Source organism: Macaca mulatta, chromosome 9 (genome assembly GCF_049350105.2).
Source record: "Macaca mulatta isolate MMU2019108-1 chromosome 9, T2T-MMU8v2.0, whole genome shotgun sequence".
Taxonomy (NCBI): domain Eukaryota; kingdom Metazoa; phylum Chordata; class Mammalia; order Primates; family Cercopithecidae; genus Macaca; species Macaca mulatta.
The window spans coordinates 79238381-79381035 of NC_133414.1; the positions used below are offsets into that span (position 1 = coordinate 79238381).

Consider the following 142655-nt stretch of genomic DNA (forward strand, 5'->3'; position numbering starts at 1 on the left):
CCAGTCAAAAGTCAACCTTTTTAAAATGTGCAATTCAGTGGTTTTTAGTATGTTTACAAAGTTGTTTATCCATCACCATTATCTAATTCCAGAACATTTTTATTGCCCCCAAAAGATAGCCCAGGCACATAGTAGTTGCATTTTCACCAAAATGTCTTGAACTTGATGGAGCTTATGCTGAGGAATTTTATTTATTTATTTATTTATTTATTTATTTATTTATTTATTTATTTATATGTTTTGAGGCAGGCTCTTGGTCTGTCACCCAAGCTGAAGATCATATCTTACTGCAGCTTGGAACTCCTGGGCTCAAGCAATCCTCCCCGCTCAGCTTCCTAATGTGCTAGGATTACAGGTACAAGCCACTGCACCCAGTCAAGTTTATATTTTTTATTTATTATCGATTGATTTTTTGAGACAGGGTCTTGCTCTGTTTTCCAGGCTGGAGTGCAGTGGCATGATCATGGCTCACTGCAGCCTCAACTTCCCGGGCTCAAGCAATCCTCCTGCCTTGGCCTTCAGAGTAGATGGGACCACAGGCATGTGCCCTGCCCATTTAAAACTTTTTTTGGGATCTCACCCTGTTGTCTAGGCTGGTCTCAAATTATCCTCTCAAGTGATCCTCTCACCACCTCAGCTTTCCAAAGTGCTGGAATTATAGGTGTGAGCCACCATGTCCAGCCTCAGATGAGAATTTAAAGGATAAATCTATTTCTTCCCCATCCCCAGAGCCTACCATGGGAGACAAGGAGGCCCTCTACATGGCCTCAAATGTACAGGTGGATATTATCTCTGAATGAGTTTATCTAAATAGGTGGGGACTGGGGAGCTGCTGATGCAATTGTGACCCCACAGACACAGGAATCTTTAGATTCATACCTGATGTACTTCCAGGATCAAACATGAAAGATATCCCACATGTGGGCAACCCTGTCTCTGAATTTTTTTAATTAATCGATATTACTGGAGTTTGAAAGAAATGAATGCCGGACACAGTGGCTCACACCTGTAATCCCAGCACTTTGGGAGGCTGAGGTGGGTGGATCACTTGAGGTCAGGAGTTTGAGACTAGCCTGACCAACATAGTGAAACCTCGTCTCTACTAAACATACAAAATTAGCCAGGCATGGTGGCGCATGCCTGTAATCCCAGTTACTTGGGAGGCTGATGCAGGAAAATCACTTGCATCCAGGAGGTGGAGGTTGTAGTGAGCTGAGATTGTGCCATTGCACTCCAGCCTGGGCAAAAGAGGGAAACGCTGTCTCAAAAAAAAAAAAAAAAAAAAAAAAAAAAGGCCAGGCTCAGTGGCTCATGCCTGTAATCCTAACATTGTGGGAGGCCGAGGCAGGTGGATCACTTGAGGTCAAGAGTTCAAGACCAGCCTGGCCAACATGGTGAAACCCTGTCTCCACTAAAAATACAAAAATTAGCTGAGCGTGGTGGTGCACACCTGTAATCCTAGCTACTTGGGAGGCTGAGACAGGAGGATCACTTGAATCCGGGACTTGGAGGTTGCTGTGAGCAGAGATTATGCCACTGTACTCCAGCCTGGGCGACAGAGCCAGACTCCGTCTCAAAAAAAAAAAAAAAAAAAAAAGGAAGTGGTCCAGTGTTCCTGACCTAGGGGTATCCCTTCTGCTTCTGCAGTCATTGATTCCAATGTTCAGCCACTTTGGCTTCCCAAAACTCATTCTTTCTAATCACCTGCAATCACCTGCTTCCCCTGTTCCCTCTAGTTCTGTCTTTCCCAGTGGGAGAGGGAGCCTGGTTTCCACCCTCTGTGTTGTAGCCACTCATGCTAGATCTGTATCATTGTGAGGATAATAGCCCCTTACATTTAGATAACACTTTTCCACTTCACAAAGCACTTTAACAACAATTACCCTCATTTAAGCTGAGCCACAGCCCAGTGATGGAGGCAGCCTGCTTATTATTCTTATCTACATTTTACAGGTGAAGCTGAGGCTCAAAGAGGTTGAGTGACTTCTCTGAGGTCCTATAGCCAGGACCTGGTGGAGCTGGGACTAGAACACAAGATCCTGGTTGGTGGCCCTCTGCATTTTCTCCTGCACCTGTTGGCTTCCTGCACTCCTAAAGAATGCAAGGTGTCCCTTGGACACCCACCCTTTATCAGCACATCTGCTTAACTTATTGTGGGGTGAGCAGCATCCATCTCCTGAGCTCCTGAAATATAAGGCAGAATGTGTTGAGAAAGTGATCATAATAACAGATAGCATGTTTAAGTGTCCAAGCTGCGTCAGGTGCTGTGTTAGGCATCTTTTAGAGATGTTATTTCTCATACCACTGCCATACACAGTAGGCATTATTATGCCTATTTTACAAATGAGGAAGCAGCCTCAGAGTAGCTAGCTTGTCCAGAGTGATCTGCTGTATCTCTAGAAATTTCTCTGGCCTCTCACAGTTGTTTGAAACAGGTCACTGTGCCTAGGCTTTGACATCAGGCATACCTGCCTAGGCTTTGACATCAGGCGTACCTTGGTTTAAATGCTAGCTCTAAACACCAGCTTGCTGTATGACCATGAGCTCTGAGCTTGTTGTCCAAAAAATAGGAGGAAAAACCCTTCATTCAGAGATTGCTCTACTGAGGATTGACTATCAGGCCTAGCCAAGGCATGGCTGATGGGAAAGGCAATTAAGCACCAAACTGGATTCAGGAAGGTGCCAGGGGCATTAGGGCTAGAGAGGAGTAGCAGGCTAGCAGTGTGTCTGTCTGCCCAGTATGCTGGAGGGCTCCATGCTTTAGTTTTAGTATTTCCCTCATTTGGAGGTCTTGTCAGGTGATGCCTTTTGTGTGTAGCTGTAGACTTCAGAAAATGAGGTACAGTTGCTCGGTGTTACATAGGCCTAATAAAGTCATCTATTGAAACCGGTATTATTTTCTGCCTACTTACTACAATTCAACACCTGTCATTCATGTCTTTCTTCCTCTTGATCCTGATATTTAGTAGAAGATTCTTCATGGGTACCACTCCCTATAACCCCTGGACTTCAGGTGAAAGCAACCATCAAAGTGGGTAGGATGCTTAATGCCACACCATACCTGGTGGGATGTGCTGGTTTTCATAGCTTGAGCTCAACCAGAGAGAGCACTTTTGAAATGGAAATGCACTGTCATCCAAACAGTGAATGGTGTGCCCTGCTCTGTGCCAGTCCTCGCCAAGTTGAGGCAAGAGATAAGAGGCTCCCTCTGCCCAGGGGAACCTCTTACCTCTCTTGGGTGGAGCCCAGATTTTTACGATGACTGGGTGGGCACTGTTGGATTCAGGGTGGAAGATGCTGACTTGACTCTTGGGCATCTGATTCTCCATGCAGGCTTTAGACAAGCTACTTGGCTTCCATTTATCCATCAATGAATTCATTCAGAAGTATTTGTCTAGCTCCCGGTATGGCCCTAGCTTTGGACTCAGGGGTGAACAAGGGCAGACCTCATGGAGTTGCCATCTAGCCATGGGATCCACCTGCCTTGGTGACAGCTCCTTGCATCTGTATCTTCTGGCTGGGTTTGGAATGGGTAATTCATCCATCCACACTGAACTGGACTCAGAAGCTGTGGGGTAGCAATAACGACCAATGTAGATTGGATTGCATCATCACTCTTTCTTCCATGGCTCCCCATAACTCTTGGGATCTTGAATAAGGCCCTGCATGGTCTGTCCTCCTCTCCCACCCTCTCTCTCACACTTACTGTGCTCCGATTCCTCAAACAGGCCATGCTTCCTCCCATTCTAAGGTCTTTGCACATGCTATTCCCTTTACCTTGTTGTTCTCTGTGGTGAACAGACTTTAAGGTTGCCCTCATGATCCCCACACCTTGGTGCTCACACCCTTAAGTGTGGGTTGGGCCTGTGATTCCAAATGGCAAAGGTGATGGGATGTCACTCCTGTGCTTATATTAAGTTATATAAGATTCCATCTTGCTAGTAGACTCACTCTAGATTCTTCTGTCATGCACACTAGCTTTAAATAAACATGAGTCCTATAGCCATGGGAAATAAACTCTGCTAAGAACCAAGAGAACTTGGAAGTGGACCCTTCCCCAATTAAGCCTCCACATGAGAACTCATCCCTAGCTCACATCTTAATTGAAGCACTGTGAGGGACCCACTTCTGCAGAAACTGCAATATAATAACTATGTTGTTTTGGGCTGGGTGCAGTGGCTCACACCTGTAATCCCAGCACTTTAGGAGGCCAAGGTGGGTGGATCAACTGAGGTCAGGAGTTTGAGACCAGCTTGGCCAACATGGTGAAACCTTGTCTCTACTAAAAAAATACAAAAAAATTAGCCTGGTGTGGTGGTGTGTGCCTGTAATCCCAGCTACTCAGGAGGTTGAGGCAGGAAAATCACTTGAACCTGGGAGGCGTAGGTTGCAGTGAGCAGAGATTGTGCCATTGCACTCCAGCCTGGGAAACAAGAGTGAAACTCCATCTCAAAATAATAATAATAATAATAATAATAATAATAATAATAATAATTGTGTTGTTTTCACTGGGTGCTGTGGCTCACACCTATAATCCCAGCACTTTGGGAGGCCAAGGCAGGTGGATCACCTGATGTCAGGAGTTCAAGACCAGCCTGGCCAACATGGTGAAACTCCATCTCTATTAAAAATATAAAAATTAAAAAAAAATCTTTTTAATAAAAAAATTTTTTTTAATTAAAAAAATATATAAATTAGCTGGGTGTGGTGTCAGGCACCTGAATCCCAGCTACTCAGGAGAGTGAGACAGCAGAATTGCTTAAACCCAGGAGGCAGAGGTTAGTGTGAGCTGAGATCGTGCCATTGCACTCCAACCTGGGCAACAAGAGCAAAACTACATCTCAAAATAATAATAATAATAATTGTGTTGTTTTTGCTGGGCTCAGTGGCTCACACCTGTAATCTCAGCACTTTGGGAGGGTGAGGTGGGTGGATCACCTGAGGTCAGGAGTTCAAGACCACCCTGGCCAACATGGCAAAACCCCATCTCTATTAAAAATACAAAAATTAGCCAGTGTAGTGGCAGACACCTGTAATCCTAGCTACTCGGGAGACTGAGACAGGAGAATTGCTTGAACCTGGGAGGCGGAGGTTGCAGTGAGCCAAGATCATGCCACTGCACTCCAACCTGGGCGACAGAGCAAGACTCCTTCTCAAAATAATAATAATAATAATAATAATAATAATAATTGTGTTATTTTAAACCATTGAGCTTGTTGTTGGAAAAAAAAGGCTGAGCAAATTCATTATTATTTCTTATATGCAGCACAGGAAATTAATGTATTCTCTAATATTCACCTAGTTGACTCCTATGCACCCCTTATAATCCCATTCCCAGTCAGATTCATTTTGTCATGGAAGCCCTCCCTACCCTCTCTGCCAAGACCCAATCTCCTTGTGATAGGCTTTCATGTCCCTGTGTGCCTCTCCTCCACAGGACCTGTCCAGTTATAATTGTCTGAGGATTCAATTAATATCTGCCCCTCCACTAAAATTGTATGTTCTTTGAAAGCAGCCTGTCATGTTCTCCACTTTTTCTCAGGGACTAGCACAGTGTCTGGCACATGTAAGGTGGTCAGTAAATATCTTTTGAATAAATAAATGATTTGTAGGACATTCAGAGTGAGGAGAAGTGGAGTGATAGGCAAGGGCTGGATTGCCCAGTGGTTAGAGGCTAAAATGGCACAGGGAAAAGTTTAATGATATAGTCCTAAAAACTCACCGGTTTTGTTTTTTTTTTTGTTTGTTTTTTTTTTTTGTTTTTTTTTTTTTGAGACAGAGTCTCCCTTTGCTGCCCAGGCTGGAGTGCAGTGGTGCGATCTCAGCTCACTGCAACCTCTGCCTTCTAGGTTCAAGCAATTCTCTAGCCTCAGCCTCCTGAGTAGTTGGGATTACAGGCACCTGCCACCATACTTGGCTAATTTTTGTATTTTTAGTAGAGACAGGGTTTCACTATGTTGGCCAGGCTGATCTCAAACTCCTGACCTCAAGTGACCTACCCCCCTTGACTTCCCAAAGTGCTGGGATTACAGGCATGAGCCACTGCGCCCAGATGAAACTCACTTTTATTGTGACATATCTGAACAACTGGAGCTAAAGCATGTTTAGGAACATCCTTGATGGAAATATGTTTCCATAAAACAGTCACACTGAGCCACCCCAGGGCTTGGCTTCTCTTGGAAACTCCAGGGTCCTTCCTCCTTCTAGAAGAACATCTTGTATTCTGATCTCCAGATAACTTTCTTAACCATATCCTCCCTATGAATTCTACCTTCATGGTCAGAGAAGGGAAATGCAGGGGGAGAAGAGAGGGGTGCAGTGAGGAGAAGGGAGCTACAGCTTGGCAGTAATAAAGCCCACAAAATGCCAAATAGCTGATAGATAGAAAGGTGAGTCCATGGGGTGCTATGGATGGAATTCCCCTCAAAATTCTCATGTTGAAGCCATAACCTTCCAAGTGATTGTCTTTGGAAATGGAGCCCATAAAAAGTTAATTATGGTTAAATGAGGCCATGAGGTTAGAACCCTAATCCAATAGGACTGGTGCCCTTTTAAGAACAGGAAGAGAGGCCAGATGTGGTGGCTCACACCTGTAATCCCAGCACTTTGGGAGGCCAAGGCGGGTGGATCACCAGGTCAGGAGATTGAGACTATCCTGGCCAACATGGTGAAACCCCATCTCTACTAAAAATACAAAAATTAGCTGGGCATGGTGGGGTGTGCCTGTAATCCCAGCTACTCGGGAGGCTGGAGCAGGGCAATCGCTTGAACCAGGGAGTCAGAGGTTGCAGTGAGCCAAGATCATGCCACTGCACTCCTAGTGAGACTCTGTCTCAAAAAAAAAAAAAAAAAAAAAAAGAACAGGAAGAGAACCTGGAGCAAGCATGTGAGGACACAGCAAGAAGGTGGCCATCTACAAGCCAGGAAAAGAGCCCTCACCAGAACCATCAGCCAGCACCTCGGACTTCTCAACCTCTAGAACTGTGAGAAAGTACATTTCTATTGCCTAAGCTACCCAGTCTATGGTATTTTGTTATGGTAGTCTGAGCTAAGATAAAGCGTTATCCAAAAGGCCCCATTTTGTGCTATAAAAATAAGGTTGAGAGGCTTCAGCATTCTTAGTCTTGTGTTCTCCAGTATCTTCAACTGGATTTTCTCTGTCCCTTCTGTTTTGTTGGCATCAGAGTTTAAATATGTCCAAGTCTCTCCAGCCTTAAACCTTTCCCAGGTCCTAAGGCCCTTCCTAGCTATGACCATGCTTTCCTCTTTCCTTCCAGCCAAGCTTCCTAAAAGCATTGTCTACATTTGCCAAACACTGTCTCATTTCCATCCATTCACTCCTCACATATGTTTTGACCTCTACTCAGTCAGAAACTGCTTTGATGTTACATCCAGTGGATATTTTGGTCTTCCTCTTACTGTTCTCTTTTTTGACCCTTTGTCCTCCCTCAAATTTCTGGACACTGGTCTCTTCTGCTTTTCCTCATTCCTTCTTGGGATCTTCCTTTTTTTTGAGATGGGGTCTCGCTCTGTCGCCCAGGCTGGAGTGCAGTGGCGCGATCTCGGCTCACTGCAAGCTCCACCTCCCAGGTTCACACCATTCTCCTGCCTCAGCCTCCCGAGTAGCTGGGACTACAGGCACCTGCCACCACGCCTGGCTAATTTTCTGTATTTTTAGTAGAGACGGGGTTTCACCATGTTAGCCAGGATGGTCTCGATCTCCTGACCTCATGATCCGCCCGCCTCGTCCTCTCAAACTGCTGGGATTACAGGCGTGAGCCACTGCACCCGGCCTTCTTTTTGTTTTTGTTTTTGTTTTGAGAGGGCCTCCCTCTATTGCCCAGACTGGAGTGCAGTTTTGTGATCTGGGCTCACTGTAGCATAGACCTCCTGGGCTTAAGCAATTCTCTTGCCTCAGCCTCCCACAAAGCTGGGATCACAGGTCAATGCTACCACATCTGGCTAATTTTTTTTTTTTTTTTTAACGGAGTCTTGCTCTGTCACCAGGCTGGAGTGCAGTGGTGCAATCTCAGCTCACTGCAGTCTCTACCTCCCAGGTTCAAGTGATTCTCCTGCCTCAGCCTCCTGAGTAGCTGGGATTACAGGCATAAACCCCCATGCCCTACCCTTTCTGGTGTTTATCTCCAGTCTGCTGCCCTGCTGCCCCTCACAGAAATGTTGATGTTCCCCAGGTTTTGCCGTTGGTCTTCTTCTTTTCTCAGTCCACACCTCCCTCAGCCACACACCCACTCCTATTGCTTCAGCTTCTTCCAATGGTTCCCAAATCTGTAGCTTCAGCCTAGATTCCTCGCTGAGCCCCCAGCTCAGATATCTAACTTTCCCCAGGTGTCCCTCTAACTGGATGTCTCCTAAACAAAGCCTGCTGTCTCCCCTGCCAGCTGCCCCCTCCCCTGCATGCCCTCTCTTGGTACATAACATCACGATCCTTCTGATCATTCCAGCCAAAAACCAAAGGTCGACCTCAATTCCTCTTTTTCCTTATTCCTCATATCTAATCAGTTACAATGACTTGTCTTTTCTTTCTCTTAAATATCTACGTGCCTCTCTCTGTTTCTGTCTTTTCTGCCTCTTAGTCCCATAGGGAGAACCTGAAAGACTGTGATGTATCTGTTGGCTCTGTATGGCTTAAAAACAAAACAAAACAAAACAAAACAGGCAAAAGGGAAAGGATCAATGGATGCACAGGGGAAATGGTTTTTTGTGCTTTGTTTCTTTTCCCTCCTTTCCTTCCTTCCCTCCCTCCCTCCCTCCCTTCCTTCCTTCCTCTTTCTCTCTTTCTCTCTCTCTCTCTCTTTCTTTCTTTTGTATTTTTAGTAGAGATGGGGTTTTGCCATGTTGGCCGGGCTGGTTTCTAACTCCTGACCTCAAGTGATCCACCCATCTTGGCCTGCCAAAGTCCAGGGATTACAAGTGTGAGCCACCACACGTGGCCTTAGTCTATTCCATTTATAAGAAATGTTGGTATTAGCCACTGTGATTGGCACTAGCTGATATGGTTCCCAATGATTTCAACCTCCTGGTATTCTTGCCCTGTGTAATTCAGTCCCCTTGAGTGTGGGCTGGACCTAGTGACTTGCTTCTGTTGAATAGAATATGACAGGAGTATTTAACTGCCCAACAGGTTCACCTTGCCCACTGCCTAGACAGAGCTGATTTATCAAGACAGGGGAATTGCAATAGAGAAAGAGTAATTCACACAGAGCTGGCTGTGCAGGAGACCAGAGTTTAATTATTACTCAAATTAGTCTCCCTGAGTTTTGGGAGATCAGAGCATTTAAAGATAATTTGGCAAGTAGGGGCTTGGGAAGTGGGGAGTGCTGATTGGTTAGCATGGAGATGAAATCATAGGGTGTTGAAGTGAGGTTTTCTTGCTGTCTTCTGTTCCTGGGTGCGATGGCAGAACTGGTTGAGCCAGATTGTGGGTCTGGGTGGTGTCGACTGATCCATGAGTGCAGGGGTTGGAAAATCTCTCAAGCACCGATCTTAGGTTTTACCATAGTGATGTTATCCCCAGGAGCAATTTGGGGAGGTTCAGACTCTTGGAGCCAAAGGTTGCATGACCCCTAAACTGTAATTTCTAATCTTGTAGCTAATTTGTTAGTCCTGCAAAGGCAGACTGGTCAAGAAGGGAGTCTTTTTTTTTAGACAGAGTCTTACTCTGTTACCCAGGCTGGAGTGCAGTGGTGCGATCTCGGCTCACCGCAACCTCCGTCTCCTGGGTTCAAGCGATTCTCCTGCCTCAGCCTCCTGAGTAGCTGGGATTACAGGCGTGCAACACCACACCCGGCTAATTTTTGTATTTTCAGTAGAGACAGGGTTTCACCATGTTGGTCAGGCTTGTCTCGAACTATTGATCTCGTGATCCGCCTGCCTCGGCCTCCCAAAGTGCTGCAATTACAGGCGTGAGCCACCACGCCCGGCCACAAGAAGGGAGTCTTTTCGGGAAAGGGCTATTATCAATTTTGTTTCAGAGTAAAATCATGAACTGAATTCCTTCCCAAAGTTAGTTTGGCCTACGCCCAGGCATGAACAAGGACAGCTTAAGGATTAGAAGTAAGAGAGAGTCGATTAGGACTGATTTCTTTCACTGTCATAATTTCCTCAGTTATAACTTAGCAAAGGCAGTTTCAAGTATAGATGTCACAACCAGAATTGGATTCTAAAAGACTGACTCTTTTTTTTTTTTTTTTTGAGATGGAGTCTTGCTCTGTTGCCCAGGCTGGAGTGTAGTAGTGTGATTTCTGCTCACTGCAACCTCTGCCTCCTGGGTTCAAGCAATTCTCATGCCTCAGCCTCCCAAGTAGCTGGGACTACAGGTGCACGCCACCAACCCCAGCTAATTTTTATAATTTTAGTAGAGACAGGATTTAACCATGTTGGCCAGGCTAGTCTCAAACTCCTGACCTCGAGTGATTCACCTGCCTCAGCCTCCCAAAGTGCTGGGATTACAGGCGTGAGCCACTGGGCCCAGCCCCAAGGCCCTATTTTTAAGGTTACTTTTTATCTATGGCAAATGATACTATTTTCCACTTGTGGAATGATATAAAATTTCTTTTTAAAATAAATTTTTTTTAAGTTGAAAAGTGAGTCAAAGGACAAATGTAAGTAAATAATACTATAGTGTGTTGGTAAAGTATTTCCTTCAGAAAAAAAAAAGGTCATGATTTGTGGTGTGTGCTGATTTCTAAGGTGTTAAGTTCTCCCGCCATGCCTATTTCTAGTAATCCAGGTGATGGCACTGTACCCAGAGCTGGGAAAAGATGGGCAGAAGGAGCAAGCTCCAAGTCTGCACAAGTGACTCCAGCTCACCACTGGGTGGGGCTCAGATATAGCAAAAATCAGCAAGGTGGTATGGCAACTGAAGCTTGAGAAATGCTTTTTGAGTCACCTTTGATTAGAATCGTATTTTTCCATAGCAGAGCACAACTGCCTTGAGGGCATTGACTACTTCTTGCTAATTTTCGTAAACCTGCAGTACCTGGCAGGGTAAGAGGGTTGAGCACCTCTCAACAGGCTGAACCTTCTGGAAGAGGTACTGGGGGAACTACTCTTCTGTCTTAGGATGGCAGTGACTTGGAGTGACCTCTAGTTCCTGGCCGTTGGTAGCTCAGCTCCAGGGAGAGGTGCGGCCCCAGGTGGAGGACACAGTAAGAAACAGGATGATGTGTGGGGCAGGGTCTGACTCACACCTGTGGAAGGAAGGAACTTCATGGTTTGTTCTTATTTAAAGGTTCCTTCCTCCCTTCCTCCCTTCCTTCCTTTTTTTTTTTTTTTTTTTTTTTTGAGACGGAGTTTTGCTTTTGTCACCCAGGCTGGAGTGCAATGGCCCAATCTTGGCTCACTGCAACCTCCGCCTCCCAGGTTCAAGCAATTCCCCTGCCTCAGCCTCCCAAGTAGCTGGAATTACAGGTGTCCGCCACAGCACCTGGCTAATTTTTGTATTTTTAGTAGAGACAGGGTTTCACCAGGTTGGTCAGGCTGGTCTTGAACTCCTGACCTCAGGTGATCCACCTACCTTGGCCTCCCAAAGTGCTGGGATTACAGGCATCAGCCACCGTGCCCGGCCTGTCTTCTTTTCTTTTCTTTCCTTTTTCCTTCCCTTCCTTCCCTTCCTTCCTTCCTTCCTTCCTTCCTTCCTTCCTTCCTTCCTTCCTTCCTTTCCTCCCTCCCTGCTTTCTTGCTTTTTTTTTTTTGAGACAGAGTTTCACTCTTGTTGCCCAGGCTAGAGTGCAATGGCACAGTCTCAGCTTACTGCAACCTCTGCCTCCTGGGTTCAAGTGATGCTCCTGCCTCAGCCTCCCTAGTAGCTGGGATTACAGGCACCCACCACAACACCCAGCTAATTTTTTGTATTTTTAGTAGAGATGGGGTTTCACTATGTTGGCCAGGCTGGTCTTGAACTCCTGACCTCAGGCGATTCACCCGCCTCAGCCTCCCAAAGTGCTGGGATTACAGGCATGAGCCACCGCACCTGGCAAAGGTGATTTTCTTACAAGAGGTGTGAGATAAGGGCCAATATGAGGAGAATAGAATGGAAAAGGAGAGATTTACAGTTTTATATTATATTACAGCTACCACAACAAAGTGTTACAGGCCAGGTATCTTACCAACAGAAATTCATTGTCTCATAGTCTGGAGTCTAGAAATCTGAAATCAAGGTATTCGTTGGGTCCTTCTGAGAGCTGTGAGGGAAGGATCTGTTCAGGCCTTTCTCTTTAGCTTGTAGATGGCCATCTTCTCCCTGTGTCTCTTCACATGATCTTCCCTCTATACATGTCTTCCTGTGTACCAATGACCCCTTCTTATAAGGACACCAATCATATTGGATTAGGACCCACCCTAATGACCTCAATTTTTACTTGATTCCTTCTGTAAAGACCCTATCTCCAAATGAGGCCACATTCTGAGGCACTAGGGGTTAGGACTACAACATATCTTTTTTTCTTTTTCTGGTGGGTGGGGGGCGGGTGCACAAATTAACCAATTAGCAGGCCTAGAAGTTGTTTGATGAGAAGCAGACTCCATCAGGGTCTTCAGTCACAGGAGTTGAGATGCTGACTCTGTCAATGGGATAGTGTCCCTTTCACAAGTGCCCTGAGAATTTATCCTGCCTAGTGAAGGGCAGACCTTTCAGGGAATAGCCATAGAACAATTTTGTCTTAGCACAAGAGTTTTCCTATCTGCAAGTAATTTGCAAGGGTTTCAAACATCTCCAGAGGCTGTGGCCAAGCCCTGGCAAACATCTGAGTCTGTTCAGGGTGTGCAGCTTCTGACTCAGGTGGCCAGGCTTGGACCACCTCGTTAAGGGGTCCAGGCCTCCAAAAATACTCCGGATCTCTTCAGAGGAGCCTATTTGTTTGGGGCCAGTTGAGCTTCTTCATTGAGAAGCCTCAGGGGCTTCCCTTGCACAGCCCTATCTCCCTGATTCCCTCACTTGCTGTTCTGAAACTGAAAATGGCCACGAACGGCATGAGGCTTCTAGACCCCAGCAGTGAGGGATAATATTTTGCCAATTGACTGCATTGAATGCAGTCGGTAAACATAGTGAGCGAAAATCTTACCACTGTTGATAAATATTTTCTGAGTACCCACTACATGCTAGGTATCGTGAGAATACTTTTTTTTTTTTTTTTTTTGACACCTCATCTTCCACCTGGGCTCAAGCTATCCTCCCACCTCAGCCTCCTGAGTAGCTGGGACTACAGGCCCATGCCACCACTCCCGGCTACTTTTTGTAATTTTTGTAGAGATGGGGTTTCACCATGTTGCCCAGGCTGCTCTTGAACTCCTGGGCTCAAGTGATCCTCCCGTCTCAGTCTCCCAAAGTGCTGGGATTACAGGTGTGAGCCACCGTGCCCGGCCCAAGAATACTTACTGAGTCCTGTGACAGATTACAAAATTAGCCCCAACTCTCTGCTCATCCCTGTACTCATGTTCTTTGCAATGTGACTTTGCTGCTCCTCCCATCAGGAGATGGAGTCTATTTCTTCACCCTCGAACCTCGGTTGGCCTTGCCATTTGGTTTAGTCAATACAACTGTGGAAGTGGAGTAGTGCCAATTTCGAGCCTAGACTTTGAGGGACCTTGCACGATTCCACTCTTGCTCTTGGAGCCCTCCAGTTCCATGTGAACAAATTAGGCTAGCCTGTTAGTAGATGAGAGACATGCGACCTACTTGCCTCAGTTGGCAGCTAGCTACTTCCCAGAAGCAGAGCCTTCTGACTGCCTGTCAATGAACCCAGACGCATGAGGGAGTCCAGCTGAGAACAGAAGAACTGCCCAGCTAAACGCAGCCTAAAATACTGACCCATAAAATCATGAACTAAATAAGTAGTTGTTGTTTTAAGCCACATCTAAGTTTTGGGGTATTTTAATATACAGGAAACATTGATGGATACAAGCACTGAACATGCATCAAGTTCTGGTATTTGCAATCAGGCAGACTCTTGGGAGTAAAGACTTGTGCACAGATGATACAATAATGGGTGTAATGCACCAAGTGCTCTGAGAAGCAAACACAGTAGGAATAGAAGTGGTAGATTTGAGCTAGGGAGGGATCTTGTCTCTGTGGAGTTAGAGGGTCCAGGATGAACTGCCTGGGACGGGGGACTGGCTGAGGGAAAGCATGAATGTTGGAAACCCCAGGCTGGGGCCATCAACCAGCAGTATATACTGAGCCCTTACCATGGGTGCAGAAACACCGTACTGGCTGTCTCAGGTCTGCATATGGACTAGCGGGGGAGAGAAGACATCCACGTGTAAAAGTCGGGTAGAAGTGTCATGCTGGTTTTCAGTGAAAACAGAAAGAACTATGTCTGTTTTGTCTACAGTGACAAGCAGCATCTCAGCTTGGGCAGAATGGGACTCTACCCATTAGTTATTTATATCTGGTACTTGGTATATATCTGGTAGGGATGTGGTGTTGATGGGTTGAGAGAGGTCTCCATAGTCTTCCTTGGGAAGGCACAAGGGCTCAGAAAACATGGCTGCTTAAGTATCTACTTGACTGGGTAACTCCTTGAGGGCAGGGTCTGTGTCTGATTCATGTCAGTATACCCCAAGACGCAGGACCTTGCATATATTAAGCATTCAGTTTCAAAAGACTTAGTTTGGAGATATTTACCATCCTCTTCTCTTTATTTCTACTATTGTAGATTTTTCCTAGGACTGCTATAACAAATGGACATAAACTGGGTGGTGTAAAGCAACAGAAATTTATTCACTTACAGCTCCGGAAGTTATTAAGTCCAAAATCAAGGTGTCTGGAGGGTTAGTTACTTTTTGGAGGCTCTGAAGGAGGAACTATTCCCTGCACGTTCCTAGCTTCTGGTCCCTGCTGGCAGTGCTTGGCACTGCTGGCCTTGAAAATGCATCAGCTGATCCCTGTCGCCATCACCACCAGTGGTTCTCCCTGTGCCTCCCTTCTATGTCTCTTCTCTTACAACACCAGTCTCAGTGGATTAGGGGCCCGCCCTACTCCAGCATGACCTTAAGTCATTACATCTGCAATGGCCCTACTTCCAAATAAGATCACATTCTGATGAACTTTAACATATTGTTGGGGGTGGAGAGGGCATAAGTAAACCCTAAATATCCATCAAGGCCCAAGGGAATGTGCATTCTTTGACTGCCTAGACCCCGTAGAGGCAGAATTAAATATTTTTTTCCCCTCTTTGAGACAGATTCTCACTCTGTCCGCTCAGGCTGGAGTGCCAATCTCGGCTCACTGCAACCTCCGTCTCCCGGGTTCAAGCGATTCTCCTGCCTCAGCATCCCGAATCGCTGCGGCTACAGGCGCCAGCCACCACGCCCGGCTAATTTTTGTATTTTTAGTAGAGACGGGGGTTTCACCATGTTGGCCAGGCTGGTCTCGAACTCCCGAACTCAGGTGATCCGTCTACCTCGGCCTCCCAAAGTGCCGGGATTACAGGCGTATCCACCGCGCCCCCCCCCCCCTCAAGTCATATTATATAGATGAGAACATTAGGCTTTGGAGACACACGGCCGAGACACAGAGCCTTCCATATACTAAAAACAATGGGCACCCGAAGTCATCATAGGAAAAGTTCCCTATGCTCCATGTTCACGTGTTTCGAAGTATCCCTGATCTGGCTAATTCAACTCCATTCCCTCGAGAAAATCCAATCTGGAGCCTCGGTCCTATAGATCCTGGGATGTACCGCACGTCCCACTCCGTATTTCCGCCCTCTCTGGCGTTCTCCCTCCAGAGGCAGCACACAAAGCGGTTACTCCCTTCGGGCGGGAGCGCGCGGGATGCCCTTCCGCGCGCGCCTCCTCCGCGCGCGCCGCTCCCGCGTTGATTGGCTGCGCGCAGCCCGGGCCCAGCCTACTCCCGCCACGGCGCCGGTCCTGGCGCGGGGATTGGCGGAGTGGCCGCGCTCGCAGTTCCCGCAGCCCCTCGCGCCCCGCCCCGCCGGCTCGGAACTCGCCTGGGGCGCCGCCGGCGGCGGAGGGAGCGTGACTGCGAGGCGCAGGGCGCTAGGAGGCATTGTCGCCGTAAGTGGAGCCAAAAGCGGCCCGGAGCGGGACCACACGCTTCTTGCCCCGCAAAGTAAACGTAGTCCAAGGCCAAGCGTTGCAGGGGCTGGGGGAGAGAGGGCGAGAAGTGTCCCGATTTTTGCAGCGTCCCCTCCCCTCCCCCAGGTCACCCAGTGGAAAAGAGCAGCGGTTGCACCAGCGGAGGCTCTGGCGGTGCCAAGGCGCCCGGCATGCGCGGGCTCTTGCTTGCTCACTGCAGCTGGACTCCGATGGTTCCGGGCAGTGGGTGCAGCCGTGCCAGGGAATAGGGAGCTCGGAGAAGCGCTCCCAGGCGGGCCTCCATTCCTCGCGGGAGGCGCCCTTGCTGGGAGAGGCTGCTGTGCATTTCGTCCCCTAAGCGACACTTTCGGGGTTTGCTTCCGCTCTGGGGAGCTGTAGACGCCTGCTCCAGAACGTGCCTCTCGGCCTCTGGGCAGCGTAGGAGCCCCGGGCCCTCTGCGATCACTAGCGTTCTTCCCTCTGCCTGCTTTATTCTCCCAGTCCCCGCCTGCCGGGCCAGCCGGACGAGGTGCCATTGGCTGCAGGCACCAGGGGTGAGGCGGGTCCTGGCACAAAGGGCGGGGGGACCCTTGCCTGGCCATCTTGCGTAGTGCTGGAGGCTCAGTCCGAGGATGCCTAGGATGTTAGCGAGGGAGCACGCGCTTAGCTTCCCGAACCCCATGCCACAAAAACGGGGAGCCAGCAGGTCCCGCTCACGTCCCAGCGGGCTTCTTACCCTGGGGTGGGAAAGTGGGTCAACTTCGTTCTGACGTGAAGGGGGGTTTGGGACTGCTTGGGTCGCTCCTCACCTCCTCACCCGCTCCCTGGCTTGGCATGGTCCAGAGCCCGGGCTGGAGCCAGCGGTAGGGCCAGCTTGCACACATGGCTCCGGAGGCTCCGGTTGCCCATCCGAGCCGCTGCCAGGCTCTAACGTTCCCAACTGACAACACCAGTAACTAAATATAGGAGCAGATGGTGGGGACGGGCTGTCGCAGCGTCTCCTTTGCAGAGGTCTCCGGACTGCAGATAAGGTAGAGTTCTTGATGGTAAGGGTTGGAGTCAGGGGGCCAGGTCAGGGTTTAAGCAAAAATCGCCCCTCCCCCAGCCAGCCTGAGTCCAGGTGAAACCAGGTTATAGGAAGAGGAGGGCTGTATTGCCAGCTCCCACAAAGCAGGACAACGTTTTTGTCTGGTGTTGAATTTATTGCATCCAAACTTCCTCTCTGCACCTGTTTAATTACCTACTGGTAATGCCTTGGTGTGGGAAACATGTAATGGTTTGCAAAGTCCTTTCCCAAAAGTTACATAGCAGTTACTTCTCACAATTATCCAGTGAGGAAAGTGGTATTTCCATTTTACAAATGGGACTGCTCACAACACTGTTAACTGCGAAACTATGGATTCGGCTGCCTTCCTCAAAAAACTTCTCTTAGTTCACTACAGAGAAGCAGAGGACAGCCTTGCAAGAGGCCTGCAGTTCCCTTCTTCAGTAATCTGGGAGCCCATTGGCTCCCTGTCTCTCTTTCCTGAATCTCTCTGTGCACCTGCTGCTCAGCCCCTGTCCCTTCCCCCTGGCCATGCCATGTGCCTTCATGTCCCCTTAGGCCTGGCCCTGTAGCCTTACTAGTATCAGGCTCATCCTGCCTCCCAGTGGGAAGCTTCTTCTAGCCCATACCCCATCTTTGCCCCTTTACTCCTACAGTAGGGGCCTTATGCAAGGTGCCCAGGAGACGTTTGCTGGATTTAAACGTTTCACCGGACCAGGATGCTCACTCTGAGGAACGGGGTTGGGGGTGTGTGGAGAGGGCCCTGCTTTGAGGATGTAGGCAGTGTGAGTATGAGCTTTGACCTTGTGCTGAAGCGTCTCTGGGATTTGGAGTACTTTCCTTGACATTTTCGAAGGCCTACCCTCTATTGCCTGGGACTGGCTGGGACCAGTAGTGCCAGCTGGCTGGGGTGCCCCAAGTGGAGATCTGGCCCATGTGGGCTGATGGTGTCTGTTTCTCCCTTTCGGGACACTCTGTGACTCTCCACTACCACCATCCCTGCAGATGGCATTGACCAGGTACCCTGAGGAGCCCAGGCCTGTCAGCTGGACTTCATGAAACAATTCTTCCTTGTGGAGGAAGGGGCAGTTTTAGGTCAAGGGAGGATGGCTTCCTAGCTAGTTAATAATTTAGCATGGTGATTTTAGGCAGCAGGAACCTTTTGGGGGTCCAGAGCACATCTGTGCCGTACTCAGAGCATCCTCCATCCTCTGGCATAAAAGGGACCCTTCTTCCGATTGAATTGCCCTGACACCTAGACTTTACATGTTTCTATTCCTGTGCCTGTGTCCACTCTGACCCACATAGTAGAATGTTTGGGAACTTGCCACCGGTGGTGAAATTTTTAATCTGACTAGTTTTCTACAGTGGTCTAAGGCAAGGGTCCTCAACCCATGGACTGTGGATGGTACAGGTCCATGGCCTGTGAGGAACCTGGCTGCACAGCAGGAGGTGAGCACCGGTGAGCATTACCGCCTGAGCTCTGCCTCCTGTCAGACCAGCGGCCACATTCAATTCTCTTAGGAGCCTGAACCCTATTGTGAACTGCGAATGCGATGGATCTAGGTTGTGCTCTCCTTATGATAATCTAATGCCTGATGATCTGAGGTGGAATAGTTTCATCCCTCTCCTCCTGCGGTGGGAAGAATTGTCTTCCAGGAAACCGAAAAGTTTGGGGATGCTGGTCTAAGGCACCACCTCCCCCACCCGGTGGCAGCTAGTAGAATTGCAGGCATAGTGCCTGATTGAAGGTGTTCAGCCCAGGCGATCCCACCAGGGCTACCCCAGACCCTGGGCAGCTTGGTGGCTTCCCTTCCTTTCCCTCTCTGCTGTGAGGCCAAGATTGCTTCAGTGCTGTTCTTCAGAAGGCTATTCCTCATCAGAATCACAAGTCGGAACTGTTTCCTGCATTTCTTTCTCCCTCTTCATTCTTATCCCTCACACCTAGGAGATACTCAGTAAATGTTTATGATTATTGATGATGAATTGGAGATGGAGAAAGGAGGGAGCATGGAATGGTGGGAAGAGTCCGAGGCTGGGACTTAGGATACGTGGGTTTTTTGTTTTCATCTAGCTGATTTGCTTCCCCTGTTGGATCCTCAGCTTTCCCATTCATAAAGGGGCTAGAAAAAGTCACGAAGATGCTAGCAACATGGCTATGATTTAGGCTTAGGGGTACAGTCTTTGAGGCAGCATGGTGAAGTTGTTGGGTCCAGTTTGCCACAGTCCTTTCTATTCCCTTCTGCCCTGCACTGGCTCACCTTATGCAGATTGGCCACCTGGCACTGTTAGCCTTTTGGTTTTTGACCCTTTTCAATTTAGACAGTGTCTTAGATTTGTTATAAGAGTCTCTTGACCTGTATTCAGATTGGAAACACAAATGATGTCTGTTGATCATCACCGTTAGGGGATACTAACCAAGCACCTGTGTTCAGTGTGTGGGGAGAAGCACAGTGTAGATCTATTCCCTGCCCCCAAGCTGCCCACAGGCCAATGGAGGAGACAAGTGTATGTTTGTTTGTTTGTTTGTTTATTTATTTATTTTTGAGACGGAGCTTTGCTCTTGTTGCCCATGCTGGAGTGCAATGGCACGATCTCGGCTCACTGCAACCTCCGCCTCCTGGGTTCAAGCGATTCTCCTGTCTCAGCCTCCCGAGTACCTGGGATTGCAGGCATGTGCCACTATGCCTGGCTAATTTTTTTTTTTTTTGAGGCTGAGGTTCGCTCTTGTTGCCCATGCTGGAGTGCAATGACACAATCTCACTCACTGCAACCTCCGCCTCCTGGGTTCGAGTGATTCTCCTGCCTCAGCCTCCTGAGGCACCCACCACCACGCCTGGCTAATTTTTGTATTTTTACTAGTGATGGGGTTTTACCACGTTGGCCAGCTGGTCTTGAATTCCCGACCTTAGGTGATCTGCCCACCTCGGCCTTCCAAAGTGCTGGGATCACGGGTGTGAGCCACCGCGCCTGGCCATTTTTTTTTTTTTTTTTTTTTTTTGTATTTTCAGTAGAGATGGAGTTTTACCATGTTGGTCAGGCTGGTTTCCAACTCCTGACCTCAAGTGATCCACCTGCCTCGGCCTCCCAAAGTGCTGGGATTACAGGCATGAGTCACTGCGCCTGGCTGACAAGTGTATATTTAAAAGCTCATAAATAATCCAGGTGACTTGTGCTAAGTCATTAAGTGCTACTGAAACTCAGAGGGAGCAGAGAACACTGAGGCAATCAGAGGAGATTTCCTGGAGGTGGGAGAGATAGAAATTCCACTCATTCCTCAAAGATGAGTTCCCTAAGTGTTTTGTTCAGAGTCACATGAGTATTAAACTGGGGTTAGATGCTGGTGTTACATCCACATGTGCACTGCTTTATCATCTTAACTTTTATTGAGTATTTACGTGTCCTGGGCTCTGAGCTAGCTCGTATATGTGTTTTGTTCAATCCTCATATTAACCTAACAAGTTGGGTATTACTAGATCTCCTATTCATATGAAGAAACAGGCTCAGAGGAGTTAAGAAACTCTCCCAAGTCTTCTCAGCTAATAAATGGGGGAGTTGAGCATTTGACCTGTCTCCAAAATCAGTGTTTTCCCACTGCTCTGTATGCGTGTGTCTCAAACCTTTAGTGCCAGCCTCCTTAGTGGAAATACACACACATACTAAACTCACAGTAACTCCCCGAAGCAGATGGGTGGGCTTGGCCCACCCTGGCTTGGTCTTGCCTGCCCTGCTTGTCCAGTTGACCATGTGGGAACTTTTTCTTGGTGACTGTTAGCTCTTAGCACTGTCCCCATGCCCCTTCTCTCTGCCCTTCACCTTCTTCTGCCTTTGGCCCTTGGAGTGAGTTCATTGGAGCTTCTTGAGCTGTCTATGAAGCTGGGACTGGGATCTGGGGGCAAAGCAGGGTGCTGACCTTGGACTTGAGCTCATTCCTCTCTCCATGGGGTGCTGCTATTTTTTTGTTTTGTTTTGTTTTGTTTTGTTTTTTGAGACGGAGTCTCGCTCTGTCACACAGGCTGGAGTGCAGTGGTGCGATCTCGGCTCACTGCAAGCTCCACCTCCCGGGTTCACGCCATTCTCCTGCCTCAGCCTCCTGAGTAGCTGGGACTACAGGCACCTGCCACCATGCCCGGCTAATTTTTTGTATTTTTAGTAGAGATGGGGTTTCACTGTGTTAGCCAGGATGATCTTGATCTCCTGACCTCATGATCTGCCCGCCTCGGCCTCCCAAAGTGCTGGGATTACAGGCGTGAGCCACCGCGCCCGGCCGGGGTGCTGCTATTTTTATAAAGAAGTGAACACTGGATATGGAGCTGGGCTGACCCGATTCTTGCCACTTGTAGTTTGACTTTGGCCAGGTCACCTAGCCCCTCTCTATGCTCATTTCCTTCTCTGTAATAAACCGGGAGTTGAGGGTGTTTGCAAGTCCTTATGTCTTAACACCTTATCATTTTGTCTTCCTCACCTTTCTTTCAGCCTGTTTTCCTCTAGTGATCCAATCTCTCTTCTCTCATTTCCATCTCCACCCACCCCCTCCCCCACCCGCTTTCTCTTCTCTCATTTCCATCTCCACCCACCCCTCTCCCCTGCCACCCGCTTTTCTTGCCTCAGCAAGACGCAGCATCAGGCTGATAATCACACAGGCTAGTACTGTAAACTCTCCTTCCTATTGGCACATGGGAAAGGAATTCTTACAGACCGCCAACTGCCAGTCCGTGTGTTCTGATGGGCTCACAGGGCTCTAATTTGCCTTCATGTCCCCACTTCCTGCCATGCACAAGGCAGATACGGGTGGAGTGAACAGGGGAGCTGAGGAAATTATCCTGGGTGGGGTGTGGACAGGGCACCAGCTTAGAGGCTATGGGATGGAGGGACAGGTGTCTTTCTCCTGCAGTTGGCTGCACCCTACCTCCTTCCCAATGCCCCGCCTATAGAGTGAATCACAGGCCAGCACACCCCTGAGTCCTCACACCTCCCTAGCTGCTGGCTCAGGCCTGGTCCCCATGTCTGGTGAGGTCACACATGTTGATCCTCCCCGAAAACCAGTAGGACCCAGCTGCCCCCACCCTCTGACTGGCAGACCAGCCTGTGCAAAGGCCAAGCTGGATGTGGCCTGAGCTCTCGGCCCTGCAAGAGGAGGTGAGTGGCCTGGGGCCCTCCCTGCAGGCTTCCTGGCAGCCTGGGTCCTGGGGGAGAAGGATGCTAGAGGGGGATGCCTGGGTGGGCCCCTGACTGACAGGCAGGCACTTCATGGCACTGCATCTTCCCCAGGCTCAGGTCCTTTTGTGAGCAGCAGACCAGCCTGGGGGCTGGCGGCAGGACACCTGTGTCTGCATGCTGAAGAAGATGGGTGAGGCTGTGGCCAGAGTAGCAAGGAAGGTCAACGAGACGGTGGAGAGCGGCTCTGACACTCTGGGTGAGTGAGGGCAGGGCTTTTCCCAACTTCCCTGGAAGCAGTTGTGAGATCAACTTAGAAATGAAATAGAGATGAAAGACACAAGTGTCAGTGCACAACCTCATCCTGAGAATAAGTGTTTTGTAGAACTTTCATTGCAACAGTGTGTAGTTTGTGTAAGACATTTCTTACTGTGGGTCCTGGTCAAAGAGGTTTGAAAACCACCGAGTGATGGGGCCTGCCTGCTTGTCCTTTGACTGCCAGTGACTGAGTGTGTGTACCCTTGGACTAGGTGAAAAAACAGAGCTGGTCCTGGCCAAGTAGCATCTGTGTGCCAGGCCCCATGCTGGGTGCCTCCTGAATGTTATCTTGTTGAATCTTCACAGGCTTCCTGGGGTGAATGAAGCCAGCTGGGCGTGGCAAGCCTCAGTCATCGAAGAAAGGTGACGGCAAAATGGGTTTCTTTGAGGTTGCCCAGCTAGGAGAGCTCTTTACACTCCACTATTTTTCTTGAATTGTGTCTTATGTATTTTTTGCTTTGAATTGGCCAGGGCATTTTATTCCATCAATTACCCCAAGACTCCCAAGCATTTAGGCAAACCATCCCATTTAATTGAATTCAGCAGATATTTATTGACTGTCCACCAAGTGCAAGGGGCAGCAGGGGATACGGTGCAGTTACCTGTGTGTGTGCCTGTGTGTGTGTGCACATGCCCGAGTGTGTTTGTGTGCGTGTGTGTGTGTGTGTGCATGTGTCTCACCCCTGGAGTGCAGGCACTACTGTAGAGGCCTGGAGCACAGTCCTGCCTTGGGGATGATCTTGCAGATAGGCAGGCAGAATTGGAGCTAGGTACACAGAGAGGAATTTCACAGGCAGGTAGGGGTGTGTGTGTGTGTGTGTGTCTGTCTGTCTGTCTGTCTGTCTCACAAAGGAGTGCTTCCTTCCATGGTGGTTACTGCCTCAGCAAAGTCACAGAGACTGGAAAGGCAGTTAGAGGCAGAGAGAGGTGGTCCAGGAAGTGGAGAGACATTCAGCCTTCAAGATGAGCTTGATCACTGCCTCTTCCAGGAAGCCCTCCACCTTACCTCATCCATTCTTTGCTCCCTTTCTCCTCTGTAGCACCCCTTCAGCATCTGTACAGCACAGGGACCCTGTGGTTGTTTGCTTCCCCCTGCCCTGCCCCAGAGCCCAGCTCAGTGTCAGGCACTTTGTAAACATGTGGAAGTGTTTGCTGAGCTTAGCTAAGGCGAGAGGCATTTCTTCTATCAGCAGGTTCACTGAAGATTGTCACTGGTGTTGGAGGGAAGCCTTTGGAAGGAGCCTTAAGCTAGTGAGCTGATGACTGTGAGCCCTCAGTGAAGGAATTCTGGAATCCTGTACTGGTCAGTAATATGGTTGTTTAAAGCTCTCTACCACTGAGACTGCGGTTCAGAGCTAGGCTTTGAGTCATATGGGCCTGGATTTGAATCCCTACTCTGCCACCCACTCACCTGGTACTGTAGCAGATTGCTTAACCTCTCAGATCCTCAGTTTCTTCATCTATAAAATGGGAATGGTAATTGTGTCTACCTCATGAGGGCAGTTAAGAGTAATTGGAATGTCTGTAAGGTGTTTGGCACATAGGGAGCTCAATTAATGGCAGCTATTATTTTTAATTTTTGTTCATTCCCAAAAGCTGGCGGTGGGACCTAAGCCCTTCCTTTCGCAAATGCACCTTCTGCGGGTGTCAGCCAGCCAGGTCTGTGCTGGGTGTGCTTCTTACTGCCTTCCAGTGGAGGATTCAGTGCAAATTGACAGATGTCTGTGGTGAGTAACCTACCCCTGCTTCAAAATGTCACAGGGGGCCGGGCATAGTGGCTCGTACCTGTAATCTCAGCACTTTGGGAGGCCGAAGCAGGTGGATCGCTTGGGGCCAGGAGTTCAAGACCAGCCTGGCCAACATACGAAAACATACTAAAAATTCAAAAAATTAGCCTGGTGTGGTGGTACACGCCTGTAATCCCAGCTATTTGGGAGGCTGAGGCAGGAGAATTGCCTGAACCCAGGAGGTGGAGGTTGCAGTCAGTCAAGATCTTGCCATTGCACCTCCAGCTTGGGTGATGGAGCTAGGCTCCATCTCAAAAAAAAAAAAAAAAAAAAAAAAAAAAAGCATCACAGGGGATAGGGACACAGCAGCTCCACTTCACTCAGATGTGGCAAGAGTGGAGAGGCCGCAGGGGAGGGAACACAATTCTTACCAGGGGCGTTGGGGAAGCTGCTTGGGGGTGGGTGCTGTTTGAGAGAGGATGTTTCAGGGGGCAGCGGTGAGGAAACAGGCACTCCAGGCAGTGGCGGGGGTGTGCCTGAGTTGGAGGAGAGACCCTGCCCAATTACCACAGCAGCATTGGGGCAGGTGTTGAGGGATGGTGCCTGGCAGGCGGAGAGCTTGGAAGGTCGTGTTGAGGACCCCCTGAACTTCAACCTCTGTGGACTGGAGATTGCAAGGTCAGGTGGCCAGGTGGGCATTTCTGTGAGCTGAAGAGTGGGCACCCTGCATCAGGTGAAATGTGCAGGGCGGCTAGGACAGGGCATGCTGCGACCAGCTCCCCTGCACTGCCGGGGGGCCATACCCACCAAGGAACCCAAGCAGTTCTCTGGCCAGTGGTCTCTACCAGACCACTGCCATGCCTGGGATTGGAACCCTGACTGTCTGGCACCAGAGTCTGGGCCATGTCTCTACCATGCAGCCCTGGGGTGGGAGCAGGTTTTGGTGATTGCCAGGGTCATGACTGCTGTGAAGCTCTAGTCAAGTTGGGAGAGGCTTTAGCCATGGCGATCTTGCCTGAAGCTCAAGATTTTCATATGGAGGGGACTGGGTCTTTTGGTTTTTTTTGAGACAGAGTCTCGCTCTGTCACCCGGGCTGGAGTGCAGTGGTGCAAACTCGGCTCACTGCAAGCTCCGCCTCCCGGGTTCACGCCATTCTCCAGCCTCAGCCTCCCGAGTAGCTGGGACTACAGGCGCCCGCCACCACACCCGGCTAATTTTTTTTTTTTTGTATTTTTAGTAGAGACGGGGTTTCACCATGTTAGCCAGGATGGTCTCGATCTCCTGACCTCGTGATCCACCTGCCTTAGCCTCCCAAAGTGCTGGGATTACAGGCATGAGCCACTGCGCCCAGCCAGGACTGGGTCTTAAAGTTGTGGCTGAATAACAGGGATCCTTTGTACCTGTGCAGTGGCCAGAGAAGAAGCAAAATTTCCAACCTGGCCATAGTGGGCACCTGTAATCCTGACCCTTAGGAAATGGAGCTGACCAGGCTCATATAATCTAAGGGGGCTGGGTCTAAGCAGTTAGCATGTATTGAATACCTGCTGTATACTGGTTGCTTGGGGGCTCCCAGGAATGTGTGTAGTAGAGTCCTGGACCTGAGACCAGCCCACCACCCACAAGATGGTCTTCAGAGAGCAGTGACACACAGGCTCCATGCTAAGGTGTGTCGGATGGAACACAGGTTGTCCTAGTTCAGAGGTGGGAGATATTGCTGGGTATTGAAGTAGTCTGGGAAGGCTTTCTGGAGGAGATGGTAATTGAATTGAATCATAAAGTAACTCCATATGGTTCTCATGTAAAACTGCTAACAATCTGAAGCATCCTAAACATCCAGCACCAGAAAATTGCGTAAAAAAATTTGGCTACAGCTATACAATGCTTTTTTTTTTTTTGAGATGGAGTCATCTTGCTTGCCCAGGCTGGAGTGCCATGGCACAATCTTGGCTCACTGCAACCTCCCTCTCCCAGGTTCAAGTGATTCTCCTTCAGCCTCCCAAGTAGTGGGGATTACAGGTGTGTGTCACCATGCCTGGCTAATTTTTTAATTTATTTTTTAGTGGAGATGGGGTTTTGCCACGTTGGCCAAGCTGGTCTTGAACACCTGACCTCAAGCTATCCACCCGCCTCAGCCTCCTAAGGTGCTGGGATTACAGGCGTGAGCCACCGTGCCCTGCCTATATAATGCTATTTACGTAGTCATCAACAATGGAGCATAATATTTCATTGTATGATTGAATAAAGACTGGCACATTCTCGGCCAGGTGCAGTGGCTCTGTAATCCCAGCACTTTGGGAGGCCAAGGCGGGTGGATCACGAGGTCAGGAGATCGAGACAAGGTCACGAGATCCTGGCTAACATGGTGAAACTCCGTCTCTACTAAAAATACAAAAAAAATTAGCGGGATGTGGTGGCAGGCACCTGTAGTCCCAGCTGCTTGGGAGGCTGAGGTGGGAGATTGGTGTGGACCCAGGAGGTGGAGCTTGCAGTGAGCCAAGATTGTGCCACTGGACTCCAGCCTGGGCAATAGAGCGAGACTCCGTCTCAAAAAAAAAACAAAACAAAACAAAAAATGACTGGCACATTCTCATATATAATGTGAATCGGAAAAAATCAAGAATGCCAAACTAATTCGTAGGGTGAGATACGAATTATGTTAAACCTGTGCATGTATGTAGGAAAGAAAATGGAAGGAAATAACCAATATGCAAATGGGAGTTAGAAAATACTATTTTTGCATTTTCTAAATATTCTATAATGAACGTATTACTCTTAAAATTAGAGAACAGATTTTAGGGAAAGGGCTACCTGCCACTATGGAAATAACACACATCTCGACAACAGATGAGAGTTCAGGGGTAACTCATTCTCAAAGCCGAGGCCCCTGGGAGAGGCACAGGCTTCCCTGGCTTTTCCCTTCCTGCTGGGTTCCCTCCCGGGGTGGTGCTCCAGAGCCACAGGTGTTGCTGCAGAGTGGGAGATCGCCTGTAGAGACTGGGCTGGAAGAGCTCAGTTACAGGCTTACTCTCACCTTACTCAGGCAAGTAACCCTGGTAAGCACTTCGAACGCTGCCCCAGTGCTCCTGGGGCACCACTGGCTAGAGCTGGAGCCAGGCCTGCTTCCTCCTGTAACTGGAGGCATAGATCCCAGCCTTTCTCACTCCACTCCAGGCTTCTCCATCCCTGGAGATGTGGGCTCCTTTCCATTTGGCCCCTGGGAGGCCCTCACCTTGAGTTGAAGCTGCTTTCCTCCCAGCCCCTCACCCCTCCCCAGCATCATCTTCTAGATGCTTCTAAGGAGCATGCAGAGTTGCAAACTGCCCCTTAGGTTGTCTCCCTCCCCTGAGCCAGGCTCTCTTTCCCTGCCCCTTTTCCATCTGGGCTTCCATGGGTCCTGGGCCTCTGAGGGGCTTCAGTCTGACCCCACCCTTCCCTCCAGCCTGTGGTTGCGGGCCAGGCTTCCCTGCACCCCGCTCCTCTCTGGGTCTTAGGCTCCCAGCTCTGCTGTGTGCATGGGGGCTGGCTTTTAAAGAATGATCGTGATGCAGAGGAGCAGGATTTGAAAAGGCCTGAGGCCTGAGACTCTACTACACACATCCCTGGGAGCCCCCAAGCACCTAGTACACAGCAGGTACTCAATACATGCTAACTGCTTATATTTTTGGTAGAGACCCCGTCTCTACCAAAAATAAAACTTAAAAAATTAGCCAGGTGCAGTGGCACACACCTGTAGTGTCAGCTAGTTTGGGAGGCGGAGGCGAGAAGATTGCAAGAGTCTTGGAGGTTGAGGCTGCAGTGAGCCATGATCGGGCCACTGCACTCCAGCCTGGGCGAGAAAAAGTTCTATTTAAAAAATCTGATATAATATACTCTGGTTTCTCTTCAGATCCAATGAATCTTTTGCTTCTTACTGAAAAAAAAAATCCGATTTAAGGGAATAATCTTATTTCTTTCTTATGCTCTATTTTTTATTTCTTTAATCATTTTAGAAATAAGGTCTTGTTCTGTCACCCAGGCTGGAGTGCAGTGGCGCAATCATAGTTCCCTGCAGCCTTCAATTCCCGTGCTCAAGTGATCCTCCCACCTCAGCCTTCCGAGTAGTTAAGACTACAGGCACTTGCTACTATACCGACTAATTTTTAAAATCTTTTGTAGAGATGGGGTCTCACTATGTTGCGTAGGCTGGTCTCAAACTCCTGGCCTCATGCTATCCTCTTGTCCCAGCCTATACTTGTTTTAAATCTTTACTGCTTTTTCTTTTTTTTGAAACGGAGTCTTGCTCTGTCACCTGGGCTGGAGTGCAGTGGCGTGATCTCAGCTCACTGCAGCCTCCACCTCCCGGGTTCAAGCAATTCTCCTGCCTCAACCTCCCAAGTAGCTGGGATTACAGGCGTGTGCCACCACACCTGGTTACTTTTTAATTTTTGTACTTTTAGTAGAGATGGGGTTTCATCGTGTTGGCCAGGCTGGTCTTGAACTCCTGGCCTCAAGTGATCCACCCGCCTCAGCCTCCCAAAGTGCTAGGATTACAGGCTTGAGCCACCATGCCCAGCCTGTTTTGTCTATAACAGGACATTCTTGAGGGTTTGAATCTGTTGTTCCTGCTGACTCTTGCTCACAGTAGGTTATTCTGGGCAGACTTTATATAATAATTTGGACCCTGTGCTCCTGCCTGGTGGACTATCTGTGTAATCCTGGGTTGCGGGGCTGTGTCCTCCGAAGGGGTGGTGATTGCTTTGGTCAGATGCCTGAGTGTGACCAGCCTAGAAGCACGTCTTCTGTTAATGTTTCAGCCCTAAGGGCTTCTGCATATGAATTAAGGAATGTGAATATTCAAACCCTAAGTAAGAACAGGTCTGTGGTTTCAGAATCTTAGTGGAGATTTTTATTTTTGTTTTTAAAAAAATTCATTGCCCAGGCAAAGACGAAACTGCTTTTTGTCTTATCAGGTAGTAGATTTTTATGATTTTATTGTTTTTTGTTACCAAGTAGTACCTCCTGCATTCAAAGTGATTCTCCTGCCTTAGCTTTCCCCAAAAACCAACTGGGCACCTGCCACCATTCCCAGCTAATTTTTGTATATTTAGTAGAGATGGGAGTGTCACCATGTTGCCCAGGCTGGTCTCGAACTCCTGACCTCAAGTGATCCACCTGTTTTGGTCTCCCAAAGTTCTGGGATTACAGGCGTGAGCCATCACGCCTGGACTCAGATTCTCTATTTTTGATCTTTTGGACTTGCTCTTGTTAAATGTCAGGCATCGTGGTAAACAGTTTGCTGGTTTTACCTCATTTAATCTTCCGTGATAACCCTATGACAGAGGTGATGTTAATACCCCCATTTTACAGATGAGGAAACAAAGATGTGAGAAACATCTTTTATCCAGTGTGTGCTCGCTCTTCCTTCCTTCCTTCCTTCCTTCCTTCCTTCCTTCCTTCCTTCCTTCCTTCCTTCCTTCCTTCCTTCCTTCCTTCCTTTCTTTCTTCTTTCTTTCTTCTTTTTTTTTTTTTTTGACAAGGTATTACTCTGTCACCCAGGCTGGAGTGCAGTGGTGCCATCTCGGCTCACTGCAATCTCTGCCTCCCAGGTTCCAGCATTTTATCTGGTGTTTTTACGTGTTTTGTTGTATAAGGGTATTCAACTTCCCTCATCTCCTGCGTTGCTTTTGCAGTACTTTTCCTCTGTTTTATAGCTGCTGGAGCTAGGCTGAGTGTAGGTGACCTGCTGGTGACACAGCTGTTTGGAGGGGGAGCAGAGTTCATAGGTCAGCGTAGTGCACAGCCCTGCTTTTCCCCATCCACCCTGCTGCCTGCCTGAGGGATGGGGGTGGAGATGAGGAGGAGGGCTGACAGAACTAAGCCAATGATGTGAACCTCCCTCTTCCTGCCTCTGCCCACCCGCACACCTACCTCTCCTCCCAGGTCTTCTTGGAACCACAGTGAGCCCACACTGTTCCTGAAAAGGAGCAAAATAATCAGAGGTGAACATCTACTTTTGTATCTAATATTTACATTATTATTAGGCTGTCTCAAGTTAATGAAACGATAGGGACAGCCCCCATGTACTGCTTTCATGGGCAAATGTCCCTCCATCAGTTCCTTCACTCCTGCAGGATTTTCTAAAGGGTAGGTCCTGGGTAACCAACATCAGGACTGTAGGAGTGCTGATTAAAAATGCAGATTCAGGCCAGGCACGGTGACTCACGCCTGTAATCCTAGCACTTTGGGAGGCTGAGGCGGGCAGATTGCCTGAGCTCAGGAGTTCGAGACCAGCCTGGGCAACACGGTGAAACCCCATCTCTACTGAAATACAAAAACTTAGCTGGGCTTGGCGGCATGCGCCTGTTTTCCCAGCTACTCAGGAGGCTGAGGCAGGAGGATTGCTTGAACCTGGGAGGCAGAGGTTGCACAGTGAGCTGAGATCGCACCATTGCACTCCAGCTTGGGCGACAGAGCGAGACTTGGTGCCCCCTGCTGCCAAAAATAAATAAAAATAAAACCTCAGTTAATTTCAGAAAAAAAATGCAGATTCAAGCTGGGCACGGTGGCTCATGCTTATAATCCTTGTGGTGGGTAGATCACTTAAGGTCAGGAGACACCAGCCTGGCCAACATGGTGAAACTCGTCTCTACTAAAATGCAAAAATGGCTGGGCGTGGTGACTAATGCCTGTAATCCCAGCACTTTAGGAGGCCAAAGTGGGCGGATCACGAGGTCAGGAGATCAAGACCATCCTGACTAACACAGTGAAACCCCGTCTCTACTAAAAATACAAAAAAATTAGCTGGGCGTGGCGGCGGGCGCCTGTAGTCCTAGCTACTTGGGAGCCTGAGGCAGGAGAATCACTTGAACCCGGGAGGCAGAGCTTGCAGTGAGCTGAGATTGTGCCACTGGACTCCAGCCTGGGCGACAGAGTGAGACTGTGTCTCCAAAAAAAAAAAAAAGCAAAAATTAGCCAGGCGTGGTGATGCATGCCTGTAGTCCCAGCTACTTGAGGGCTGGAGAATCTCTTCAACCTGGGACGTGGAGGTTGCAGTGAGCCAAGATTGTTCTACTGCACTCCAGCCTGGGTGACAGAGCGAGACTCCATCTCAAAAAAAAAAAAAAAGGCAGATTTATGGGTACTACTCCAGAGCTGTGAAAATAGAATCTCTGACGGTGGGGGCTGGTAGTGTGGATTTTAGCAAGCCTCCCAGATGATTCTGCCATGTCTTGACCTTATATATTTTATTGTTATAATTTATATATATATATATAATTTACCCTTTTTAGTATATAGTTGAGTTCTGACAAACATATGTTTTTTTAACCAACCACAACAAGACTCAGAACCTTTTTATCACCTTGTGCTCCCCTGCAGCCAAACCCTCCCCATCCCCGGTACCTGGGAGTCACTGATCTCTTTTCCATCCCTGTGGTTTTGCCTTTTCTAGGATATCATGGAAATGGAATGATAGAGTAAATAAACTCTTGAGCCTGGCTTCTTTCGCTTTAGCATCATGTATTTGAGATTCATCTGTGTTTGGTGGGAATCAGTAGTTCATTCCTTTCACTGCTGAATAGCGTTACATGGTGTGGGTGTTCCATGATCCATTTATCCTTTCATCTACTGAAGGACATTTGGACTGTTTCCAGTTTTTTAACATCATGAATAAAGCCTGTAAACATTTGCATACAGATTTTGCTGTGAAGCAAAGTTTTCTCTTTCTTTTCTTTCTTTTTTAGACAGGGTCTCACTCTTTTGCCCAGGCTAGAGTGCAATGGTATGATCTTGGCTCACTGCAGCCTCCACCCCCTGGGCTCAAGCGTCCTCCCACCTCGCCTCCTGAGTACCTAAGACTACATGTGTGCACCACCGTACCTGGCTAATTTTTGTATTTTTTGTAGAGATGGGGTCTCCCTGTGTGGGAGAGGCTGGTCTCAAACTCCTGGGCTCAAGCATTCCTCCCGCCTCAGCCTCCCAAAGTGCTGGGGTTATGGGCACAAACCACAGCATCTGGTCAGTAAGGTTTTCATTTCTCTCAGATAAACACACAGGAGTAGGATTACTGGGTTGTATAGTTGCCCCTCCGTATCTGTGGGGATTGGTTACAGGAGCCCCACAGGTACCAATATTCAAGGATACTCAAGTCCTTTATATAAAGTGTTATAGTATTTGCATCTAACCTGCACACATCCTTCTGTATACTTTAAATCATTTCTAGATTGCTTATAGTACATAATACAATGTAAATACTATGTAAATAGTTGTATTGCTTTTGTATTATTTATTTACTTTCAATATTTTCTGTGTTTGGTTGAATTCGTGGATACAAAACCCACAGGTGTAGAGAGCCAACTATATGTATTAAGTATATGTTTGACTATAAAAAACTACCACACTCTTTTCCAAAGAGATTGAGAGCTCCAGTTCCTTCACATCCTTTTCAACACTCAGTATGTTTATAACTGTACATTCTCTAGGGTGTAATGTATCTCATTGTAGTTTGATTTATTTTTTCTTTTTTTATAGTATTAAGAGGTATATTGTTGTAGTTTTAATTTACAGTTCTCTGGTGATATTGAACATTTTTTTTTTTTGAGACAGAGTTTCACTTCTTGTCACCCAGGCTAGAGTGCAATGGCACAATCTCGCCTCACTGAAACCTCCGCCTCCCAGGTTCAAGAGATTCTCCTGCCTCAGCCTCCCAAGCAACTGGGATTACAGGAATCTGCCATCATGCCCGGTTCATTTTTGTATTTTTAGTAGAGATGGGGTTTCACTATGTTGGCCCGGCTGGTCTCGAACTCCTGACTTCAGGTGATCTGCCTGCCTCGGCCTCCCAAAGTGCTGGGACTACAGGTGTGAGTCAATGCACCTGGCCGATGTTGTACAACTTTTCATGTGCTTGTTGGCTATCCATTCGTCTTTGATTATATCTCTATTCAAATCTTTTGCCCATTAAAAAACACTGGGTTTTTTCTTTTTAGTTTTGTGTTTTAGAGGTGGGGTCTGGGTATGTTGCCCAGGCTGGAGTGCAGTGGCTATTCACAGGCACAATCATTGCACACTGTAGCCTGGAACTCCTGGGCTCAAGAGATCCTCCTATTTCAGCTTCCAGAGTAGCTGTAACTACAAGTGCGTGCCACCTGCCTGTCTCACATTTTTAATTTTGATGAAATTTTATTTATCGTTTTTTCTTTTATTGATGGTATTTTTGGTATTGTATGTGAGAAGTCTGCTTAACCCAAGGTCATGAAGAGTTTCTCCTATCAGGATCATTTGGGTATTGGTTAAGCATACAGATTCATGGACCCTGCTCTAGAGCTTTAAAAGTTGAATCTTGCCAGGCACCGTGGCTCATGCCTGTAATCTCAGCACTTTGGGAGGCTGAGGAGGGCGGATCATGAGGTCAGGAGTTCAAGACCAGCCTGACCAACATGGTGAAACTCTGTCTCTACTAAAAGTACAAAAATTAGCTGGGCATGGTGGCGCATGCCTGTAATCCCAGCTACTCAGGAGGCTGAGGCAGGAGAATTGCTTGAACCTGGGAGGTAGAGGGTGCAGTGAGCTGAGATCGTGCCACCGCAGCCTGGGCGGCAGAGCAAGACTCCGTCTCAAAAAAAAAAAAAAAAAAAAGAATCTCAGAGAGGGTCTGGTGATCTGCATTTTAACATGAACTGTGTCTGATTCTTCTTTGCCTTGTATTTTGAGAATCACTGGCTTACTGTTTACAATTTGGAGCTTCCTGTCCTGGTGGCTGCCGTGGGATGGGACAGGAGCATTGCCTGGCAGGGCTCTGGATGTGTGCGTGTGGGAGATGATGAATACGGACATGGATGTGATGTGCTCCTGGGGAGGGACCTGAGCAGCTAGGCTGGGAGCTGTGGAATCAAAACAGGGAGACCAAGGCTAGTGCGAGGGGTGTGTCCACCTTTCCTCCCTCCCAGGCCCGCCTGCACTTTGGCTGAGTGCTTGCTTCCTTCTGTACTAGCCGGCAGATGGCGCCCTGTCACAGGCCAAACCAAGGACCGGAAGCCAAGCCCGGGGACCTGGCCAGGCTGTGACTGGTGAGCAGTTGCTCAGGGTCCTGACCAAGGCTTCCACTCCCTTCTTGTGTTTATGTTCCTGTCCAACACCTGCAGGGACCCGATGTTGCAACCCCTTTGCTGAACAAGAGTACTCAGGAAACACTTAGTAGATACTCACTGAATCCCAACACTTAATAGATACTCACTGAATCCCAACCTTTTCTTGGTTCAGAAATTACCACTGGCTCCTTTTTAAAAAAAACATACATTTAGCAGCTGTTGTGTGTGCCCTGCCTGACGGGCAGTGCATGTGCCCGGGAGTGCCCAGTCTGGAGGGGAGGCAGACATCTCTCTAGCACATTCTTACACTGAAAGGGGGCAGCCAGGGACTGGAGTGGGAGCTGTTTTCCTGGCCTGGTGGGATGGTGATCTTGGCCCTCACCAGGGCTTGTAGGCCTGTAGTTCCTGGCCCATAGCTGAGGCCGGCACCTGGTAGGGTTGAGGGGAGTGTGTTTTGCTGTGATGTTTCCTGGCCTGGCGAGTCCTGAGGGTCAGCCTGGCACAGTCCAACTCTGAGAGCGTAGGGGAGGGAGTCGCTCTCACACAGCAGCCCCCAGACGGCTGGGGCTGCCTGGCTGTGTTTGCCGCAAGGACTGAGGCCTCAGATCTGCCATCCTTGGCTCCCTGCCTCTTGGGGGAAGCAGGTGGGAGTTTGCCAGGCAGGAGAGGGGGCTAGAGGTCCCCACTGCAGGGTCTGTGCTGCTCTTCCAAGGGGACTGAGTTCCTCTGTAAGGAGACAGACCTTTCCCAACTCTACCTCCTTTGTGGTGTGCTGTGGTGAGGGGGGACTTGGAGCCTTCTGCCTAGCATGCCACCTCTAGACGTGCTCTCTCTGGATTGGGGTTCCTGGGAGGCCAAGAATGACCCTTCTCCCTATTCTCTCCTGTGGCCCCTGGGGAGGGCTTTCTTCCCTTGAGGGCTCTGCACCTATTTAAAATGAAGGCTTTGTATCCCTGGGTGGGCACTTGTCTGTCTTGACGCCTTTGGTTTTTGAGCTGGATAATTCTTTGTTCTGGGGGGCTGTCCTGCGCTTGGTAAGATGTTTAGCAACATCCCAGCCTCTACCTACTTGAGGCAAGATGCCTTAGTTCATTCAGCTTTCTATAGCAAAATATAAACAGCAGAGACTTATTTTTCACAATTCTGGAGGCTGGGAAGTCCAAAATCAAGGCACTGGCAGGCTCAGTGTTTGGTGAGGGGCTGCTTCCTGGTTCATTAACAGATGTTTCTCTCTATGTCCTCTGTGGTTGGGGGGCCAGGGAGAGACTTTTCTGGGGTTTCTTCCTTCCTCCTTTCCTTTCTCTTTTTCCTTCCTTCCTTCCTTCCTTGAGAGAATGTTCTGGGGTTTCTTCTCCCTTCCCCTCCCCTCCCCTCCCTCCTTCCCTCCTTTGCCCAGGCTGGAGTGCAGTGGCTCAAACTCTTAGGCTAAAATGATCCTCCCGACTCAGCCTCTTGAATAGCTGGGACTACAGGCACATGTCACCATGCCTGGCTAATTTAAATTTTTTTTTTTTGTAATGGAGATGAGTCTTGCCATCTTGCCCAGACTAGTCTCGAACTCCTGGGCTCAAGTGATCCTCCTGCCTCAGCCTCCCAAAATGTTGAGATTATAGGTGTTACAGGTATGAACCACTGCACTGGTCTGGGGGTCTCTTTCATAAGGACACTAATCCCGTCCATGGGGCTCCACCCTCATGACCTTATCACCTCCCAAAGGCCCCACCTCAAATGCCATCACATTAGAGATTAGGTTTTAACCTATGAATTTTGGGGTGACACATACATTCAGTTGATAACACTAGTAGCACCCCCTGCCCTCATTCCACCCCCAGTTGTAACAGCCAAGTTTGTCTCCAGACATTTCCGAATGTCCCCTGGGGGCAAAACTGCCCCCGTTGAGGCCCACTGCTCTGGGAGGTCATGCCTGTAAGGGGCCAAGCCTGGCGCTGGGTGGAGTCAGCTCTGTCAGGACAGGGCTCACACCAAGTAAAGTTGGGTGATGTGAAAAGATGAGAGTTCTGTTTTATAGGAGGCTGTGGTCCAGAAATTAGGAAGCTGGGGTTCTGGTCCTCGCTCTAACTCCCCATTGTAGGGCCAGGTTCTCATCTGTCAAATGTGGGACTCCAGTGCTGACCTTTAGCAGTTCTGTCTGTATTAAACCCTCATTGGCTTCTTCTACGCAATGAGTAAAACCCAAGCTCATACCACAAAGCTGTGGATGGCCTGACACTTGCCAAATTCTCTGACTGCACTTTGAGTAGCTTGGGGCTTCCCTCATCTTTACAGCCCAGACTATCAGTCCTTTGAACTATTAAGCCTTTCTAGCCACAGGCCTTTGCACATGCTGTTCCCTTTGCCTGGGATGCTCTTCCCTGTTCTTCATGTGTCTGGGCCCTTCTTATACTTTAAGGCCCAGCCTAAATGCTTCTTTTTTTTCAAGATGGCGTCTCACTGTGTCACCCAGGCTGGGGTGCAGTGGCACCATCTCAGCACACTGCAACCTCTGCCTCCTGGGTTCAAGTGATTCTTGTGCTCCCAGTCTCCAGGCAGTGGTGTTTGTCCAGGGAAGACATGGTGCACAAGGCACTGATTGGCGACGTTTGTTGCTGTTTCCTGGGTCCCATTGGTCATGCATCTGTGAGCTCAGGAAGACAAACAACTGCTCTGAGAAACCATTGCTTACAGGGATGGATTCCTTGCTCTATCAAGCCCCGAAAGATTGTGTGATGAGGAGAAAGGTACTGTAGAAATCTGGTCAGTCGGTAACTGAAGCCCTCTATCCCCAGGGTGCCTTGTCGGTTCAGCGGGTACAGCTCTCGCAGTTTCCAGCTGCGGCCCCCCTCGCCCTCTGCCCTGCTGCAGGTGGATTGGGTTGTCTGGCATCTCATCACACCTGAAGATAACCTTGAGAGTAGTTTTGTGCATCCCACGTTTGGAGAGGCATAGCCTGTGTTCATTTCTGCGTTTCACAGATAGGGAGGTTGAGGCCTCACACGTGACTTGCCCAAGGACACCTGAGTTAAAGGCAGCAGCAGATCCGGGTTTCTGGACTTTCTCTGTAGGGCGATGTTCTCAAGAAGAAGTCAAGGTCCACCCTTTGCCTACTTACTGTGTGGCTTTGAGCAAGTTCTTAACTTCTCTGGGCTTTTGTTTTCTTATCTGCAAAAAGGGACTGATTGCTGCTTTCCTTGCAGGAAGACCTCAGGGCCTGCCCAGGCCTCTCCAAGGTCTGGCTTGGCCACATGGCCTCCTCCACTCGGACCAGCTGTGGTCCCTTTAGAGCCATTGGTGGCCACACTGTTAGTGTCATCCTGGCTGCTGTTTCTATTCCCTTTTGTATGTATATGTTTGTGGTGAGTCATCGGTTAAATTAAAATAATTTAATATCTCAAATTGTTGACTGTGTGTCATTTGATTGTATTCTGTGTGGGGTTTACTTTTGATTTTAATTGAATATGGGCTTCTTTTCTCCTTACTGACTTGCCAGGAAGGAGATTTTTTTTTTTGGGGGGGGAAGTCCCAAAGCCCATGATAGCACACGCAGTTGTCTCCTTGTCCAGGGGTTGTTAGAATAAATGCAATCCAGGGGTCATTTCTCTCCTCCAGGGATGACAGAGCTGAAGCACATCTTTTTCAGATTCTCAAATAAAAACAATATTTTTGCATCCTTATAGCAGCATCTCTTACTTACTGAGCACAAACTACCTGCCAGGCGCTGTGCTAAGAGCCTTGCAGATGTTTTATTTCATGATCAGAACGACCTGTTCATTGGATCCTGTTGTCCTCATTTCTTTTTGAGGTATATTCAAATACTGTAACATTTACATTTAAAAATATACAATGCAGTGTTTATTTGTATATTCAGAAGATTGTATAACCATCACTGCTGTCTGATCCTAAGCCATTTTCATCACTCAAAAAAGAAACCCCGTACCATGAGGAATCCTTTCCCATTTCCTGACCTCCGCCAAGCCCCGGGCCATTATCAGTCTACTTTGTGTCTCTATAGATTGCCTCTTCTGGACATTTTATGTAAATGGAATCATGCAACATTTGTCATTTTGTGACTGGCTTCCTTCACATAGCAAAATGTTTTCAAGGTTCATTCATGTTGTAGCGCATGTCAGGATTTCATTCCTTTTTATGGCTGAATACTATTCCATTGAATGGATATACAACATGTCCTTTATCTGTTCATCAGCTGATGGACATTTGGATTGTCTCCACTTTTGGGCTATTGTGAAAATGCTGCTGTGAACATTTGTATAAAGGTGGATTTTTTGTTTTGTTTGCTTTGTTTTTTGTTTTGTTTTGTTTTGAGATGGAGTCTCACTCTGTTGTCCAGGCTGGAGTGCAGTGGCGCCATCTTGGCTCACTGCAACCTCCGCCTCCCGGGTTCAAGCAATTCTTCTGCCTCAGCCTCCCGAGTAGCTGGGACTACAAGCACCTGCCACCATGCCCGACTAATTTTTGTGTTTTTAGTGGAGATGGGCTTTCACCATATTGGCCAGGCTGGTCTCGAACTCCTAACCTTGTGATCTGCCTGCCTCGGCCTCCCAAAGTGCTGGGATTACAGGCGTGAGCTACTGTGCCCAGTACTACATACAGGTTTTAAAACTTTATTTATTTATTTTTATTTTTTTGAGACAAAGTCTCAAAAGGTCTATCTCTGTTACCCAGGCTGGGGTACAGTGGCATGATCTTGGCTCACTGCAACCTCTGCCTCCCAAGCTCAAGTGATCCTCCCACCTCAGCCTCCCAAGTAGCTGGCTGGGACTACAGGCATGCACTACCACACCCAGCTACTTTTTGTATTTTTTTTTTTATAGAACCAGGGTTTTACCGTGTTGCCCAGGATGGTCTTGAACTCTTGAACTCAAGTGATCCTCCTGCCTTGGCCTCCCAAAGTGCTTGGGTGACAGGTGTGAGCCACCGTGCCCAGATTGCATACAGGTTTTTGAAAGAGCTCTTGTCCTTGCTTTACTGAAGAGGAAACTGAGATTGGGGTTAAGTAACTTGCCTGAGGTCCCACAGCAAGAAAGAGTTGGCCCAAGAAAGGACTCAATTTGGATTATGAGAAGATGTTGCTTTCTAGGTCTCTTGTGTGGTTAGAAGCTATTCTGACTGTTTGAGCGTGACAGCCACTGGCTGGAGGGCCTGGGGCTCAGCTTTCTTCTCCGAGGCCGACTCTCTGTAGCACATTATTTCCTAGAGAGGCTGGGGCTTCTGCAGCAGGATTTGAGAAGGCACTTCTGAGATGCAGGATTTGTGTGTGTGGCGTTTGTCAGAGGGTTGTCCGCACAGCTGGTGAGCCGTCGGCTGCTCTCCCCAGCAGCTCCTGTGAGCTTTTCCCTGGCAGGACTTTAGCTCTGTTCCTCATGTCCCCATCAACACCCATCTCCACTGAGCTGGGTTTTTGAGGGAAAACATACCCCAAGGGTCACTGCATGTTAGGGATGTTCCTTTCTTTAAACTGAAGGTATTTGTAAGAAGTCATTAAGTTCTTGTAAAACTCTTGCACAATATGCAAGTCCATGAAATAGGAAGTGAAAGAAAAAAATCCCCCTAAACCCACTGGCACATTCAAGTTGAGTGGTTTCCCCACGTCTTAGAAGACGCCTGTTCCCGAAGTGCCTTTCTGCCCTTCTCTCCCCGACGACCCTCCCAGGCCCAGTAGCTGTGTGTGCTATTGTGGTGGGACTTTCTGGACGTATGTGGTCCTCGGTGAGCTATTCCTCCCATGCCCTTTTCTCTATAAGGGGCATGAGACAGGAAACAGGCTCAGAAACACTGCTCTAGAGATCAGGAGTTAAACACCCCCAAAGACCTAAAAGTGGTTGTCCCTGGGGGAGGGGATTTGCCGAGGGGGAGCAAGTCTGGCTGCTTTGTGTCTTAAGCCTTTTAGAGCTAGCCAACTCTGTAAGCACTGCAACAAACAGCTTTGTTAAAGTGATGCCTAACTGTGCCCACTGTGCAGGGTCCCTTGATGAGCAGTTGTTTTCTCGCTTTCTGCATCCTGTGTGTCCCTACTTTGGAAATTGAGTGGCATTTCAGAGACTGGCAGCTCAAGTCATGGGGGGCTCCTCTTTGGCAGAGGGCTGCCTGAAAAGCCTTTGTTTAGCAGAATCATGGAGTCAGAGGATGTCTGGCCAGGTTGAGACCCCAAATCATCTAGTCCAAACCCTCATTTTACAGATGAGGGGACAAGGCCCATGAAGAAGCAGTGTGTCTGAGCCCCCTGGCTGATAGTGGAGGGGCTGGGATGAGAATTTGGCCTCCTGAGTTACAGCCCAGGGTGGCCTCCACACCGAGGGTCACATGTGCCTCTGAGCACCAGAAGCGTGAACAAAGCAAGAGAAGAGAGTGAAGAGACTCTGTGTCTGCGGCTCTGTCCTGAAATAGTCTGCTCAGAGGGGAGGCAGGAGGCACCCCGGCACAAAAAATTTCCAGGAGTGAGTAAACCTCATGCCCTTAGGCAGGCAGGAGCAGCCAGCTCTGTTACTGTCATTACCACCCATTATCATCATCAGAACGGGAAGCAGCTACAGCAGGAGGAGGCCTGGCCCCTCTAGGCCAGTGATGCTTCAGTTAAGACACAGATGCCTGGGCCCTACCCCCAGAGTTTCTCATTCTATGGGACTGGGGTGGTGCCTGAGAATGTGCCTTTCTGACAAGTTCTGGGGTGATGCTGATGCTGTGGGTGATGCTGATGCCCTTGGAGAACCACTGCACTGGACTAGCCCTTGCTATTCAGTGTGGTCCTTGGACCTGCTGGGTGGAAATGCAGATTCTTAGGCCTCACCCAGACATGTGACATCAGAATCGCACATTGGCAGTGTCCCCAGGTGGCACACTGTAGTTTAAGAGGCAATGGTATGGTGCAGAGTTCACGTGGCTGCACGTTAGAATCACCCAGGGAGCTTTTACCCTCCCTCCCATTCCCAAGCCCCAGCCCCCACTAATTCAGTCAGACTCTGGGAGAGAGGCTTAGGCATGGAGAGTCTAGAGAGCTCCCAAGGTGGCTCCTGGTCGTGGCCAAATCCTAGAATCCACAGTGGCAGCTGCGAGGGGCCTTGGAGATGATCAGTTGCAATTTACCAAGATTTGAAAACTAAGGGCATAAGGACCCAAGGTCCCAAAGACAGTAAGTGACAAATCCAGGCTCTTGATACCCTGAAGACTCTTTCACCAGCTCTTTCAACTCTAAGTCCCCTTTTATATAGCTCCATGGGAACTGCAATATACCAGTGTTCCCGGGGAACCCATTGTGAGTCATGGAAGATCTGTCTGCTCGTTGGAAACCTACTATCTCCCATTCTGTTTCAGCATGGCAGGCTGTCCTGAATGCGGGTTACATATTCTAGGGAGGCAATGTAGCTTGGTGGTTAGGGGCAAACCCTTAAGCTCAGCGGCTTGCTAGCCAAGTAAGCTCTGCAGCTTACTAACCAAGACCTATGGCTCTGTGTCTCGATTCATCCTCTATACAAAAGGAATAGTAATAATAGTGCCCATCTCGTGGATCATCTGAGGTCAGGAGTTCCAGACCAGCCTGACCAAAATGGTGAAACCCCATCTCTACTAAAAATACAAAAATCAGCCAGACGTGGTGGTGCGTGCCTGTAGTCCCAGCTACTCAGGAGGCTGAGGCAGGAGAATTGCTTGAACCTGGGAGGCGGAGGTTGCAGTGAGCCGAGATCACACCACTGCACTCCAGCCTGGGCGACAGAGCAAGACTCCATCTCAAAAAAAATAAAACATAATAAATAGTGCCTATCTCGTGGGGATGTTGTGGGGGTTAACTGAGTTAATACATGACAATGCTGAGGTCACTAATTGCAAGCAGCAGGCACTTTGTAAATTTTTTTTATTATTTCATTAACTGGTTGGCCTTGAATAAGTCATATGACTTAGAACAATTTGTTTAACTTCTCCGTGATTCAGTTTCCTTAACTGTTAACCGGGGGTAAGCATAGTAGTGACCTATTTATAGGGTGGTTGTGAGGAGTGGATGGAATACAAGGTCTGAAGCCCCAGCACAACTTCTGTCACACACCTGTTGTCAATCAGTGGTGGCTGCAGTTATGTGTTAGAGACTCAACACTGCAGGAGAAAGTTCTGGCCAGGCCAGAGTCTGAGTCTGAGCTAGCTTGGTCCTGCTCCTCTCACGGGAGCAGCTAGAATCATGAGGATTGAAGTTTCTGGGGATGTTTTTGCCTGGAAAAAAGTTTATAATGTTCCGTGGTTGCCAGCAGCTGGGGGATGGGAAAATGGGGGGTTAACAAGTAAAGAGTTTCAGTTTCGCAAGGTGCAAAAGTCCTGGAGATTGGTTGATTGCACAACAATATAAATACACTTAAAGCTACTGAACTGTACATTTAAAAATGGTTAAGATGGCACATTTTTAAAAATACTTAATTTTTAAAGGGCAGTGTTAGGTTCCCAAGGTTCAGAGCAAAATTAAGAGTTAAAAATAGAGATTTTCCAATATACTCCCCTCTGCCCACAAACAGGCATAGCCTTCTCCGTGATCAACATCCTCCACCAGAGGGGCATATTTGCCACAATTGGTGAACCTATGTTGGTGCATCATTGTCACCCAAAGTCCATGGTTCACATCAGGGTTCACTCCTGGTGTTGCACAGTCTTAGGCTCAGATTAATGTATAATGACATGTGTCTGCCACACGTCACTTTCACTGCCTGAGCATCCTCTGTGCTCTGCCTGCTAATCCCTTGCCACTGATAAAATGCTACGTTTTTTAAAGCAGTTTTTAAAAGGAGGATTTATTTGACAAGTTTCACTTAGCACAATATACCTAAAAGGAAGTCACACTACAATGAAAGATTTAAATCAAGGCCTCAGAATTTCATATAAACACCAAGACCAAAATTTTAAAGTATTGGTATTGCGTTTCAAATTTTTCCCATTAACTTAAAAAAAAAAGCTTAAACTTACATGCGTTACAGGTTATTAAATGAAACTAGAATTAACAAACGTGCCAAAATGTTTCCAGACACAGCACTTACCTTGAGTTTTTCCAAAAAAAAAAAGCATGTCTTTCCACATTGAAGCAAACATATTGAACCAAACAGTGTTCAATATTTAACATAATTCAACTTCACTAAAATACGCTAAGTGCATCCTATAATACAACTAACTTGAGAAAAGCTGGAACTTGTTTAACAGCTGTAGTTCACTTGGCTTCACTGTTACATCCTAGGTGAGTATTGTGTTACAAAATAATGAGCCTTAAGTCTTCATAACAATCCTGATTTCCACTAGAGAGTAAGCATAAATCACAAGCTTGTACTGCAGAAACTGTTAAGCTGAAGTTTTTTTTTTTTTTATTTAAGTTGACCAAGAGTCAGTGATTAGGATTGATCGATTCCATTTCCCTCCACCTCTCACACTGGACGTGTTAGACATCCCTCTCATTCCACTCATGCCCACAGATGCACAGCTTCCACCACTCTAGTTGCTGCTATTCATTGCTCCTTGGCTACCTATGCAATGTTTGATTGAAAATCAGTGGAGTTTTCCTGTGAAACTTGGTCATATCGCTTGCTAAATTTTTATGTTATGTGTATTTTACAATAATTAAAAAGAAACTGTTTATAATGTCCTTTGTCATCATTTATGTAAAGGATTACCATGCAGAAGAGAGAGCAGCAGGACTAGTGAGTGGTGGAGCATTGCAGTTATTAACACAGTTCATGAAAGAGCTCTCTAACAGTTAAACTCATTCTATGGAAGGAGGAGTGAGCCCCCCCATCACCAGTATTCAAGGAGAACTCTATGACCTCACATGGAGACATGGAGAGATTTCAGGCCTCAGATTGGAGACAGTGTTACTCAGTGTTTCCCAAGTTTGCCTATTGGTAAGAATCACCTGGGGATATTGTTAAAAACAAATTTCCTGGCACCATCCCAGATTCACTGAAAGGTAGAATATCTGGGGGAGGGTGCAAAGACCAGCCTCATCAGATGATTCTCTCTCTCTTTTTTTTTTTTTTTCTTTTTGAGACAGGGTCTCACTCCGTCGCCTAGGCTGGAGTACCATGGCACGATCTCGGCTCACTGAGGCCCTGACTTCCTGGGCTCAAGCAATCCTCCCACCTCAGCCTCCTGAGTAGCTGGGACTACAGGTGTGCACCACCATGACTGGCTAATTTTTTTGTATTTCTAGAGACAGGGTCTCACTATGTTGCCCAGGCTGGTCTCAAACTCCTTGGTTCAAGCAATCCTCCTGCCTCAGTCTCCCAAAGTGCTAGGATTACAGGCATGTGCCCAGCCTCCAGTTAATTCTAACTTGGACGTTTGGCAAACGTGGGCCAAATGACCCCCAGTCTCCTAACCCTGAGGTTCCATGAAGAAAGCTTCTCAGTGAGAGTGGGTCACTCTGGCCACAGAGTTCCTCCAGTAGCCTTGGGAGCCTTACTTCTTGGCTAGTTCACAAGCCCATGTGCTTACTGGCCTGAGTCCCTGACACCCTTGCCTCTGGGCCCTGTGACTTGGTTGCCAGGGGAGTCCCTCTCCACTTCCCACTCTTAGGCCCTGTCACCAGGCCCACTTCTCAGCAGGGGCTGGCAGGGGTCAAAGTTCTATATTTCTAAGTCACCATGCAAGCTCTACCGGGCGCTCTTGAATTCCAACTGAATGTTCTCTCTTGGATTTTGCTCCTTCTGCCCTGATTCTGCCCACTGGTTACCTTTCATCAGGCATTCACTAGAATTAATGAGATAAGCTTTAATAAAGGACCCAAGCGATTTGAATAAAAGGCTTCTTTATTGACACAAAGTACTGTTCTAATTAGAAGTTTGGGGACATACAGTTTGGTCTTCTTACAATAATAATTATAATTGAGAGGATTATTATGGCTTGTGTTTATTGTACCGCTACCACCTCCCGCAAGGATCTTTCTGTTCCCTGCTGCAGCCCAGGTGTCAGCGGCTGGGGCTGCTAGGGAAAGTCTGGCTGCTGTCTACATGGTGCTGGAGGAGCCTGGCATTGCCCCTTGTAGCCAATTACCCACCACGCCATTCCTGACCCCTGTCGGGGTCTGTGACCGCCAAAATGATGCTAATCATTTAGCACTAAAAGATTCCAATGCCAGGAGCCTTCCTCTCTGAGCATTCATGCAGCAAGGGCGAGGCTCTGAGAAATGGTAGAAGAAGGCAGAGCTCAAGGGGGGAGTCCCAGAGGGGTGACAGCCCTTTGCTCATGCTGTGGCTCACTCCTGGGTTCCCTTCCCTCTCTCCTTTTTGTCTGTAGAACTCTCATCCATCCCCCTGAATCTAGGGTGACCGTAAACATCCCAATCTGCCAGTGATGGAGGAGGGATTCCCCAGGATGAAGGACTCTCAGTGCTAAAATTAGGAAAGTCCTGCTTAAACTACCCTACTGGTCACCCTACTTGAATCTTTGGTGTTGAATCTTTGCATTCAGATTTTTTTATCCCATCGCTGTATCACAATGACCATATGTGACCCCTACACTATCAACACCTATCAACACCAGCCTCATTCTCCTGCTGTGAGGATAACTCAGGTTGTTAAAGGAATTAAATGAGTTAATATAGAAAAAGTGCCTAGAACTGTGTCTGGCACATAGCAAATATTCAGTGCTATTAGCTGTGTTTGTTTATTTATTTATTTATTTATTTATTTATTTATTTATTGAGATGGAGTCTTGCTCTGTTGCCCAGCCTGGAGTGCAGTGGCACGATCTCTGCTCACTGCAACCTCTGCCTCCTGGGTTCAAGCAATTCTCCTGCCTCAGCCTCCTGAGTAACTGGGATTACAGGCATGCACCACCATGACCAGCTACTTTTTGTATTTTTGGTAGAGACAGGGTTTTACCATGTTGACCAGGATGGTCTCGAACTCCTGACCTCAAGTGATCCACCTGCCTCAGCCTCCCAAAGTGCTGGGATTACAGGCATGAGCCACCGCGCCCAGCACTGTGTTTGTTAACTTGAATGGGACCTTTGAGATCACCAGCTCAGCCTCTGTCTGGTTTAGGAATTCTCTCTGTGGGGACCCTGCCTGACCATGCTCCTTGATGCAGTCCTCACATCCCCACCCAGGAGCCTTTTCTTTATGCCTTGATGAACTATATACTGTCTGTGCTGAGGACCCATAGAGAATGAGACCTTCTCAATGACATCCCACAGCTCCTTGAGGACAACTCTCTCCTGTCTACAGCCTGGATCTTCTCTTCTCTGGGTGGGGTCCCCCTTCCCTAGTGGGACCTGGCCCCCAGCCACATCTTGGCTGTGTTCTCTGGCAGCAGTGCTGTCTGTTCCTATAAACTCAGGGCCCAACATTGAACTTGGGGCTCCTGGGGCTTTTTCCTTCTGCAAATAGGTGGAATGGGTATAGATGGTGCCCAACCTCCGAATGAGACCTGCAGAGGAATTTCCAGAGGAGAGAAGGTGACTGGCTCGTGCAGAAGGCTGTTGGCCCCTTCCCCGGAGGCATTGAGGGCTCTGAACTGGAAGGGCCTACAGGAGTTTGTAGTCAAGACCTTAGTTTCTCGTGGGGGAGCTCAGCATAGACTCCCTTTCTCTGGCCTGCTTTAGGTGTGTTTTTGGCTCAAGGGGGCAGTAGAGTGGAGTAGTTGGGGGCAGTAGAGTGGAGTAGTTGGGACCCCTGGCTTCCTGATCCACCTAACCTGGATCCAAATCTCCCCGTCCTCACTTCTGGCTGTATGACCTTGGGCAAGTCACTTTATTACAGTTTCCCGTGTGCAGAGGGGATAGTTCATACTTATATAGCACATGTGAAATAGTAAATGGTGTTGTTTATGGTTATCATTCCCATCCCCCTTGCATGGCATGCAGTATATTGCCCCTTGTGTACAGATGGGAACATGACTGGGTAAGGATGAGATTTGCTCCTGGATCTCCATTTTCTTGTCCCGGGACCATGGAGAACTGTTCTGGAGATCATGGACCACTCTCCTCCCAGCAGGGGTGAGAGTCCACGTGCTGTGTTAGCGGCTGGCGATGGGGCTGGGATGAGGGGTGTTTGCATTACATCCCAGCAGGGCCCTTCTGTGGAACTCCTGGATGGCCTTGGCTGTTGGTGGCAGCCAGGCTGTTCTGGGTAGGAGCTTGGTGGTGCACCCCTGTCACATGCATCCCGGCCTCTGGTGGGTGGTGTAGGGGTCACATAATGGAGGAAAGAGATGGAATCCCTGGGGACACAAAAAAGTCACAGGATACAGTGCAGATCAGTGCCTGGCACACAGGAGGGCCTCAATAGCTATTTGTGGAGAGTGAAAGGAAGAAGCAGGTGTCGGCGGCGACATTCCAGACCCTCAGCATCCTCTAGTATTAGGGAAGTGTGGTCTTGCGACTTGTCAGTTGGCCAGATGAAGCCGCAGAGGGCTTGTATGTTGCTTGTTTTTTTTGTGTGTGTGTGTTTGTTTTTTGGGTTTTTTTTTTCTGAGACCGAGTCTCGTTCTGTCACCCAGGCTGGAGTACAGTGGTATGATCTCGGCTCACTGTAACCTCTGCCTCCCGGGCTCAAGCAATTCTCCCATCTCAGCCCCCCAAGTATCTGAGATTACAGGACACGCCCCCATACCCAGCGAATTTTTGTATTTTTAGTAGAGATGGGGTTTTACCATGTTGGCCAGGCTGGTCTTGAACTCATGACCTCAAGTGATTTGCCCGCCTTGGCCTCCCAAAGTGCTGGGATTACATGCGTGAGCTGCCATGCCTGGCACTTGTATGTTGCCTAAACCAAAGACTGGAAGGGTGGGTGGTGTGAGGCTGGGATAGTGTGTGGATGGCCCAGGTGGCTGGAATGAGACTGTGGGCTGGACATTTCTGGGCTGATCTACTCCAGGAAGACAGGCTGCTTTGAGTACCCTTGGAAATAACTTGCATGGTTTTATGGCTTCTTCCTCCTTTGTAAGCACTTTCTCTCCCCACTGTGAGGAGTGGTGGTGCCTGAAAGCTTCTATTCACAGCTCTGCCCCAGCCCAATGCAGAGTTCCTGTATTTCTTGGGTCTGCTTTTCCCTATTTCCCTCACTGACGAAGAGCTGGCTGCCCTCAATTTATCTGTGAATTTGCCAAGTTATTTTTTCCAATAAAAGTTCATTTTAGCACTTAGGGAGCATGAGGCAGGTGGATCGCTTGAGGCCAGGAGTTGGAGACCAGCCTGGGCAGCATGATGAAACACTGTCTCTACTGAAAATACAAAAATTAGCAGGGCATGGTGGCATGTACCTGTAGTCCCAGCTACTTGGGAGGCTGAGGTGGGAGAATCACTTGAGCTTGGGAGGTGAAGGTTGCAGTGAGCCAAGATCATGCCACTGCCCTCCAGCATGGGTGATAGAGCGAGATCCTGTCTCAGAAAAATAGCTAATTTTATGATACATTAATTTTTTATTTAAAAAGTACAGTATCACTGTATACAGATACTTGGCAAATGGTTTTATATAAATATAGAATGGTATTTTACTTTGTATAAAGTAAACAACCATGAAGACTATAATTTAGTAACAAATTGCTCAAATCCTTTGAAATAACCACGGTTAGCATTCTCGTTATTTTTCTTTCTATTGTCTTTTCCAGGCATGTATCATTTTATACCTAGTTGGAATTACAGTGTGCATATGCTTTTTATGTCCTGCTTCAGAAAAAAACCCTACGCTCTGTAACATGAATGATTCAACAAGAGAAACAATCAACACACCTGGGTTGATAATGCTATTTAAGGAGCTCTACCAACATTTGGGAGAAAAAAATGCCACAGCTCCAAGTAGAAAAATAGTGAGACATGAATAGAATTTTCCACAGGGGAAACAAATGGTTAATACTTATTTTATTTTATTAGAGATAGGGTCTTGCCCTGTTGCCCAGCCTGAGTGCAGTGATGCAATCACAGCTTACTGCAGCCTTGAACTGGGCTCAAGTGATCCTCCCGCCTCATCCTCCCAAGTACCTGGGACTACATACAGGCACCACCATGTCAAACAAATTTATTTTATTTAGTTTTTTGAGACGGAGTCTCTCTGTCATTCTGTCACCCAGGCTGGAGTGCAGTGATACAATCTCGGCCTTCTGGGTTCAGGCAGTTCTCCTGCCTCAGCCTCCTGAGTAGCTGGGATTACAGGCGCCCGTCACCATACCTGGTTAAATTTTGTATTTTTAGTAGAGATGAGGTTTCATCATGTTGGCCAGGCTGGTCTCAAACTCAAGTGATCTCCCTGCCTCAGCCTCTCAAAGTGATGGGATTATGGTGTGAGCCACCGTGCCTGGCTGTATTTTATTTTGTGTAGAGATGGGTCTTGCTGTGTTGCCCAGGTTGGTTGTGAACTGGCCTCGAGTGATCCTCCAACCTAGGCCTTCCAAAGCTTGGGGATTATAGGTGTGAGCCACCATGCCTAGCTGAAAAACAGTTAATTAACCATGAACGATAATCAGTCTCACTATTGAAAATATTGCAAATTAAAGCAGGGATACTATTTCCCTTGATCAACTTAGCAAGGCTTTCTTTTCTTTTTAATGATCCTATTGTTTGTTGGATAGGTTACATGTAAATTGGCATAAATATTCTGGAAAGCAATTTGGAAACACATCAGGAGCTACATATTTGTTTACTAATTATGTTTTTTCCTTTGTAAATATCTTACGTCCTTGTCTTCTCAGGTGGTCTCAATTTTTTCTTTATTCAATTATATTGAGTAGTTTCAGTAATAAAGAGCACTCTGTACGCATCCTATTTACAGATCCCTGTTGCTGGCTTTATTCTAAGCTTCAAAGTGTTTTCTATGTTTTCAATGCAGTTAGTTTTTGATCTGTTCCTTTGTGATTCTGTTATACTCCTAGATTTGGGAAGTCATCCTCACTTAAAAGGTTGTATAAATGTTCAATTCTGTTTACTTTTAAAAATTTGGTCTAAAAAGTATTTAAAGTGTAATTATATCTAGGATGTATTTTGATTCTTAGACTGAGTCTTTCTCAAAATTGTTAAGGTGTTATTCTGACATCAGTTGATTAATCCTTCCCTCTCCAGTTTATTTGTGAAGCCTCCTTTAGCATTTATTATGACATTATTTCTGGACTATATTTTCGGAACTATATAATTTCTTTCTATGATCTATTTTCCCTTTTGCCCTCTGTTTTAATTATTTTTGGCTTATAATATTGGTTATAACCTCACCTTTTTTAGAGGGTCTTGCTTATATATTTCCCTAGCTGAACTTTAAAACCATTTAGTTAAGGTTAAAAAAAAAACAAAAACAAAAACAAACAAACAAAAAACCTTGTGAGGATTTGGGTAGTAGTTACATTCAACAATATATAAATTAATTTCTTTAAAAAACCAGTGTTTCAATATTTTGACTTGTCATCAATGGACACGTTATATCTCCACATACAAAACCATTCTTAAAAATGTCTTTGTGGGCCGGTTGCTGTGGCTCGCGACTATAATCCTAGCACTTCAGGAGGCCTAGGTGGGCGGATCACTTGAGCTCAGGAATTCAAGACTAGCCTGAGTAACATGGCAAAACCCCAACTACAAAAAATACAAAAATTAGCCGGGTTTGATGGCATGTGCCTGTAGTCCCATCTACCCAGGAAGCTGAGGTGGGAGGATTGCTTAAGCCCAGGAGTTCGAGACCGCAGTGAGCTGAGATCGCACCACTATGCTCCAGCCCGGGCGACAGAGCAAGACCCTGTCTCAATAAGCAAACCAAAACAAAACAAAACAAAATATCTTTGTGAACTTTTCTACTTTTTTTTTTATATTGGTCAGATACATTTCTCATTGTGCTCATTTCTCTATATTTTATATTGTTGTTAGGAACAGTATCTTTAAAAACTATTTTCTTGCTGGCGCATAGGAATATTATTGCCTTTCGCATGCTTATTTGATTAGCTGCTTTGCTGAGACCATTTTAATTTATGTTGTTTGTCAGATGACTGTCTTGAGTTTCTGAGTTTATACAGTCATTTCATATGCACCTAAGAATCACTTGGTCTGTTTTCAATGTCTGTGCTTTCTATTTAATTGGCCAGACCTAACTTGACTTTTCTTTTCTTTTCTTTTTCTTATCTTTTTTCAGACAAAGTCTCACTGTCACTCAGGCTGGAGTACAGTGGAGTGCAGCGGCTCACTGCAGCCCTGACCTCCTGCGTTCAAGCGATCTTCTTCCCACCTCAACCCCCCAAGTATCTGCGACTCCAGGCACACACCACCATGCCCAGCTAGTTTTTAAATTTTTTTGTAGAGGCAGGGTCTCACTATGTTGCCCAGGCTGGTCTCAAACTCCTGGGCTCAGGCAATCCTTCCACCTTGGTCTCCCAAAGTACTGGGCTTACAGATATGAGCCACCACGCCCGGCCTGGCAAGAACTTTCATGATGCTATTCAGGGATACTAGTGATGAAAGGCATCCTTGTTTTGCTCTTTGTTTTAAAGGGAAAGCTTCTTCCATTACTTTGATGTTGCTCCTGGGATGTATGATGAGATCTGTCTACTCCTACCCAAAGGGACTGGTGTAATTCACAACAACTCCAACAAAACTTCTTTCTAGCCCTTAATATATCTGTCACAAAGTGCTAGAGGGCTTATTGTTTGGAAGTATTACTCTTTTTAGAATCCCCAGCTTGCCCCAAACTCTGAGCCCACAGTGCCTGTTTGCTTCCAGCTCAGCCCTTGCTCTCCCTCTTCTGAAAGCCTGACTTTTGGGACCTTGTTCCTCCCTGGCAGGATTTAGCAGTCTCTCCTGCCAACCCCACCTGCTGATAGAAGAGCTGGGGATTGACATCGGACAGCTGCAGGGCTGGGTTACCAAGTGCAGCCCTGGACCAGAGGAGGCATTAACAACACCCCTTATAGGCTGTCTGGCAGAGGAGCCCTGTGGACCCTCAGTCATCTGTAATTTTGCCCTTTTCCCACCTGTCCCTTTTTTCCCATGAGTCTGCTGGACTTCTGGTACTATGCTCTGGGGGTCTTCTCAGTCCACTGGGAAAACAGCATAAAAAGGGGTTAATACAACACGGGATGAGGAAGTCTTGTTTGCATTATATGAGGCTCAGCTCCTGGAGCAACTGACTGCTTAGGACAGTCAGAGAAGGCTTCATGGAGGAGGTGACATTTGAGCTGGGTCTTGGAGCAAGAGAATAAATCTGTGAGGCAGATGAGGGAGAAAGGCTTCAATTGTGATTATTTCCATGTATTTTGTATTATTGTTGCTGTTAGGAATAGAATCTTTTAAAACCGTATTTTACTGGTTAGGAATAGAATCTTTTAAAACCGTATTTTACTGGTTAGGAATACAATCTTTTAAAACCGTATTTTACTGCTGGCATATAGAAATATTATTGAGTTTCACATGTTTATTTTGGAGCAATTTTCAAAGGCTTAGAAGCCTGGGAGAGCCTGGCCTCTTTGGGGAAAAGATGAGAGTTTTCTGAGAGATAACTGGGGTGGTGCTGTCAGGGTCGATGAGTGCTGCTGGGTGGGAGGTTGGGGGCTGACTGGACACCAGCACAGGAGTGACCCAGAAGACTTCTGGGAGAGATGGGATGGAAGCTGGCCTGGAAGCCTAGAGAGGCTTTAGATCGAGTGGGAAGAGGAGGTAAAGTGGAAGCGGAGGGCTGCTACAATATTTGTAGCATTCCTGCTAAATATCTTCTAGGCGCTTTGTTAGTCATTATTTTACTACATTAAATTTTTCCCAACAGCTCTCCTAGGCAGATGATGGTACCTTCATTCTACAGTTAAGGAAACTGAGGCTCAGGGAACTTGAGTGACACCTTGATGAGCTGGACAGACTAATTTCTGAACCCCTATACTTTTTGTGTCTGTCTGCTGCTATATATATATATGTCATTGATATAATAATATATATAATTATATATGTATATATATCAGCTTTATTGAGATATAATTCACATGCCATACAATTCATCCACTTAAAGTGTACAATTCAGTGGTTTTACTATGTTCAGAGTTGAGCAGTTGTCACCACAATCCAATCTTAGAACTTTTTGTGTGTGTGTGTGATAGTCTTACTCTGTTGCCCAGGTTGAAGTGCAGTGGTGTGATTTCGGCTCACTGCAACCTCCGCCTTCCGGGTTCAAGGGATTCTCATGACTCAGCCTCCCAAGTAGTTGGGATTGCAGGCATGTGCCACCATGCCTGGCTAATTTTTTATTTTTTTATATTTTTAGTAGAGATGGGGTTTCTCTATATTGGCCAGGCTGGTCTTGAACTCCTGGCCTCAAGTGATCTGGCCACCTCAGCCTCCCAAAGTGCTGGGATTACAGGCATGAGCCACTGCGCCCAGCCCAATTGTAGAACATTTTTATTCCCCTACAAAGAACTCCCCCGCCCCCCATCCCTTGCAGCGCTGGCATGCACTAATCTCCTTTCCATCTGTATGCATTTGCCTGTTCTTGACATTTCATATAAATGAAACTGTACAATATTCCGGCCTTTGTAACTGGCTTCTTTTGCCTGACGTCATGTTTTCACGGTTCAGCCATGCTATAGCTGCTGTAACATACATTGGTACTTCATTTCTGTTTTTAAAATGTTTTTTGTGGGGAAGACAGAGTCTTGCTCTGTTGCCCAGGCTGGAGTGCAGTGGTGTGATCTGGGCTCACCGCAACTTCCACCTCCCAGGTTCAAGTGATTCTCGTGTCTCAGCCTCGTGAGTAGCTGGGATTACAGGTATGTACCACCATGCCTGGCTAATTTTTTTATTTTTAGTGGAGATAGGATTTCACCACGTTGGCCAGGCTGGTCTCGAACTCCTGGCCTCAAGCTACCCACCCACTTTGGCCTCCCAAAGTGCTGGGATTACAGGCGTGAGCCACCACGCCTGGCCACTTCATTTCTTTTTATTGCTGGATGATATTGCCTTTCATGGAGAGACCACATTTTGCTGATCCATTCCCCAGTTGGTCGACATTTGTGTTTTTCCACTTTCCGGCTTTTGGGCGGTTGTGAATAATGCTGCCAAGAACATCCACATGTAATGTGTTTTTTTATGGACGTATGTTTTTGTCTCTTGGGTATATACCTAGGAGTGGAGTGACTGGGTCATATGGTAACTCTGTGCTCTGTGTTTAACCGTTTGAGGAACTGCCTGACTGTTCCATGCAGCGGCTTCCCAGCTGCTGCTTGTACGAGACTTGCCTTTAGCATGACAGGACTAGGAAGAAGATCAAACCATAAAGTCTGTGTGAATTGCCTGTTTTCAAAGAAATAGACTATTGTAAAGCACTCTTTAGACTGTGTCTGTGCTGTTGAGTCTTTGTTGATTCTAAAGGGACTTGTGGATTCTGCAGGGTTTCGAGGGCACTGCTATGAATGCCAGTCATCTTTGTGCCGGCAGACATGATTCTGGCTAGCAGACTGTGGCAACAGAGACGGCGCTGGTACAAATCCTTAAGTTCAGGGTGCAAGGGAGGGATAGGTGTGAGCTAATGTCTGTGAGGAAGGTTGCTGGAAGACAGAGGGCAGGCTCTGAAGCCTGGTCCAGGGGAGACAGGTGGGAGGGCAAGGAGGCTGGAAGGAGGCATGGAGGTGGGGTCCATGTGAGTCTGGGACAAGTTCTCAGGCAGCTGTGGCTGATAACTCTGGTTTGTCTTTGTCCTTTGGCTGCAGACCTGGCCGAGTGCAAGCTGGTCTCCTTTCCCATTGGCATCTACAAGGTCCTGCGGAATGTCTCCGGCCAGATCCACCTCATCACCCTGGCTAACAACGAGCTCAAGTCCCTCACCAGCAAGTTCATGACCACGTTCAGTCAGCTCCGAGGTAGGCCCTGGTCAGCTCTAGCCAGAAGGGCATGGCCAGCCCTCATCCTTCAGGCTCTGACCCTGTCTGGGGAGTGCCACCAGAGCTGGTCCCTGGTCAGTGACACCATGAAGTCATTCCCATGGGTAGACTTTGAAAATGGACCTGTGTTCTCTGCAGCTTGGAACTCTCTAGGTCACTTCTGCCTCTAGCTGGCTGTGAAGCACATTGACCAAGGGTCAAGGGTGTGGTTCTTGGAGTGATTCTCTTGTTCTGAACAGACCCGCGGGATGTTTGGGTCCTGAGGCCCTGGGAGTCATTATTTCCCAGTAGTCTTGAATGAGCCCCCTTCTCACCTTCCAATCTAGTGTTGTTCTCCTGTGTTGCTGTCTCAGTTCAGGAGTGAGAGATGCCAGGGATGTTGGCATTTTCTTTCTTTCCTTTTTATTTTTTGAGTCTTGCTCTGTCGCTCAGGCTGGAGTGCAGTGGTGTGATCTTGGCTCACTGCAGCCTCCACCTCCCAGGTTCAAGCAATTCTCCTGCCTCAGCCTCCCAAGTAGCTGGGATTATAGGCATGTGCCACCACATCCGGCTAATTTTAGTATTTTTAGTAGAGGTGGGGCTTCACCATGTTGGCCAAGCTGGTCTCAAACTCCTGACCTCAGGTGATCTGCCTGCCTCGGTCTCCCAAAGTGCTGGGATTACAGGTGTGAGCCACTACGCCTGGCTGATGTTGACATTTTCTCTGCTGGGCATATGCAGAGCATGTGGATGTAGGTGCTTGGTATCAAAGTGGCAGGAGGCCAGCAGGTGGGCCTCATAGATGCTCTAGAAATAGTTCCTCTGGATGGACAAGCAGTGTGCCTTGACTGCTGCAGTGCCTGCCGTCTTCTCCAGAGAGCAGTCCCTCCATCCTTCTATGAGAGGTCACTGCTGCTCAGTGATCCATGTGGCAGAGCTGTGGCGTGGGCGCCTGTTGCACGTTTGTGAAAGGGTGGAGTGGGAGAATTGCAGAGGGCACAGGAAGCCTAGAGGGGCAGATCCTGCTTCATCCCAGACTCACATGGACCCTAACTCCATGCCCCCTTCCAGCCTCCTTGCCCTCCCACCTGTCTCCCCTGGACCAGGCTTCAGAGCCTCTGTCTTCCAGCAGCCTTCGTCACAGGCATTGACTCATACCTGTCCCTCCCTTGCACCCTGAACTTAAGGATTTGTACCAGCGCCGTCTCTGTTGCCACAGTCTGCTAGCCAGAATCATGTCTGCCGGCACAAAGATGACTGGCATTCATAGCAGTGCCCTCGAAACCCTGCAGAATCCACAAGTCCCTTTGGAATCATCAAAGACTCAACAGCACAGATGCAGTCTAAAGAGTGCTTCACAATAGTCTACTTCTTTCAAAACAGGCAATTCACACAGACTTTGTGGTTTGATCTTCTTCCTAGTCCTGTCACACTGAAGGCAAGCCTCGTACACACAGCAGCTGGGAAGCCGCCGTGCAGAACGGTCAGGCAGTTCCTCAAATGGTTAAACACAGAGCACAGGTTTACCAAATGACCCAGTCACTCCCCTCCTAGGTATATACCCAAGATATGTAAAGACATACGTCCACGTTGCCAGGCACGGTGGCTCACGCCTATAATCCCAGCACTTTGGGAGGCTGAGGCAGGTGGAGCGCCTGAGGTCAGGAGTTCAAGATGGCAAAACCCTGTCTCTACTAAAAATACAAAAATTAGCTGGGTGTGATGGCGCATGCCTGTAATCCCAAGTACTTGGGAGGCTGAGGAGAATCGCGTGAACCCAGAAGGTGGAGGATGCAGTGAGCCGAGATTGTGCCATTGCACTCTAGTCTGGGTGATAGAGCAAGACTCTGTCTCAAAAACAAACAAACAAACAAACAAAAAACCAAAAAAGAAACCCAAAAACAAAACCATACATCTGTGCAAAAACACATTACTCACGAATGTTCATGGCAGCATTATTCTTAACAGCCTGAAAGCTAGAAAGTAGAAACATACAAATGTCCATCAACTGGGAAATGGATCCACAAAATGTGGTCTCCCCATGAAAGGGAATATCATCCAGGTTCTGGGAATGCTCTACATGATAGGGATATGAAAAGGGTCTAAGAGAAAAGGGTTTAGAGAAAGAAATACGTGAAATGCTGATGATGCATGAGGGACCCAAGCAAGCCTATCTCATAGGGCTGACTTTAGGCTGGGCAAGCTTCCTAAAGGAGGTATGGGCATTGGGCAGGCCAGGAGGGAGAGGATGCGTGAAGTGGCAAATACAGTGCAGGGACAGTGGCTCAGGAGGGAGCTCCAGGCAGGACCTGGAAAGGCCATCATGCAAACAAAAGGACAAGGAGGAGGGATTCGTCTATATAGCTGTTTCTGAGTGAAGCTCACAGAGTTTGTTGCATTTGTGTCTGAAAAGCTAAAATCCCTATGACTTGGAGGACACGGAGAGGCCCCTAGGGGTAGATTTCCAGGTCTGGAACTTTCCAGGCCATGGCTGCCTTTCCAGGCCACCTGTGTCAGTCCCAGGGTCCTCTAGTGCTATACCTAGCCAATTGGGATTGGATATTTGCTTTCCCAAGGAGGATAGAATGATTGAAAATGGAGGGTGGGGCTGTCTGGGGCCTTGGGGAAGGGCACAGTCAGGCCCTTTGGGTGAGAGGAGAGTTCATTTGTACTTTTCCTTCATTAGACCTTCCCTCGAACACCTTTGTCTCCCAGACCCAGGTCTGGAGGCCTAGGTCTCCACCAGAGTCTCTCCCTGCGGAGACTAGGGTTGCAGGACACATTGTCCTCACCACCCGGTGCTGTGATATGGGTATGGACAAAATGCTGGAAGGGACTGCTGGGAAGAGGAATGAATTTTTAGAGAGCGCCATGGGCAGAGCCTGGGTATGGATGCAAGAACTTTGAAAGTGCTTGACATTTGGGGAGTGGTAAGTAGGCCCTCTCCAGAGGGCACGGGGAAATGTACCAGAGAAATGGCCCTTAGCCCGTGCATCTGTGGGATGCGGAAATGTATTTACATAGCACCTTCTGGTCAGAAGTCTGTTGAAGATGCTGTTTGAACTCCTTCCCTGCTGCCAGTGGCTGCTGACTCCCTCATGCTGCTTTCGAATCACAAAGTGCCTGCTAATTGAATTCACAGAGGCAGCGGATTGAGGGATGTGGTAGCAGCAGCGGGGGTGGGAGCTGAGCACCCTGTTGGGCTCTCACCTTACCTTGAGAGATGGCTCTGGGCCTGAGCCTTTGTTGTGGTTTCTCTTTCAAATAGAAAAGCCCTCTTCTTTTATGTGTGAAGAGGAGGCTTAAACAGGCCTGACTGAGCTCAACAGACCTGCTGTGTCCTCCTCTGGGTGCCTGACAGAGGTGGGCTGCCTCGGTGCTGGGGAGGGAACAAGCTGCTTCGTCCCTGCCTGTCACAATGTTTCCCGGGGCTGCCCTCGGGACTCTTCTGCAAGGCCCAAGGCCCTGGCAGGGGTGAGTCATCTCTAAGTGATTCCATCCCCTTGATGTCCTTCATCCATTTTATGGAAGGAAAAAACAAGACGTGAGAAAGCCAAGGGCATACATGGAATTGGTCTGATCGCAGGTGGGCCCTGCAGAGAGTGTCCCCATGTCCTGCTGTGGCTCTTCTGTCCCTTCTGCTCCTGTATCCCTGTTTCCCCTCTTCCTGTAGTCTTAGCTCTTTTTAGTGAGTGTGTCCTGGGACTGCCAGGCCAGAGGTGTAGGAGACACATCTATGGCAATAAACGAAGCCCAGCCAAATGAGACAAGCAAAGGCTATGTATTCAGAGTTTGCTACAGCAAAGGAGTCAGCCACCATCACTTGTGTGTTGGCAGAGACTCAAAGGCAGGCAGTAGAGTGGTAGAGTGGAAAAAAGGGAAGACTTCAGGTACTCTCTGATTGTTGGCATGGGGGAGTTCTAACTAGAGGCGGAGCATCCTCTGCGATTGACGAGGGGGGCATATTGGCTTTCTCTTGTTGGTTAATTGGAAGTGGGGACAAAAATCGGGAAGCTGTTAGTTATTAATTGAGTCCCGGCCACTTGGGACCAGTTGTTACAGGGATTATTGTTTGGCCTCCTGGATGATTGCTAGAGATAGCAGTCTGACTTCTCACAAATCTGACGTATGGCAGGCTGGTGTCCTGGCTGGTTACTGTGGATCGTGGGTTGGTTTCCTGGGCAGGCTGCTGTGGGTTGTGAGTGGAGTTCTGTTTTTATATTTGGCCTGGTCATTGTCTGTTTGTATATTCAGTCTCTCACACCCCTGCCCATCAACTCAATCCAGCGGATTCCTACAGGCATTGGGTTTGGTGTAGCTGTGGGGATGCATGGGTGAGTGATAACAGCAGAGCCCAAATTCACAGGTGCTCAGCTCCCCCGGCTCCATGCTGAGCGCTCTCCCTGCATCATGTCATTTAGTCCTGGTAGCACCTGTGTCATTTGGGAATGATAAGAAAACTGAGAGCTGGATGTGGCCCCGGAGGAGCTCCCTATCTTGCAGGGGAGGCAGGTTTATGAGCAGACACCATGTCACACATGATGTGAGGGGTGGTGCAGCAGACATTTGCCCACGGTCTGTGGGTGTCCAGGCAGTGGAAGTCAGTTCTGCCTTCAGTGAGCAGGAAATCAGAAAACCTCCAGAGGAAATGGCTTAAAGCGTGGATTTGACAGATGAGAAGGGCTTTACCAGGTAAATAAGAAGGAGTTTCTATAGCATCTTTTGGTACAGTGAAAGGTGTGTTTGGGAAAAAACTAGAAAAGTGGTACAAGACTGAGTGTTACAGAGCAGAGGGATGGTGTGTTGTTAGGGACTGGCTGGAAGGAGTCATCTGCCTGGGCGGGAACATTTGGGAAGAGTTCTGGGAGGTTGGGAGGGGATAGGCCCTGTGGAAAAGGCCAAGAGAAGCATCCTAGCAGGGAGAAGCAGTGTGAGGCCAGGCCGGGAAGGCGCAGAACAGGCAGGGCCTCAAAGCCAAGTCATAAGGGAGGTTGCGAGCTCCTTCTGCCCTCCAAAACGATGAGTTCCCTCACCTCAAGAGCCTGGGCCTGGGCCAGGGCAACAGGAGGTGGCTGCTGCGGCTGCTGCAGGACAGGAGGCGGGCTTTGGTTGGTCGGGAGCAGGTGTGTGTGGGTGCGGGAGGACCGGGAGGTGGGTTGCTCCAGTCAGCCGGCCTGAGACCTCCATGGAGACTTGCTGACCCCAAGACCCTGCATCTGGAGGCAACACAGCCTGGTGGAACTGGGCCCCAGAGGGCTTGTGAGTAGTTGGGGAGCATCCAGCAATGTGTTGAGATGTTCCCTGGGGCTCACGGCTCATTTTCTCTGATTTTTCAGCAGCAGCAGGCTTCTTGCCTCTTTCTGTTTCCCCAAGTGTGTGTTCCTTACACTGTCCCTGACAGGGAGATGCCAGCCAGCCATAAACTCCAGGAGGGGGTATGGTTTCCTCCTCAGAGCCAGACCCTCCCAGGGGTGACCTTGGAGATGTGCCCAGGGCGAGCCCACGGGGTGCATGACACCTGGGGGGAGCCTGTCTGCAGAGGGCTCTTGGCTGCTCACTGGGCCGCCCTTTACCCTCCCCACAGGGCTCTCCAGGCAGCAGCTCCTGGTGCCTGCCAGATAAAATGGGGCAATTTTCCTCATTATCTCAGCAATTAGGACAGGTGGGAGTGAGGCGCCAGGCTTTATCTTTACCTCTGGCAACCACCTTGGTGCCAGAGGGGCCACGCCTCAGCCTCAGCTACTCTCTGCACACCTTGGGGAGTGGTCTTCCTGCTCCAAAGGCCGTACATGCCTGGTGCCTGGGGTGGGTGTGGGCAGAGGGCATGGAGAAGCTAGTTTAAAGCAACTGAGTCCATGCTGACAGGCCAGGGTGGTGAGGATGGGGCGGGCCCCTCTGTTCCTCAGGCCATACCATCAAAGCTGCTGCTGTCCACGCCTGGTCAGGAGTCTTAGGCAGTATTTGGGGGTGGAAAGAGGGTGTGCCAGTGAACGGTATATGTCAGGGCCCCACAGGACTTATTTTCTGGTGTTCTGGGGAGGGAGGAGAAGGCGGGTGTCCTCTGGGCACATTACATTTCCAAATCTGGGGAGCAAGGGAACCGTCCTCAGAAAGGCTGTTAGCGTGGTGGGGTCACAGTGCGCTGTTCCTCCCCAACTTCCTACTTCACTTCAACCCTCTGGGTTTACTCTTTTAAATAGCTGATGTTACTTAGTGGACAAAAGAGAAAAGAAAAGGGGGGCCCAGAAATGTGCTGGGAGAGCCGGGCGGACGTGGAAGGTCTGTGAGTTTGGTGGGGGATGCTGAGGTTTTGGTTGTAGCCTAGGATCGGGCAGATCTACTCTGTCAGAAACACATTTTCTTTTTCTTTTTTCTTTTTTTTTAAGATGGAGTCTCGCTCTGTCGCCCAGGCTGGAGTGCAGTAGCACTATCTCTGCTCACTGCCACCTCTACCTCCCAGGTTCAACTGATTCTCCTGCCTCAGCCTCCCGAGTAGCTGGGATTACAGGCACCTGCCACCATGCCTGGCTAATTTTTGTATTTTTAGTAGAGACAGGGTTTAACCATGTTGGCCAGGCTGGTCTCAAACTCTTGGCCTCAGATGATCCACCCATCTTGTCCTCCCAAAGTGTTGGGATAATAGGCCTGAGCCACAGCGCCCGGCCAGAAGCACATTTTGTGGTGCCTTCAGTGCAGCCCAGCACTGGAATAGTGGGGTCTGGGAGAGTCTATCTCCCCTGAGTTATGCACAAGGGGCAGACCCCAATTGCAGATGATCAAGAATCCCTACCTGATATCAAGGCAGTGACTAGGTGTGGCCTTCTGCTCAGTTTTTGCCGTCAGTCCTCAAGGGCGCCCCACCCCTGGAGCTACCTGGATGACCTCAGTGAAGCAAAGGCCAAACTGTTTGTGACCCTGCATGGCTGCTTCTGGGCAGTGGGTCAGCCCTTCCTAGCAGTGTTAAGGAACCCAAGCGTCATGGGCTTCGGCATCCTTAGTAGAATCCCAGAAACAGGATCACTGAGGTCAGAGGGCATTTTAAGGCTCTGCTACATATAGCGGAAGAACCATGCAGCAGAGACCAACCAACCTACAGAGCTAGAAAAAATAAGTTAAATTCCCTGTGAAGGGGAGTTGGGGCAGCCTGGAGATGTATTACTGCTGCACCAGCAGGAGAGCATCGCTTCCATCCTGTATCTTAACCACCCCTAGAAACCAGCAGACCTCAACAGCCCCCTTACACCCCTGGCCCAGAACTCTGTACAGTGTGTTGGCGGAGGAGGGCACACTGGAACACCAGGACAGTGTGGCTCTGAGCCTCTGGTACCTCTGTCCTCCAGAGCTCAAGCTAACACTTCTTGCAACCCTGTATGGCAGAAGACTTTGCAGTTTCCCTTCACTTCCCTCTTCCAGGCTCTCCGTGCAGCTCTCCTTTGCTCTTAGCTCTGCGATTCAAATGTTTCCATACCTGCCTCTGCCTTCTTACCCATTCCCGAGCACCTCTCTAGTTGCTGTTTGTGTCTCTGCCACACCTCCAGAGCGCTAAGGCTTCATTTGAAAAGCATATCCTATTTACTTACTTATTTTTGATTAGACAGTAGATGCACACAATGTGATATTTTGAAGATTGAAAGGATAGGAGGGAAAAATAAGGCTGCTCTTCTACTCCTGTCCCCAGACATCTAAGTCCATGTCCAGAGACAACCACCATTACCAGTACTAGAGATATTCCATGCCTATATAAATATAAATATACTTCATAATAGTAGCATTTATAATATACCACGGGTAGGTACTGTTGTAAGCAAACAGAGCATAAGTAACAAGTAACTTGCCCAACGTCACACAGCAAGAAAAAAGAGCTACCTTAGTCTTTTTTCTTTTTTGAAACAGGTCTCCCTCTGTCACCCAGGCTGGAGTGCAGTGGTGCAATCTCGGCTCTCTACAACCTCTGCCTCCTGGGCTCAAGTGATCTCACGTTAGCCTCCTGACTAGCTGGGACTATGGCACACCATCACACCCAGCTAATCTTTTGTATTATTTGTGGAGACAGGGTCTTGCCATGTTGCCCAGGCTAGTCTTGAACTCCTAGACTCAAGTGATCTGTGTCTCAGCCTCCCAAAGTGTTGGGATTACAGGCGTGAGCCACCGCACCTGGCCTGCCTTAGTCTTTTCACAGAGGGAAAATGTTTAGTACTTCATTTTAGTCTGTTCCAGACCTAGTTAAAAGTGCTTTTTCTCCCCTTCCCCTTGTTCACCCCTGAGGAGTGAGTGTGGCATCTGGAAATGCCCTCTGACCCCTGTGGGCAGCAGCTGTCTCTGTGTGAAGCCTCCTCAGCACTGAGCATGGGCCGTTGGAAGGACACTGCCTACCTGACCATCTGACTCTGCCCTGCGGGGGAGTCCGTGCAGTCAGGGACTGTGACTGCTCATTGACGCAGGTTCAGAGCTGAGTTGCTGATTGAGCTCTGGTGAGCAGGTATTTTTGGAGCTGGCACATTCCTTTGAGCATGGGTTGTATGATTACTGCAGGCCAGCTTTGTCTGTCCCTTAATGGAATCGGCAAGCTTCTCTCTCAGCTGGGGTTAATCTAAGGCCTCTGAGTCAGCCTTGGCAATTGTCCAAGATAAGGATGGTACAGGAAGTAATAAGAGGAACTTGGGGAAGAAGAGGTCCATTTAACAGACACCGGAAACCACAGTTCAGTAGGTGTAATCAATAAGGAAATGTCATGATGGGGGCTGCTCTCAGGCTGGGTAGAACCTTGGGAGTGGAATGGAGTGGGGTCTTTTTCCAGAGCCCCGGTCCATCCTGGGAGCCCTGGTTGTTCCACTCTGAACCCTGGCCTGAGTGCAGGAAGAATCTTTGGAACCCCTAATGCAGTCATCTGGGACCAGAAGATCTCAGCCCTCTCTGTCCAGAAGAGGAGGCAGTGAGACCTTGGGCAGATGGCCGGGGTGCTGTGACTCCAGAGGGGAGAAGCGAAGCCAGACGTGGCTGTGGCTGTGTTAGGCTGGAAGCTCAGCACACTGGCTGATCCCGCGGCTGGGGCTTTGGCCACACTTTTGTTCTTCCTCTGAACTGGAAAAAATAGAGAAAACCTTAAGCGGCCGGTTTGGGGCCGTATAAGAGATAAAAAGAAAGCTAAGGCATCAGCAGCCTTGCTGGCCCAAGTTGGCCTTTGTGGGCCTCAGTTTCCCTATCTGAGAAATGGGGAAACATCTACTCCACGATGATTTTGTGAGGTTGGAGATAATGCATATAAAGCGCCCTGTGTAGGGTTTGGTGCATGCAAAATTCTTGATGAATGATGCTTCTGATACAGTGATGGTGAAGACACTGGAGGCCTTAGTTGTCGACAAGAGAGGTCTCTGGTCAAGTAGTCAGGACAATGGTCCAGTCATAGGAATCTGTCTCTCCACAAGGAATTTCAGTGAGAAAAGAACTGGAGAGATCCCCAAGTCCATGTCTTCACGGATGGGGACCCTGAGGCTCAGAAGGGAGAAGTGGCTTTTCTGACCTACCTCCAGGAAGATGCAGGGCGAGACCTCAGTTCAGGGTCCCCGGGTCCCCGGGTCCCCGGTCAGGCTCTTTGCCATGGAAGCAGGTAGTGTGGTCACCTGCTTCTCAGCTAATGCTGAGAGGCTGTTTTTAACTGATTGTGTATATATACCCCACCTTACTGCACAGAGGATTTTTAGAGCTCATGATACAGGCAGCTCATGATACAGGCAGTGGACACCACGGTGGGAACAGAAGCAACTCAGAGACCCTGCTGGGCCATGGCTTCTGAGAAGTGAAGCTGTATGGCTGGGGAGAACTTGCTGTTTTGCCAGCCCCACCCCCCACATCAGGAAGCATGCCCCATTCTGTCCAATTCAAGGCCTTTTTCTGGAATGCTTCCTTTCCATGGAGCTCAGATTGGCTACCTGGAGATTTACTCTAACAATTTGGGTGGAATTTGGCACATATGCTGACATTCATAAAGCCCTAGGGGTTGGGCAAGAGGGTGACTGACAGGGGTGGGACATCCATCCCCAGGAATCTGCTCTCTTTGCCCTCCCTTGGGGAGGGGGCCTAGAAGCAGCTCCATGGTTTTGTTCCCACTCAAAACCTCCCAGGTTTATTATAAACAACTTTATTCTTATCAATCTGGCAACTTAGAAGAAATGGACCACGTTATTGAAAACCACAAACCACAAAAACTCAGCCAAGATGAAATAGACAACCAGAATAGACCTATGACTATCAAATAAGTGGAATTCATAAATAAAAAGATCCCAAAGAAGAAATCTCCAAGCCCAGATGATTGCATTGGGGAATTCTATCAAACTTTTAAAATGAGAATTCACATCAATTTTACACAGCCTCTTCCAGAAAACAGAAGAGAAGGGCTTACTTCCCAATCCATGCTAGGAAACTGATATTATTCTGATATCAAATGCAGACAAAGACAGTACCAAAAATGCGAAAGTAAAAGAAAATACAGACCAATATCTCCCATGAACATAGATGGAAAGATTCTCAGCAAAATATTACCAGTCAAATTCAGCAATGTATAAAAAGTGCATATGACATGTGTTAGCGGGATTTATCAATTATTCCAGGTGTGCAAGGCTGGGTCCAACTTTAGAAATCAATCAGTGTAATATATCATATGAAAAGGCTAGGCTGGGTGAGGTGGCTCACGCCTGTAATCCTAACACTTTGGGAGGCTGAGGTCGGTGGATTGCCTGAGCTCAGGAGTTCAAGACCAGCCTGGGCAACATGGGGAAATCCCATCTCTACTAAAATACAAAAAATTAGCTGGGTGTAGTGGTGGCATGCACCTATAATACCAGCTACTCGGGAGGCTGAGACAGGAGAATCGCTTGAACTTGGAAGGCAGAAGCTGCAGTAAGCCGAGATCGCGCCACTGCATTCCAGTCTGGGGGACAGAGCTGGACTCCATCTCAAAAAAAAAAAAAAAAAATGTTTAAGAAGAAGAATCAGACAATCATATCATTTGACAAAGAACAAGCATTTGACAAACTTCAACTCTCATTACACAAAGAATACAGGGAAACTACCTCAACTTGGTAAAGAGCATCTTCAAAAATCCTACAGCTAACATCAGACCTAATGATGAAAGGCTTTCCCACAAGCTGGGAACAAGGCAAGGATGTCCACTCTCATCCTCAAAGTTCTAACCATTGCAATAAAACGACAACAAGAAGAAGATAGTTCTTCCGTGGGCTTTTTGCAGAACTGGTTTTTTTTTTTTACTCTGACCTCAAATGTCTTTCCAGCAATCTGAAATAACCTTCTTTTCTTGTTTACTGTTTCTCCCTGCACTCATCTGTAAGCTTGTTAAGGTTGGGATCTAGTCTGTCTCATTAGCCATGATTTCCCGCTGTCTAGCAGAGCCTGCCCTGTGGTAGGTGCTGAGTAATATTTGTTGAGTAAGTGGAGGCTGTTTTGGCATCATTGGCTCTGACTGGCTTCCTGCAATCCATGTGTCACAGCTGCACTGACCCTCTCTTATTTTCCCTTTTGATTCCTGCTTTCATGTTGGCTTTCAGTTTTGTTTCTGCAAAGGTTCCATAATCCAGGAACCAAGTGTCATGTGTCTTGTATCTGTAATAGAGTCTCACTCTCACTCTGTTGCCCAGGCTGGAATGCAGTGGTGTGATCTTGGCTTACTGCAACCTCCACCTCCTGGATTCAAGCGATTCTCCTGCCGCAGCTCCTGAGTAGCTAGGATTACAGCTGTGTACCACCATGCCTGGCTGATTTTTGTATATTTAGTAGAGACAGAGTTTCGCCATATTGTGCAGGCTGGTCTTGAATTCCTGGCCCCAAGTGATCCACCCACCTTGGCCTCCCAAAATGCTGGGATTACAGGAATGAGCCACTGCACCTGGCCTTGTTGAGTGTATTTAATTTTCAAAGATTACCCTTTTCTGGCCGGGCACGGTGGCTCATGCCTGTAATCCTAGCACTTTGGAAGGTTGAGGCGGGTGTATCACCTGTGGTCAGGAGTTCGAGACCAGCCTGGCCAACATAGCAAAACCCTGTCTCTACTAAAAATACAAATATTAGCCGGGTGTGGTGGCGGGTGCCTATAATCCCAGCTTCTTGGGAGGCTGAGGCAGGAGAATTGCTTGAACCCGGGGAGCAGAGGTTGCAGTGAGCTAAGATTGTACCACTTCACTCCAGCTGGGTGAAAGAACAAAACTCCAGCTCAAAAAAAACCTCCAAAAAACAAAGATTACCCTTTTTACATTCAGTTACAAGGCTAAGCATATAGTAGGTGCTTAGTAAATATGTGACTTGTGTGGTTCATCCTGCCTTTCACATCCCTCTCAGCTCGTCATCACAGCCTATGATAAATGGGTAGGAAAGACCTTCTCATGAGGTCACCTGGAAAGAGGATGGGCCCAAGGACACCTGATGAGTTAGAACATAACCAGGTCCTTCCTGGTTCCCCTCTTGTGATTCTCTGGCCACTGAATAAGCAAGGATTTGCTGGTTATGTATTCTGAGAACAGGTATTGAAGGGATTAGGGGTGCAAAACTGGATGAAGTGAGGTGCCACGGTGGCCTGCTTCTCTTGGGGGAAGGGACAGATGCAGAGCCCATGAGACAGGACAGTGATTGATGAGATGAGGAGTCAGGCTCTGGACACGGCTGACTGGGGTTCAAATCCTGATTTGGGGGTTGGGAGAGGAAAGTCACATACCTTGTGGAGAAGTTGGGGTTTCTGTGATCTTGGACAAGTTATTTCACCTCTTTGTAAATTGATGGTAATGGGTTATGGAAAAATCACAATGACGATTACATGTAAATCCCTAGAACAAGTGCCTCAAATGTAGTAGTGCTCTATTAGTGTAGTAATAGGTGTTAGCTATCATTATTACTTTTTTTTTTTTGAGACAGAGTCTCGTTTTGTAGCCCAGGCTGGAGTGCAGTGGTGCGATCTCAGCTACTGCAACCTCTGCCTCCTGGGATTCTTATGCCTTGGATTCTCATGCCTCGGATTATCATGCCTCAGCCTCTCAAGAAGCTGGGATTGCAGGCTTCTTGCCATGCCACCACGCCTGGCTAATTTTTGTAGTTTTAGTAGAGACAAGGTTTCACCATGTTGACCAGGCTGGTCTCGAACTCCTGACTTCAAACGATCCGTCTGCCTCAGCCTCCCAAACTGCTGGGATTACAGTCGTGAGCCACCGTGCCCGCCTGAGATCTTTACTCAATCCACCCATTTAAATGCTGATCTCCTCCAGAAAAACCTCACAGACACATCCAGAAATCATGCCCAGCTATCTGGGCATCCCTTAGCCTAGTCAAGTTGACACAGAAAATTAACCATTACAGCCCCCACATCAGCTTCCACGGCCACATCGACCGTGACCCCCAACACTGCACACAGGGGCCAGCTCCCAGCAGGCTCTTGGAAATGTCTCCAGGGGTAGATGCTTACTTTTCTCAGCCACTGTGGGGATATAATTAGACTCATGCCTGAATTGGTTTGATAAAAGGCCATTTAAAAAAATTCTGAATATGTCAAAAAACTGGGGATAACAAAATCAAGCAAGGAGAGATTCTCCTCCCCTCCCTCTGGCAGTTATCCTGGTGGCCCTGCAGAGCTGTGTGTGGGGTCTGGCCCTATAGCGTGAGAGCCTGGGCCAGCAGCTTCTGAGATTCCCCCAAAGTGAATGTGCTGTGTGTCTGTGACACTGGCTGTGTTTATCAGCTTCCTGATGCTTGGTGTTCCAAACCCCTGTTCCCAAATGCCTCAGGGCCCCGCGGGAGATTTTTGTTTGTTTGTTTGTTTTTACCCCGGAAACGGAGTCTCACTCTGTCGCCCAGGGTGGAGTGCAGTGGCGCGATCTTGGCTCACGGCAACCTCCACTTCCTGGGTTCAAGCAATTCTCCTGCCTCAGCCTCCCGAGTAACTGGGATTACAGGAGCACGCTGCCGCGCCCGGCTAATTCACCGGGGCTTTTTGAAGCAACAGAGGGTATTCTTGTTGCTTCAGGCAAAGAACATTTTCTTCTTTCCTCAGTCTAAGCATGGGCAGTTAGCCATGCAGATCTAGGACATAAGTAACTCAGTACTAACCAGATTTCTGGGTTGCTCCGGGTGCCCTGCGTGGTTTGCCGTATCTATCAGTCTGTCTCCGTCCATCCATCCTCATGTCTATCTCAATACGTACGTGGAATTTACTGTGTGCCTAGCACTGTTCAGTCTTTTTCATGTATTAATTCATCGAAACTTTACAACAACCCTGCAGAGAAAGAGGATCTAGTACTGTTATCATTTCACAGATGAAGAAATGGAGGCAAAGATAAACAGCTTGCCCAAGGTCACACAGTCAGGCAGAATCCTGGGACACCTTGCCCCACAGCATGTGTTTGTAACCCCCACACCCACTGTATAGCCTCCCACCACAAGCCTCAGGGGGAGAGGTTCAGGGCGGCCCCACTCCCCACTCTGCATGGGGCCATACCCCACTTCTGGGCACTGGCTCATGTCCTGGGTGTCTGTGTAGGCCAGCGGATCTTCTGGTGGGGTGCAGAATGCAGCCGTCCCAGGGAGGGAGGGGTGAGGGCTAGGTGAGCTGTTGGGGAGCCTTCCTGTAGGTGGTGTAGGCATGCTGGGATTCCAGAAATGGAAATGAAACAAACCTGGGCACAGCTGGCACCATCAAGGACTTTGGCCACCTCCCTGTCTGCAACCTGGAAGCAAAGCTGTGTCCTCAAAAATGCCCTATGAGCACCCACTGATGCCCCACAGAGGCCAGGCTGCTCCCTCTGTGGCCCATACAGGCCTTACTGACACACAGGCTGTGAACTGCGGATTTGAAGGTGCTGTTGGCAGCCAGACCATGGAGCATGACAGCCTGTTCCTAGGAAATGAGGGCTTAGAGAAATGCGTTAAACAAGAACCAACTAGCCAGAGAAAGTGGACCGTGTTCTCAGCTAAGAAGAAATGTGTGTTCCAGCGAAGTGACTTCGGAGCAACTCCATGGGGCAGCTGCCCCCAGCCTGGAATGTGCTCTTCCCGCCAACGCCAGACTGGTATAAATCCACCCAGGGCCCTGATTCCTCATCTGGCAACAGTGTCCAGAGGGAAATGAATAACATTATTTTTGTGGGACGCACTAACAACTATTTTCTTTCCTTTTTTTTTTTTTTTTTTTTTGAGATGGAGTTTTCTCTTGTTGCCCAGGCTGGAGTGCAATGGCACAATCTCAGCAACTGCAACCTACGCCTCTTGGGTTCAAGGGATTCTCCTGCCTCAGCCTCCCAAATAACTGGGATTACAGGTGTATGCCACCACGCCTGGCTAATTTTTATATTTTCAGTAGAGACAGCGTTTCACCACGTTGGCCAGGCTGAACTCCTGACCTCCAGTCATTCGCCTGCCTCGGCCTCCCAAAGTGCTAGAATTACAGATGTGAGCCACTGCACCCAGCCTATTTTCTTTTTATATAAGTAAAAAAGAACAAATCAATTTTAAGGACAAACAGTGGTGTGTATGGAACAGATATTTGGCAGAACTGGGAGGGTGATATATTCATTCATTCATTCACTCATCACTAATTCATTTATATAATCATCATAATGTACTCATCATTGTTGATCACTCACCATGTACTGGGCAGTGTCATGCACACGTTTCTACAATGCAGGCAAAGCTCACCCTCGTGCAGCCTACCTTCTTATGGGAAGAGGCAGTGAATACACAGGTAAGTCAGCATGTTAGGTGATAACATGCTATGAAGGTAAATACTGCAGAGAGTGGGAATCCAATGGGAGGGGATCTTACTTTAGATAGAGTAACATTTGAGCAAAGACACACATAAAGTCAGATAGCAAGCCTCACAAATATGTGGGTAAAGAGCATTTTATTTTTATTACTTATTTACTTTTGAGACAGGGACTCGCTCTGTTGCCCAGGATGGAGTGCAGAGGCACCATCATGGCTCACACTGCAGCCTCCACCTCCTGGGCTCAAGTGATCCTCCCACCTCAGCCTCCTGAGTAGCTGGGACTACAACCACACACCACCATGCCTGGCTAATTTTTTTGTATTTTTTATAGAGACAGGGTTTTCCTATGCTGGTCTTGAGCTGCTGGCCTCAAGTCATCCTCCTGCCTTGAACTCCCAAAGTGTGGGATTACAGGCATAAGCCACTCTGCCCAGCCCCCAACACTGTGACCTAATGGTGATCTGGATAGCAGCGTTCTGTGATTTAAGGTGTGGCTATTCAAGAACCTGGCTGCCAGGGGAGGCCTGGGTTTGCATGAAGCGAGCACTGGACCTGTTGATGGAACCTTGGGTTCTGACGTCCCTGAAGATGGAAAAATGGGAGGCAGTCCAGGCCCCCTGCACTGTCTATTTGCCTCCTGAGGGGAGAAGAGTCATTGTTCAGCACGTATTTGCTGAGTGACACAAGGTGTCTGCAAGAGGCTGGATGTAGGGACGAAGATGAATCAGATGTAGTTCCTGTCTCCCCAGAGCCCCAGTGTGCTGGAGCAAGGCTGGTAGTCAGGCGCGTGTGCGTGCGTGTCTGTGTGTGTGTGTGTGTGTGTGTGTGTGTGTGTGTGTATGCAGCGCACTGGGAAGGGCGCAGGGGGTCAGCTTTCACTGTAGGGATACCTGGGAGGGGCTATGGGGAGCTCAGAGCAGCTGCGTTGTGGGGCTATGGAAGAGCAGGCGTGGACACTGAGCGGGGCAGGGCCAGCTGCAAAACTGGTGGGGCACAGAGATAAATGACTCCAGAAATCAGGGGTCATTTTTCTAAAAGTTACATAGGAAGCTTTTCCCTTTCTTTTGCAGTCTCTCTCAGTGTGTCATGGTGCCTTTCATTTACTATTTCATGTCGTTCTAAGTAAGGAAAGATCAAAATTTAGCATGAATTTTACCATTTATCTTTATGTTGTGGAATGCCAGTTTTAAGTGCGATTATGAGAGCATTAAAATCGTGTAGAATCATGAAATTATATAATTCATATTTTGTGGCTTATTTTCTCCGGAGGTGCCTGGAGTAGGCCAGAAGGACAAACTCAAACCAGACTCAGGAAGGTTGGAAGGCGGAAGGGAGGAAGGACAGACTCAGAGGGCCCGGGGCCCCTGTCCACAATGCAGGGCACCCACGCAGCCACCCTCAGGCCTGACAGCTGCTAGGTTTCTGCTCTTACCAGATGCTGGACTGACTGCCTTCCACCCTGGCCTGGGGTGATCTGAAGAAGCTGAGCCAGGTTTTCCCTTCCTAAGTGTCCACCACCCTCAGCCATGGCAGGCAGGCAACTCCAAGGCTCTTTAAACCTGTGCGTCAGGACCTTTCCAGTACCTAGCTCAGGGGTGGGTAAGAGGCTCACTCCTGCTAAGCCCCAGGGGCCCTGAGTGAGGGTGAGGGAGAGCTGCTGCCTACGTGCTCCACACTGAGACACATGGAACGCACGCCTGACTGTGACCCTCCCTGCTGAGGTGGAGGGCTGCAGTGTCATTGCAGAGCGGGGATGGGGAGGCGGAGGCCAGGCGGGAGAGCCGGCAGCCATCCTGGGGAGGCAGTAGGAGGTTGGATCATGTGCGAGCTCAGACTCCATGACCCAGCTCCACTGACAAAATACAGGTTGAAGGATAAAATTATTAAGACTTTCAAGATGGCCATACAGGGCATTCCACCCCAAGTGTGGGGCCCTTCTGATCGTGAGACCTCGTGTGAATATACTGGCCCCATGCCCACAAAGCCAGCCCTGGGAGAAGAACTGGGGGACATTCTTCAGGTTACTCAGCATTTCTGGGCCTCAGTTTCCCTCGGGTCAGACAGGGTGGGGAGAGACTCACTGTAAGGCCACACCTGGACGGGGACTGGGCAGCCCCTAGGACCTCAGCTCTGCCTCTCCCTGTCATGCTGCTTCACCTGTGTTCACAGATTAATCTTCTCACAGCCCTAGAGATAGGCATTGTGATGTTAGCTCCTTTCTACAGGTGAGACGATGTCCTTTCTGTGGGGATTAAATAACGTCCTAAGGAAGAACAGTGAAAGCAGGGGCATGGCAGGTGTGTACCCAAGCATGGAGACCCCAGGTCCTCCTCCCGTCAGCCCTGGGCTGTGCTCCTCTGCCACCTACCGCCCTTGCTTCCTGCCCCCCAGCTCTCCTCCCTGCACAGGGCCCTGTGGGCACCCGGCTTCTGTCACTAAATCGCAGCATCTCAGCTTCAGCCCACACTATATCTGGCCCCATCTCTTGGCACTGCCTCAGCGGGGTTCCCAGCAGAGGGACTCCCCCGACCCAGCTACCTTCCGACGCAGGTCCCTGCATGTGTCGCTAGCCAACTTTCAGAGCGGCTGCTCTCAGAGCAGGAACCCACCCACGTTGGGTCAGCTGTGGTTGGCCAGGGGAGAAGGGGCACATGACACTGAAAGAATGTGGCTGCCCCTGGTGGCCCCTTGAGCAGGGAGGGCCATGGAGAGTGGTGTCCCCTAAATGGAGTATGGGGAGCCCCGAGGGGGAGAGGCTGCCCATCCTGACCTGCCCCATCAGGGCCTGGAGCTGAAGCTTTGTCTGAGGGAGGAGCCAGTACCTCCTGACCCCTCGCTGAGGCCCAGGCTTCTGCTGGGAGAGCCTTCCATTCTAAAGCCAGCAGCAGGCGACCTCAGCTGGAGTGACAGGTGGTAGGCCCTGGGCAGTGGTAGGAGGGTGACCCTCCTCTAGTGCAAAAAAAACATGGAATCAGTCCTGTGCGGGGCTCCCTCTGTGGCCTAGGGCTTCCTCTATGCCTTCCTGGCCCCGGCAGGGTGAGAGCCACAGCGGGCAGTCACTGTGGTCTCGGGGTGTCCCCCTCCTCATCCTGTTCTCTCTCCTTCCCTGCACATGGCAGAGCTCCGCCTGGAGGGGAACTTCCTACACCGCCTCCCCAGCGAAGTTAGTGCCCTGCAGCACCTCAAGGCCATTGACCTGTCCCGGAACCAGTTCCAGGACTTCCCTGAGCAGCTCACCGCCCTGCCGGCGCTGGAGACCATCAACCTGGAGGAGAACGAGATCGTAGGTGAGTGGGCCTGGCCCACCTGGCCCTGGGCTGCTGCACGAGGCGCTCACAGGGCACAGGGCTCTGGAGTTGACCTTCACAGGCGGGAGGAGAAGCTTGGGCCTTCTGTCTGAGATGCCTAAGCAAAGGACATGGGGCCTGGGAAGGTACACATTTTGAGGCCCTGTCACCTGCTGGGTGCTGGGTGGGACACTGGCATTCCCTGGCAGGTAGATGGCCTTGGCTTTCACCACAGTGTAGCTGTGAACTAGCCAGGCCACTGTGGACCACAAGCTCTCCCTCTCCAGATCTCACCTGCCAGCCTAGGCTGTCTCAGACCCTTCGGCTCTGGCCCGCTGTGTGCTTTTTCCTCCCTGAGTCCCCTGGCTTCACAGAGACCTCTTCATAGGGGTGAGCAGGGCCCACTAGACAGCCATGTTCAGCACAGCCTCTCTATGCCTTCCAGAACAAACACACTGCTCCCTGTCAGCCCAGCCCGCCAGGGCCCTCACCACCAGGGAACCAGGGGTCTGATAGGTGCCTTCTGCAAACAGCAAACCCCAGGCAGGTGGGTTCTGCTGAGGTCAGGAAGCTGTCCCTCCTTCCTCTTGCAGCAATTATGTGTCTTCTGTCTCATTAGGACCTCAGAGAGCCGCGCCTCAACTCCAGCTAGTGGTCCAACCTGCCCAGAGAACCTGGGCACTGAGTGGGGTCTCTGCGTGCCCTCCCCTCCGCAGCACCCTCCTTCGGTGGCTTGGCCCCAGTTCATCCTGTCTCACGTGGCCTCGCCAGTGATGTTCATCATAACCCCCTTCAGTTATGCTTTCATTTTCTTAAGCCCTTTTATAGCCATTATGCCATTTGATTAAAAGCAACATGAGGCCATTTCTCTGAGAGAGGAGCCAGTACCTCCTGACCCCTTGCTGAGGCCCAGGCTTCTGCTGGGAGAGCCTTCCATTCCAAAGTCAGCAGCAGGCAACCTCAGCTGGAGTGACAGGTGGTAGGCCCTGGGCAGTGGTAGGAGGGTGACCCCTCCTCTAGTGCAAATAAACATGGAATCAGCCCTGTGTGGGGCTCCCTCTATGGCCTAGGGCTTCCTCTATGCCTTCCTGGCCCAGGCAGGGTGAGAGCTATTCTCCATCAGATGGGTCCTAGTAGTTTCGGCCCATCTGATGGGGAATGGCCTGCCTCATGTGATGGCGAGTGCCCGTCTGTCAGAGGTGCCACAGGCAGGACTCTGACCCTGGCTGGGTGGGAGGTGAGACCAGCTGACCTTTGAGGTTCTGGATGTTTCCTTGGATAGATGAATCAACCGAGGCCCAAACACATCATGAGAGAGCATCGGGTTGTACAGTGACACTGCCGCGGTGCCAGGACAGGAATATGTGATTCCAGAACAGCCCTGTGCCCAGGATGGACTTCTCTTGCCTGGACTCTGGGAAGCCCCTGGGGGTGGGCTCTGGTTCAATCTTATGCTCCCAAGACCAGAGTCCTCAAGTGTCTTGCCCCTGGATTGGCTCCTGGGTCACTGGGGCCTCTGAGTAGTCTCTAAGCAGAAGCAGCCTGCCCAGAAGTGCCTTGGCCTGTGCAGCTCTCCCTCCTGTGCTGTCCTGCCCACCCAGGGGCTTGCTTTTGAGCCCCTCGCCCCCTGCATTCCTGGCCAGGCCCTTCTTGCCTGGGTCCTTCCTCTCCTGTCTCTGTTCATTGTGACCCCTCCTGATGCCTCCGCTTCCTTCTGCTGCTCATCCAAATGGGGCAGTAACTGAGCGAGACCAGAGCTGGGTGTGCAGTGTGTGGACAGGTGGGTTTCACCAGCACCGGCTTTGGCTTCCCCATATCCTAACTGTGGCCTTGGAAGGCTCACAGCAGCTCTGTGAATCTCAGCGCCCTCTCATCTTTCAGATGAAGCTTATCCCCCACCCCCAAAAGGTGGTTCAAGATAAGAAGGTGGCTTTTCCCCAGGTAGGGGAGCAGGTCAAGTGGGTATCTATGTCGGCTGCAGTCCAAGAAGTGACTTGCACCAAAGTGGGCAGCAAGGATGGTCCAGATCTCCTGGTCCTTACCCTTCTAAAAGGCAGACAATATCTCTTAGCAGGCACAGCCACAGAGCAAAGATCGGCTGTTTTGGCTCCTCTTGCATAGACATATTCTGCTTTTCTGCAGAATGTCAGTAATAATTTCGACATGTGGAAGCATCTTACATCTTACCAAGAATGGTCATGTGCCGTCCCACATCCACAGGGTGATGGTCTCCCTTTGACACAGGTAGAAACTAAAGCTCTAAGCCTTCATGGCCAAGTGCCTATCACACACCTGGTCAGGTAAGAGAGACATCAGTGACTGGGCTGTGTTTCCCAGTCAGTTCAGCCTGGGATAGAGCCTCTGCTGCCCGGCCTCGGCCACGCCTGGGTGATATGGAGAAGCCAGGGGCTGCCCCTGTCCAGGAGGGGCTCCTGGCTTACCTCAAGTGGCCAGCTGCTCCTGAAAGAGCTTGACTGATCCCAGGTCCCTGTCCACTGCAGGAGGCCTTGGTTGTTCTTCCCCTGCCCCCGAGCTGGAGAGAGGGGGCATATGGAGGCAGCCACTGTTTCCTTGCTGGAGTCTCCCTGCTTCTATTTTCTACTTCTCCCTGATCCATCCGAGTGATCTGAGTGGCTTCTCAACTCCCAAACCAGCAGGAGAGCCAGGCCACAGCCTTCATCCCCAGGCTGGAGGGAGGTGAGAATGAAAGAGCCTGCTGGAGGAAGGAGGGGCTGCAGTGACAGCAACGAAGGTAGGGCTGCACGGTCTTCCATTATGGAAATAGTTCTGCACTCTTTGCTACTTGTAGCTGAGCTCCTGCAGCACCTCACTGGGATGATTGTAGAAGCTTAGGATGCCTTCAGAGTGGCTTATTTTTTCCTTCTAGAATGCTTAGAGGGTGGTGGAAAAAATAAAACAAAATTTTTATGAGAAATAAATTTGAGATGCATGAGTTCCCGTTAAAGCTTTAGTAAGTGGGGAACAGGCAGCTCTGAAACAAGCCCCCAAGTGAATCATGACAGCCACTCTAAAGGGACCTCCCCAAAGCGTCCCCAGCCTGGCGCTGGAAAGCCATGGAGGCTCTCAGCATCCAGGCGGCTGCCAGGATCAACTCAGTCATCCTCGTGTTTCCAAATAGAGCTGCCATGTGATCTTCCTCCACCCTCTGAGCCATTCTCAGGGAGAGAAGGGGGGAGGTTGGGATCTCAACAGGGCATGGAGGCTGAGAGGGACAAGGATACTTCTGTCTGCTTTCTGATACCAACCACTGGGAGATGGTGCCTGACCTTGGTGCTCACTGGTAGCTTAATGCCCTCAGGTTTCCGGTCTGTGTGGCACGTGGATGCCTTTGTTGCCACCTTTAGCACACGGCCCTCTGGTCTATGTGTGTGACCCTTCTCTGCCATCCCCACGTCTGCCAGCATTGGGCATGGTGTGCGGCATACAGCAGGCGCTCAGCTGGGTGGGAGCATTGTGTAGAGCAGGAATTCCAAAGCCTCGAAGCTCCTCTGAAATAAATGAGACAGGATAGGGCAGTTTTTCAAGTTGCATACTATGACCTGCTAGTGAATTGTTAAGTCAAGTCAGTGGGTTGAGACCAGCAATTTTTTAATGCAATAAAATAGAAAATGTCAGAGTACATCATCACATATAAAATGGTAATTACTATGTTGTAACTTTTAATTTCAGTTTTACTATGTGCATGCACAGATCTATCTATCTATCTATCTATCTATCTATCTATCTATCTATCTCTCTATCTATCTCTCTATCTCTCTATCTCTCTATCTATCTATCTCCTGGGACGTGATGAAAAATGGTATTTCTTACTCTTAGTCATGATGAAAAAATATTGAAAGCTGCTCTTATGAGTTGTCCTGCAGAGATTTGGGGGTCTGTTCTCAGCCAACTCAGCCACCCATCCTCCCCAGCTCATGCCCCAACCACATTATACAGCCTTCCTCCTCTCATCCCTCCCCTTCACCCACCCCACATGGCCCATGCTCTCAGTCTGGAAGTCTTTTCTCGTGTCTTACCATTTTCTCTGCCTGTGGCCAAATCCCCTGGGTCTGAAGGTCTGGGCCCGGTTCAGGTGAAAGGGAAGCAGAGCGGGCCAAGGGGCTTCTCCCTTTCCCAGCTGACTCCCTGGCAGACACACAGCAGCAGGTGTCTCCCGCCCAGATGAGAGGCTTCCGGGGTCCTTGGGGACTGGCCTGCCAGGACACAGTTGTTTACTCTAGGCACTTGCAAGAGGAAGAAAAGGGTTCGTAGCTTAGAATATTTGTTCAGACAAGAGCCATTTATAAGTTTCTGGGATATGAGATGGTTCCTATATTTTTCAAATCAGAAAGTGGTGTATGGAAGTTTTTAAGTATTTATAAATAAGACCACGTGGGAAATGTCATCTCTGGAGAAGGAGAGGCTGCAGAGATGAATGAGATGCAAGTCTCGACCTCAAGTAGCTTACAGGTATTAGTGTCAGCAGACACTAGATAGCTAAATAGCACCTGGTCACAGGCATAGGGGAGGGCAGATGTGCCATGGAGAGCTAGGGAGAGGACTCTCAGTGGGAGGGTAGCTGTCCTTGTGTCCTTGTGGGAGGGTTTCTAAGGAGGTGGAGGCATGTAGTCTGAGTGATGACATGGGGACATGATTGGTGGGGGCAGTCAGCTCGTTCACCCCAGTAGCTGACACACATGACTTGAAGGTGGATGCGGGACAGCGAGGCCTCACCACTTGCTCACCGGCACTTGGTGCTGCTTAGCAATTCAGTCCCGGAACATGTGAGGGTGAAGACAAACATCACATATTTGAGAGAATTCATTTTGCCCAGTAAGAGATATTATTTCAGTTAAGCTGGAATTTAACTTTCCATAACCCTCAGTTCTCTGTTTTGTTTTGTTTTTTCCTATGCACCCACTGCTCCAGAGAATACAAGAGATTAGAGGAAAACAAGTCTTCATTAAGAATTTAAGCTGGGCATGGTGGCTCACACCTGTAATTCCAGCACTTTGGCAGGCCAAGGTGGGAGAATTGCCTGAGCCCAGGAGTTTGAGACCAACCTGGACAACATGGCAAAACCCCATCTCTACAAAAAGTACAAAAATTAGCCGCGTGTGGTAGTGTGAACCTGTGGTTCCAGCTACTCGGGAGGCTGAGATGGTAGGATCAATTGAGCCTGGGAGGTTGAGGTTGCAGTGAGCTGTGATTGCACCACTGCACTCCAGCCTGGGCCAAAGAGTGAGACAAAAAACTAAAACAAAAAAGAATTGATTAAATAGAGTAACAACACTACAACACTTTTTTTTTTTTCTTTGAGATGGGGTCTCGCTCTGTCACACAGGCTGGAGTGCAGTGGCATGATCTTGGCTCACTGCAACCTCGACTTCCCAGGCTCAAGTGATCCTCCCACCTCAGCCTCTCAAGTAGCTGGAACCACAGGCGCCCACCACCATGCCCGGCTAATTTTTGTATTTTTGGTAGAGATGGGTTTTTGCCTTGTTGCCCTGGCTGGTCTCAAATTCCTAAGCTCAAGTGATCTGCCTGCCTCGGCCTCCCAAAGTGCTGGGATTACAGGCGCAAGCCACTGCGCCCAGCCAACAGCACTTTTAAGAGGAAAAGTATCTGTGTCATATAGGATGCTTTGGGCTGCATTTACTTAATTCTGTCTTTGTCCTGTTTCACCTCTTACTATCCCAGCCGATATTTCTCAAAGTGTGGTCCCAGGACCAGCAGCAGTAGCATTGCTAGAGAACTGGTTAGAAATGCACATTCCCTGGCCTCGCCCCAGACCTACATCAGAAACTCCGGGAGGGGGCAGCAGTCTGTTGTAATACCTGCCCCCCAATGCCCCGCTTTCTGATTCACATGCATGCTGAAGCCTGAGGAGCTCTGCCTGGGCTTTCAGTTCTCAAAGTGGCATCCATAGGCCAGCAGCATGGGCATCCCGGAAGCCTGTTAGAAATGCAGAACCTTAGGTTTCACTTCATACCTCCTGAGTCAGAATCTGCACCTGAGCAAGAATCCCTGGTGATTTGTTTGTATAGTAAGTCCTCATTTAATAAGGACTGTGCCAACACCTGGCCTGCTGCCCATCGTATGGACCCACCAACCCTCAGTAGAATGGGGTCAGCAGGAAGTAGGGAATCTTGGCCGAAACAAATGCTTCTGGACCCAAAGCTCTGCCTCCTGCCAGGCCAGACAGTGGCATAGTGGGAGGCTTCAGACCTCCCAGCTTGCCAGGGAGGGTGCCTTGACCTGTCAGTGCCAGCTGCCCTCAGAACTTCCTTTGGGCTCATAAGGCAGATTGAAACATGGTCACAAAAGTCTTGTCAGTGTCCCCTGGGACTGCCTGCCTGTCTTCAGCCTGGATGGCACAGAGAGGGAGACGCCTGACTAGGCCTGGGGGCTCACGCCTGTAACCCCAGCACTTTATGAGGCCAAGGCAGGAGGATCGCTTGAGGCCGGGAGTTCAAAACCAGCCTAAGCAACATAATGAGGCCCCCATCTCTACAAAAGCATTTTAAAAACCATTAGTCAGGCATGGTGGTACACACCTGTAGTCCCAACTACTCAGGAGACTGAAGCAAGAGGAGTACTTGAGCCCAGGAGTTCAAGGCTGCAATGAACTATGATTGCAACACTGTACTCCAGTCTGGGTGACAGAGGGAAACTTTGTCTCAACGACAACAACAACAATTAAAAAAGAAAAAAAGAAAAAAGAAAGGGAGACTCCCATGGTGAAAACAGAAGCAGAGGCAGGGCGCGGTGGCTCATGCCCGTAATCCCAACACTTTAGGAGGCTGAGGCGGGTGGAGTACGAGGTCAGGAGATCGAGACCATCCTGGCTAACACAGTCTCTACTGTGTTAGCCAGAGAAACCCCGTCTCTACTAAAGAATACAAAAAATTAGCGGGGCGTAGTGGCGAGCACCTATAGTCCCAGCTACTCGGAAGGCTGAGGCAGGAGAATGGCATAAACCCGGGAGGCAGAGGTTGCAGTGAACCGAGATTACACCACTGCACTCCAACCTGGGCAACAGAGCAAGACTCCGTCTCAAAAAACAAAACAAAACAAAAACAGAAGCAGAAGCCAGGGCTCCCTCTTACACATCCTTCTGCTTCTCTCCTGATGACTTGTGTCTCCCTGCAGGGTAGAGAGCCTCTGAATCAAACTCCGCTCAATCCTGACCACTCTCCACGTTCAACTGTTGCCTTTCCTCCCTTCCTTATCCTTGGCTTCTCAGAATTTTGTAGTAAGAAAGGCAAAGGTCTGAAGCCCCACACACAACATTAGCATGAGCAGGCCTCCTCCTGTCTGCGAATTCCTCATCTGCAGAGTGGGGAGGACAGTGCCACCCACTGGAATCGGGTCTGGAGGCAGCGTCACTGTGATCACCTCCTGCCTTAGCCCACCACCTGCCACTCAGCCCACCTGGAGTCCTGACCACATGCTGCCTGCTCACTCCTTGAAGGCCCTCTAACCCATGGGACCACTTGTTGCATATACTTCTTGCATGCACCCAGGGGCCAGGACAGAGGAACCAGAGGGCACTGTTCAGAGGTATGATGGAGGCTAGCCAATGGTTGCAGGGCCCAGGGCCAGAGGCAGCTGGCCAGGGAAGGTTTGCCATAGTTGGCCTTCTGAAAGATTCTGAGCGTCCAGCCCCCAGCAGAGTTGTGGCACACCCTCCCTGGTCCCCCAGATCCCCCCCACCCCTTCTTCTCCCCATGCACACACCTGGAAGCATGCTGCTCCGTCATTTCAGGTCTCAGTCTTGGGTCCCATTGTGGCTCACAGAGTGGGGACAAATAGTTTCTGCAGAGAGGGTAACTGACAGGAGGAATCCCCCACTTACCACTATAAGGATGATGGAAAGGAGCTTGTGTGGGGAGGCTGCAGGTCTGTGTCTGAGTCCCAGCTTCAACACCATCTGTGTGAGGTCGATTAACTGGAAACAGAGACTGAGTTTCAAATCTGAAAAATAGGAAGATAGTCCTTACCTATATCCTCACAGCCCTCTCCAGAGGATAAGATGAAATTAATGAACACACCGCATTTTATAAAGCATAAAATCCTTCATGGACTTCAAGGGGATTGTTGATCCTCCCCCCGTGTAAGTGTCTGCATATGTAAAGGGGCCCCTCTATGTCCTGGTTTGTAGATCATGATGACTAACCTTCCCATGCCTGATACCTCCTGGTTATAAAGCACCTTCCCCCACTGTGCTTCCCCTAATCTCCCAGACACCTGATCAGGAAGTGCAGGAAACAGAAACCATGTGGGCATTTTAAGTAAAAAGGGATTCATGGGGACTTAGGTTCTTACAAAAGCATGGGAGGCTTTGGCAGTGGTTGCAGGCTGGGCTGCCAACCGTTACTCTCAGAACACTGCTGATGAACCCTCCAGGTGAGTTATTCCCTCCCATAGTCAGGAATGGGAGAGCAGGAGGCCACAGTGGAACTGGGGAGCTCACGTCATTCTGCAGGACTGCCAAGTAGGGATTGGGAGGCCAATGCAGATGGCCTGGACCCTGGGATGCTAAGACAGAAACTCACACCCTATCCTCTCTGGGGCACTGACTGGCCGACCCTAACTGCAGGGGATCAAGGAAATGTGGGTTTATGTTTCCAGCAAGTTGTTCAATTTCTCAGTATCTCCATTTCCTTCTCTGGATGATACTGGATTAAATGAGTCAGTATATGCAGTGCACTTCAAACCATGCTGACATGCAGTGAGCTCTCTGTATGGTGGTAGTTGCTCTCTAAGAATGTAAGGGGCAGCTCAGATGAGGGCTTGTGGAATGTAATCATGGTCTATTAGAGTTGGGCAAGACCTCAATGAGTTGGGCAAGATCTCAGAGTGACATTGGTGTAGCATGGAAAGATTAGAGCCAGTAACTGGCCAGTACAGAATGGCAGGCTGGCTGCAACGGACTGACAGTGCTGGGGTGGCAGGGGATCCTTCCTCCTTCCCTCCCTCCCTGTCTTCCTTACCACATCGGTAAAAGGGATTCGAGATGGCCACTTAGTATCTGGAAGAGGGAGCAATCATGATGCACAGTCGAGCCTGACAAGGATTGGACTGGGCAGGGACCCTCTGGGTTGGCACATCTGGGAGGACAAAGTCAAACCTGTGGCACTTCTCTCCTGCCCCTGGATCTGGGGCTCCACGCCCATCTGGAGGGATGTTGATTTGTCCCCTCCCTGGGTATGGAGTTTGGATTGCTCCCTGAGCACAGCCAGCTTCCCAGAGTCTGAGCCTTGCCCCGACCCCTGTGCGCTGAGTGTCACAAGTCCCATGAAAGAATAACTTGCCCTCTGAGGTGGTAGCTTCTTGTCTGCATGCCCAGCAGCTTCATGCCTTCTGCCCTGCACACCCTTGCTTGGTGTATGCAGAGCTCTGAGTTGTACTCACAAGCATCAAGCAGTAGGTGCAGGCATCGATCGTGTTAGCCAGCACTTAGGAGGTGGTCATTAGACAAACAGTGCAGGCAGTGCTTGCTGGCTGTGCAGCCGCACTGAGGGAGAGGTTGGGATTAAACAAACAGGTGTCAACAGCAATTAGTGCAAATTAGATGTGGCCTTCAGACACGAGAGTGCAGGAAGCTCCTGTTTGCAGCCCCTGCCCCACTTGTGTTCACCCGCAGGGAAGTAGCAAGCCACACACTTGGTCTTTGCCCAAATGGCATTCTCTGTGCCAACCACTGTGTGGTGAAACCTGGGTGAACCAAAACCTCCAGCTGTCCAGGATACTGTTGGTGCTCTGCTGGTAGCACACAGGCCAACAGCAAGAAGTTCTTTGACCCTTGTTTAAAACACAAGAAAAGGGCCGGGCGCAGTGGCTCATGCCTGTAATCCCAGGACTTTGGGAGGCTGAGGTGGGTGGATCACTTGTGGTCAGGAGTTTGAGATTGACCTGGCCGACGTGGTGAAACCCCGTCTCTACTAAAAATACAAAAATTAGCCAGGCATGGTGGCGTGTACCTGTAGTCCCAGCTACTCGGGAGGCTGAGGCAGGAAAATTGCTTGAACCCAGGAAGCAGAGGTTGCAGTTAGCCAAGATTGCACCACAGCACTCCAGCCTGGGTGACAGAGTGAGACTGTGTCTCAAAAGAAAAAAATAAATTAAATTAAAAAATAAAACACAACAAAAGACTTCCAGGCTGCATTTACTGCCACTCTCCACTACTGCCTGTCCCTGTCTCTGTCCAGAGTGCTGGAGAGCCGCCTGATGCCCTGGATCTCCAAGCCCAGCCTTGCAAGGATGCCTTATCCAAAGAATAAAAGGCTTGTGGGGATATGGACATGGGCATGTAACCATAATGGGTTTGTTGCCTGATGCACTCAGCAAGTCAGTACGCCAAGACACTGGGTTGCAGCAGAGAAAGAGGTTTAATCATAGAGTCACTGAATGAAGACATGAGAGGATACCTCAAATCTGTCACCCCAAGGAATTTGGAATTAGAGTTTTTAACAGTTTGGGAGTGGGCCGAAGCATGGAGATCATTAATGGGTGGAAGAGTGCAGGGTGAGGTCATGGGACAGGGAGAGGAAGCAGCTGTGCTTTCATGCTGATACTGATCCTCTGTGGGGGTTTCCAGACTGGTTGCTGGAATTGGGGATCTGAAAAACATCTTAAGCTATCCTGCAGCAAAAGCTCATGATTCTAATGTCAGTGATCCTGTCTATAGGAACAACAGGGACATGAATCGATTTCTAAACAATCTTTGGACCCTAATGTCAGAAATCCTATCTACAGGAACAACTGAGATACACATGGTCAGGATCTTGTGCTGCGTGACTTCCAGCAACAAGGAAGTGGGCCAAAGTACAGCCCAATTAATGCTTAATTATAACTGTATTTCAGTCCAGAATGTGGCATGCAATTTTTGTCAACACTCTGGGGACACTTTTAAATTTAGGCATTTGGGAAATGTTCCTTCATTCACCAGTTGCTGTTTTTAACTAAGTGATTTACTTTGTGCTGGAGCTGAGCTCGAGACACAAATAGAACAAACACACTCCCTGCTCTCACAGAGCTCCTGGCATTGTCCCGTGTGCTAGTGACCATTTGCTGCACACCCAGCTCTTCTCTAAGCACTTTCCAAGGATGCTCTTGTTTAATCCTCATGACAACTTTATGAGGCAGATACTATTATTCTCCTCAGGTGAGGAAACCAAGGCACAGGGAGATTAAATAACTTGGCCAAGGTCACTCCATCTGAGCCAGGATTCCAACCCAAGTAGTCTTGCTGCAGACTATTCAGGACAGTGCTTTGCATAGGGAGAGATTTTTGCACATAGCTATAGGGGGATAGAAAGCCACAGGAACATTATGGCTGAAGTGCATAACTTTGGTTGGAAGGAAACCCCTTTGGGGTGGAGAGAACAGTGTAAGGTAATGAGGCAGGTTTCCCTAGGCCAGGTAGGCAGTCAGCCCCACTCCTGCTAGCTTTGGTCAACTCTGCAAGTCGGGGGAGGGTGGCACCCAGAATAGAAGTACTGTGCAAAAATGTTCACCAGATTCTCTCATTAATCTTCACTGAGAAGACCAGTGGTGCTCAGACTAGCTGTGCATTCAAATCATTGGGCAGGCTTTTAAAACTCCATGTCCTGACCACACCCCATGCCTATTAAATCAGAATCTCTGATGGTGGGATTCGGGCTTCATGATTTTTTTTTTTTTTTTTTTTTTGAGACGGAGTCTCGCTCTGTCGCCCAGGCTGGGGTGCAGTGGCCAGATCTCAGCTCACTGCAAGCTCCGCCTCCCGGGTTCCCGCCATTCTCCTGCCTCAGCCTCCCGAGTAGCTGGGACCACAGGCGCCGCCACCTCGCCCGGCTAATTTTTTTTGTGTGTGTTTTTAGTAGAGACGGGGTTTCGCCGTGTTAGCCAGGATGGTCTCGATCTCCTGACCTTGTGATCCGCCCGTCTCGGCCTCCCAAAGTGCTGGGATTACAGGCTTGAGCCACCGCGCCCGGCCGGGCTTCATGATTTTTTAAAGCTGTCAATGTAGTTGCCCAGTAGTTTCTTCTTGCCTGCTGCCCAGGAAAGCCAATTCACTGAGAACAGCAGGTTTCACAGCAAAGAAAGAGTTTAATAATCACAGGGCCAGCCAAGCCAGAGGATGGGAGAGAATTCTTAAATCAGCCTTCTTGAGAATTTAGAGGTTAGAATTTTTCAAGGATAGTTTGTCAGGCAGGAGACTAGGGAAAGGGGAATGCTGATTGGTTGGGTTGGGGATAAAGTCATAGGAGGTTGAAGCTGCCTTCTTGTGCTGAGTCAGTTCCTGGGTGCAAGACCAGCTGAGCCAGTTTCTTGGTATGGGTTACTGGTTGATATGGTTTGGCTGTGTCCCCACCCAAATCTTATCTTGAATTGTAGCTCCCATAATTCCCACGTGTTGTGGGAGGGACCCGGTGGGACATGATTGAATCATGGGGTGGTTTTCCCCGTACGTTCTCATGGTAGTGAATAAGTCTCACGAGATCTGATGGTTTTGTAAGGGGTTTTCCCTTTCACTTGGCTCTCATTCTGTCTTGCCTGCTACCATGTAAGACATGCCTTTCACCTTCTGCCATGATTGTGAGTCCCTTAAACCGCTTTTTCTTCATACGTTACCCAGCCTCTAGTATGTCTTTATCAGCAGCCTGAAAACGGACTAATACACCGGTCCAGGTGGTGCCGGCTGGTTTATCAGAATGCAGAGTCTGAAAGATATCTCAAACACCAATCATAGGTTTTACACTTGTGATGTTATCTGTAGCAGCAGTCGGGGAGGTTAGGAATCTTGTGACCCTGGCCACACGACTTCTGAACCATAATTCTAACCTTGTGCCTAACTTGTTAGTTTTACAAAGGTGGTCCCTGAGCAAGGAGGGAGTTAGTTTTGGGAAGGGACTGTTATTGTTTTTGTTTTAAGGTTAAACTACAAAGAAATTCCTCCCATAGTTAGCTTGGCTTACGCTCAAGAATGATCAAGGACAGCTTGTGAGGTTAGAAGCAAGATGGAGTCCGCTATGTCAGATTTCTCTCCCTGTCATAACTTTTGCAGAGGCAGCTTTATCCAGATGATTCCAGTGTTCAGGCTAGATAGAACCACTGAGCTAGACCAGAACTTCTGATGAACGCTTCTGCCCCAGGTGTGCACCACCAACTCCGAGGCAGGGAACACAGGCACATGAAAGGGGACAGCAAAATTGTCATTCTTTTCTGAGGCTCTTCCCAGAGCACCTTAACCAAAGCAGAGAAACTGAGAGAGCCCTGAGAGCAGCCTGTGGGAGGGCACAGGCCTTCCAGTGGCCGGAGTGCAGAAGGGAGGAGGAGGGAGGGTGCAGAGGGCAAGGAGGATAAATGTCAGGCATGGGCTCAGCAGTTTCAGCTGCTTATTTGGCTGTCTCCAGAGTGGCCAATAAGAAGACTGAGTCATTTCTGCAAAGAACTGTTATGATCTGGCTTTGATTACATGTTAGATCAGGGTGCAGGGGAGTCTTTGGAGGGAAAGGCTGTGGTGGGTGGCCCCCTCGATGCCCATTAGCCCACCCTTGCTGGCCAGCCTGGGGCACAGAGGAGGAATCAAAGCCAAGGGTTTTTCTCCTTTGCTTTTCTTTCCCTGCAGCTCATACTTAAGGACAGAAAATTGTCTCTAGGTTTATTAGTAGATTCTTTTTTTTTTTTTTTTTTTTTTTTGAGATGGAGTCTCACTCTGTCACCCAGGCTGGAGTGCAGTGGCCGGATCTCAGCTCACTGCAAGCTCCGCCTCCCGGGTTTAGCCATTCTCCTGCCTCAGCCTCCCGAGTAGCTGGGACTACAGGTGCCCGCCACTTCGCCCGGCTAGTTTTTTGTATTTTTTTAGTAGAGACGGGGTTTCACCGTGTTAGCCAGGATGGTCTCGATCTCCTGACCTCGTGATCCGCCCGTCTCGGCCTCCCAAAGTGCTAGGATTACAGGCTTGATATTAGTAGATTCTTAAAACATCCTTTGCTTCCCATCCTGTCAATGGGCGTGCCCACCATACTTCCTGCACCTCACTAGCCCCCTCCTCCCTGGAGAGCACCGATGATCCCACCCCACAGACCATGAGGTGGAAGGATGGTCTTAAAGATGAAAGGTTGAGGTTCAGAGACGTGAAGGGGCTTGCCTGAGGGTGCACAACTTTAAATGGCAGTGCCAAAATTAGGGCCTGTATCCCTGGCCCTTTTCACCCTGCCAAATGGCCCTTCATCAGCAGGAGACTCAGAACTCCAGTCTACCTGCAGTGTAGCTTTTTCTGCAGGCTAGAAGTCAGCCTGCAGGATTGTCAAGGCTGTGCAGTGTGCTCCTGGCTCTCTGAGGGCTGGAGCTGTACTATTTCCATTTACTCTGGCCCCACCCCTGCCAGGATGCCCAGTCCAGGGCCCTGTGGAGGTAGGGAAGGCTCAGCCCCTGTCCCCACCTGACTCTGCCCAGCAGGGTGTGGTGGAGTGGTCTGAGAGGTGTGTGTGTGTGACCCCAGAGCCTTCTTGTTGCGGCATGACCCCCTGTCTCCGCCAGGTTACCACAGTCTGCTTGCTTATCTCTTGTGGCATTTTGAAAGGGGGTGTGCAGCTCAGCACAGCACAGCAGGGCGGCCTTGATCTTGGTTGTTTTTGTATCCAAGCACTACAGCTGCCTTGAGGCTGAGATGTGGGGCCAGGGCTGGCCTAGATTCTCCAGCAATGCTGGAATCAGAGGCCAGCCAGCAGTTCCGGTTACCTCTGTGCTAGGCGCTCACCGCCCTTGACACTTCCCCAGGTCCTGACCCCCTCCTTCTCACAGGGTGCCACTGTGGACGCCACACTGGACCAGGAGAGAGCTCTGGAGCCATCATTTGTAATCATCCTGCTTCTCAGTCAGTTCCACTGATGTGAATCAAGTTTACCCATCAATATTGCTAACAGTTAGTGAGATGGGGGCAAGCTGACCTCAGGGAAGTAATTTTCTGTAAACACTGCCCACTCTGCTTCTACTACTATTGATTACTCTAAACTTCCCACAGACATAGGTGGGAGTCCAGGGTTGCTGTCTGCAATGGGAGGACGGCCAGGCAGTGCCTAGTTTAATTCTGCTTGAGGTTTTCACCCTGCTATAGGCCACTGAGTCCTTGACTTTAGTCCCCACCTAAGACATGAAGCCTTGCAACAGAAGCCCATATACTTGGAGGCCATGGGAAAGTTAAAGGAACATTCCTCTGGCTTCATAAAAGGACTCTAGAACCTCACATCCTACATTCTACGGTCATAGGCTGAAAGAGATGGATGTAACCCCAGAATGCCCTGTAGACTCAAAGCCTCTCATTATCTGGAATAGTGGAATGTTGGGGGCCGAGTGCAGTGGCTCAAGCCTGTAATACCAGCACTTTGGGAGGCCGAGGCAGGCGGATCACTTGAGGTCAGGAGTTCGAGACCCGCCTGGCCAATATGGTGAAACCCCATCTCTACTAAAAATGCAAAAATTAGCTGGGTGTGGCGGCATGCGCCTGTAATCCCAGCTACTAGGGAGGCTGAGGCAGGAGAATCACTTGAACCCAGGAGGCGGAGGTTGCAGTGAGCCAAGATCACGCTACTGCACTCCAGCCTGGGCAACAGAGCAAGACTCTGTCTCAAAAAACAAAAACAAAAAAGTGGAACTTTGAAAACAACCTGGATGTCCAACAATAGGAACAGGAGCCAAAGTGGTACATCCATCCCACGGACTATGATGCAGCCATAGAAAGTCACCAATTTGCAACCTGAAAAGATATTTATGGCATGTCATGAAGAATAGCATGCCATGACATGCTATCCAGGAGGCCATTTGGAAATACATATGTGTGTGAGTGTATATACACACATACACAAACATATTAAACAGTGGGGAAGGCCATATACCAAGACATTAATAGTGATTCATTCTAGATGATGGGACGTGATGATTTTACTTTTGTTCATCAATATCTTTGCATTTTCTAAATTAGATTACTAGTGTCAAAGGGGAAGACTAGGGTAAGTGTTTTATCATAGCCTTGGTCCACAGAGGCCTGGCCCTGACTGGCAAATGTGCACAGAATGGGTGAGGCCAGGGAATGGGCCCCAACTCTTGAGTGTAGCTGTGGTCACAGAGCTGATTAAGCAGCATTGATGGTGGATCTGCTGTTTGCCCAGCTCAGGGTGGTCTCAGCCTGAAGGGACTCGTGGTCTAGTTCAGAAGGTTAGACATTCATTCATCCAACAGATACGGAGCACCCCATGGGCACTGTGCTTTGTGTCACATTTACAGGAGTGAACAGACATATTCACAGGTTGCAGAGCATGGTGCATGACATGAGTGTGGTATAAAGAAAGTGTTCAGAGAGTTTGGAGGGGGATGAAGGGGAGTGGCAAAGGAAGCAGCCTTTGAGCTGGGATTTTGGGGAGAAGCAGGACGTGGTAAGTGGTGATGGGAGCATGGCCCATGGTACTGAAAGTAAAGCTGAGGTCCCTTTCCTCTCCAGGTACAACAGAGTCCAGAGACCACTGTGCTGTCTAGCCTCGGGACATTTATTTAACTTCTCCAAGCCTCAGTTTCCGCATCCACAAAATGCAGATCATTTCATATTCTCCTCTGCAGCCTCCAGCGATTTCCCTCTCTTGTCAGGATGCTGTGAGCATAAACGATCTTTCAGCTTTATCCGGAAACTCCCAGTTGCCTTCTTGGGCTTGTCACTTGTGAGCTTGACTGCTCTGATGTGTTGGTTCTGCCAGCTTTGGCATGTTTGATGGTCCCATCGCTCCTTCCTCTAAGCTGCTCAAATGACTTTTGCAGTTAAATTAGGGGAAAGAGCTATACCTAATCCCTGCTCTGTGCCTGTGAAAGCTATTACTGGCCTTTAGCAGGGTGGTTCAGAAAATGCCACAGACCCCGGAGAGGCCAGCTCTATGGCAGACGTGGAAACAACAAGCTGAGACCCCGGCAGTGCCGCTCCCACTAGGCCCGGAGTCATGGGGATGTGTTCCAGGGCTGGGCTGCAGCGGGTCTTCGTGCCATGCCCAGCAAGCCTGTGGCAGCAGCATGACAGGGGGACCCCCCTCCCACCCTCAGAAGTACTAGCCACTGTGGGGGCCACTGGCCTTCCCAGCTGAGGGACAGAGGAGACACGGAGTCCAGAGTGGGGAGGGTCCTTAGCAAGCCCCTGTTCAGCCTCCTCTGGAGAAACTGGGGCAGGATGAGTGGTCTTCAGTAGCAGATGGGAAGAAGGGGTGACAGCAGCTCTGAGCCCCCATTTCTCAAATGGGAATATCTTGACAACTGAGGTTGTGATCTCTCAGCCCAGGCTCCAGCCCTTACTGAATTGCTCAGCGAAACTTGCCTATCACTGTTATCTTCTGGGGGCCAGGGGCCAGTGCAAGGAGACCAGGTTCTGGCCTTGGCCTTGCCCCTCTGTGTTGTGGGTTGAAGTGTATGGGCTCTGGGGTCAAGAACTGTCCTGCCTCCACCACTTACTGGCGTGGGGACCTTGGGCATCAAGAAACTGGGAATCAAGTTTTCTTACCTGAGAAATGGGTCATTGTGAGGAACTGTCTAGCGTAGGGCCTCAAACATCGGTTCCCAGAAGCAGCCCCCTTTGCTGGGCCCATTTAGACAAAGGTGCTACACCTCCTTGCACCTTGATTTCCTTCTGTGTCCAATGGAGGTTGATGCCCCATGAAATAAAAGCCAAGTGCGAGGGGTCTTTCTTATTCTGGGTGATCGGGGCACAGGGGATGGCATCTGTACCCCTGCCCACGCTGCTGGCTGTGCCGCTGGGGAATGGCTGCCACAGAGCTGCTGAATGTGGAGATGCGCAAGAGTCCAAGGAATTAGCCCTTTTCTTCCCGGCCATTATTAGTAGGGAAAATGGGTGCCCTGCTTGAAAGAAGAGATTCAGGAACTACCATAGGCAGCACCTTTCTTTAGCCCCCACACCCTGCAAGAGGCCGGGATGAGTGAGGCCAGGTTGCTGGCAGCTGTGTGATGTGACATTTGCACCCGCATGAGCTCCAGAGAAAGCGAAGGAGGTGAGTGGGTACTCCTATCACTTGTTTTTGCTTTTCCTCTTCTCCGAGGAGTCACGGCTGCTTATAACCCTGCCTTCTGAAAACAGCCTGTCTCTGCGTCTTTTCCTGCCTGAGCCTCCATTTGCTGTGGAGTCCCGGCCTCTCCCACCCCTCCTTGCTGGCTCGCTCACCGGTCACATGGTTCCTGCTCCAGGCAGGTGATGACCAGCACCCCCTCCCCACCCCAGCTGCCCTATAGCCAGTCTTCTTATTGGGGACAGAGCTCCCTGTGACCCCAGCATTCAAGGCCATGGACTGGGCCCCTGGTCTCATACACAGAGCCTGCCTTCAGGGAACTGAGAGGCCGGGTCACCCCAGAGTCTAAAGGTGGGCGAGCTCCTCCTGTTAGGGAATCTGGCTGCCTGTTTATGGGGCCTGGGGACTCCTACATAGCGCTTCTCTGTGGCCAAGAATCTTCTCCGTCTCTGTGTCAGCCCTGCCACCCACTGGCTGGGTGACCCCAGGCAAAATTACTTCCTCCCACTGAGCCTGGGTTTTCCCAACTCTCAGGACCCTCCTACCTCCTGTGGTCTCTCTGCCGTGATCTGTACAGCTTCTTGTCAGTGGCCCATGAATATGAGTGTGTCCAGGAACTTTCTAGTTGGTGCTCTCAGTGGAGGCCAAATCTGGAGCTTTGGCCTTCTATGAGTGGTGGTGAGGGGCTCCAGGAGCCATAGTGCTTTCAGGAGACATCTGAGGCTCAACCCTCGTTCCTTTCTATGTGAGCCGACATCCGAGTTATCTCGGTGGTGAACTCAGGCTTGAGACTCTGCTGGCCAAACTCTGTGGGCTTCTCCCCAGCGATCTGGGCTGCTGCTCAGCAGATGCAGGCCCCAGACCAGTGACAGGGAGCAGGGAACCTGCACTAGCTGGACACATGTTGCTGGAGCACTGTGCTGTTGTACTGCATGCAGGCATCTTGTCAACTTCTGGGGCCTCTGTGCAAGGTGGGCAGTATGACCCCATTTTACAGGTGAGAAAGCTCAGGTACAGGGATCCTGCCTGAGGCACCACAGTCACTGGAAAGCTGGGCATATCCTTCTGACTCCAGAGCTTGTTTATCTTAATAACCACCACCCATCCATTCCCAACACGAAGCGAAGGATCTGGGGCCTTTGCCTAAAGAAGGTGGTGGTGTTTTCTAAGCTTCAGGCTTCAGAAGTGTCATGAACAAGAAGGGATAGGTTTGTTCTGTGCTGTGACCCACAGCAGAACAAGGAGGCCTGGAAGATTCCAGATGCAATTTGAGAACATCTACAGGAAACTCTCTCAGGACAGGTCAGCAGCCTCTTTGAAAGCCTTTGTTGGGATAGGAAACAGGATAGGAAGCTCCTGGGAGATTCAACAGGAATTCTAGAGAGCAGGTAGTGGATGTATATACACATATTCTTTGACAGAGCAATCAGTCCTGCTCCTGGGCATACATCCAATGACTTCCCACACTGGCTCCTAAGGACAGATAGAGGCCTGGGTGTCATCGCTGGCAGAGTAGAGAGGTAGAGTGTGGTGGGTAAACAGCATGATATATTAAGCAGCAGTCAAAAGCAGATGGATTAGATGTGCACAGTCCTCGTGCATGGAATGTAAAACATGGCTTAGTCAGTCACACTTACTATTGGGCACTAATACTCTTCCCCATTGAAAGGAACCAGGACTTCTTGGAGAAGTGGCTGATTCCAGGGCTGGGAACAGGGAAGACTCAAGACATGTCTTCCTAGAAAGTCAGGCAGCGCATCCAGAAAGTGCTGGAGCCATGTCAAAAGATACAGGAGCCAGGCCAAAGGGGCTCCCACTTGTCAAATCTGGACAATTTGAGCATCAGGATAATGAAGTCCAATAATGAATTATAAATCACTAGAAACATAGGAGTCTATATTGATAATAGATAAGTGGAAGAGAAGTAGAATGCTGAGGGCTGTTAACATTGGGAAATCATTTTGCAGCCATCACAAAGGTCAGGTCAGGTGAGAATCTTTAGTGGATGCTAAGTCTAAGGGTGATGAATGCTAAATGTTGGTGAGAACCAGCATTTAGGATATTTGCACGCTCTTAAAATGTGTCCCCACAGACTTCTTGTTAGTTGCAAGGGAGAAAAAAAAATAGTAATTTTATAGTGGAGAAGCAAGTTACACATTGATCAAGTGATCAAATGAACAATAAAGATGAACTTGGTGTGCCTCTGATGTGATACCCCAGGAAGGACATGCATCTGTGCAGTCTTCAGCTGAGGATGCGAAGTCTTGGTCGAATCGTGAAGAAACACCAGACAAACACAAAATGAGGAACTTTTAAAAAGGGAAGGGGGTAGTGCACTACTCCTCCAATGTCAATGTCATAAAAGACAAAGGGGCCCAAAGAGTTAGAAGTAAATGTAATCCTTGATTCCAGACTGGGTCTGGTACTAGAGGGGGAAGTGCTGTACAGGATGTTAGGGCATCTGACCACACTGAACTCTGGGCCATGGGTTTAGATACACATTCTATCAATGTGTGAACACCTGGAATCCTTAACTGCACTGTGGTTATGTAAGAGAATGTCCCAGTTCCTAGGAAATACACCCTGAGGGCCATGATGTATGTATGGTACACTCAAATGATTCAGAAAAACTGTGTGTGTGTGTGTGTGTGTGTGTGTGTGTGTGTGTGTGTGTGTGTGTGTGTGGAGAGAGAGAGAGAAAATGCATGCACAAATGATAGAGCAAATAGGATAAAATGATAATAATTGGCGAATCTAGGCTGGGCATGGTGGCTCACGCCTAGAATCCCAGCACTTTGGGAGGCAGAGGTGGGCGGATCATGAGGTCAGGAGATTGAGACCATCCTGGCTAACATGGTAAAACCTGTCTCTACTAAAAATATTAAAAATTAGCCGGGCATGGTGGCACGCACCTGTAGTCCCAGCTACTCTTGAGGCTGAGGCAGGAGAATTGTTTGAACCCGGGAGGTGGAGGTTTCAGTGAGCTGAGATCACATCACTGCACTCCAGCCTGGGCGACAGAGTGAGACTCCATCTCAAAAAAAAAAAAAAAAAAAAAAAAAAAGAAAAAGAAAAAATGGCGAATCTAGCTAAAGGTCATCTGGTATTTTTGCTACTGTTTTTATTTTTAGTTTTGGAACATTTTATACATTTGAAATTATTTCCAAATGAAAAAGGAAGGGAGGAAGAGACTTAAGACAATAATATTCAACTTTTCTGAGTAAAAAAAGTTTAAAGGGGAGGAGTGGCAGCGGCCAGGCAGCCCAGTTTCGCGAAGGCTCTCGGTGTGCTGCGGCCCACAGGCACCCAGCACGCGCCTTCCCCGCCGCCGGGATGCTCAAGAGGAAGGTCAGCTCCACCGAAGGGGCCACCAAGGAAGAGCCCAAGAGGAGATCAGCGAGGTTGTCAGCTAAACCTCCTGCCAAAGTGGAAGCGAAGCCGAAAAAGGCAGCAGCGAAGGATAAATCTTCAGACAAAAAAGTGCAAACAAAAGGGAAAAGGGGAGCAAAGGGAAAACAGGCCAAAGTGGCTAACCAAGAAACTAAAGAAGATTTACCTGCAGAAAACGGGGAAACGAAAACTGAGGAGAGTCCAGCCTCTGATGAAGCAGGAGAGAAAGAAGCCAAGTCTGATTCATACCATGTCTTACCAGTGGTCCCTGTCTCTCTTCTTGTACAATCCAGAGGAATATCTTTATCAACTATTTTGTAAATGCAAGTTTTTTAGTAGCTCTAGAAACATTTTTAAGAAGGAGGGAATCGCACCTCATCCCATTTTTTAAGTGTAAATGCTTTTTTTAAAGAGGTGAAATCGGACGGGCGCGGTGGCTCAAGCCTGTAATCCCAGCACTTTGGGAGGCCGAGACGGGCGGATCATGAGATCAGGAGATGGAGACCATCCTGGCTAACACAGTGAAACCCCATCTCTACTAAAAATACAAAAAACTAGCCGGGCGAGGTGGCGGGCACCTGTAGTCCCAGCTACTCGGGAGGCTGAGGCAGGAGAATGGCGTGAACCCGGGAGGCGGAGCTTGCAGTGAGCTGAGATCGGGCCACTGCACTTCAGCCTGGGCGACAGAGCGAGACTCCGTCTAAAAAAAAAAAAAAAGATGAAATCATTTGCTGGTTGTTTATTTTTTTGGTACAACCAGAAAATAGTGTGGGATATTGAATTATGGGAGGCTTTGACTGTCTTGGGTGTCGGCTTAACATTCCATAGATGGGGGGTTAGTTTTTATATCCTGTAATACAAAGCATATTAAATGGCGATATGGAGTCAGTCCCGCATTTAATGTCTTGAACATTTTATTTTACTTCTATTCTCATGTTTTTTGGTAGAATTGTTTCCTAAAGAAAACCACTCCTTGATCATGGCGCTCCCTGTCGGAATTGTGTGCACTCTGTAACATCTTTGGTTGTTAGTCCTGTTTTCCTAATAACTTTGTTACTGTGCTGTGAAAGATTACAGATTTGAATATGTAGGGTACATGCTCTTCAGTTGTGAACTGATGGGCCATATGTAACAGCTGACCAACATGTAAAGATACTGGTACTTGATAGCCTCTTAAGGAAAAATTTGCTTCCAAATTTTAAGCTGGAAAGTCACTGGAATAACTTTAAAAAAGAATTACAATACATGGCTTTTTAGAATTTCGTTACATAAGTTAAGAAGTGTGTATAAATTGAAATGTCTGTACTGATCCTCAACCAATAAAATCTCAATTATGAAAACAAACAAAAAAAAAGTTTAAGACTTTCTGAAACTGAAAGTCCTAAAGACATTTGAGTAAAAGCCTGGCCCATGCTATGTGGTTCCATTTATATGACGTTCAGGAATAGACCAAATTAATGAAGAAGAAGATCAGGGGTATAAACTGGAAAGGGGCACAAAGGAACCCTATTGGGGGTTCTTGAATGTTTTCTATTTTTATCTGGGTGGGGATCACATACATCTGCATATATATCCGGAAGAATGGAAAGCAGGGTCTCGAAGAGATATTGGTGCACTCCTGTTCTTGGCAGCATTGTTCATCATAGCCAAGTGATGGGAGCGACCCAAGTGACCATTGACGGGTGAACCTCAAGGTTTGTTCATGTTATGACATGTGTCTGAAGTTTCTTCCTTTTTATTCTTCATTTATTTACACGGAGTTTAGCTCTTGTTGCCCAGGCTGGTGTGCAATGGTGCAATCTCAGCTCACTGCAACCTCCACCTCCCAGGTTCAAGTGATTCTCCTGCCTCAGCTTCCCAAGTAGCTGGAATTACAGGCATGTGCCACCACACCTGGCTAATTTTTTGTATTTAGTAGAGACGGGGTTTCACCGTGTTGGTCAGGCTGGTCTTGAACTCCTGACCTCAGGTGATCCACCCGCCTTGGCCGCCCAAAGTGCTGGGATTACAGGTGTGAGCCACTGCGCCTGGCGTTTCTTCCTTTTTAAGGCTGAATAATCCTGCCTTATCAATGCCACATGCCATAACATGGATGAGCCTTGAGGACATTATGCTCAGCGGCATAAGCCCATCACAAAAAGGCAAATACTATATGATTCCACTTATATGAGGTACCCAGGGTAGTCAAATTCATAGAGACAGAAAGTAGAGTGGTGGTTGCCAGGTGCTGGGAGGAGGGAGGGATAGGGAGTTTTTGTTTAAATGGGTATAGAGTTTCAGTTTTGCAAGATCGAGTTCTGGAGATTGGTTGTACGACAATGTGAATGTATTCATGCTGCTGTACTGTACACCTAAAAATGGTTAGGATGGTAAATTTATTTGTATTTTACGACAGTTAAAAATAAATTTTAAAAAAGATTGTTATTGGTGCTTAGTAAAATATATATATGTATATATGTAATATATATTATATAATATATATTATATGTGTGTAATATATAAAATATATATTATAAATATATATTATATATGTAATACATATTATATATATATAGAAGTGGCCTGAGATCTATATAGTACAGTACCATTTGCCTAAAGTAAAATATGTGCATAATATCCACCAGTGTGTTTTAAAATTAACAACAAAACAACCACAGAAACAAAACCCCCCCAACTCTGGGCAATGTTTTGTGCCCAGGAGAGGACAGGAGCTGGCTCTTGCCATCACTATCGGCCTGAGGTTTTGCAGGACTCCATGGGATGAGGTCTGGCCCCGTCCTGTGCTAGGGTGGGAGGTTCTATGGGATCTGGCTGCTCACAGAGTTGGATCAGGGAAGAGCAGATGCAGCCAGAGCCTCAGTCTGGATAGGGCATGCATCGAGGGCAAGCGTCCTAATCTTGTCTGAGTGATCCTAAAGGTTAGGTGGGAGGAACTATAACAGGTTACCAAGTATTAATATAGCTGCTGCCTTATTCTGGTTCTTTAAAAAAAAAAAAAAAAAACTGAGGCAAAATTCACATAACATAAAATGAACCACTTAACCACATAAAGTATACAATTCACTGGCATTTAGGACATTCACAGTGTTGTGCAATCATCACCTCTATCTAATTCCAAAATACTTCTGTCACCCCAAAGGAGTCCCCATATCCTTTAAGCAGTCGCTCCCCAATTTAATTCTGTTTGAGGAAATATTAGTTATTTCCATTTTCAAGATTAGGAAAATAAGGTACGGGAAGTAATACAAATTTTTAGGAGGTAAAGCTGGGACATCAGCTTAGGGCTGTCTGTTAAATTTCACGTCTATGACACTAGGCTGCGCTGCCTCTTCAGTTATAACTGAGAATATTGGACCTGGAATTAATTAATTAGTAGATCACTACTATCTTTATATTTATTACACTGTGGCATTTTTGATAAGTGTTGGAAAATGCCCTAGTATCTTATGTAGGTTAGGTGGATGACAGCTTGAAACTTGATTTCCAAATTCTACACGTTAAATTTTGGAAACCAGAGCTGGGACAGGAGATGTGTTTGTTTTGATTCCAGGGAACATTCCATCTCTTAAGTGATGATCCAACATAGTGATGATCCGATATAGTCTGGAACTTCCCAGATAGCTCTTATGGAGCAGTGATATAAGTAGGGCACCTTATCAAGAGTCCTGATAAACTCAAACTGTAACTAACCTCCCTTAGATAGACCCAAGATAGTCATGTCTGCTTTTTTAGGGACTGTTTAGGGGTATGATGTCATGATACAGAATGGCATTCCCATAGTTAAGAAGTATTTCCATAGGCCACTGTATGCAACTTCCTATCTCTTGGCAAAAATATTCTTTATGCACATAATAGTCTTTGTTTTTTAGTAGTTTTATTGAGCTATACTTCACATACAATACAATTCACCCATTTAAAATATGCAATTCAGTGGTTTTGGCATATTACATTATTTTTAAATTGTGATAAACATATCACAATGTGTGCCATTTTAACTTTTTTTTTTTTTTTTTTTTTTAAGAAATAGAGACTGGGGTCTCGCTATGTTGCCCATCCTGACTTTGAACTCCTGGGCTCAAGAGATTCTCCTGCCTCAGCCTCCTGACTAGCTGAGACTATAGCCCGACTAATTTTAACCATTTTTAAACACACTGTAGCTCAGTGGCATTAATTACTTTTACCATGTTGCACAACCATCACCACTATCTATTTCCAAAATATTTTCATCCAACAGAAACTGTAGCTATTAAGCAATAACTCCCTACTTCCCCTTCTCCTAGCCCCTGGGAACCTCTGTTCTACTTTCTGTTTCTATGAATTTAACTACTCTGCGTACCTCACATAAGTGGAGGTAGTTGTCTTTTTGTGCCTGCCTTCTTTCTTTAGCACAATGTTTTCACGGTTCATCCATGATGTAGCCTGTATCAGAATTTCGTTCCTTTAAATGGCTGCATAGTATTCCATTATATGTATATATTATTTCATTTATCCATTCATCTATTGGTGGACATTTGACTATTGTAAATAGTGCTGCTGTGAACATTTGTATAAAAGTATTTGTTTGAATGCCAGTTTTTAATTCTTTCAGTTCCACCTAGGAGTAAAATTGCTGGGTTATATGGCAATCCTACGTTTAACTTTTTGAAGCAGTTGACTCTTATTTTTTAGGATGCTTTCCTCCATGTGGTTGTCATATCCTGGTGGGCCTGATGTTGCCTCACATAGAGCTGGGCACCAGGAGCTGAGCCCACGTGCAGTGGGTAATGGAGAGCTGCCCCTCACCATCATGTGCTCAGAGTCCTCCTGGCCCATCGTCCTTCTTTTCTGTCTGGTTGTCCCCCACCGCTCTAACCTGTCCATTCTGTCCCCAACAGATGTGCCCGTGGAGAAGCTGGCCGCCATGCCAGCCTTGCGCAGCATCAACCTCCGCTTCAACCCACTCAACGCTGAGGTGCGCGTGATCGCCCCGCCGCTCATCAAGTTTGATATGCTCATGTCTCCGGATGGCGCAAGAGCCCCCCTACCTTAGGCCACCCTCCTCATGCCCACCCAGCAAGGGACAGAGGCCACTGGCCTATAATCCTGGAAGGGAGGGAGGCCCATGGGAGGCCAAGCTTGGGGGCTGGGGGAGGGTGGGCCGAGCAGCACATGGTGGGTGGGGTACAGCTGGTCTGGATAGATAGCTTACAGCAGTAGTGGGCTTTGGAATGCCCAAGGGAAGAGGCAAGGTGGGGCCTGCAGCCTGGACTCAGCACTCACAGCTGCTGTGCAAACTCAGGCAGATCTCCTGCCCTCTCTGAGCCTTGTCACTTGAAAAAAAGGGACCCTTTACCTCCTTTGGGCTCCCTGGAGGTTTTTAAGCAGTACATGCCTCCAAGTTACCTCCAGATCAGCAGGCACAAGTGGGCATTGCTGGGTATTTTCTGAGCCTCTGTGGGTTTGAGACCTTGTTTTTAGTGCTGAGAGCCAGTCGCTGCCCTGAGAAGAGAAGACAACCTCCATCTATTTATTGCTTCCTGAGAACTGACCTGGATGCGGCCCTCCGCAGGGCCTGATCTTCAGTCCTGTGGTCCCTGGACTGGCGGGAGCCTGAACTAGAAGTCCTGGGAGAGCTGTGGTGGGAATATGACTGGCACTGCTGCAGGGCAAGAACATTCACATAGGAGCCCGAGGACTGGCAGGCTGGGAATGGGGAGCAAATCTCTTCAGCTCTGTCATTCCCCACAGTTAACAAACTGGCAGGGTGGGAAGTCCTGAGTGCTCCGTCCCTCTAGCATCACTCCTGAGCTGTAGGAGAGGTGACCCAGAGAACAGCAGAGCCATTTGCACCTGCGGCTCTGGTCTAAAGTGATTAGATGGCCACCCTCATCACCGTCCCATCAGCAGCAGCCTGGCTGCCTTGTCATGGCCCCCTGGGGACAGAAGGCGCTGTGGACACCAGATATGTAGCCAGCCAGCTCCCAGGCCAACGCCCAAAGCCCTGATGACCTAGTTCTTTTGAGGCCCTCAACCTGGCATCTTAGGGTATGGTCAGGCAACAGGGTGACCAGCTGTCCTGGTTTCCCGGGACATGGAACTTTCAGTGCTAAAACTGGGACAGTGCCTGGCAAGCGGGGATGTTTGGTCCCCTACCAGGAGAGGGCCTGGGGCTCTTGCTTCCTGAGAACACCTGTGGCTTGAAGAACCTTGACTGCTTGGTCCTCAGGTATCTACCTCCCAACTTCTCCTCATCTGTGGAGCAAGCTGACTCAGTGCCCCAGACCCCACCTGATCTGCACCTTCATTTGAATCTCCAGAGGCACCTGAGACCCCAGGGCTTGAGGCAAAGCCAGGCCACCCAAATCCTGTGTCCTGTGGACGAGTGGCCACTTTACTACTCCTGAGGCTAAGGTGTTGAGAGCTCAGACCACTGCTCAGAGCAGAAATCCCTGCTCAGAATGCTCCCAGTTCCCCCGTCCCTGCCCAGGTCTCTTGTCTCTTGGCAAGGAACTGATAGTTTGGGCCGTCGTTGGGCCATCACTGAGCTGAGTGCTCAGTATCTCAAGAGACTGTTTATTCTGCTCATATCCCAGGGCCTGGTTGGTCAAACTCTTGGCAAAGGGTTTTCAGGATGAGGAAGTCAAGACAGGATCTGCAGAGCTACCGAGTTCATCGGTGGGTATTGGGGGCAAGTGGGGACTGAAGTCCTGTCCAGGCTGTGCTGGCCCCACCTGCCTTGTGTCCTGGAGTGGGGTTTCTCCTTGTTGAAGATGAGGCATGCTTCTCTGTTGTGCACAAAGGCAATGTATGACCAGAGCCTTGCAACTCAAAGTGTGGTCTGTGGACCAGCAGTGGCAGTGACACCTGGGGGCTTGTTAGGAATGCAGAGTCTAGGCCTCACGCTAGACCTCCCGACTCAGACCCTGCATTTTAGCAAGACCCTCACCTGATTCCTATAAGCACTTCAGAGTTTGAGAAACAAGGACCTAGGCTGGGGATGTCCTCCGAGCAGAGGGTGAAGTTCTCTCCCTGCCACTTCCAGGGAGCCGAGCCTGTGCTCAGCCTCCTCCCTAACCCAGCCCTGGGAGGCCCTTGGCCTGTTAGATTGTTTCAGAGTCTGCGTGGCACTCCTGAGGAAGGGAGTGACCTGCAGTCACCAGGAGATGAGGGTTAGGTGTGCCCGGCCCTCCAGACTTGGCCTTTCTGATTAACCCCTGCATGCCAAGCTGCCTGCTGTCCCAGGTCCCTCACCTCAGGTCTGTGAAGGGGCAGCTTCTGAAAGTTGTTTTCTCCTCTGCTTGGGAGAGTTAGTTTGCCTTTGTCTCAGAAAGTGTGGGCAGCCACAGAAGCCCCCAAATCAGAGCTCACAGTGAGTGAGCCCCTAAGCTTCAGTCTGCAATAAAGAATGCATTGGTTTCATCTGCCTGGTTGGTGTTTGATTCATTCTCACTGTACGGACCTCCTATCGCCTGGGCGTCTAACCAGCCCACATGCAAGAGGGGTGCCCTCTTGTTGAAAGCACGAGGTAAAGAAAGTTGGAACGGGATGAAACGTGGATTATTCACAGGTGGGCACAGGTGCAGCCAAGCAGAATTGGTGCGTGCTCCCCAGCTGCGCTGCTGCAGGATGGCTAAACATCAGGGGAAAACTGTATTTGGGAAAGGATGAAGAGACCCGCTATCTCCAAATTTCTCCCTTACCAGTGCCAGAAATTACTCCGTTAGTAATTTGTTCCTCTGAGTCCATGGTTCTCAAAGAGGGGTCTCTGGGCCAGCAGCATCCGCAGCACCAGGAAGTTGGTTAGAAGTGCAAATTGATAGCCGGGCGCGGTGGCTCACGCCTGTCCATCCCAGCACTTTGGGAGACCGAGGCGGGCGGATCACGAGGTCAGGAGATGGAGACCACGGTAAAACCCAGTCTCTACTAAAAATACAAAAAATTAGCCAGGCATGGTGGCCGGCGCCTGTAGTCCCAGCTACTCGGGAGGCTGAGGCAAGAGAATGGCGTGAACCCAGGAGGTGGAGCTTGCAGTGAGCGGAGATCACGCCACTGCACTCCAGGCTGGGCAACAGAGCGAGACTCCGTCTCAAAAAAAAAAAGAAAAAAAGAAAGAAATGCAAATTGTTGACCCCACCCCAGATGTGCAGAATCTGAAACTCGGGGGTTGGGCCCAGAACTCTGTTTTAACAAGCACTCCATGTAGTTCCGATGCTTGCTCAAGTTAGAGAACTACTGCTCTAGGTTCAATGTTAAAGTCAGGTTTTACTTTTTTTAAGTCTGAGAGGCCAACTTAAGTTTTCCTTGAGTTTTAGGCCAGACGCTCCATTGTTTATTATTATTACTATTATTTGAGATGGAGTTTAGCTATTGTTGCCCAGGCTGGAGTGCAGAGGCGTGATCTCAGTTCACTGCAACCTCTACCTCCCAGTTCAAGCAATTCTCCTGCCTCAGCCTCCTGAGTAGCTGGGATTACAGGCACCCGCCACCACGCCTGACTAATTTTGTATTTTTAGTGGAAACAGAGTTTCACCATGTTGGTCAGGCTGGTCTCGAACTCATGACCTCAGGTGATCCACCTACCTCGGCCTCCCAAAGTGCTGGGATTATAGGCATGAGCCACCACTCCTGGCACATCTATTATTATTATTATTATTATTATATTATCATTATTATTTTTGAGACAGAGTCTCACTCTGTTGCCCAGGCTGGAGTGCAGTGGCATGATCTCGGCTCACTGCAGACTCCACCTTCCAGGTTCAAGCAATCCTCCTGCCTCAGCCCCACTAGTAGCTGGGATTACAGGCACATGCCACCATGCCCGGCTAATTTTTGTATTTTTAGTAGAGATGGAGTTTCACCATATTGGCCAGACTGGTCTTAACTCCTGACCTCAGGTGATCCACCCTCCTCGGCCTTCCAAAGTGCTGGGATTACAGGTGTGAGCCACTGCGCCTGGCCCCATTATTTTTACTTAGCAAACACACATAGAGCTTAGTGGGTACCAGGCAGTGTCTTAGCGCATTAGAGATATTAACTCATTTAATCCCTATAACAATCCTAGCTAGCTTTGTGATTTGGACAAATCTCTTTTCCTCTCCAGGCCCGGTTTCCTGTCTGTAAAACTAAGGAGCTGCACCAGGAGACCCCCAAGGGCCTTTCCAGAACTCATATGGTCACTATTTCTTAGCTCCTGAAGGCCCTGTGATCACTTATAACTGTCCCCTGTGGATTAGCCTGGACTCAGGCCGCTGGCCTCCCCCACCCCAAAGGTCAGAGGTCAGAGAGAGGACTCCCACCTGTGTAGTTTCCTGTTGAAGGATGCCTCACCGAAAACATCACCAGATCCACCTGTTAATCAGGGGAAGCTGATCCTACTTTTCCTGCTCGAACTTGACAGTTTTCCTAGTGCGTCAGACTGGGCAGGACAGTCAGGAAGTGATGAGAGATTCCAGGACCGTCAGGAAGTGATGAGAGATTCCAGAGTTTGGTTTTAGGTGGGACTTTGAATGCAGAGAAGGAAACCTTGATTAGGATTGGGTAAAGATCAGGACATAGTTTAGGATCGGTGGACACAGCAAGGGGGGATTTTGAGGCAAAGGGTTCAAAGAGTCTTGGCGCGTAAACTGTCTTTTGATGCGATTAAGAGTTGATCAATTTGATCATTCTGATCAATCACTTAAAGCAAATGCTTTAAATGATTCCTTCAGAAGGCCCCTGAAACGAACAATAAAGTTATTTACAACTTTGTCTTCCCAGGCAAGAGTTTCTAGGACTAGTACTGTGATGCTGGAAAAGACAGTGGAATAATGTAGACAGGAAGCTGTGTGGGGCTACAGGATTCTAATTGTAGTCTCACCCAAATACCATGTTGTACCCCAGAGCCCCGCTTTGGATCTGCTCTTCACACGAGATGTGCCCGTCCCTTCGCAGAAAGACAGTCCTGGGAAGCGAGAAGCAGTTCCTGACAGGGCGAGAATTGGCAGCTGCCCCAGAAGGCCTCGGCAGAGTCCTGAGCCAGATGTGAAGGGCAGGAAGGGCAGGCCTGGGGGAAGAGTGTGACTCAGGTCACTGGGCAGGAAAACCTCTCCAGCCCATGAGCGGCCAGGCTATGCTCTGACTATGTGTCTCCAGGCCAGGCAGGCTCGATCCATGCCTGAAAAGGGACACAGCCCAGCTGCATTAGGTCCAAGCAGGAGCACCCCTGGAGCTCCTAGTGTTTATCAGCACCAGCACCAGGCAGGCACTGGTATGTGGTTTTTGTTTGTTTGTTTGTTTGTTGGGTTTTTTTGACATGGAGTCTCACCCTGTTGCCCAAGTTGGAGTGCAGTGGCGTGATATTGGCTCACTGCAACCTCTACCTCCCAGGTTCAAGTGATTCTTTTTCTCAGCCTCCCAAGTAGCTGGGACCACAGGCGCCCACCACCACGCCCAATTAATTTTTGTTTTTTTTGTTTTTTAGTAGATACAGGGTTTTGCCATGTTGGCCAGGGTGGTCCTGAATTCCTGACTTCAGGTGATCCGCCTACCTCACCCTCCCAAAGTGCTGGATTACAGGTGTGAGCCACCTCACCCGGCCAGTGTGTTTCTCGCTTATCGTTAACATCACCCCTCTTGGTGCCCACTCTATGGATGAAGAAACAGGCTTAGCACATGACTAGGAAGGAGCAGAGCTGGGGTTGGTTTAAACTGGGTTGCAAGTCCACGGTCTTTGCTGTGAGCCCCAGGCCCCTCAGGAGGCCGGCTTGGACTGAAGTGGTTGATTGCTTTCTTCAGCTGGCACGGTCCTTCTCCCAACCCATTCCTGTGAAAAGACCTCTCTGAAGCTTTACTTCCCTCATCTATAAAGTGGATGCCAACACTGCCTTCCCTAATCCCATAGGATTAAGAACAGGTGACAAAGGTAAGTGCATCAGCATGGTGCCCAGGTCACACACCAGAGAGTTTCCTCTCACATCTGCTTATGCCCACCCTTGTGTGGGCACAGCCTTTAGTGCCCAGATAAAAACCTCACTTCTTCTCAGTGCCGTGCAGAGCTGCATGCCACACATACCTGGAACTCATCTGGCCAATGGGAGATTTAGTCCCACAGAGGATGAGAAGATTGACAGGTCCCCACTCCCTCCATCTTCATAGTTCAGGAATCTACAGAGGCTCTGTCTCAGGCCTTTGAGGATGATGAAACACTCAAGGTGTTGGCTGGGAGCCAACTGAAGCCCTTGCTACCCTATGTGTGTACATCCAAATTAATGCCTGCAGAAGCACCTGGGGCACCCTGCTTCCAGGAAGCACTTAAGTTGGGGTGCCTTCCAGGGTGCACTCTGCAGGACTGCCTCAGTGCATGCCTCCAGCGGGTGTCACTCACAATGCAGTCTCAGTAACTGGCACCATTTGCATAGAAAATTGTGAATGGGCCACCTGGCGCTGTGCTGGGGCTGGTGCTGCATCTCTGGACTATTTCCAAGAGAACCAATCATGGGAGCTTTCTCAAATGCAGATTACCAAGCCCACATGAGCCCCATTAAACCAGACTCTGGAAGTAGGACCCACACCTCTGCACCTTAAAGGGTCCCTCCCTATTCATCCTTCACGCAGATGAGAGACCTTCTAAATCCCAATTCTCTCATCTGCTCCGAGCCCTGCCATGGCTCCCCACTTATTTCAGTATAAAAGCCAAGGCCTCACCATGGTCTTCAAGTTCTGGAGTCATCGCCCTCTGTTACTTCTGTGGTCTCTTTCGTACTCCAGATACACTGGCTTCCAGCTGGTGCTCCAGCACCCCACATGCGTTCACGTCTCAGGGCCTTCGCATTTGCTCCCCACAGCCCTCACACACCCACCGAGATATTCCCATGACCAACTCCCTTATTTCCTCCAAGTCTACTCAAACCAAGGTCTACCCTAACCACCCTACTGCGGCCTGCCCCATTGCACTCCTGTCACTTTTATCGCCCTTAATCTCCTCACCGTTTCCTTTATCTATCGTGCTTCTCCAATATACGCTATAATTTACTTATATCTATTGCTTCTTGTCTGTCTACTCTCGCTAGAATAAAATTCCTGTGAAGGAGGGATCTTCATCCTTCTCGGTTTCTGCTGTGTCTCCAGCACCTGGAGTGACGCCTGGCCCATAGTGGGTACACATGTATGTTTACTGAATGACCGCATGGACAGATGGTTGATGTGCACTGATGCTTGTGGGCCTCTGCTTGTGAGAGAACTGCCGTGTGGTATCCACCTGCCAGCCCAAGTTCAGGTCCCTGTGCTCACCAGCAGAGTCCGCTTCCACAGGACTGAAAAACAGCAGGAAGTATTCCTCATGTTGGTCTTTCCAGACACTTGCAAGCCATGGCATTGTGGCTGGGGCTTTTCCTAAGTGGAGTGGCCAGGAGTCGGTGTACGTGAGCTGAGAGAGAACAGTCAGTCCCCAATGCTGTCCCTTAGCCTGCCACTGTGCCTGAAAGCCCACCAGGATGAGACTGCTGCTGTTGATGAGGCATTGCCCTGTCCATATGATCTTATTTTAACCCCTGCCAGGAGTGCTGTCCTGCCAGGATTCAGAAGGGGATTCCTAGTGGACCAGCCCTTGCTACTCAAAATGTGGACCTCAGAAGATCAGCATCAACAGCACGTGGGAGTGTTTTAGAACCGCAGCGTCGGCCGGGCGCGGTGGCTCACGGCCTGTAATCCCAGCACTTCGGGAGGCCAAGGCGGGTGGATCACTTGAGGTCAGGAGTTTGAGACCAGCCTGTCCAACATGGTGAAACTCCATCTCTGCTAAAAATACAAAACTTAGCCGAGCATGGTGGTGGGCGCCTGTAATTCCAGCTACTTGGGAGGCCGAGGCAGGAGAATTGCTTGAACCCAGGAGGTGGATGTTGCAGTAAGCTGAGATCGCGCCATTGCACTCCAGCCCAGGCAACAGGAGCGAAACTCCATCTCAAAAAAAAGAACTATATTGTCTAGGTCTCTCCCCAGGCCTATTGAATCAGAATCTGCATTGTAACAGGATTCCCGTGTGATTTGTGGCATGAATGTCCTGCCAGCTGATAAACTCAAGTTGGGATTATTTTTTTCTGCTGGACACCAATTCATAAGTTAACAAGTAACCTCACAGAGTCTGTGCCTTTAATTAATAGTAACTAACAAAGTTACAGTGGTACATTCTTACAGGCAGGCCTGTTGAACAACGTAGTAGTAGTAGTAGTAGTAGTTGTAGTAGTAGTAGTAGTAGTAGTAGTAGTAGTAGTTGTAGTAGTAGTAGTAGTAGTAGTTGTAGTAGTAGTAGTTGTTGTAGTAGTAGTAGTAGTAGTTGTAGTAGTAGTTGTAGTAGTAGTAGTAGTAGTTGTAGTAGTAGTAGTAGTAGTAGTAGTTGTTGTAGTAGTAGTAGTTGTAGTAGTAGTAGTAGTAGTTGTAGTAGTTGTAGTAGTAGTAGTAGTTGTAGTAGTAGTAGTAGTAGTAGTTGTAGTAGTAGTAGTTGTAGTAGTAGTAGTAGTAGTAGTAATTTTCATCTTTGTCTCTTTTCTAGATTTTGCATCATATTTCCTTATAATAGATTCCCCTGGGAGGGTATCTTGAGCGTTAACATTCCTGGGACCAAGTTTATCAGCTGCTCCATGTTTCTGTTAGAGAAAGGCAAGACCTACCCAAAGCTTAAGGTGAAAGGAAAAACCTAGAGGTGTCAAAAAAGAGTAGAGGAAGTGAAAAGCATCAATAAAAATACGTGCTAGCCGCTCACCAGGTGTCTGTGACCACACTAAGTGCTCTCCACTTCTCACCTCGTTTAACCCCCATAACAACACGGAAGGCAGCTACTATTATTTCAATATAGATGAAGAATCTGGGGAGAGGAGGAGGTGGACAACCTGGCCAAGATCAGACATGAGTTGAGGTTGGCGGTGAGGGGCACAATTCAGATCCAAATCCAGCCATTTTTTTTTTTTTTTTGAGAGACAGGGTCTCACTGTGTTGCCCAGGCTAGAGTATAGTGGCACAATCTCACTGCAGCCTCAGAATTCCTGGGCCCAAGTGATCCTCCTGCCTCAGCCTCCCCAGTAGCTGGGACTACAGGCACGTGCCACCATCCCCAGCTAACTTTTAAATTTTTTTGTAGAGATTGAATCTTGCTATATTGTCCAGGCTGGTCTCAAACTCCTGGCCTCAAGAGATCCTTCTGCCTCAGCTTCCAAAGCACTGGGATTACAGGTGTGAACCACCATGCCCAGCCTCACATCCAGAGCGGAGTCCATGTATTGTAGAATTGGTGTCCAGGGCCCAGTAAATGGTTTACAGAAGGCCCCATCTAAGCTGGAGGAGTCCCAGGGCTGCCCCAGCCATCCCAGATAACTGCCCACCTCTTCCTAAGAGGCTTCACCACTTTCCCACCACCTTTTAGAGATGTGGTTTTCCTGATACAGTGGCCTGAATCCTTCTTGACCTAGTAGTGCCCACCCCAAAAGCTCTCATTGCCCTCACCCAGGGTGCAGGACCCCAGACAGAGCGCTGGAGTTCCTCAGGACGTCCCAGCCCATCCCAGGAAGACTCCTTGCATGCAGATTCTCCAGAGGAGAAGGTGGGCTGTCAGAGGGGAAAAGTTCTGATGCAAACCTCTTCTGCTTCATAGATGGGAACCCCGAGTTCCAGAGGGAATGTTCCACAGTGGTCAAGGGGCAAGTGGAGCAACCCACCCAAGGACGTGCAGGGAGTTGGTGGAACCCAGAAGAATGCCCAGGTTTCCTGGCTGCATGCCCTGGGTTCTTTCTGTGGCCCTCACTGGGCACTGGGGTTTGGGAGCTCCTCTACGTGGCACTCCTGGCATCTCCTCTGTGGCCACTGCGGCCCTGGCTGTGCTGTGGAAGTGAGTCAGCCATTGGAACCCTCACTTGTCATTTATTAATGCAGATAATGACACTGACCTGCTTCCCTAGGGAGAGCTGACTAATAAGCATTTTAAAACCTTTTGAAGCAACAGCTCCTCCGAGGCTGGAGACCGAGGGATGCCTCCTGGCTCCTAGGAAGGGACCCCACTCCTGCCTAGGCCTCAGCCTCTCTGCAGCTCCCCTGGCCTTGCTTTTCAAGGGGACAGTCCGTCCTTTCACACCACCATAAACAAACACACTGAAAATGCGGGGGATGTGCTGGGGGTCTGACTCCAGGCGCCATATTTTCACCACACAGAGACCCCCTTCTCTGTGGATTCTGAGCCTTTTCAAAATGGTAGCTACACCAACGGCCTTCCTTGTCCCAGAGGCCCATGTGCATTTCCAGCCAGAGATAGACTGAGTCTCCATGGGAGGTGCCTGGCTTCCCCATCACAGGGGAGGTATCCCGCAGGGTTCTCTTGGGCCTCATGCCAACTCTTCTCCCGGGCACCTACCAACCTTCTCAGGCATCTCAGAACATGCCTCCAACTCTGCTTAGAGGATGAGGAGTATGTGTGAGGCCAACACAGGCCTTGTGGCTTCCATCAACACCCACTGAGGGCCTATGACCAGGGAGGATGCTAGCACGGGGCCTGATGCTGTGCAAGAGAAAGGGTCTCTGCTCTTGGAGGGCATTAGGGACTGAATGTGTCCCTCAAAATTCCTATATCGAAGCCCTAACCCCACAATGTGACTGAAGATAGGTCCTGTAGGAAGTAATGAAAGTTAAGCAAGGTCCTGGGGTGGGGACCTGATCCCCTAGGATTAGTGTCCTTATAAAAGGAGACACCAGGGAGCTTCCTCTCTCTCTTGTGTGCACACACCGAGGAAGGGCCACGAAGGGGTGTCTGCAAGTCAGGAAGAGTATCCTCACCAGAAACCAAGTCAGCTGGAACCTTGATCCGGGACTCTTAGCTTCCATAACCATGAGAAAAAAATTTCTGGCTGGGCATGGTGGCTCACGCCTGTAATCCCAGCACTTTGGGAGGCTGAGGTGGGCGGATCACAAGGTTAGGAGATTGAGACCATCCTGGCTAACACAACGAAATCCTGTCTCTACTAAAAATACAAAACAACAACAACAACAAAAAATTAGCCGGGTGTGGTGGCACGCGCCAGTAGTCCCAGCTACTCAGGAGGCTGAGGCAGGAGAATCGCTTGAACTCAGGAAGTGGAGGCTGCAGTGAGCCAAGATTGCACCACAGAACTCCAGCCTGGGTGACAGAGTGAGACTCGTCTCATTAAAAAAAAAAAAAAAAAATATTCTGCTTGTTTACCACCCAGCCTGTGGGAAGTTCATAGACTAGCTGGGGAAACAGGCATGGGAAGAGAAATATGGCTAGAATGTCCCGAACAGTAATTTTGAAATCTTGCTGCATGTTGGAGTCACCTGAGAATCTTTAAAAACTCCTGATCTGGGACCGGGCATGGTGGCCCAGGCCTATAATCCCAGCACTTTGGGAGGCCGAGGCAGGTGGATCACTTGAGGTTGGGAGTTCGAGACTAGCCTGGGCAAAATGGTGAAACCCCTTCTCTACTAAAAATACAAAAAATTAGCCGAGCATGGTGGCATGTGCCTGTAATCCCAGCTACTTGGAAGACTGAGGCAGGAGAATTGCTTGAGCCCAGGAGGCGGAGGTTGCAGTGAGCCAAGATTGCACCACTGTGTTTTGAGACAGAGTCTTGCTCTCTCACCCAGGCTGGAATAAGCAAACTAACTAACTAACAAACTGATCTGGTTCCCACACTGTGACAATCTGATTTTATTGGTATGGGGTGTGATGACTTCAGGTCTCCCCAGGAGATTCTAAAGTGCAGCAGAGTTTGGGAATCACAGATCTAAGAGCTATTCTAGAAATGTGGGAGCAGAGAGGATGGGACAAGAGACAGGCTGATGGGCAGGTGAGGAGGGGGACAGGAGAGGGAGCACAAAAAGATAGCCAGCAGAGGGCATAGCACATCCCAAGGTATGGAGTAATTAGCGGAACAGCAAGGTGCTCAGTGAGGAGCGGGTCAGGTGGGAGGGAGAAGCGGTAGGATTGGAGGGTGGAGAAATGGACAAGGACTGGGCCGTGGGCCTCTTGGGTGGCCTGTGGAAGAGATTGGGTTTAACCAGGAAGTACCTGGAAGCCTGCAGGAGAATGGAAATGGATGATGAGGGGCATGATTTGGGGAGATCACTGGGGAAAGTATGGTGTGTGGACCACAAACAAGGTAATCATTCATTCATTCACTCACTCATTCATTCATGTCTCCCGCAGTTGACCACGAACTCTATGAGACCAGGAGCCTTGTGGCAGGTGAAAAGCTGAGAGGGGTTGCAGCAGTGATTCTCTATCTTGCCTGCATGTCGGAGTTGCCTGGAGAGTTTTGGAAAATCACTGATGTGCAGGCCCTGTGCAAACAGAGATGAATACAATTGAACTGGCCTGATTCCATAGAATCAAGTAAGCTTCACTTAGTCTTTGTTAGAGGCTCAGTGCCAGTTATTTTTCTTAAACCTCCCCTAAATGATTCTAATATGCAGCCAGGATTGAGAACTCCTGGTCTCTAGAGATGTTAAGAAGTTGCAAGAGGGTTTAGAGCCAAATTCAACCCATAGATACATTGTTTGGCCTGCACCGTGTTTAAAAATAATTGTGAATTTGTTGCCCAACATTTTTAAATTGGGAGCTGAAATTTTTTATGAAAAATATCTAGAGGCCAGGCGCGGTGGCTCACACCTGTAATCCCAGTGCTTTGGGAGGCCGAGGCAGGCAGATCACTTGTGGTCAGGAGTTTGAGACCAGCCTGGCCAACATGGTGAAACCCTGTCTCTACTAAAAATACAAAAATTAGCCAGGCATGGTGACATGTGCCTGTGATACTAGCTACTTGGGAGGCTAAGGCAGGAGAATCACTTAAACCTGGGAGGTGGAAGCTGCAGTGAGCCAAGATTATACCACTGTACTCCAGCCTGGGCAACAGCCCGAGACTCTGTCTCAAAATAAAAAAATAAATAAAAATAAAAATATCCGGATTTCTGGCTTTCTGTTGTCCCCTTTGACTGCCCTCACTACTCCTGAGAAAGTCTGATTCTGAGATCACCCTCTACCTTCTCCTCCACTGCTCCTTTAAGATGCTTTTCCAAGCAGGTGTCCACATGGATTCCAGTGGGCACAGGAGGCTTTCCCCTTTTAAAGAACTTCTCAGTTCCACTTTCTTCCTGCCACCTCCTGGCATCCAGCTTTTCAGATGGAAATCAGTTTCCAGGATGGTGGGGCTTTCTGCACAAAGGCTCCCTAGGCCACAGCGCATGTTCCCAGCTGTAGCTGTTGGAGGTGGGGTGGGATGGGGAGCAGCTCCCCTGAGGATGAAGGTGCAGGTCAAGCTCTTGGCCAGAATGCATGCAGCTAGAAACCCTGCAGGCCAGGGAAGTGGTGGGGCTCCTTGAGATGGACGGGGATTGCTTCTACACCTTGGATGGGTGCACCCTTAGCTTTCTCAGATGCTCTCCCAAAGGGCCAAAAAAGTTGAGGGAGGCAGGGCTAAGGTCCAGCAGGGCAAGCGCCCAAGGAGTCCAGGGGAGTGTTCTTGGTCTCTCTCCTCCACTCTAGCTGTGTAATATTGGGCAAGGCATTTCCCTTGATGGCTTCATCTGTAAGATAGGAGCAATCGTGACTTGTTTGACTGAAAGACTCTGCATCCAAGGTTCAGGGCAGAGAAGCGCCCCAGCCCTGCAGTCAGGTGAACTTCGGAGAAAAGCGTGATCTGCGATGGAGAATAATGTGGCCTCAGGTTTCCCAGGAGCTGCTTTGGGGTAGGGAGGTGTCTTGGTTTTCTAGGGCTGCCATAACAAAATACCACAGACTTAAACCAGTGGTCCCTAACCTGTCTGGCACCAGGGACTGGTTTTGTGGAAGACAATTTTTCCATGGAAGGGGGGTGGGGGTTGATGGTTTGGGGATGAAACTGCCACCTCAGATCATCAGGCATTAGATTCTCATAAGGAGTGTGCAACCTAGATCCCGTGCACGTGCAGTTCACAGTAGGGTTCGTGCTCCCAGGAGAATCTAATGCTGCTGCTGATCTGACAGGAGGTGGAGTTCAGGCAGTAATGCTCACTTACCTGATGCTCACCTCCTCCTGTGTGGCCCAGTTCCTAACAGGCCATGACTCAGGGGTTGGGGCTTCAACAACAAAAATTTGGGACCCCTGGCTTAAACAACAAAAATTTATTTTCTCACAGTTCTGGAGGTTAGAGTCCAAGATCAAGGTACTGAAAGGCTTGGTTTCTCCTGAGGTCTCTGTCCTTGGCTTGCAGAGGACCACCTGCTTGCTGTGGCCTCATATGGCCTTTCCTCTGTGCATGTAAATTCCTGGTGTGTTCTTCTCTTCTTTTTTTTTTTTTCCTTGAGACAGGGTCTTGCTCTGTCACCCAGGCTGGAGTGTAGTGGTGTGATGTCAGCTCACTGCAGCCTCTGCCCCCTGGGCTCAAGTGATCCTTCCACCTCAGCCTCCTGAGTAGCTGGAACTACAGGCACACAACATCATGCCTGGCTTTTTTTTTTTTCCATATGTTTTATAGAGACAGGGTTTTGCCACGTTGCCCAGGCTAGTCTTGAACTCCTGGACTCAAACAATCCACCCACTTCAACCTCCCAAAGTGCTGGGATTACAGGTGTCAGCCACCACATCCAGCCTCTTTCTCTTCTTATACAGACACCCATCTTATGTCATTAGGGTGTCACTCTTATGACTTGATTTAACTGTAATTACTTACTTCCTATCTCCAAATACTGTCACATTGTGGGGTTAAGAATTCGACATATCAATTTTGGGAGACATAATTCAGTCCAAAACAGGAGGAAAAAGACAGGGGGCACTTTTCTTTATCTGCATGGAGCAGCTTTTACCCAAACTGTCTGGCCTCCACCCATGACTTTGGGGATGAGGAAGGGCACTGTATTTAATGGCCTGTGACTTTTAATCCACACAGCAGCCTTGAGAAGAAGTAGTATAAATCCCATTTTACAAATGAGGAAAATGAGGTTATAGGGTGTATTAATCCATTTTCACATTGCTATGAAGAAATACTTGAGACTGTGTAATTTATAAAGAAAAAGAGGCTTAATGGACTCACAGTTCCACATGGCTGGGGAGGCCTCACAATCATGGCGGAAGGCAAAGGAGGAGCAAAGGCATGTCTTACATGGCGGCAGGCAAGAGAGTGTGTGCCGAGGAACTGCCCTTTGTAATACCATCAGCTCTTGTGAGACTTATTCACTGTCATGAGAACAGCACAGGATTCAATTACCTTCCCCCATGATTCAATTACCTTCCCCCATGATTCAATTACCTTCCACCGGGTCCCTCCCACAACACATGGGGATTATGGGAGCTACAATTCAAGGCAAGATTTGGATGGGAACATAGCCAAACTGTATCAGAGGGCTTAAGTGACTTACCCTGGGTCACACAGCTAACAAACAATAGAGATAGAATTCACACTCAGACACACTGCCCTGCCTGCTCTCCAAGGCTAGATCCATGGAATTTGTTTTGTCTGGTACCATGTGGACTTGACACTATAGGAAGGTTTTAATGGTAAAAGAAAAATGTCTGTGGAAGAGGAGGGAAAAGGAAGAAAAGGCTCTGTGATCTGGAACTATTCAAATAAAAAAGATGGTGGAGCAATTGACCATGAGGCACTAGAATCATGTGGCTGCTGAGGAAAGAAGGAAGGAAAGGGAAGAAAGTGAAAAAGTGAGACTGCATTATTCAAAGTCTAGTGCCTCCGGCCAGGCGCAGTGGCTCCTGCCTGTAATCCCAGCACCATGGGAGGCTGAGGCGGGTGGATCACATGAGGTCAGGAGTTCAAGACCAGCCTGGCCAACATGATGAAACCCCACCTCTACTAAAAATACGAAAAAATTAGCTGGGTGTGTTGGTGGGCGCCTGTAATCCCAGCTTCTAGGGAGGCTGAGGCAGGAAAATCGCTTGAACCTGGGAGGCAGAGGTTTCAGTGAGCTGAGATTGTGCCACTGTACTCCAGCCTGGGTGACAGAGTAAGACCTTGTCAAAAAACAAGCAACAACAACAACAAAAAACCCAAAACAAAGTCTATTGCCCCAGTAATTATAGCTCATATTTATTGAGTACCTACATGTTCCAGGTACTGTTGTCAGGGCTTTATATATGTTAACTCATTTAATTCTCATAACCCTAGGTGGTAGGTACTATTATCCCTATTTTGTAGATGAGAGGAAACTGAGGCAAAAGACTTATAACTTTCCCAAAGCACACCAACTCTAAATGGCAGTGCTGGGCTATACAGACTTTACAGCACAGTGCCTCAATCTCTGCATTGCTCAAGGGGGCTTAATATGACCTGACACACTTCTGGGTTTTATCAGAGGGACTTCAAGAAATGTGAGCACTTCTACAGGGAGGTGGACTCAAGATAGTGATGAGATGAATAATATTTCTTGTTTACTGTCTATATGCAAAGCACTGTTTCACATGCTTTATATATAGTAACTGCTTTAATCTTCACAACCGTAGGAGATAGGTGCCATTATTATGCCCATTTTACAGATGAAGAGACTGAGGCAAGTCACAGAAAGAAAAAAGCCCAGTGAAATTCTTGTGTTTCTCCAATAGAACAGCAGCATTGAAGAAGCAACTTCCCTCCCTCCTAACCTCTGAAGGGCTGCCCTAGGGGAAGAGAGAGGGACATGAAGGCAGAGGTACCCATTGCTGGGGATACTTCTTGCTGGGGATTAGGGTCAGAATGCCTGCTCTGGGTCAGGGTTAGACTCAATGACCTCTAAGGACCTTCTAGCTGTGAGACTGTGCCCACTGCTCAGGACAGAGGAGGAGCTAGGGAAAGAAGCAAGACTAGGAAGAATCCTGATGCCAACTGTTCCCCAGTGTCCAGTGAGCAAACTCCTGACTCCTAAAAAAAGGAAGGAACAGACTATTCACTTTCTTTCATCTGCCTAGAACATGAGATCTTTAAAAAAAAAAAAAATAGATGGTACATAGTAGGTGTACATATTTTTGGAGTACATGAGGTGTTTTGATACAGGCATGCAATGTGAAATAAGCACATCATGGCGAATGGGGTATCAATCCCTTCAAGCATTAATCCTTTGAGTTACAAACAATCCAATTATGCTTTTTAAGCTATTTTAAAATATAAAATTAAATTATTATGGACTATAGGCACCCTGTTGTGCTATCAAATAGTCTTATTCATTCTTTCTAGTTTTTTTTTTTTTTTTTTTTTTTTTTTGGTACCCCATCCTCCCACTACTCTTCCCTGCTTCTGGTAACCACATGCTTCTACTATGTCCATGAGTTCAATTGTTTTGATTTTTAGATCTCACAAATGAGTAAGAACATGTGATGTTTGCTTTCCGGGCCTGGCTTATTTCATTTAATATAATGATTTCCAGTTCCATCCATGTTGTTGCAAATGACTGAATCTCATTCTTTTTTATGGCTGAATAGTACTCCATTGTGTATATGTACCACATTTTCTTTATCCATTCATCTTTTGATGGACACTTAGGTTGCTTCCAAATGTTAGCTATTGTAAACAGTGTTGCAACAAACATAGGAGTGCAGATAGAACCTGGGATCTTTATTCATGTGACAGAAATTTATGGTTGTGTCTGCTGGGTGCCTGACAGGGGCTGGAGATGAGTATTCTCCAATTCTGCTGGAGGAACCATTTATTAAGCATCTACTATGGGCTGGGCTGAAACTTTGGTATCACATTTACTCCCCTCAAAATCATTTTTACAAATGCAGAAACAGTCTCAGGTGCAGGTATTTTTATAATAAGAAACTTTTCCAAGGGTATCACCCGGTGAATGCCTGGACTGGTTAATTCTAAAGTCGTGGTCACCTTGCAGACCTTGTCCCCATTCTGGGAGAGCCCGGAGCTGGTGGGGTTCCCCTGCCTCCCTCCCTAAGCCCTCCTGTTTTCACAGCTACCTCTCATCCCCTTCTCAGGAAGGCCCAGGGTGCTGGACCCCAGGCTGGGGTGGGCAAGGATGAGGAGTGGGGACAGAGGCTGGCATGTGGGGCAAGGGAGAGAGGCGCGGAATTACGGGACGCCGCTGCCAGGGCTGCAATGGGAGGAGGGGTGTGTCCCCTACTTCGGAGGGGCGCTCGGGCTCTGTGGAGACAGCGCCATGCGAGAGGCCTGGGGCGCCCTCGCTCGGCGGGCACAGGTGCGCGGGTGCCATGACGACTGCGTTGCACGAGCCCCCTCCTTCCCCTGGCCTGGAGGCACGGAGCGGCGGGCGGCTGAGCCAGGCGGGCAGCAGCGCTGCGCGCGAGCCAGTCAGCCCGAGGGGAGGGAAACCGGCCAGGGCCTGGGGCTTGGGAGCGCACGCCCCCTTCCCGCCTCTAACCGGACCGACCGGACCAGCGGAGAGTGGAGGCAGGGGCGCAGCCCACAACCAAGTGCCCGGGACCGTCCCTCCGCCCGCTGGCCCGAAGGGGCCCGCTGCCTCCCGCCATCGGAGACCGCCGGAGCCCGCAACAGGGGGCAGCATGGAGGGTGAGTGGTCCCGGGCTGGGATCCAGCGGTGGGGCCGGTACCCCAGGCATGGGGCCGAGGGAGAGGAGAGGGGCCGGGCAGCTGATCACCCACGGCTGTCCAGAGTCAGACGATGTGACACTCTGTGCGTGACAGAGACAGAGACACTGAGAGAGGGAGAGAGACCTGGGGTGCTCATGGGTTCATAGGGTGTGTGTGTGTGTGTGTGCATGTGTATGTGAGAGAGAAAGACAGACAGAGATAGATGGAGAGAAAGACCTGGTGGTGCTCTGTATTCGTTGTGTGTGTGTGTGTGTGTGTGTGTGTGTGTGTGTGTGAAAGAGAGAGACAGAGACAGAGACATAGAGAAGACACTGAGAGAGACAAAAGACAGGCAGAAAAACACTTGGGGGTGCCTCTGTATTCATGTTGTGCGTGTGTGTGTGTGTGTGTGTGTGCGTGAGAGAGAGAGAGAGAGAGAGAGAGAGAGAAAGACCTGGGGTGCCTCTGTATTTGTGTTGTACATATGTGTGTGCATGTACAAGACACACACACACACACACACACACAGAGAAAGAGAGAGACCTAGGGATAACTCTATGTCCGTGTTGTGTGTGTGTCCGCACACGGTCCCTGCTGTCTGAGCAGAGAATCATTTGAGACCAAGTGAGGAGGTGAGGACAGCTTGGCTGTTAGCTTCAGAGGAATTGTCACCCACTTTGTCTGCTTGAAGGGGTGGGGTTGTGGGGGAGATGAGATTCTAGAGGTGATATCCTCCATGCAGAATTTCTCTCCCTAGGGAAAGGAGAGTGAACTATGGACCTCACCTCCAGGATTTTAAGGGATAGTGGCCCAAGGCGTAAGGCTGCTTGCTCCCACCTTACCAGAACCCTCTCTCAGCCATTGTGAACAAGGGGAACCATATTTAGGCTAAGAAACTGGAAAACCGAGGGCTGGTCCACTGTCTTGCTGAGTGTCTTTGAGATGGCGCCTAAACCCTTCTGTGCCACGGGTCACCCATCTATCAAATGCGGGAACTTAACATTCAACTGACTTCACAGGGTGTCTGTGAGGATAAAATAAGATGTGTTGTACAACCTGCCAGTATGAGACAGCTGCTGCAAGAGGTAATAAAACCCCAAAATTCCAATTAGTAATTGCAAACACTGCTGTTAAAAAAGAAAATCAAGTTTTATAGAAAATCTTGTGAGGCTGCACTTGTAGTTTTCCAATGAGCCAGGGTATGAAAAGCACACACACAAAAGAGGCAGGAAGGAATCAATAACCCAAGAGGAATCTGGAAGATTGGCAGGATCTGTAAGAATGGTGTTAGCAAAGACTGCAGCTCCAGTGAACAGAAGTCGGGGGAAATTGGCAAAGACAAGAGTGAAGAGCTTTCAAAGTCTAAGAATAACAAGAAGGAATCTGCTCTGGCTTAGGCTCGAGGGCAGGCAGAGCAAGGCACAGGCAATTTTACTTCAAATTGTGGAATAAAGAGGATAAGGAGGAGATTGAGACCCAAGATAGTCGAGTGATAGGAAGAAGACATCAAGTCACCTAAATGAGCTCACTCATTGTAGCCCAGACATATGACATCCCAGGGGCCCAGAGGTATTTACAGATACAATTATTGCTTATGAGGAAATTACAGAGAATGAAGGAAGTGCCAGAAAACTGAAGATGGGCAAATGTCCTGATTTTCAAAAAAGGGAAATATAGATTTTTTATTTAAAAAGCCTCTACACTGCTAAGATTAGTTTTGACCTCTATTAAAATTCCGGAAGAAATGATCAAACACAGTGTACACTTAGGAGACAACAAAGCACTTGCTCAGCTCAGAGTTTTTTCAAATTCTGAGCTGCACCCTTGCAAAGATGTGTGCCTGAGCATGTTCATCACAGTGCAAAATTGGAAACCATCCAGATAGCCATAAATTACGTAAATTAAATAAAAAATGAGACACACCTGCAATGGCATACTATGCAGACATTAAAAACTGTGCTTAGGATTTTCTTTATTGACATGGAAATATGTTCGCTACCTACTGTGAGTAATTAGAAAAAAACAGGTTTTTGAATGCATGTGTAGTATGATCCCCTTTATGCAAAGTTACATAGGTTTATTATTGGAAATACACATATACAAGTGTATACACAAAGAGGTAGTCACTAACATCTTTGTTTGATTCTCCTGCTTCTGAAAGCGGACTCTAAGACAAGAGCTTGGGTATAGGGAGTTTATTTGGGAGATGATGCTGGGCAGTGGAAGTGAGGGAATGAGGAGAGTGAGATGAAGAAGGGAGAAGAGGCAAGAAATAGGTGCCTTAATGAGCTGGTTTTAGCTGTGGGCAACTGAGGGGTTCTATCCTGCTGGGGACACTCTGAGAAAAATGCAGCATGAACCCGAGGTTTACGGCACCTGAGAGGTGGTGTTGGCTGCTTCACCTCCCCACTGGTCTAGTATTGCCCCACTCCCGCAGTTTTGGGTTGTCCCTTTTTGTGACTTCAGAGAAAGCAGAGCAGAGAGACTCCCAGGTGCAGACTCGGTGGGTGCTGAAAATTTGAGGAACCATTCACCCCAGCTGATATCTTTGGGCCAATGGGATGTGGCAGGCAGAGAGCATCACAAACACAGGGGTTCTCTCCAGATGTGAGGGTTCTGTCATGTTTACTGTCTCTTTTAAGGTGCTCAGAATTCTTTGTTGTTGTTGTTGCTGTTTGAGACGGAGTCTCACCCTGTCACCCAGGCTGGAGTGCAGTGGCTTGATCTTGGCTTACTGCAACCTCTGCCTCCTGGGTTCAAGTCATTCTCTTGCCTCAACCTCCTGAGTAACTGGGATTACAGGCATGTGCCACCACACCTTGCTAATTTTTGTGTTTTTAGTAGAGACAGGGTTTCACCATGTTGGCCAGGCTTGTCTCGAACTGCTGACCTTGTGATCCGCCCACCTCGGCCTCCCAAAGTGCTGGGATTACAGGTGTGAGCCGCCACGCCCAGCCTAGAATTCTTTTATAATAAGCACACGAAACAAAAAAAGCATTTCAAAAAGAAAGAAAATAATGTATTGTTCATTAGGAGCCTATATTATACTCACTAAGAACAAATCCAGGAGCTCAAACAACTCAACAGCAAGAAAACAAAAAACCCAATTAAAACATGGTAAGAAATCTGAATAGACATTTCTCGAAAGAAAACATACAAATGGCTAACAGGTATATGAAAAAATGCCCAATATCACTAATGATTAGGAAAATGCAAGTTAAAACCACAATGAGACATCATCCCTACCTGTCAGGATGGCTTTTACCAAAAAGATGAATGATAAGTAAGTGTTGGTGGAGATGTGGAGAAAAGAGAACCCTTGTGTGGTGTTAGTGAGAATGTAATAAATTTGCACAGCCATTATGGAGAACAGTATGGAGGTTCCTCAAAAAGCTAAAAATGGAATTACCATATGATCCAGCAAGCTCATTTCTCAGTACTTATCCCAAAATCTGAAATTAGTTACTTGAAGAGATGTCTGCACCACCAGGTTTATTGCAGCGCTATCCACAATAGCCAGGCTATGGAATCAACTTAAGTGTATATCAAACGATGAATGGATGAGGATCATGGGGTATGTAAACACAATGGAATACTATTCAGCCTTTAAAAAGACAGAATTGTGTCATTTAAAACAACATGGACAATATTGGAGAACATTATACCACATAAAATAAATCAAGCACAGAAAGACAAATACCACATGTTCTCACTTATATATTGAATGTAAAACAATAGAACTCATAGAGCCACAGAGTAGAATGGCTCTGTGGTGGGGGAGAATGGAGTGATGGTGGTCAAACAGTACAAAATTTCAGTTAGAAGAAACGGTTTCCTTTTTTTGAATTATATTGCATAGCATGATGCATAGAGTTAATAACAGAGTATTGTACATTTCAAAATTGCCAAAAAGGCCATGTACAGTGGCTCATGCCTGTAATCAGAGCATTTTGGGAGGCCAAAGCGAGCAGATCATTTGAGGTCATGAGTTCGAGACCAACCTGGCCAACATGGTGAAACCCCATCTCTATTAAAAAATACAAAAATTAGCTGGGTGTGGTGCCACACACCTGTAATCCCAGCTACTCGGGAGGCTGAGGCAAGAGAATTGCTTGAGCCCGGGAGGTGGATGTTGCAGTGAGCTGAGATTGTGCCACTGCACTCCAGCCTGGGAGACAGAGCAAGACTCCACCTCAAGAAAAAAAAAAAAAAAAAGATTGAGTCTGGGCACCGTGACTCATGCCTCTAATCCCAGCAGTTTCGGAGGGTGAGGCAGGCGGATCACTTGAGGTCAGGAGTTTGAGACCAGACTGACCAACATGGTGAAATCCCATCTCTACTAAAAATACAAAAATTAGCTGGGCCTGGTGGCAGGCGTCTGTAGTCCCAGCTACTCGGGAGGCTGAGGCAAGAGCATTGCTTGAACCTGGGAGGTGGAGGTTGCAGTGAACCCAGATCATGCCACCGCACTCCAGCCAGGGCTACAGAGTGAGACTCCATCTCCAAAAAAAAAAAAAAAAAAAAAAAAAAAAGACACAAACCTAGAGAATTAAATTCAGTCTCTCATGCTCAAAAGCTTTTTGTAGCTCTCTCGTTAATAACTGAAATTGCATTATTAGAGCTTTCCTTTTTCTAATTTAATGTCTGACTCCTTTTGAAATGCAAAAGCCCAAAAGAGACACAGCGCTTTGTTATGAGTCATTTCCTCATCCACGTGAAGAAGTTTATCAGAATATTTCCGAAAAGAAGATTCTGCTAGGGTTAGAGAGAGAGAGAACATTAAGTAACCTAGGACTCCAAGCGGTGATGCCTCGTTAGGAGGTAATGGATCTCTAAGGGGTTAGGTGTACTGTTTTATTACTTCTCAGCTGAGCACAGAGTGACCCTGGTTCTGCCTCTGGCCATTGTGTGCCTGCTTCAGGCAAGGTTTTAGGTGATATATGCACTGTTCATAAAGTGTCGGCTTTGTAGCAGAAGCCTCAGGAAGGCAAAGTTCCCTCCAAATCAAGGATCCCTAATTGCTGCTAATGGACCCTAGAGGTCTTTATATGTGACCTGATGATACCCAAAGAGGATGAGAAAATGGTTGGAGGTGGCAGAGCCTGAGCAGGAGCTCAAACTCAGAACACGTCTCCTGGCTTATTTGATGCACCCTGAATCCCAGAGCCAAGCAAAACCTGGAGGTCTACCACTACTGCATGCTGTATTCTTAGAGCAAGTCTCTTTTTGTCTTTGAGTTTTGATTTTCCTGTGAAATGAAGATAATTCTCCTTTCCTTGTCAGAGATAGCTTGATGTTATATAAAACATATTTCAACAATAATGAATAATGGAAATACTATCTAATAGCGCCTATGGGATACAGCTAAAGCAGTGCTTCTAGGAGAATTCATAGCCTTTAGTACCTAACTTACTTATCAACATTCATTAATCATATTTATGTTCTAGGCCCTGTGCCAGATAATGAGGAGCATTTCAAGCTGAACAAGGCATGGTTTCTACCCCTAAGACATTTCTAGTTTAACTAAAAGAAAAAAAAAAAATCTCTACACTTAGCTGAAGCAGGATGTGAAATGTGGCCAGGACTGCAGGTAAACTGAACCAGCAGACCTTGAGGAAGCAGACAGCCATTGAACCCAGAAAGGTGCTCTAGGCATATGTTTAGCCTTTTCAAGAGAAAGAGAGGGGAAATCCCTGCCTCCCCTTTACTTTCCCCTCCTCTCCCACCTTAAGCCTCTTCTACTTCCACTTTCTGAGGCCTGGAATTCTTTTAAATAGACTGGGAGTACAGGTTCAGTATGTGATAAAGGCAGTTCAGTTTTCACTGTGAGGTAAATGACTTGTATCAGAACCTTTTCTGAATACAAGTTTTGATGGGTAAAAACAGAGACCTCCTGGAGGAAGTAAGGAGAAATAAAAAGGGCTCAGAGTAGAAGAGAAGTGTAAAGAGGGGCTCGTTTGGGGGCTCTGGATGGCTGTATTGGCAACTCAGCCCTCAAATTATTTGGCCTTTGCCAATCCAAATGATTCTTGGAAGGGCAGCCTGCTCTCACTCACCAAAAAGAGGCCAGGCTTGCAAAATCCATGTTGCTGTGGTGGGTGCCTGGGATGGAGGGGCTTTGGTTCAGCCTGCAAGAGGAACAGTAGGAGGCTGCAATTCTCAAGAGGCCTCCTTCCTCCTAGATCCTCTACCACATCTACTTTTTACTTTCCTAAGTAGTGCTAAGAAAGCTTTTGCCAAGGCTTGCTTCCCTGGGAACAAACCCAAATGAACTGAAACCACACTGCGACCTCCTGGTTCCATACAGCTGCCTGGCAGATAGCTAATGCTGGCAATAAGCAGTCTGAAGTTCTGCAAGGACCTCTGTAATTTACTCTGCTGTCTCTCTGAATGTATTAACAACTCCATGAGGTTGGGAGAGGCAGGAAGCCCAGGTCATCCACATTCGAAAGCCAAGGAGAACACAAGATGAAGCAGATCTCCCCAGTTCTCTTAGGAATACTAAGAGGTGGCATGGGGGCTTAGGGTCCACTATCATCAGTCTCCCAGCCACCCCAAACTAACTATACCTCCCTTTAAAAATTGTACCAAAGCAGCTTTAAGACAAGTTCCCAAGCTTCTCCTCCAAACCAAGTTTCCCAGCCCCCTAACCTCTCTCTCTCTCTTTTTTTTTTTTCCGAGATGAAGTCTCCCTCTGTTGCCCAGGCTGGAGTGCTATGGTGCCATCTCAGCTCATTGCAACCTCCACCTCCCGGGTTCAAGCAATTCTCCTGCCTCAGTCCCCCCAGTGACTGGGATTACAGGCCTGTGCCACCACACCCGGCTAATTTTTTGTATTTTTAGTAGAGACGAGATTTCACCAGGTTGGCCAGGCTGGTCTCGAACTCCTGACCTTGTGATCTGCCTCCTTCCATCTCCCAAAGTGCTGGGATTATAGGCATGAGCCACCGTGCCCAGCCCCCAACCTCTCTTATATGCAGTCAGTGACCACCATGGGGCCAGCTCTCAAGGCCATGCTTTCCGATTCCTGGGTCCGTGTCCTTTCCTCTCTGCATGAGCACAGTCTCCGTGGAAGATTACATGGCCTGTTAAGAGACAGCGTGTGGGATGGTGTTGGGGAGCGAGGTGAGCGCAAACATCTAATCTAGGAAACAGGAACCTTGGGGGGTCTATGGTGCTACCCCTGTCCATCTCTACCACTTCCTCTGACACTAGGATTCTGAACCTAGACTCTGCAGACTCCCAGGAGGTCCATAGATGACTAACTTGAATCCCCTTGTATTCACCAAGACACTAGGATTACAAGCAACAGAAACAAGTGCTGGCCGACCTAACCAACACTGGGAATCCATTGGAAGGGTGTAGGGAGGTCATCCAAGGGAAGGAAAAGCTGTATTATGAAGACTCAGAGGCAAATCCAAAGCAGAAGGGGTCTGATTGGCATCCTCTGGCCAAGGGTTGGTGCAGACTCCTGATGGACGGTCCCTCAAAAGCTCCATGTGAGGAGGAGGCTGACTCCCCAGGGGAAAAATCGGTACTCAAGAAACAAGGGGTCATGGATGCAGGGTGAGCCCAAACCCTCATGCCCAACACTCCCCTGAAAGTGTGTGTCAAAATCCAGGGCTCTTTTTGGGAGAGGATCCAATGCTTTTGGAGACCATAAATTCCTCCAGACAGGAACTGTTGATTGCCACAACAAAAGGAAGCCCTAGGAAAGCAGCTGTGAAGGAATCAAAATGCATCAGAGTCTTAAAGAATTTGATGACCCCCAAAATGTTAAGCCACACTAAACTTGACTGTGAGTGGTGGGAGGGCAGGGACTGTATGATTCAGTGGTTCTCAAATCTGGCTACACATGGAAATCACCAGGGGAGTTTTGTGAAAAATACCAGTGCCTGAACAACCCCATTCCCTGCCCATCATCCATATCACCCTACCACCCTGCAGAAATTCTGATCCAGTTGGAAGGGGCGGGATCTGTATTGTTAAAAGCTAGGTGATTTTGATATGAGTCGGGGCCAAGAACCAGTGACATCATCAGTATTTTATCACATGTATCAGAGTTTCCTTCTGATTAGAAAGGTTAGATGCAAGCTAGAAAAACCAAAAATAAAAATCACTTGAGGAAACACCACCCCTTGTGGACAAACAGTTATTTTTTCTGTTCATCTATAGTTCACATAAACGTACACTTTTTATACAGAGTACAGACTTATAATGTATGTACATACCATTTTGTAACCATTACTATGTCCCACGGTCAATACTTTCTCTGTCACCCTGAGACCTCACTCTGTTCCGTAGGGTAAACCGTGAGAAGTGGAATGGCTGGATCTGGGGGCAGGTCCCTCACCAGGGCTCTGGACAGATGTGCCTCGACTGTGAAGAGCTGGTTTGTTGTCCCCGCACCCTGCACCCCTCCCTACAGGGCACATCCATTCACTGGCCCGTACTGAATACTTCAATCGTCAATCTGTTAGACAGACAGAAGAAAGAAAGAAAGAAAAAGAAAGAAAAAAGAAAGAAAGAAAGAAAGAACTGTTTGTCCACCCCTTGTGGACAAACAGTTATTTTTTCTGTTCATCTATAGTTCACATAAACGTACACTTTTTGTACAGAGTACAGACTTATAATGTATGTACATACCATTTTGTAACCATTACTATGTCCCATGGTCAATACTTTCCCTGTCACCCTGAGACCTCACTCTGTTCCGTAGGGTAAACCGTGAGAAGTGGAATGGCTGGATCTGGGGGCGGGTCCCTCACCAGGGCTCTGGACAGATGTGCCTCGACTGTGAAGAGCTGGTTTGTTGTCCCCGCACCCTGCACCCCTCCCTACAGGGCACATCCATTCACTGGCCCGTACTGAATACTTCAATCGTCAATCTGTTAGACAGACAGAAGAAAGAAAGAGAGAAAGAAAAAGAAAGAAAGAAAGAAAGAAAGAAAGAAAGAAAGAAAGAAAGAAAGAAAGAAAGAAAGAAAGAAAGAAAGAAAGGAAGGAAGGAAGGAAGGAAGGAAGGAAGGAAGGAAGGAAGGAAGGAAGGAAAAAGAAAGAAAGAAAGAAAGAAAGAAAGAAAGAAAGAAAGAAAGAAAGAAAGAAAGAAAGAAAGAAAGAAAGAAAAAATAATAGAAAGAAAACAATCCCTAAATGAATGAGCTTAACCCAGAATCAGTCTGGGTGTTTCCCTGAGTTCACAGGCCTCCTACTGATGGCTTCATCCTTGTTACCATTTGCTTGTTGATCCTGGGAACACATTGGTGCTCCATCTCTTCCTGAGAGGTTGCCAGGGAACCCAGGCCTGGATGGAGAGGCTCTGGACCCACTGAAGAAAAGGTTAACCCAACAATCAAAGCAAAATTGCATTGCTTAGATTACAAATGAACTTGAACTTTTTGTTTCGTGTAGTGAACAGCCATCAGTCCTGTTCGTGCTGCATGGACTCGGCAGCCCTGTGTTGTGTTCTTCAGTGGGTTCAGCCCCTCTCCATCCAGGCCTGGGTTCCCTGGCAGCCTCTCAGGAAGAGGTGGAGCACCCATGTGTTCCCAGGATCAACAAGCAAATGGTAACAAGGATGAAGCCATCAGTAGGAGGCCTGTGAACTCGGGGAAACACCCAGACTGATTCTGGGTTAAGCTCATTCATTTAGGGATTGTTTTCTTTCTATTATTTTCTTTCTTCTTTCTTTCTTTCTTTCTCTTTCTTTCTTTCTTTCTTTCTTTCTTTCTTTCTTTCTTTCTTTCTTTCTTTCTTTCTTTTCTTTCTCTCTCTTTCTTTTCTTCTTTCTTCTTTCTTCTTTCTCTTTTTCTTTCTTTCTTTCTCTTTTTCTCTCTCTCTCTTTCTCTCTCTTTCTTTCTTGAGGAAGAGTCTCGCTCTGTCACCCAGGCTGGCATGCAGTGGCATGATCTCAGCTCTTTGCAACCTCCACCTCCCGGGTTCAGGCGACTCTCCTGCCTCAGCCTTCTGAGTAGCTGGGACTACAGACGCCCACCATCATGCCTGGCTAATTTTTGTATTTTTAGTAGAGATGGGGTTTCACCATGTTGATCAGGCTGGTCTTGAACTCCTGACCTCAGGCGATCTGCTCGCCTTGGCCTCCCAAAGTTCTGGGATTACAGGTGTGAGCCACCGCGCCTGACCAGGGATTGTTTTCTTATTCGCACTTCTTTCAGTTTGTATTATAAAAAATTATGCTCACATCCGTTGTGTGGCTTATAACTATCAGCCCCGCTGCTGCTGCCTCACACGGAGTGCCATGTGTATGATGTGATCTCAGTTCTCACAGGTCACCTCATCAAGTCCTCAGCACAGCCCTTCTTTGGTAAGTGTTCATTTATCTCCATTTTACCAATGAGGAGTCTGGCTTCCAGGGAGGTGACATGACCTACCCTAGGTCACACCCAGAAAATGTCTGTTTTTCTGTTTTATTTTATATTTTATTTTTATTTTTTGAGAAAGAGTCTTGCTCTATCAGCCAGGCTAAAGTGCAGTGGTGTAATCACAGCTCACTGCAGCCTTGACTTCTCAGGCTCAAGTGATCCTCCCACCTCAACCTCCAGAGTAGCTGGGACTACAGGCATGCACCACCACACCTGGCTAATTTTTGAATTTTCTGTAGAGACAGGGTTTCACTCTGTTGCTCAGACTGGTCTCAAACCCCTGAACTCAAGTGATCCTCCCACCTTGGCCTCCCAAAGTACTGGGATTACAGGGGTGAGCCATGGTGCCTGGCCTGTGTTTCTATTTTAAATATGAGAATACTGGGTTCACACAGAGGTAAGGAGGCAGGAAGAAGGGCTGAGACTTCCCAGACTGTGTGTATCCACTCGAGGTGTCTTTGGCTCAAGGCTTTTAATTTTGTGGTTCTCAAACCACAGTGTGCATTGGAATCATCTGAAGGATGCTTTAAAATGTAAAACAGAGATAGCTGGGCCCCAGTCCCAAGGGTTTCTGGTTCCCAAGGCCAGGGTTGTGGCCCAAGAATTTCTGTTTCTAATGAGTTCCAGGTGATGCTGACATGGGTGGTCGGGACCCCACTTTGAGAATCACACACCCTGACCTCTCCTGGGTACCCCAGAGACAACCATTATCACACCCTGAGACGGGGAAGCTCCTCCAGTAGAGGAATGGCTTCACTGGGTTCAGTGGATAAAAATTTCATAGGCTGTAATTACAAGGGCACCCGCCAGATCCCAAGAAGAACAAGTCCAAGGTGTCAATGAGGTCTCTGGCCGCTAGCATGCAGCCCAGATGGGGTGGGAGGCCTGCCTGCCTCCTGGGGAATTGCCAGGAATGGGAAGGAGTTTTTCCTCCTTAAGAAGGGATTCATGTGCAGTGCTGGAATCTGGGCCCTGTCCAGAGATGATGCCCAGGCTCAGCTGAGGCTCTAGCAATGGGCAGGGTCACTCCCAGATACTTCTCAGGACACTCTTCAGAAGATGAGCTTACTTGAGGGTCAAGTGAAGGGTAGTGGGGGACATGGACTGGAGTCCAGCCTGAAAGATTCTGGTAATTTCCTCTGCCCATCCACACCCACAGATCCCCCCAGTCATGGGAGATGATTCAGAGCTAATTTTGAGGCTCGGCAGCGGTAAGCAAGTCTCCCAACGGGGTCTGGGATGAGTGATGCCTCTCATGGGGGTTCTTTCTGGAGGGGCCTGGAGAAGACCTTCCAACATCAGCACTGCCTGCCTGCAGCAGGACCCTCTCACCTGATCTCAGGATCCACCTTCCTTTCTCTTTTTCCTTCCTACAGATATTTATTTATTCCATAACTATTAGCTATTTATTGAACCATTTACTTTGGGCAGGCACTGACAAGACACTGAGGACACTGCCACCAACAAGACAGAGAAGATCCTTGCTTTGCATATGCTGTCAAGCATGGGGAAAAAGACAATCAATCTAGAAACAAACAAACTATTGACAGATTGACGAACATAAACCAGATGCTGTGGGAAGACAACATTTATGCTGAGAGCTACAGGAAGGGACGAGCAAAGACCCTGGGGTTGGAAGAAACAGGAGTGTGTGAGGAGCTAAGCAGATGGCAAAGTGACCAGAGCATAATGCGCAAAGGGGTGAGGTCAGAGAGATGTCAACAGGGATCAGACCATGAAGTGTTTTGGAGGCCTCGGAAAGGAGCATGGATTGTATTTAAAATGCAATGAGGGTTGGGAGGCTGAGGCAGGTGGATCACCTGTGGTCAGGAGTTTGAGACTAGCCTGGCCAACGTGGTGAAACAGGATCTCCACTAAAATTACAAAATTAGCTGAGTGTGGTGTCGTGCACCTGTAATCCCAGCTACTCGGGAGGCTGAGGCAGGAGAATCACTTGAACCTGGGAGGCAGAGGTTGCAGTGAGCCAAGATCGAAGCCATTGCACTCCAGTCTGAGCAACAGAGCGAGACTCTGTCTCAAAAAAAAAAAAAAAAAATTGCAGTGAGGAGTCTAGGCAATGATCCTTAGTGTCTGCTGAAAATATTATGTTAAAAGCTGATGGCACAGTGGCTCATGCCTGTAATCTCAGCACTTTGGGAGGCCAAGACAGGAGGACTGCTTGAGCTTAAGAGTTCAAGACCAGCCTGGGCAACATAGTGAGACCTCATCTCTACAAAATAACCTTAAATGAACCAGCTTGGTGGTGCACGGCTGTCGTCCCAGCTACTCAGGAGGCTGAGGCAGGAGAATTGCTCGAGCCCAGGAGGCAGAGATATATCACCTGAGCCCCGATTGAGCCTAGCACCACAAAGAGAAAGGCCACTGGACATAATCTGATCAAGACTCTAGATCTGACCACCAAGTGCAGGTAATACAGTGGACAGAGAGCAGAACATGTAAAATGACATCATGAGGAAGCAATCAGAAAAATCCAGCCTGCAGAAGCTCTACAGAACAACCACTCAGTCCGTACGACAAATATACTGCAGAAGGGAAAAGAGACAGAGTGGGGACCTGTGAACTAAAAAAGACTTTGGAATCATGTCAACCAAATGTAGTATGGGGATAGTGGTAGATTTTATCATAATGGACCTTAATGAATCACACTTCCATGTCCACACCTCTTCTGCAATGCTATATTGCTTTTCTTCCTATCAAGAGGTGAAACTATCCACTGGCTTGAATCTGGGCATCCCTTGTGACTTGTTTTGGCCAATAAAATGTGACAGATGTGATGTGAAAATTCCAGAGTCTCGGTTTTAAGAAGCTTGTAGCTTCTTTTCTTGCTTTCTTGGAACCCTGAGACCACTGTTCTCTGAAGAAGCCCACACTAGCTTCCTGGAGGATGAGAGGCTACGTGGAGAACTGAAAGACATCCCAGCCAATCGCCAGCACTAATCACCAGCCATGTGAGGGACACCTTGGACCTCCCAGCCCCAGCTTAGCCAGCAGATAACTACAGCAGCTGCATGAGAGTCCCAAGAGAGACCGGGAGAAGAACTACTCTGCAGCCCTGATGGTGCCAGCTCACTGGCCCTGCTCCCCTGAGGGTCTTTAGCCTCCAGGCCCCCAGCCTCCATTGAGCCTCCAGGCCAGTGGCTGAGTTCTGGGTGTGACAGAAAGATTCCGTAGGGACTCTTCATCCCCTGGAACAGGCCTCATTCAGTCCCAGAGGAAGGCAGGAGGAGAGTTTATGAGACAACATCATGAGTCACCCCAACTAATGACTTCCCAGAAGAGCTGTGGTTGGACACTGAGCCTTCCCTTCGAAGCAAGCCTGGGGAAACACACACCAAAGCCTGGTCCTAATTCACAGACACACAGAGCAGGGCCAGCTCTGCTGCAGCATCATCATGGGACCTTGAGCAAGTCATGGAACCTCTCTGACCTCCAATTCAAACGAAACTAACACCTTAGGGTAATTCAATGAGGGTTTAAAAAAAATACAAAAGGAAACAAATGAGGCTAATACCTAGTGACTTACATCATGGGATGGCTCAGAGAGCTAAATAAAATAACAGATGTGGAAGCGCTTTGTTAAATGCTATGCAGGCAGAACAGCTGATCACGGGACAGGAGGAGGCAAAGGTCGAGCAGGAACCTCTGCTTTGGATGTTCTGCTGAATGTGATGTGCCTCTGCTCCTTAGCCCTTGTTCACAGTCCCCCTTCATTCTCCCTTTCTCTACGGCCTTCTTGCCTTTCTCAACTAAAGTTCCGTGGAGGAGATGAAGGGGAAAAACATCAAAGAGTTTAAGGGCATAATAATTGGGTTCCAGCGGAAAACAAATGGTACACTCAGAAGGGGTTTAAGTGAATAGAGTTTAATGGAAGAGGGGAGCGGTAAGAGAACCAGCTAGAAACGGTGAAGCACCCAGGGATTCACAACCACAGGAAACTGTTACCATTTGCAGGCCTATGAGTGCAAGGAGAGGGAAGAGCGTTACTGTAGTCATGCGAGCGCTAGAGCCATGAAAGGGGACTCACCCAATAAGAGCAGGCTGTGGCCGTAGGAAAAAACAGCTGCTGGAAGAATTGGGCCAGGCAGGAAGGGAGTCAGAAGACAAATACCCTGACCTCTCTCTCTGTTCCTGCCCTCCCATCTCCTTTGTGCCTGGCATTGGCTGAACCCAGCTAGAAGCCAGAAGACAAGAGAACCAGGGCAATGCAGAACTTAGAGGTTAGCCTCTGGGGCACACAGCAGGGCCAAGAAAGTTGGAACCTAAATAGGGTGTGGGGGGGTTAATAAAGAATAACCCACAGTGGAGAATGAGTTATGGGCAAGACAGGGCATGAAGTACAAGATCAGGGTTTGAGTGGTTTTAGGCTGAAAGTCTTGGATCAGTGCATCCAGTTGCAACTGGAGCTGGAGACATACTTGGGGGACCAGGGCATGGTTAAGATTGGGATACGGAGGGTCTCATTAGTGGTGAGAAATTGGTAATCTCTTCTTTGCCTAAGGTCCTGACCCACATATTCCTTTGGTCCTAGGGGAGCCCTCCCAGCCTCCCAACAGCAGTTGGCCCCTAAGTCAGAATGGGACTAACGCTGAGGCCACTCCAGCTGCAAACCTCACCTTCTCCTCCTACTACCAGCACACCTCCCCTGTGGCGGCCATGTTCATTGTGGCCTATGCGCTCATCTTCCTGCTTTGCATGGTGGGCAACACCCTGGTCTGTTTCATCGTGCTCAAGAACCGGCACATGCGTACCGTCACCAACATGTTCATCCTCAACCTGGCTGTCAGTGACCTGCTGGTGGGCATCTTCTGCATGCCCACCACCCTTGTGGACAACCTCATCACTGGTGAGTGCAGGCAGTTGGCAGCAGGAGTGTCCCCCACCCACACTTCAACTTCTCAGATAAGGCCAGAAATCGAAGCTTGAAAGACAGACATCATTGCTGGGCTGGCCTCTTGGCCATGCCATGGTCTCGAACTCTTAAGACAGTCTTGGAGCTGAAGAGTTAGACTAGAAATAAGAGATATAATGAATTCCCTGTTTTCTTTGTGCCTGGCATGATGTTACTTTTCATGCATTATCTTAATTCATCCTCACAACAATCCAATGAAGTAGAGTTTATGGTCCTCCCCATTTTATGGAAGAGGAAACATGCTCAGAGTGGTTTAGAAACTGGTCTGTAGTCACACAGCTAATAGGTGTCAAGGTCCACATTCTCACACCCATACTTCTAATTATTGTATTATACCATTCAGTCCCACTCTCTCATGGAGCTCCCATGGGCAGAATTAGAGCCAATGGGGAGAAGTGGAAGGGAGGCAGGTTTCCTCTGAGTCAGGAACTAAAACTCCACTCATCTGAGCTGGAAATTGATCAGGGCACAGAAGAGAGTCCTGCCTGTAAGTAATGAGCTCTCCATCCCTTGGAGTGTCTAAGCAGGGACTGGCCGGCCACTCAGTGGACCACTTGACCTCTAAATTCCTGCCTGTGCATCCTGCAGATGTCAGAACAGCACCATCTACTCTCTACTCTCTCATGCGACTGGCCTTTCTTGTTTTAGAATCAAGTTTCCACCAACCTGAGACTCCAGGTGAGGGACTGCTTTTCAGAGATACAGAGACCCCTAGAGGTCTTAGCCTGCAGATTCTGAGCTCAGAGCTCCCAGCAGCTCACTGGTCCTCAGGATTCAGAGCCATTCGGAGTGAGTTCACTGACTCAGGGCAGAGGGAGCCACAGCCCGGGTTTCTGTAGGTTCTAGGACCCAGGAAGTGGAGACAGTGCAGAGTCAGCTCCCCTCCACAGTACTGGCTCTGTCTGGTGGAACCGTTACTCACTGCTGAGTCCCAGCTTCCTTTGCCGATGCTGAACATAAACTGCATCCCTCTCCTTTCCAACATGTAGACACACACACATGTGTACTCAGGCACATATGTGCAGAGATGCATATATGTGCAGAGATGCACACATGCATACACATAAATACATGCATACCAGTCAACAGTGATATAATGAGGTCACTACCTGGTTAAGGTGGTGTCTCTCAGTCTTTTTCACACACTCATATTCAAAATATTGTTTGAATACATAAAACATTCAGATGGTTCAATAGTCAAAAGCTACCAAAGTTCTCCAGTGAAAAATCTCCCTTCTGCCCCTGTCCTCTGGCGTCCCGGCTCCTATCCCTCCTGGGAGGCAACTAATGTTGCCAGTTTCTTGTGTCTCTTTCAAAAAATATTTTATGCGAGTGCAAGCAAATTAAGCACATGCTAAGGTTCCAAACAGTCCCGTACTTTTACTTCCCACCACACCCCACTTAAAAATATATCATGTATGCTGTAAAAAAGATTCATTAAAATCAACTTACATGTTGTTATACCATATTAATAGATAAAAGAGTTTCTCATTCTTTTCACCAACTGCTTAGAATTCCATTGTATGAATGTACTACAATTGATGCTGATTTGTATTTATGTTGTTTCTAATACAATCTTCTGCAATTAAATAAAACTTCACACAGCTTCCTTTTTTTCTCTTTCTCTCTCTCTCTTTCTTTCTTTCTTTTTTTTTTTTTTTTTTTTGAGGCGGAGTCTCCCTCTGTCGCCCAGGCTGGAGTGCAGTGGCCGGATCTCAGCTCACTGCAAGCTCCGCCTCCCAGGTTTACGACATTCTCCTGCCTCAGCCTCCCAAGTAGCTGGGACTACAGGCGCCCGCCACCTCGCCCGGCTAGATTTTTGTATTTTTTAGTAGAGACGGGGTTTCACCGTGTTAGCCAGGATGGTCTTGATCTCCTGACCTTGTGATCCGCCCATCTCGGCCTCCCAAAGTGCTGGGATTACAGGCTTGAGCCACCGCGCCCGGCCCTTTTTTTTTTTTTTTTTTTTTTTTTGAGTCTCACTCTGTCACCCAGGCTGGAATGCAGTGGTGTGATCTCGGCTCACTGCAACCTCCGCCTCCCAGGTTCAAGCGATTCTCCTGCCTCAACCTCCTGAGTGGCTGGGATTACAGGCGCCTGCCACCACACCCAGCTAATTTTTGTATTTTTAGTAGAGACGGGGTTTCTCCATGTTGGCCAGGCTGGTCTTGAACTCCTGATCTGAAGTGACCTGCCTGCCTCGGCCTCCCAAAGTGCTGGGATTACAGGCATGAACCACTGCACCGGCCTCTTTTTTGGAGACAGTCTCACTCTGTCATTCAGGCTGGAGTGCAGTGGCACAATCATGGCTCACTATAGCCTCGACCTCCCTGGGCCCAGGTCCTGGGACTACAGGCATGTGCCACCACGACTGGCTAATTTTTCTATTTTTTGTAGAGATGGGGTTTTGTCATGTTGCCCAAGCTTGTCTCAAACTCCTGAGTTCAAGCCATCTGCCTGCCTCAGCCTCCCAAAGTGGTGGGATTACAGGAGTGAGGCACCATGCCCAGCTTTTTCTTGCTTTTGTTTTGTTTTGTTTTGTTTTTGAGACAGTCTCGCTCTGTCACCCAGGCTGGAGTGCAGTGGCCGGATCTCGGCTCACTGCAAGCTCCGCCTGCCGGGTTTACAGCTTTCTCCTGCCTCAGCCTCCCGAGTAGCTGGGACTACAGGCACCCGCCACCTCGCCCAGCTAGTTTTTTTTGTATTTTTTTAATAGAGACGGGGTTTCACCGTGTTAGCCAGGATGGTCTCGATCTCCTGACCTAGTGATCCACCCGTCTCGGCCTCCCAAAGTGCTGGGATTACAGGATTGAGCCACTGCGCCCAGCCCATGCCCAGCTTTTTCTTCCTTTCTTTTTTTTTTTTTTTTTTTTTTGTAACTCACATACAGAAGGTTGAGTCATTCATTCAGTCTACAGTTCATGGCACTATGTGATTTCCCACTCTGTTGCAAAGCTCTTCTTTTGTTTATTTGTTTCCTTCTGTATACATATTCCACTCTCCATCTCTTCTCTGACCCAGAGGCGGCCATTCTGTTATATTTCTGTCTTTTGTATGCATTCGTAGAAAATGTGCTGTGAATGTATGCATGTTTTACATTTAAATATTTTTGTTAAGATATAATTTAACATACATTAAAATCTGCCTTTTTAGTATATAGTTCCACAAGGGTTTTGTTGTTGTTGTTGTTGTTGTTGCTTTTTAAAAAGACACGGTCTTGCTCTGTCACCAAGCTGGAGTGCAGTGGTGAGATTATAGCTCACTGTGACCTCAAACTCCTGGCCTCAAGAGATCTTCCCACCTCAGCCTCCCCAGTAGCTGGGACTACAGAAATGTGCTACCATGTGTGGCTAATTTTATTTTTAATTTTTGTTTTCATAGAGTTGGAGTCTCACTATATTATCCAGGCTGGTCTTGAATTCCTGGGCTCAAGTGATCCTCCTGCTTCTTCCTCCCAAAGTGCTGGGATTACTAAGCTGGCTGAGAATAGTATTTAGAAGCCAAGGTCTGGGTTCTAGGTGTGCTCATGGGTATTGGGGTGTCATTGCTTCTAGGTGCTCTCAAGGGACAGAGCTAGGAAATATATGTATACTAACAGAAATATTTCACACACATATCTTTATTTCTGTATCTGTCCACCTGTATGTGTATTAACATGAGTTCAGACTGATACCTTTGATTCCAACCCACTGTCACAGGATTCATTTTAACTTGACCCTCTTCCTTATTGGTAACTTCATTTTCAGACAGTGAGAAATCTAGCTGTATTTATCTACAACATATTTACTTATTGGTTCAATCTTAGTATACACATAAGGTAGCTTCATTATTGCTAACATACTTCTTTCTGTGATTGAGGTTTGCCTGATATTTTCCCATAATTAGATCCCGTTTATTCAGTTTTGTCAAGAGTACACACATTTATTAGTGACAGTACAGAATTTGTATACAGTTCTTTTTGCTGTTATAGTATACAGTCAAAATGTTTTGCAAAGTTACTCCAGTTAGTGCGTTTCTTCTTCACCCCTTCAATGTAAATATTATTCAATTTAAATACAATATTATTCATTTGTAATACAATTAAGCTTATTTGTTAATGTTTGTATTTCACTTTGGGTCCCCCTCCCCAACCACATTGTGATAGATGATAATTGTTTATTTTTTGAGTGAGTGAAACATTGCCATGATTCTAAAAAGTCAGAACCATAAAAAGATATACTCAGAGAGGCATCACTCTCATTATCTCACCTAGCCCATTCACCCACTATTTCTACCCAGTTCTTATCATCTCTCTGTTTAGATAGCTAATCTCATTATTCTGATTTATCTTTTCTGTATTTCTTTGGTACAATGAGAAAATAAGCATATATTTTCTTAATCTCTTTTTTCTTACATGAAAGGTAATATACTACAGACAGTCTTTATACTTTGCTTTTTGCAAACCACATGCCTGTGGTTCCAGCTACTCAGGAGGCTGAGGCGGGAGAATCGCTTGAGCCAAGAAGTTGAGGCTGCAGGGAGCCATGATCACACCATTGTACTCCAGCCTGGATGACAGAGCAAGACCCTATCTCAAACAACACAACACAAAACAAAACAAAACAACTGATGTCTGGGTCCTATCACTAGAGACTCTGATTGTAACTGGCCTGGCATGGGTCTGAGCATTTGTTCTTTGCATAGCTCTCCAGGTGATTCTCATGAGCAGCCAGTGTCAAGAACCACTGACCTAGAACCTGAGCCAGGGCTATGGGAGCAGAGAGCCAGGCAGGGCTGGATGCTCTAAAGCTCATGGAAAGAAATCATTGGTCAATATAAAGAAAATCTCACTAATACTGTTGACCCTTGAACAACATGGGTTTGAACTGCATGGGTCCATTTATATGAGGGTTTTTTTCAACTAAATGCAGATTAAAAATACAGCAAAACCCGTGTATATTAGGCCATTCTCATGCTGCTATAAGGACATACCTGAGACTGGGTAATTTATAGAGGAAGAGGTTTAATTGACTCACAGTTCTGCAGGGATGGGAAGGCCTCAGGAAACTTACAATCATGGTGGAAGGGGAACCATGTCCTTCTTCACAAGTCAGCAGGAGAGAGAAGAATGAGAACTGAGTGAAGGGAGAAGCCCCATATAAAGCCATCAGATCTCGTGATGAGAACTTACTCACCATCACAAGAATAGCATGGGGGAACCCACCCCCATGATTCAGTTATCTCCCATGGGTCCTTCCCATGACTCGTGGGGATTATGGGAGCTACAATTCGAGATGAGATTTGGGTGGGGATACAGTCAAACCATTATCACCGTGTATATACAGAGGGCTTCCTTTTTCTATACACAGGTTCTGCAAGGCTGACTGCAGGAATGGATTACGTGCAGATTTTGGAATTCTTGGGGGTCCTACAACCAATGCACTGTATAAACGAGGGGATGACTGTAGTGAGAACTGTCCACGGTTTTATGGGCTGGTTGGTTCCTCATTTCTGGAAGTGTGCAAGCAGAGACCAGATAACCGCTTGCAGGACATGGAGGAAAGATCCAAGCTCAGAGGGGACTTGGCTTAGAGGGCTTGCGGTCTCTGGCTCTTGATGGGTGGCCATCTCTCACTCTGTGGGGGCCTCTGTCATTGCAGGGTGGCCCTTCGACAATGCCACATGCAAGATGAGCGGCTTGGTGCAGGGCATGTCTGTGTCAGCTTCCGTTTTCACGCTGGTGGCCATTGCTGTGGAAAGGTGAGAGGTTTCCTGGATGGATTATCCCTAGGCCAACTAGGGCCTGGCATTAAGAGGAGCCACTGCCTCTAATGCTGGATTGGCTGGAAGGCTGGGGCTGCACTGTGGTAAGTGGGGCTAAATCCTGACCTGCAAGAAGAAGGGTTGTGGACCCAGCTGCCCTCTCCCTAAACTTGGGGAACCTGATAAGGACACTACCACCCCCTTCTGGAAGGCCTGAAGGCAGCCTTAGTTGGCTTTCGTTGAGATTCCTGGGGTCTGTGAGGAGCTCAAGAGCAGTCCTCATTTCCTGAGCAGCAGGAATCTAAGCCAGGAGAGCCAGAGCTAAGGGGGACAGCTTAGGGGTGGGTCTCAGTATGGCTGGGGAGGAAGGATTCCTCCGTGCTCCTCATTCTGTCCCCACTGGCTCCTGCTGGTTCCTGGCAGCCCAGGCCATACTCAATCCCCATGTTCACCCCTTCTGGTTTTTCAGCTTCACATTCCATCGGATTCCCTGGTAAGTATAAGTCTATCATGTGGCCAGAGGTATGGAGCAGAGCCAGGGACAAGGAGGCTTTGCAATCAATAAAGCACTGATTTATTGAGGAGGCCTCCATATTGCACTGCATGAGTGCTCCTCCCCCACAGCATTGTTAGTGGTAGAAGGGCATCCTCTGGTTGCTTCACCCCAGGGAAAGGTGGGCAGGCAGATCAGCTGGAGGTGTGCTCACTCCTATCTTGGTGTATCATGTTGGGTGGGTCACCTAACTACTCTGAGCCCCTGTAGTCTCACCTGTAAAATAGTAGCTACCCTACAGGATGGTTGGGAGGCTTCAGTGAGCTCCTGCTTGTAAAAGCTTATGCACAGTTCCTGGCACAGAGTCCAAATATCAGTTGCTAATAGTATTTTGTTTCTTCTGCACACCCATTCCCTCCTCCTTGTTCTCTCCCCAGCATGGGCATATCTTAGCCCTGCCCTTTGTAGAATCTAGTGTTCACATCCTCTCTCCACCTCAAGCCCAGTTTTTTGTAACTCAGTGAAGTAGGCAGCTGGAGTAATGAAGTGGGTTCTACTCTCCATAAGGCCACTAACTAGCTGGGTAATCAGGAGAAGTCCCTTCCTTTCATCAACCTTTGTTTTGTTATCATTGTTGAATGAAATGAGAGTGTACAACTTCTCCCAGTGGTGTTTGCAGTATTCTTCAAGTCCCACCTCATCCAGGAAGCCTGCCCAGATTACCCCAAGATTCTCCTCCACCCATTTACTGCTATTGCACTCATAGCCAGTACTGCAGGCTTTAAGAATTATTTATTCTCTGGAGATTTCTTTTCTTTTCTTTTCTTTTTTTTTTTGAAGGGGGAGACAGCGTCTTGCTCTGTCACCCAGGCTGGAGGGCCATGGCGATCTTGACTCACTGCAACCTCTGCCTCCCAGGTTCAAGCCATTCTCGTGCGTCAGCCTCTGGAGTAGCTGGGATTACAGGTGCGCACCACCATGCATGGCTAATTTTTGTATTTTTAGTGGAGCAGGGTTTCACCATGTTGGCCAGGCTGGTCTCGAACTCCTGGTCTCAAGTGATCCGCCCTCCTCAGCCTCCCAAAGTGCTAGCATAAGCCACTATTCTCTGGAGCTTTCTTGAGGGTGTGAAGTATGAAGCCAGTAGGTCAAAGTAGGTCAAAGACAACAAGGCTTGAGTCAGGCTGTGGGAGAGGTAAAAGGTCAGGCTATGAGGCCAAAAACTGGGTTGGCAGGAGGGCAGGACGCAGTGTAGTGAAGTGGAAAGGACACTTGACTGACAGTCAGCTCTAGACCTATGTTCCAGTGCAGGTTCTGACTCTAAACAGCCACGTGACCGTAAGACCCCCACTGGGCAAGGTTTCCCGGAACCTCCATTAAACAAGTAAGATTGACTGTACATTCTCCAGGTTTCTATTTTCTGGCATCAGTAGATGACAGAAGCCATTCTGGGGAGTAGGAGCCCTCCACCTTTTTCCTCATTATTAAGCATTTGAAATGTCTCAAGAAGCGTAGTGTTATCTCACTTAATCTTCACAACTACCCCATAGAGTAGGTCATACTATTGGCCTCATTTCACAGATGAGGAAACTAAGGCTCAGAAAGTATTTTGAGTAACTTCCCCTCTGGTCATTCAGGCATTTATCTAATCACACTCTACCGAGATGAAAAGCCATTGCATCTGCCCTCAAAGAGCTTGCAGTTGAGCAATCACCTTTGCACCACGCTGCAGGGGGAGATTTTTACCTACCCCTACAGCAGCTGTTTTCAACTCTGGTTGCACAGTAGACTTCCCCAGGAGCTTTTTTTTTTTTTTTTTTTTTTTTTTTGAGACAAGGTCTTGCTCTCTTGCCTAGGCTGAAGTGCAGTGGTCTGATCATGGCTCACTGCAGTCTCAATCTCAACCTCCTGGACTCAAGTGATTATCCTGCCTCAGCCTCCTGTGTAGCTGGGAGAATAGGCAAGTATCCCCTCGCCTGGTTAATTTTTTTGGT

The 142655-nt window shown here is 48.4% G+C and overlaps 2 protein-coding genes and 1 pseudogene across 9 annotated transcripts in view; all 3 read left to right on the plus strand.

Annotated features, from left to right (window-relative positions):
- Positions 1–15965: 15965 nt before the first annotated feature.
- On the plus strand, positions 15966–103040 carry LRRC20 (leucine rich repeat containing 20). Of its 7 annotated transcripts, XM_077945302.1 has the most exons (7): positions 15966–16038; positions 22376–22520; positions 23770–23882; positions 24176–24306; positions 55012–55161; positions 74038–74205; positions 100517–103040. In XM_077945302.1, the coding sequence occupies exons 5-7, from the start codon at positions 55137–55139 to the stop codon at positions 100669–100671; spliced, it is 348 nt and encodes a 115-aa protein (XP_077801428.1). In that variant the 5' UTR covers positions 15966–16038; positions 22376–22520; positions 23770–23882; positions 24176–24306; positions 55012–55136; the 3' UTR covers positions 100672–103040.
- LOC107000173 (non-histone chromosomal protein HMG-14 pseudogene) lies at positions 95490–96967 on the plus strand (annotated as a pseudogene). The gene has a single exon (XR_001447158.3). The product of XR_001447158.3 is annotated as a non-histone chromosomal protein HMG-14 pseudogene (transcript).
- A 30242-nt stretch (positions 103041–133282) lies between the features above and the next one.
- Positions 133283–142655, plus strand: part of NPFFR1 (neuropeptide FF receptor 1) — an 11629-nt gene continuing 2256 nt past the window's right edge. The window contains exons 1-3 of the mRNA XM_028853556.2: positions 133283–133346; positions 134016–134360; positions 140066–140165. Of these exons, the coding sequence (XP_028709389.2) occupies positions 133283–133346; positions 134016–134360; positions 140066–140165 (509 nt within the window). The remainder of the gene's footprint in view (positions 133347–134015; positions 134361–140065; positions 140166–142655) is intronic.

Coding starts and splice junctions, on each gene's coding strand:
- LRRC20 (XM_015147358.3), top strand. CDS start 22,439: ATGCTGAAGAAGATGGGTGAGGCTGTGGCCAGAGTAGCAAGGAAGGTC. Junction 55,162..74,037: donor CACGTTCAGTCAGCTCCGAG/GTAGGCCCTGGT, acceptor TGCACATGGCAG/AGCTCCGCCTGGAGGGGAAC. Junction 74,206..100,516: donor GGAGGAGAACGAGATCGTAG/GTGAGTGGGCCT, acceptor TGTCCCCAACAG/ATGTGCCCGTGGAGAAGCTG.